General features: G+C 40.8%; 2 protein-coding genes across 4 annotated transcripts; both read right to left on the bottom strand.

Moving 5' to 3' along the window:
* Positions 1-29066: 29066 nt before the first annotated feature.
* nt5dc2.S (5'-nucleotidase domain containing 2) lies at positions 29067-103034 on the bottom strand. 3 transcript variants are annotated; one of them, NM_001093106.1, is given in 14 exon segments: positions 29067-30993; positions 31896-31960; positions 33540-33680; positions 33764-33850; positions 38494-38575; positions 39473-39574; positions 39693-39795; positions 42750-42810; positions 70834-70962; positions 72172-72265; positions 73016-73071; positions 73619-73693; positions 77012-77196; positions 102643-103034. In NM_001093106.1, coding segments are annotated over 14 exon segments (1752 nt in total). In that variant the 5' UTR covers positions 102953-103034; the 3' UTR covers positions 29067-30731.
* LOC121397664 (lamina-associated polypeptide 2-like) lies at positions 91872-93489 on the bottom strand. The gene is made up of 2 exons (XM_041574752.1): positions 93380-93489; positions 91872-93289 (listed from the first exon to the last, which is right to left on the bottom strand). The coding sequence occupies exons 1-2, from the start codon at positions 93412-93414 to the stop codon at positions 91996-91998; spliced, it is 1329 nt and encodes a 442-aa protein (XP_041430686.1). The 5' UTR covers positions 93415-93489; the 3' UTR covers positions 91872-91995.
* Positions 103035-137204: the final 34170 nt, after the last annotated feature.

Genomic DNA, 137204 nt, shown 5'->3' with positions numbered 1-137204 from the left:
GGTTGCTCCCCTTTATAATTTTTATGCTTTAGATTCAGAAAACAGTACCTACCATAACAGATGTCAAGACAGCAAAGAATTGTCTGTACATATTGTTTAGTTAGTGGGAACGTTTCTGCACATGCGGTTTCCCTACTGCACTCTTATATAGAAGGTGCTCTTGAGTTATGGTATCTAATTATTCTGTGCTAATAAATACATTGTTTAAGCATGGTCATTAATTTTGGTACTTTCGTCTTACACATACCACTTCAAAGCAGCTTGAATTAGACATTCAGAGAGAACTTGAACACAAAGCATCAATATAAAAAAAATCATCTGTTGAAGTAGACTAAAAAGTTTTCCTTTAGATTTCATATCACAATATTATATTGTACTTATGTTAAACAGCTAATTAAAAACAACAGGTGGTAACTTTTTTAAATATATGGTGAAAAGGTTTCTTTTAATATGCTTTTGACTGATTATCTTGTTAATTGATGAATTAAGTGGGTTAGAAGACGATGTCAGCAACAGAATGATTCCTGTCTTGGCCATATACTGTAAATTCATAAAGCAATGCCTAGTAAAGCTTTGAGGCACAGATCTCAGGTTTTGTTTTTTGCATCCAGAAGCTGGGAGAATATTTCCCCACACATATAGAGGCACCTTGGAACATGGAAACATTCTGTAAGAAGGAGAATTTGCAATGCACGGTAACTCCAAGCCAAAACAGAAGATTCTATTCAGAGCTATCATTGGGGAGCAAGTGAAAGAAGAAGAACCCCATTTTTGCAGATGTATGTAAAAGGGGGTTAAAACAGACTTCCCTCCAAAGGAGAGGGATGTAACAACAGGATAATGTGTAACGTAGGGCAAAATAGCGGGGCTCATATATGAAACAGGGCAAAGTGTTTCTTGCACTTTAGCCAGTGGGGTTGCACCCTAAGGGGCGGGCAGCTGTTTGTTCTTTTAGAATACAGCTCAAAGAACTGCACCTCGCTCAAAATATTTCAATGGGGCGTTTCATCCAGCACAAAGGCAGAGAGCAGGGAATGGCTCAGATGCAATAACTCTTTCCTCTAGGACAAAAATAAATGAGCCCTGCAGTCTTTACACTTTGCATAAGTTTGCCTGACCGGCAACCCTAAGATGTTGCTGCTGACCTATAACCCCTTAACCTCTATAGCCAAAGGCTTTAAGGGTTCTGGGTGTTGTAGCTCAAATAGGGAGATATAAATGCAGGGTATATTCATGAATAATGGGGCCTCAAACAATCAGCCTATGATCATTGAGTGCTTTTTTGTGAGTGAAGTACTAGCCCCACTGCTAGCAGAATGTTACTGTCCTCAGTGGAAATTTCCACATCAGATAGGACCACACTGTACATTTTACAGAGCTTTTGAATCTGAAGAAATTTTGGTTATCTGGAGTCCCCAAAAATCTATGGACTCCTAATAACTTTAAAGCACTGAAAAGAATCAAATCAGATGTAAGAGCTTTTATGAAGGAGAATATGGCAGAAGTAATTCTGTTTCTAAGAACAATACTTTAGTTATGTTTGGATTGTATTTAGCAGCTATTCTAGGGCTATATGCCAGGTTCTATTAATATACGGGTATAGGATCCGTAATCTGGAAACCTGTTATCCAGAAAGCTCTGAATCACGAAAAGGCCATCTCCCATAGACTTCATTTTATCCAAATAATCCACATTTTTAAAAATGATTTCCTTTTTCTCTGTAATAATGAAACAGTACCTTGTACTTGATCCAAACTAAGGTATAATTACAGTCATAAGAAAAAGTTTGGGAACCCCTCTCAGCCTGCATAACAATTTACTCCACTATCAACAAAAAGAGAACAGTGGTATTATGCATTTTATTTCCCAGGAACATACAAGTACTAGGGTGTTTTCTGAACAAAGATGTTTAGTGAAGCAGTATTCAGTTGTATGAAATTAAATCAAATGTGAAAAAATGGCTGTGCAAACATTTGGGTGCCCTTGTATTTTTGCTAATTTGAATGCATGTAACTGCCCAATACTGATTACTGGCAACACCAAATTGGTTGGATTAGTTTGCAAAGCCTTGAACTTCATAGGCAGGTGTGTCCAATCATGAGAAAAGGTATTTAAGATGGCCAATTTCAAGTTGTGCTTCTGTTTCACTCTCCTCTTAAGAGTGACAGCATGGGATCCTCAAAGCAACGCTCAAAAGATCTGAAAATAAAGATTGTTCAATATCATGGTTTAGGGGAAGGCTACAAAAAGCTATCTCAGAGGTTAAAACTGTCAGTTTCAACTGTAAGGAATGTAATCAGGTAATGGAAGGCCACAGGCACAGTTGCTGTAAAACCCAGGTCTGGCAAGCCAAGAAAAATACAGGACATACTATATGTGGAGGATCGTGAGAAAAGTTACAGACAACCCAAAGATCACCTCCAAAGACCTGCAAGAACATCTTGCTGCATATAGTGTATCTGTACATCGTTCTACAATTCAGCGCAATTTGCACAAAGAACATCTGTATGGCAGGACGATGAGAAAGAAGCCCTTTCTGCACTCACGCCTCAAACAGAGTTGCTTGTTATATGCAAAAGCTCATTTAGACAAGCCACAGTCATTTTGGAACAAAGTGATTTGGATTGATGAGACAAAAATTGAGTTATTCGGTCATAACAAAACGTGCTTTGCATGGCGGAAGAAGAACACCGCATTGCAAGAAAACACCTGCTACCTACTGTCAAATTTGGTGGAGGGACTGGGGCCCTTGTTAAAGTCGAGGGTCGGATAAATTTATCCCAATATAGTGTCGGACTGGGACACCAGGGGCCCACCCAAAAGCTTTAGATTAGGGGCCCACCAAAAAACCTTAGACCAGGGGCCCACTCTCAGTACTATCCTCTCCTCACTCAACCTATATTCTCCTAGTTTGTTTTCTTTACATACTTTATTCTATTATTACATCTATTTAGCCTCTTTGTTCTCTCAGAAATAGGGAATGACCATGAAATAGGCCAAATGTTTAGCAGCATAAGGGCCCACTGACACCTGGGCCCACCAGGAGTTTTCCTGGTATCCCTGTGGGCCAGTCCGAATTAAGGTTGCTTTGCTATCTCTTACCTAATAATATTAGCATAATTTTTGGCAGCCAATAAAATACAGGCCAGGTGGTATCCCTAATGTGCTTTTTCAGGCCAAATATAGCCAGGCCACAAAGTCCCGGGCCTTGGGCGGCAAAATATTAGCCGCTTTATGGGAACCTGCTCATCTCTAGAAAATAAATTCTTAGTTAATACATTCTTAGATCTGCTTTTGGAGAAGATGGGTGTAAAGTGACAAGGCCTGGGCAAATCAGCCCATGGTCAGATGTGGATTATATAGGTGAGAATTTTATTATGGCCCCATTCAAAATAGTTGGTGGGTACCACCAGTTGGGGCCTAAGTGGAAACCAACTGTTATGTGGCCCCAGTATGCCCATATAGAGCTTACCTTTAAAGGGCCAACCTTTGATGGTAATGGCCACATTAGTTTCTCTGTTCAGGTAACCAAACCACTCCCCCTGTTCTGGGTCTGAAAACTGAAAGGAATGATGAGAATAAATGTTTCTAGCTGACAAAGCATTATGTCCAACAAAGATGAAAAAAAATACCAATAATATTCAAAAAATGACTGCCTGTTCATCTGATGTGCGTTTTTGGAGTTGCATTCCTGTAATTTTTTTTCAGGTCATAGGCTGCCAAACCCTCGTCTGGTGTCTAAACGAGGCTTTTATGTTTTATAACATAACACAGCTCATGCATGTGCTTTTTAATGTGGCCGACTTGGCTCATACTAGAAATTAATTCCGATCCAAATCTTGGATTTGTTGTATCCCTGAAAACTAGCTTGTTCTGCACTTTAAATACCTTAAAACCAATTTCTGATATCATTGAATCAAGTTTCTGAAGCAAATACACCAGTTTCACCAGTGCAGCACAACACTACAGTACAGTGAAACACTTAAATTTTTTAGTGTTACTGTTCCTTTAAGCCTTAATTTAGGGTCAGGTTTCATGTCACACTATGCGAGCTGACTGAATCCAGACACTTGGGGGCAAATTTATTAAAGGGCGAAGTGGCTGTCAGTATCGAAAATTTGCCAGAAATCCCATCAGCAGGAACATAGCCAATTTACTAACAGGAGTAGAGGACAATTCACTAGCGTAATAGTACAGAGTTTCCTTTGCCAGGATATAACTGGTGAACTGATAAGATGAAGCTACATCCTCCTCAATCCTATGTCAGTGGCATCATATCCTGTATGCAGAAAAGTCATACATTTTTTTAAAAAACACTGCCATTTCTTCATATTTTAAAGTAGTAACTATTAAAAAAATATATTTTAACTTTTTTTTGTAACATTTGAGGGGCATGCCACATTTGTTTAAGGGTGGGCTCATGTCTAGATGCAAAACCATTAATATCAAAACATATACTGTATGTCCCAAGGCTTTTCAACCAACCAACATCTCATAGTTTTCATGAAAAATGCCCACCAGAGGTCACTGTTTTATAAGTGTATGGATGAGATTATTATTTCATAGCCATAGCATAAAAATAATTGTGCAAATAAGACTGCCTGTGCAGAATGCTTAACTGCCCATGTGTTTTTTAAACAACATTTACTATAAAAAAGTGTAAACCTAGTTCAAAGACAGGGTTTTTCCTTCAATCCCTTCTATATGCATTCCACCAGAAACTTGTCACTAGGGCTTTTTTTTTTATTAAATGTAAAAACTTACAGGTTTTTGCTCAAATAAGCCAGTGAGAATACACTTCTATACAGGAACATTTTTAAATGGAAGGGTTAATGACAAACAGAAAAAAATTGACATGATTAGTCCATGTGTGATAAAGTATGGGCCTAGTTGTATCAGCAAAACGGTTTACAGAATCATATCTAGGTACCTGGGTATCAGGGCTGGAAATAGAGGTAGGCAGAAGAGGCACCTGCCTAGGGCGCAATGATAGGGGGGCCCTGGGCAGGTAACTGTTAAACTGTTTTCTGCTTACCTCTAGTCTGTGTTCGCTGCCCTTCCACAGTCACTCTCCCTGTGTCGCTCTCCCCTGCCTACAAAGCATGCGTGCATGCACTTTGCGGCTGGGGGGCGCACGCAGTCGTGGTAGGGGGCATGCGCACACACAGGTGGGGTGTGCAGTGGCCAGCCGGGTTGCCTAAGGTGCCGGTCAGCTTGGACCGGTGCTGCTGGGTATGTGCTAGGGTTTAAGAGAGACTAGAATCAAGGGGTTAATTCTCATGGACCTAGGTTTTTCCAAGGAAGGAATTAATCAGGGATGGTCTGGCTTAAAGGAAAACTATACCCCCAAAATGAACACAAGCAACAGATAGTTCATATCATATTCATATCATATTAAGTGGCATATTAAATAATCTTACCAAACTGGAATATATACTGTATTTAAGTAAATATTGCCCTTTTACATCTCTTGCCTTGAGCCACCATTTCGTGATGGGGTCTGTGCTGTCTTCAACTCTAACTGTAACAGGAAGAAGTGTGGAAGCAAAAGACACAACTCTGTCTGTTAATTGGCTCATGTGACCTAACATGTATGGTTTGTTGGTATGTTTGTGAGTACAGTGAATCCTACGATCCCAGGGGGCGGCCCTTATTTTTTAAAATGGCAATTTTCTATTTATGATTACCCAATGGCACATACTACTAGAAAAGTATATTATTATGAAAATGGTTTATTTACATGAAGCAGGATTTTACATATGAGCTGTTTTATGCAATATCTTTTTATAGAGACCTACATTGTTTGGGGGGTATAGTTTTCCTTTAAGCAAAACTTCAGAGTTGTTGCAGCAAGGAGGAAGTATGGTTGCCACCTGCCTGGTATTGTAATGGGTTATCAGAAATAGGGATGTTGGGTTGATGGGAAAAAGACAGAAAAATAAAGGAAGGCTTGTATTTTTCTTCCAAAAAAGGTAGCAACCCTAGGATGAAGCACTAACTTAAAAGCCTGGCGTGGGGCCCAGGTGCAGTCCTTGCAGCTGGGTTTCCCCATCCCCCTCCAAAAGCGATGTTGGCAGTGGATTCACACTCGTACAAACCGCCGGCTGGCCCTGGGGCAGTTGCACCCCCCCCCCGGTAGTTCTGCCACTGGGAAGAAGTGATATAAACAAAGTTGATTTGACATATAATGGTACATGTACCACAAATAGGATGAAGAGTTACAGTATTTGTGGACAAAAAAAAAAGGTCAAAAAGAAATAACGTGTACATAATGTTCAGGGAAGTGTCTGCAGGGGCTCCAGTCCCATTTCTCCTCTTTATCACACAGAAGAGCCTGCTCCATATGTCCAAGGAAGGTAAGTTTAGATTACGTGGGAAGGAGTGATTGCATATTCCATGTACTAATTCTGGGGGGCTGTGCCTTGGGGTGGACTTTCGGAGATTGTCCCTCACACGCAGAAACTTGTAAACCTCAGACGGATCATTCTTGACTATTTTCTGCTCTTTCTATAAAAAGACAAACAGATTAAAGATGGAGAAAAGGTCTATGGCAGCATCCACCAAATCAGTCCACAACCCCCCAAAAAAAGAGAGTACATTACGCAGGAATGGATTGATTTGTAGTAATTGTACTCGGGAGTATTACATCTGTGCAGCCAATCAGTAATCCAAAGACAATTGCCTAATGAATGCAAGAATCTTTTGCTATTGATAAGTAATATTTACACATGAGAAGTAGCAGTGAAGATACAGCTAGAATTAAGGTTGCTTTGCTATCTCTAATAATATTAGCATAATTTTTGTCAGACAATAAAATACAGGCCAGGTGGTATCCCTAATGTGCTTTTTAAGGCCAAATATAGCCAGGCCACAAAGTCCTGGGCGGCAAAATATTAGCGGCTTTATGGGGAGCACTGGGGACCCACAGCTGCCCAGCGCATGTGCACAAGCTTGCGCAGGAAGGGGGGTAGTGTGGGCGGATTTCCCGGGCAGATGCCCCTAGGTCATACGGCCCTACCAAACGGCCATGGGGCTCTCATACCAGAAATGCGGCCCTGAATATAGCCTGTACCAGTGGTACCCAGCTGTGGGTAAAGGCACAGAAAAGAAGGATCTGTTTACTTATGGGTTCCCTTGGGGTGAAAAACAGTGGTAGTGCGAGCCCACCCAAAACCCGCGGGTCAGATGGATTTGGGCCGACTTCTACACACTGATTGTGGGTCGCAGGTGGGCGCAGGTAAAATAATGAAAGGGTTTGTACCAATGCCAAAAAAATATAAATAGGTACTACTCCAAAATAATTAATAATTCAAAAACAAATATTAAGTAAGTTTTGGAGGATATACTCACAATTCACTCCAGTCCCAGGGTGTAAGTCCAAGACAACATTTCAAAAGAGAGATGTGAGTACCTCCAACAATAATGAATCAATCAGTTAAAAAATTGAAAAATGTATTAAGACACAAGAACAAGACCTAGTCTTGTTCTTGTGTCACTAAATTTTTTAATTTTTTAACTGATTGATTCATTATTGTTGGAGGTACTCACATTTCTCTTTTGAAACACACTAAAGTTAAGCAAAAAGTCTCTTGCAATGGTAAATGCTTGTGTATAATCGACTGAAGTAATCTGCAAAATCATACTGTCCCTGGTTTGTTTATCCCCAACCAAGCACTTTCACATGGGTTCAATTTCAGAAACTGCATGGGAAACATTTGGTAAAATATCAGATAAATGACTTCACTTGCTGTTAGCAGTCACTGAAAATACTGGATAGCTGTGGGTAAAATCAGACGTGTTCAAACTACAGAATGAATACAGATGCACCTTGGTGGCAAACTGCCCCTCAAATTGTCCTGCCCTGGCCTGGGCTCTTGAGGGTTTCCCATAAGTTATTTGAGTGGAGAGAGAGAGAGGCAAAAGGGATCCTTGGCCTTAGTCATCCATGATCTTTACTGTAATACTTGATTTTGCCTCAAACAGGCCAGACACAGCAATGAACAATCTGGGAAAAGGTGCTTCATAGTAATTGTTCTGAGGGCTGGACCATGGGTGCATATGCCCTAATAACATAAAGGAACAGTAACACAAAAAAATTAAAGTGTTTTAAAGTAGTGCACTGTTGCACTGCACTGTACAACTGGTGTGTTTGCGTTAGAAATACTACTATAGTTTATGTAACAAAGCTGCTGTATAGTCATGGGGGCCCATAATTAAGTGCCCTTAGGGTATGAAACGCGTAGGGCCTTTTTGGCTCTGTGGATTCCTTTGAGTGCCGAATAGCCCTGATTTTATTTGTCTTTATTGGCTTGCCGCTCCCTGAAGCCAAGGGGTTGGTGCACCTGAACCACTGGATATACTTGGTGAGCAATATACTGGATATACTTGGTGAGCAGCTTTTCTTCTTTTGTTTTAGTCATGGGGGCAGCCTATCAAGCCTGAAAAAGAAGAAAAGGCACAGGATGCTCAGCAGATAAAAGATAAACTCTGTACAATACAATGGGATTCTTCCAAACATATCTGTTATCTTTCTGTGCTTGAATGGCTGCTCCATGGCTACACAGCAGCTTCTTTATATAAACTATAGTAGTGTTTCTGAAGCAAACACACCAGGTTTACCAGTGGAGGGCACCACTACATTATATTGCCATTCCTTTAAAACACTTTCATTTTCTGGTGTTACTGTGCCTTAAAAAATTTAATATCCTCATGAGGAGGTGTCACTCAGAATGTAGCAGAATGTTTGCATGTTTAGAAATCTCTATGGGGCGGTACTACTATTGACTGCTGATTGTGTCCTATTATAGAATGACATGTAGCCTATTGTTTATAAGATACAAATGGGGTTATGTAATAAAATACACTAGCAGGCATGTTTACTAACATTGGAGGTAAATATCTCGAGAGATTTCTGGAGATGTTACCCATAGCAACCAATCAGCAATTCGATTTAAACAGCCACATATACGTCAGAAAACAAAAGCAAATATCTGATTTGTTGCTATGGACAACATCAGCAACAGAAATCTCTCCAGATATTTATCTCCAATGTTAGTAAACATGAGTTTGCCCAGGTGCAGTAACCCATAGAAACCAATCCTCTCATATAAGCTCTGTAGACTGGGTCACTGATCTGAGTTCAGATCTGATACATTTCTTGGTAAAGCTCGGGGGGCATGCTCATTAGTTGAACTGCCGCCATGAAAGACATTTAGGAAAGGGGATTGCAATAGGTGGTTCATACTGATGGCAACACAGCATTTGTACAGTTTTGTTCTGCCAATTTATATTGGCATGGCAATTCATTTGTGAATATCATGTTTCCTACAGAATCATGTTTTATTTAAAGGAACAGTAACACCAAAAAATGAAAGTCCATTATAGTAATGCAAATATAATGTGCTGTTGTGTTGCACTGTTAAAACAGGTGTGTTTGCTTCAGAAACTCTACTATAGTTTATATAAACAAGCTGCTGTATAGCCATGGGGACAGCCATTCAAAGCTGAAAAAGGGGAAAAGGCACAGGATACACTGCAGATAACAGATAAGTTCTGTTGTATACAATGTTTTTTTTTAACTTATCTGTTATCCATTGTATATTCTGTGCTTGAATAGCTGCCTCCATTTCTACATAGAAGCTTGTTTATATAAACTATAGTTATGTTTCTGAAGGAAACACAACAATTTTACCTGTGCAGGGCAACATTACATTATACTGTCATTACTTTTAGACACTTTCAGTTTTTGGTGTTATTGTTCCTACTTTGAGTCTTACAGTTCATACCTCCTCCCGCCGCTGCTGCCACTTCTGCAGTTCACGCTCTAGAGGAGTGCAGAGTAATTCAGGGTTCTGCCCATCCTTCCAATGGGTCTTTCTTTTCTCCAGAACCTGAAGCAGTTCAGGCTTAGTATACAGGACAAGGCCTCTATGGGGAAGGGAGACAGAAGATGAACGTGTGTAAATGATGGTCACCTATAGTGCTGCCAAACTTAAAGGGATGTATGCAGTTTTCTATATATTTATATTTTTGGGGGATAAACACTAGTACTAGTTTCGCTGCATTGCCACCCTGGGGGTAGGAGCTTTTGATTGAGGAAAAGGTACTTAAAGGTGTAGAGAGTGATATTCTGAGACAACTTGCAATTGGTTTTCATTTGGTTTCTGAGGTATCTAGCTTTTTATTCAGCTTTCATAGATTGGAATATGAATAGGAGAGGACCTGAATAGAATGATGAGTAAAAAAAGTAGCAATAACAATACATTTGTAGCCTTACAGAGCATTTGTTTTGAGATGGGGGTCAGTGGCCCCCATTTGAAAGCTATAAAGAGTCAGAAGAAGGAGGCAAATAATTAAAAAACAATACAAAAGAAGAAATATAGGCCAAATAAAGGTTGTTTAGAATTAGCATTTCCATAGCATCTTAGAAGTTAACTTAAAGATGAATCACCCCTTTAAAGTTTATCTGTTCCAATTAAAAAAGTATGACTTTATCACTTTAAAGTAGAAGGAAAGGCATATTTAATTGGGGTTGCCAAAAGTTAGGCACTAGTGATGGGCGAATTTGCGCCGTTTCGCTTCGCCGAAAAATTCGCGAATTTCGCGTGAAATTCGCGAAACGGCGAAAAATTCGCGAAACGGCGCCCGTTTTTGACGCCGGCGTCCGTTTTTCGGAAAATTTTTTTTGACGCCGGCGAATTTTTTCCGCGAATTTTCGCAGGAGTTTCGCGAATTTATTCGCTGGCGGCGAATCACGCAAATTCGCCGCGAATTCGCGCCTGGCGAATAAATTCGCCCATCACTATTAGGCACCCCAAGTGATTATATATATTTACCCGACACCCCAGGCAGGTGCTCCTATTAATAGAAAGCTGCACCGGTTTGGGGATTCTTCCAGCCAACACCACAGACCAATTGGCTTCCTTCTTCTTCTTTCTTCAAATCTCCCAGGGCAGACGCATGCGCAGTAGAACAAAATAGTCGACCTCTTCATTAAAGTTCGGCTTTTCTCGCTACTGCGCATGTGCACCTGCGCGAAGAAAGAAGAAGCTGATCGCTCCATAATGCTCGCTGGAAGAACCCTGTGCAGTTTTCTGCTGATAGGAGCACCGGCCCGGGATGTGAGGTAAGTAATTACAATTACTTGGGGATGCCTTACTTTTGGCAACCCAAGTAAAGAGTGCCTTTCCTAGACCACACACTAGAGTCCTGCAGTTGGTCGGGGAGCAACGGTTACCCGCAAAGACCTGCGGTACCCTGCGGGTTGAAGTTCCGGGTGCGGGTACAAACGCAGATCGGTTTTGCGGATTGCGGTTAAGATACTTACAGGTCGTGTAGCGGGTCCAAGTGGGTAAGGATGCAGGTTGCGGATTGCAGGCTGCCGGTACGGGTTCCAAAAAATGGACCCGCACAGGACTCTACCACACACTGTTTTTCTTTAGTAAATCCTACAATTTGAGCATAGGCAATGCAAGCATTTGTGGATAGCTTTATTATACTAATGCACTGGATGCAGGCCAATGAACCATGGTATCTGCTTGTGTTTTGGCTGGTGGCAAGTACTGCAATGGCACCAGAGTTTCATTGGCTAGTAAAGGAGCACCATATGAATAGCCTTATGCGTTTCTTGCCAGTGGGCACTTAATCATAGGCTGTACAAGAACACATATCGGTATACCAGATATATACCCAAACCCACCAATCACCAAAAATACATTAAACTATATGCAAATGAGAGGACAAACATCCAAAGGCATCGAAGGGAACATAGTATATGATTCCCAATTAACAACTTATTGTGAAGAAATAACAAATAATCCTTTATTATTATAAATGGTAGACGAGAAAATATACGTATATATATATATATATACACATTGACTGCTATGGACAACATCTCCAGAAATCTCTCCAGATATTTATCTCCAATGTTATATAAACATGAGTTTGCCCAGGTGCAGTAAACCCATAGAAACCAATCCTGTCATATAAACTCTGTAGACTGGGTCACTGATCATAGTGTCAGTAAATCAATTGAAATGAGAGACCGCTTGCTTTCCAGGCGGTACCCTTTGTTCAATCTAGTTAAGGCTTTTGAGAGAGCCTTGAAAACATCAAGAACAAATTTGTTCTAAAGAAATAAGGTCTATGAGAGGAATCAAGACTAGTTCCTTCTCTGTTATTTCTTTTTATGCCCCTCTTAGGGCCGGATTTCCATAGTGGGCGCCCCTAGGCCCACTACCATTTGTCGTCCCTGTCCCCTACAGGGGGAAAGGAGCAATGGGGAATAGCGCATAGGAAATTTAAAAAATTATTGTATCTCCAGCACATCCCCAGTGTTTTTGAACCAATGTGGGTGTGGTTGGGCAGCATGCCGCCCCCTCAAAATCCTGCCGCCCGGGCCTAGGTGGCCTTTCCACAAATCCGGGCCTGGTTACAAGGACTGGGATAAATCAGATTAATTCCCTTTTGGGTGTTTCCTCTTATGTTCTTTCTATAAAGACTGCAGGGCCAGTGTTTGAATCTAAGGCACCTTTATGTATTTTCACATATTGCCCTTATTTTTCTCATATAATTCAAAACTCAAAAAATATTATTTATCTATTAACCTGTAGTAAATGTGGAAAACAATATGTAGGCCAAACAGCTAGGTCCCTGAAGAAATGAATACAGGAACATGTATCAGACATAAAAGGGAATAGAGGTACAGATGTTTCAGACAAAGGGCGATGTAACTTTTCTTTCTGTGATGGGTATTGAAAAAGTTACGCCAAACTCTACATCATAGAGAAAATACAGACAGACTCTCATGAAGTTAAAATTAACCCTAAAGATATAGCGGACACATTTGCTAAATTCTACACTGGCCCCTATAACCTGAGAGACAATCCGGCTGTACATATCCCTACAGAAGCGGATATCCGCGCATTCCTACAAAATATGCACTTGCCAGTCATCTCGAATACGGCAATGTCATCTCGAATACAGTAAACAGCCGTATAGAGTCCGAAGAAGTTAGGAAGGTGATTAACAACATGCCCAAAACTAAACCCTGACCAGACAGGGTTTGTTAAAGGACGACAGTTACACGACAATACCAGATGGCTTATTACCCGAATTCAACAATTGCATAGAAATAATACGCCATCTCTCATACTAGCCCTAGACGCCAAAAAGGCGTTTGACAGCGTGAATTGTTTGTACCTCAAATTGGTTCTCGAAAAGTTTAATTTTCCTCCACTCCTGATAACAGCTATTATGGCCCTCTACTCCGATCCAACGGCTCAAGTCAATATACATGGGTTCCTGTCAAGTCTCTCTCTCTAATGGTACCAGGCAGGGGTGCCCCCTCTCACCTTTGATATATATCCTGAGCATTGAACCGTTGGCCCAAATTAGAAAAAGCTCACAGAGGATATAAACTTTTATCAGAGGGATAAAACTGGGGCCTCAGGAACACAAAATACTACTGTTCGCAGATGATATAGCTTTAACGATCACTAACCCCGCTATTGCTTTACAGGAATTGTTTGACCTGATAGGACATTTTGGTAATTATCCCACTACAAATTGAACATTGCTAAAACTCAAGCTATGCCGATATGTATGCCCACTACGGATATAGATATGCTGCGATTCAAATATGACCTTGATTGGCAAGACATAGCCATTACTTATCTGGGGACTAAAATCACAGCAGACCCGAACAACCTATATCAGCAGAATTTTGCAGCACTGCTCAAGGACACTCAAAACTCCCTACAAACATGGAAGACCACCTATGTATCATGGCTTGGCAGAATCAATGCAGTGAAAATGCTTATTCTACCACAAATTCTGTATAAATTTAGGGCATTGCCAATCCCGCTATTATTGTGAAGTTTGGGGGGGATCACAGTGGAATTGTTGGCATAAATGCAGGCCACTCCAAGGTGAAAAGAAAAACAGTCCGTTTATTTTGAACACAAAGAGCTTCCAGCAGCAGTTAAAATGTAACAGAAAGAAAAACAGCTTCATTCAGCAACATAAAGTCCAGCAATAAACAAAATAGCTTACTTCAGTGTTTTTAAGTTTTCAGTACCCCAAGGTACTATCCAGGCTTGGTCTGTGGGGAAAACACCAGGAAAATATCCCCCTGGCTATCAGGCCCCCCCAGGTCTCTCAAAGTACAGCCGTTCCAACAAATCCATCCCAACCCTCCTGTGCAGCTCCTTCTCTCACACACCTGCACACCTGCTGCTGACTCCCTTAAAACACCCCTTGGCTGTCCAGCCCACCTTCTGGCTGCTTAACCCTCTGGTGTTTCTTAAAGGGAACATTCTTAAATGGATGGCTCAGAACCTAAAAACCGGGGATACATATCTGCCATCCACTATAAATCCCGTCCGGCATGTACAATATGTATACGTATATTTTCTCCTCTAACATTCTCCTCAAACATTTCTTATTTCTTCAAAATAAGTTGATATTGGGAATCATCTACTATGTTCCCTTGGATGACGTTGGATGTTTGTCCTCTCATTTGCATATTGTTTTTAATGCCTTCCCCTTTTTTACTCTTTTGGTTAATTCATGTATTTTGGTGATTGGTGGATTTAGGGTATATATCTGGTATACCGATATGTGTTCTTGTACAGCCTATGATTATGTGCCCACTGGCACGAAATGTGTAAGGCTATGTATTTATCTATTTTGTGGCCTAAATAAAGTTCTCAGTTCTTTAACAAGCCTGTTTGTGGGATCTGTGAATGCCTGCCGCTTTTCTTCTTTGGTTGGATACTCCACCTCGAGCTGTAGGTCTGGGGCATAGCACCATATGAATACACACAACCAATGACACACCATTGTCATTTAAAAATATGCATATCTATTGCATAGGCACCATAAGCAGCTTTTAGTTGTATCACCATAAATATTAATGGAAATATATTTAATATATTAAATATATTATAGCAAAACACTGATCTGTAAAAATTCAAGGAGATTATACAGAAAAAAAATTGTTAATTAACTGTAGAAGTTCTGTGACTCTTAAGTGAGTCACAGAACTTCCATGAAGGGTTTTTTTTTGCTATAAAATCCAAATTTTTAGTGGGACAAAAAAATTCAAATTTTTCGAGAAAAAGTCAGAATCCGAAAATCCAGCATGTCAGAGCTGGCGAAGTTGTATATAAGTCAATGGGAGAGGTCCCTATCCTATTTGGAATTTTCTGTGGTCTGCGCTGCAATTAGCCTGAAAATCTGACAATTTCTGACTTTTGGGCAAAAACAAAAAAAAATTCTGGATTTTCGCTCGATCTTTTTGGGTTTGTCCCTGATCCGATTAAATTGTGCTTTTTTAATTAATAAATAAGTTCCAATCATGGATTCTAGTTTGGTCAGACTCTTTTTTATTAAAATACTATACCCAAGTGCAATGCTCCTGCACATACATAGGCACATACCTCTTGTAAGTCACTAGCAGTTCTCTGTGCAGTTCCTGGTGAGTACGGGAAGATTTCATTGGGTTGTCAGGTTTGACCTGGGGATTGAGCTTTGGGGCAGAGGAAGTAGGTACAGAGTCTGACAAGCCTTCCTTACTCACTGTTGAAGCTGTATGAGACAATAGACAGTTGTACTTCTTTCACCTTCAGTTAAATTCAGTCCCCAAATGAGAAAAGAAAATTGCTTTCCGCAAACGTATCAGTCATTTTGCATATTTTAGCTTTTTTTTTATTGCTATATGTGAGTTTTAAAATACAATGAAAACTCAATTTTACAAACATGACTTTAAGTTTTCCCTCATTTTACACTGTTTTTATAGTCCCACCAATATAGAATGCACAATGCATTTCTCTGATTTTACATTCCCAAATTATACATTTCTTTCTAGCCCCTTTGAAAACAAAAAATAGGGGTTCTACTGTACTCTTTTGTTAAAGTTTGTATTTTAGCAGTTAGCTTTCATCTATTGGAGAATAACTGAGCAGAACTCTGTGGTGACTTAGGGGGAAATGTAATAAAATTTGCAAAGAGAACAAATTTGCGCATAAATAAGAATAAAAATTTGCATGTCGCAATGTAATATTCTTCATTAGGCTTTTATTCAGCAGTGTTTCAGGGGCGTTGCAAACTATAAAATTTGCAAACACTATCCTATTGTCATATGAGGGGTAAAGGGTTCACAAAGGCAAAAATGTTTTTAATGTGAATATTTATTTGCATTGTGAACACATTGCAAACAGCGTTGGACTGGGGGGCAGACTGGGCCCACCAAGGTTGCCACATCAGGTCCCCCCACCACCCCCAGGGTCCCCCTGGCCCAGCTGCGAAATCCCCCTCTATCCCCCTTTCTCCCCCTCCCATGCCAGTGCACCTTTTTCTTGCGTTTCAAAGGAGCATAAGAGCTGTCGGCTGTGGGGAGCGGGTCTAGGCCCAGTCCAACCCTGATTGTGAAGGATTTTTCCTTTAACGACTAATATTTCATCCCACCATTAATATCCTACTAATATGTGGTAGTGTAACAAAGTCCCTCTATTTCTATGCCCCCTTAAATATATGCAAAGATATTAGTAAAATAGTGAGCATAGTTACTGTATCTGCTTAAGTTGGCTGCCTAAAGCAGAAATCACTGTAACTAACTGCTATTCAGGAGCAAGTATAAATTATGGCAAGTGTATAAAACAAAGGCAGGGGCATGGTAGTCTCACAGGGAATGCCTAGGTGCCACCCCCACCCTAAGCAATGGCAACCAGCACACTTTAGTTGACTTAATTTACCAGGCTGTATACACTTGTCTTATTTTAGGATCTCACCCTCTGGCTTTAGATATCTTTTAAATTCCCTAGTGAGGGGATAAAATACTATAACTACATACCTCCCAACTGTCCAGTTTTCAGCGGGACAGTCCCACTTTTGACAGCTCAACCCGAAGTCCCACATTTGTACTGAAAAGTCCCGGCTTCCTCTGCTCTGAACAGGCAGAAAAAGTTTCTAATTTAATTGGCTTTTTGCAGAGAGCCCAGAGAGCCACCAGGTGCAACTAAGATACTTTTGTAACATTTTTGAGATAAGCAAATAAGTAATTATAACAGTGTAGATAAACAGGTCTCTTGGGAGACGTTAGACTCACAGCTTAAAGGGCAGTTCACCTTTATTAGCAAAACTGTAATAACTGAAAAAAAAACTAGGGATACACCGAAACCAGCATTCGGTTCGGGATTCGGCCTTTTTGCATATGCAAATTAGGGGCGGGGATGGAAATTGTGTACATTTTTGGCACAAAACAAGGAAGTAAAAAATGTTTTCCCCTTCCCGCCCCTAATTTGCATATGCAATTAGGAATTGGGGTTCCGAATCTTTCGCAAGGGATTTGGGGGTTTGCCCAAATCCAAAAAAGTGGATTCAGTGAATCACAAATTTTGTAACATGAACATGGTAATTAGGGGGTGTGGTCACAAAAATGGGCATGGTCAAAAAATTGCCCCGCTACACGCGGAAACCTTTTTGTCCCTCTTTTTATTTCCAAAATGTTGGGAGGTATGTAATTACTTTTATAGGTATGACAGAAAAGGTTACCTTTTTTTAAGGCAGGAACTACAGTTCCTATGCCAAATGGCAGACGCAGAGAGGCGAGTACCTGGCATTTCGCCCACATCCACAGTTTTTGGGACATCCTGCAATGAGAGAAAAGGGAAAGCTGTTTAATATAAAATAAAGAATACTGTTGGCTATTTTCAGTGTCAATATTTTAAACTGCATTTGGCTTTCAATGTAACTAAGTAGAACAGTGTGTTGTGTTTGTTTATTAGTATTGGTGTTAAATTAGTCCCCGAAGGTATAAACACTATTTAATGTTTACATGATATACTAGTAGAAGATCCAAATTACAGAAAGATCCGTTATCTGGAAAACCTCAGGTCCCAAGCATACAGGCAGTCCTTCCAGGTGCACTGGGGACACACAGGTCGCTTGCGGGGTGTGGGGGCGTGCGAGAGAAGGCAGACGGTGGGTGCTACGACTGAGTGGCCACTGTGCCCTGAGGGAAATCTGGCACTGAGTACAGACAATTTAAGTTTAATATATGGTTTAGTATGGGGCTTGGCCACTGGTGGTGTTTGGTTTTGAATGAGGCAAGGCTACTGGACCCAGGTTTAAACCATTTAAAAAGTAGTTCTATGTAATGGTAATAATGCATTCGAAACCCTGAATTGGATTCATGGAGGATCCGTGCCGATTGTTCCCTACCTGAAATCTAACACAGGACCCCAAAACTGTAAGGAAGATATTATCCCCATGCACACAGAAAAAGGAATAAAGCAGGCACTATGTAGTTTTAACTGTATGTTACCTGCACTGAGGTGGAACAGGGGGCTTCATTCTCCAGTACTCTTCTCTGTGTATTGATGGGTTAGTATGTAAACATGGCTATGCAGAAATGTCAATACAAAATACAATTGAACCCCCATTTTACACTTTTTTGGGGGCTCCAGGAAAATGTAAAAACAGGGAAATGCATTATACATTGGAGAGATCACAAAAACAATTCTTCACAAACTGTGTATGAAATACTTTGATGCCTTTAATACAATCTGTGCCTCCATGCTGTGCCACACCTCTCATATTGTGAAATATTTTTTTGTGTAGGTTGAGAACCAATCATGATATAGCATAGGGCTGTACTGCTAAAAAAAAAAAAAAGGCCATGCACATGCAAGGCATTTTTTGCAATTTGAAGAAGAAGAGGACTGTAGAGTGGACACCTCCTGCAGAGATTCTGGGAATTGTTCAATGACAGAAGGAGGACTGTAGATTGGAACCTAATGCAGGGATTCTGGGAGTTTTTTAGCAACAGAAGGAGGACTGTAGAGTGGACACCTCCTGCAGGGATTCTGGGAATTGTTCAATGACAGAAGGAGGACTGTAGATTTGATACATCCTGTAGGGATACTGAGAGTTGTTTAATGACAGAAGAAGGACTGTAGACTTCTCCTGCATGGATTCTGGGAGTTTTTAAGCAAAAAAAGGAGTACTGTAGAGTGGACACCTCATGCAGGGGTTCTGGGAGTGGCTTAATGACAGAAGGAGGACTGTAGAGTGGACACCACCTGCAGCGATTGTGGGAGTTTTTTAGCAAAAGAAGGAGGACTGTAAATTGGACACCTCCTGCCAGGATTCTGGGAGTTTTTCTAACAACAGAAGGAGGATTGTAGATTGGACACCTCCTCCAGAGATTCTGGGAGTTGTTTAGCAACAGAAGGAAGGCTTTAGATTGGAAAACTCTGGCAGAAATATTTCATTTAGAGAATCATGGATCAGGGACAACCAGAAGAAATGTTGTATGTTGTTCATAAACAGCTGACAAGGGACCCTGGTATTCAAAGCTGGGATTTTTAAGGGCCACACATTCAACACCCCCTGCAAGCATTTAGCAACAGCTGGACTGCGACTTGACCATGATTGCATATAAGGAATATGTCCAAATATATTTACATCAAATCATTTTTAGAATTTCTAACCAGAAACACCCCCAGTTTTTAATTATGTTGCAAAAACAATGTAACATTCCATTTATGAATATAGTGCCCACAGCATTGAGATGACTAAGCATTGCTCAGGAAACCTAAACTAGATAGTTAATAATGGATCTAGTAGCTCTGATCTCTGGTTTCACAGACTTTCTGTAACTGCAGATAGAATAGTAGGACATTTATTGCTAACAGAAAAGCCATGCATTTTCTGGGACTCATGATATATGAATGCATTGTAACCAAGGGCAGAGTTTTTCAGACTTCTTTGGTTTAAGCATAGTGTTGGGTTCCAACATTTGACCAGCACCCACATAGATTCAAACTGAGTTTCATTACGTGTGATGTCAGTAGCGCCTAGGGTTGCCACCTGGCCGGTATTTTACCACCCTGGCTGGTAAAAATGATGGTTGATTCCAATGTTATTAATAGGGAAAAAAGATAAATATATAGGAAGGCTGGTATTTTTCTCCAGAAAAGGTGGCAACCCTAGAAGTGCCCTATAACTTGTGCACAGGCTCTCCATTAGGAACAGGCCTGATCACTACTTTGCAGACTATGGTCATATACCCACTATAGTTATCTTGTCACCTCTGCCGCGACATCCCTCCCCACAATACGCCATGTGACTGACTTTATCTTCATTTTTTATTATAAAACCTTATATCCTTATAGACCTTATATCCAAAAAGCTCCACATTATTGAAAGTTTATCTCTCATAGAATCTATTTTTACAAATAATTCAAACAATTTCTTTTGTAAAAAAAAAAAACAGTGGGCCCAAATCTGAATTATCCAAAAAAAACGGAGGTCCTAGGACAATAGATAATAATAGGCATACTAGATTTTGTAATACACATCAGAGCTAGGTAACCATTTCTTTTTTCTCAGTAGCCCATTAAAAGCCAAAGCTGAATGGTCACAGGTTGGACATTCCGGAGCTCCTTTTATCCCCTCTAGAACAGTCCCCTGCAATGTCTGGGCCCCTTGCTCACTAACTCCAGTCCTGCAACTTAGCATGGCATCCATTTGCGTAACTACCATACAACAGACCCCATGCCCACATTGCTATTGTATTACCCCTTATACCACATGAGTTTGTTCAACCTGCATATGACCCCATCACTTTATCATTGCCAGGGCAGAATACTGTATTTCCTTTTTTGGGTGGAAACAACTGTAATTTTTGGGGCATAAGGCATATACTGCTATAAGATAAAAATAATCAGTTAACACTTTGACCCCAAGAGGGAAGAATACCCTTGGAGACATGAGAAACTACATCCTTGTTTGGAAGGGCAAAAATACCTGATGAGAGATGATAAGCACAGTTGCCATACAGTTTGACTTTTAGCAGACAAGGCCCCTTTAGGCAAAGATCGCAAACATGGATGAACTTTCTTTTTGTGTATGATTTAGGCTTGACAGCTGTGAACTAAAGAATAGGCCAGGGAAAAAACTGCCTTTCTACATTTGCAAAGTTCTTCCCTGTTTATAACATTGGGATCAAGCATCATTTATAATGGCCAGTTGGCAACTCTAGGCGAGGGTCACCAAAACCAGCAAATGTATTACGGCTGTAGCAAATCCAGTGGAGCCCCATAACTTGTGAAATATGTTAGCTGAGTCCATATGTTAACCTTAGTGTCAAATATCAAGCCCCAGAATTAATCATTTCACAATGGAACTAGGTGAGGGAGGAGTTGCATGGGAGATGGTTCATATGAGTTTCATAGTTTCCTTTCAATTGGTAGAATCATGTAAAGCTCCCCATAGAAGCGATGATTCTTCTTGCTGAACGACCGATTTTAGGGAAGCCCGACCAATCCTTCGAAATTATCGTGCGGTTAGTGGGATTCGAACGATCGTACATCTAACGATTTTTCGGCCGACATCTGTCAGGAAATTGATTGGCCAGGTCAAAAAATCTTTGTCAGTCCCAGTGCAATCTATCTATGTTTGCAAGGCCAAGCAGGCAGCTCCCCTTTGTTTTCCTGGCAAATTGGTCTTTTTAGTTGATGGTAAATTCGTAATTTGTACGATCATTCTGAGAAGATTGTGGTCTCACGATCAGATCTGATCTTTTAAAAATCTCAACATCTATGACCAGCTTAAGTCTTTGTAAAATTATTATTTTAGATTGTTAATTACTTTAGATAGTGTTCATCCACCCAACTGAATAACTAGGGTCCCTAGGTCATGTAATTTGATCACCCTATTTCTTGGGTATTTAGATGTCGCTGGATTAAAGTTCCCAACGTTGTTGAAAATGTGACCACAGCCTGAAGCATGCAGTAGTTTCAAGTGACTTTATATTGTTATTGTACCTTTAAACGATTCTTGACTGTCCTCCATTTCACTTCCATCACACATAATATTGTATAGCGCTGTTAAATAAATGAAACAATTTATCTAAGCAAAGAACAGTAAATGACTTATGAAATGTTTCAATTTCCTAATCCTCATACTAGTTCTGTGCAGTTTGTAGGCAGTTTTTCTGTCTGGCTGTGACGCCCATGGACGTGCTGCTTTTCCCTGCCTGCATGAGTCACTGGCTAAGGCCCAAAGCCAAACCTCTGATGCTGTATGTGCTGTCTCCCACACCGCCAAGCTGACAGTAAACAGCCTTACTCAAGCTCTGTGCTCTCTATGGCTTTGTGTCTCACTATAATAAAAACAGCTGGGAAACTCAGATATTGTTGATCAAATAATATTTTCCTTAAGAAAATATGGCATTTTGAAAACACATTTTTAAAGAAAACAACACATAACGTGTGTATTCACACAGGCAAGGGAGCAAGAGGGAGCTTGAGCAGCCAGTGGTAGTTAAGAAAAGTTTTGCTGGGCAATGGATGGAACTGCAATTCCCATAATTCACCAAAGAATCACCAAAGGCATAAGAATAAAGCTAGGAGTGGGCACAGTTATGTGCACTTCCATGGCTATTGAGCTTAGGGTTGCCACCTGTCCGGTTTTGACCCGGACAGCACGGTATTTTGAAGGGCTACCCGAGTTAAAACTTCCTGACCGGTTTCCCAAATAAGGAAAACCAGGCAGGATCCCCCATGATTGACACGGCAATAGGCCAAATGACGATCACCGTGTCATATCCCCCCCCCACCTGACACAGCCCCCGACCCTCTACGTAGCGGCCCTGAACCTCTACGTCAAGGCCCTGTCCTCCTACCTGGTCTCCACCGGTTGGAAAGGTGGCAACCCTAATTGAGCTCTCTGCACTTCCCCACCCCCTGCATGGGTCCCAAATGAAGGATAGCAAACTGCAAGGGAGGGTGGCAATGGCAACATAGCTCTGATGTTTAACAGGCCATAAAGGCTAGAGGTGGCTCTGGGTGGGATTGGGCCAATTATCCTGTTTGGCACTGGCTCCAAAATGGATAGCTTAAGAAAAAGGTGAGGTCTTTCCACATATATATGGATTCTCTCAGAATGGTGACCCAGTTTGATGTTAGAGACCTGCCTTTAAAAGAACAGTAACATCAAAAAATGTATGTTTTAAAGTATAGAAAATACAATGTACTGCTGTTTTTGCTTCAGAAACTCTACAATAGTTTATATAAACAAGCTGCTGTGTAGCCATAGGGCAGCCATTCAAAGCTGAAAAAGAAGAAAAGGCACAGGCACAGCAGATAACAGATAAGCTCTGTAGTATATAATTGTATTCTTCAGACCTTGTCTGTTATCTACTGTATATCCTTGAATGGCTGCCCCCATGGCTACACCACAGCTTGTTTATACAAACTATAGTTGTATTTCTGAAGCAAACACACAAGCTTTACCAGTGCAGGGCAACACTACATTATATTGTTGTTCCTTTAAATCATTTTAATTTTTTTGTGTTACTGTTCCTTTAAGCCCTTCAACTAAGAAGCCATTTTTCTGTGTCTTTTGAGGAGGAGATATAGCTAGATGTAAGTATCAGCTAAGTATCAGCACCAGCTAGTTGGCTCTGAGCAGCTGCCCAAAACATAATGTACATGTGTAGGCTACTTCTTTAGTTAAGCTTTAGTTCTCCTTTAACGTATAGTATGAAGAAAATGTAACATTTGCACTAAAGTAGACAATATTATTTGGAAAGAGACAAAAGTACTTTTCTGGTTTAGGACATGCATCGACTATTAGGATTATATTTAAAAGGTAGGGAAGTCTTATGCTAAGCAGTCCTTTTGCTAGAATTACCTGAAAGGCCACAGATCAGGTCCACTGATGGTGCCTAAACCATCAGCTTGGGCTTAAAGAAGGACAGAAAAATCGGTCTTGGTACAAGTACTACTACTAAAAAACATGTTTGAGTAAAGATACCCAAGCTGGCAAAAGAGTAATTTTTGATTTATGTTACATTTTGGAGATTCAGCCTGTACTACAGAAAGTATGTAAGACTGCCAGAGACATTTTCACCCAAGATGTACATTCCTTTTATGCTAGTAAACTGAAAGTTCCACCAACATTCTTTCGTTATTCTTCTAATGAAGCGGAACAGAAATACCATCCACCAGATTGAGTGACATCCATGATTATACGCTAGATGAAAATAAGTGATTGTGACAAAGGTCTGCTAAATTCAAGGTACAACAAGTCTTGGTAATGTGATTTGAAATTTTCCCGGTAGATTAGTCCATGCGATTCCTGCTTCTGGCTGTACTTATGATATAGCAGTGTCATGTCCCAATAAAGGCCATTCTTAGGGGTTTATTTATTAAAGTCTGAATGCAAAAGACTCAAAACATTTTAATTTTTTTATACAATCAGAATTTTTAGTGGGGAAAAAAAAAATTGAATTTTTTCAAGATTTATTATACCCAGAGCATGGAAAAGGTCAGAATCAGAAAAAACTCCATCTCAGAGAGGTCCCTATCCTATTTGGAAGTTTCTGTGGACTGCGCTGGAATTAGCCCAAAAATCGGACTATTTCTGGATTTTTGGGAGAAAGCCTAAAAAATCTTGCAGCTCAGAAAAAAAATCAGATTTTATCGAGTTTTTCCCTGAACAGATTAAATCGTGCTTTTTTAATAATAAATAAGGTCAAATCGTGGATTCTAGTTTGATCTGACTTTTTAAAATAAAATTATTAGAAAAATTCAGGTTTTGATAAAAACTGTATGGCAGGGTAGACGTGACAATTACACGTAGTTGCTACTAGAAGCTCTATGTCACCTTAATATAGCTGTCTGGTTCTCCAATTTGTCAAACTTGATAAAGAGGAAACAGGATTGATTTGGTCAAAAAAATTTTTTCTATTTTGTCTGGTTATCAAATGGCTTGCTTAAGATTGTTATTTGGGGATGTCCTATTTTTGTTTACATAGTGCAGATTTCCCCTGTAGCCACTTTCACTGTTGTGTACAGCAATCAGATTGGAACAGCACTGCTCACTTTCTTTAAGTTAAAAATGCCTTTATTGCATTATTCGCCGGGCATTACAGCTACATTTAGGGCACTCCTTGGCTTGATAAAGGGCCACGGAGTGCCCTGAAACATAGCTGTAATGCCCAGAGAATAATGCAATTTTTAATTTAAAGAAATTGAGTAGTGCTGTTCCAATCTGATTGCTATTTATGTTCACTGCCATAAAAAAAATGGAAAATCCTAACTTAATTTTGGAATTTTGTTCTCCTGGACTGATGCAATGCAGTGAGCACAGCTACACACACATACACACACACACACACACAAAATATCAACTGATAAAATTGTCCCCATCCTCTTCCACACTTATCTGTTTGATGTCTCAAACTACGGCAAATATCACACTAGGGTGGCACATTCATTACAAAATTTAGTTCAGAGATTCATGTATTTTATAGGCAAACAAGAAGTGCTCACCATTCCATTTTAGTTATAACATCTGTACTGATAAATTGGTTATTTTGCTGAAAATTTCAAAATGAATGAGTAACACTCAAGTTTAATCTTGCTTGCACTGGTGTACTGGTGTTTTCTTTTAGGGGTTGCTACTGACATCTAAGGAGCAGCTCTGGTCCAACCCCAACTCACCCATACCTCTTTGCTTCATCGTGAGGGTTTAGAGGAGCCCCATTGCTGGTACAAATAGCCCAGCTGCACTTTCTGCACTAAAAGAGCCAACACAAATCTCCTTTAAAAAATGCACCAGTACAGGGCAGTGGCGTAACTAGAGTGTGCCGGGCCCCCTGCAAAAAAAGCTTAAGAGGGGTCCAGCTCACTCCGTTCCCCATCCTCCCGCCGACTTCCTGCCTCTGCCCACTACCCGTACGGACCCAGCCCATTCAATACCCAGACCCTGCCCACAATCTACCCCATGCCAACGAGCTCCACTTCCCCACCTCAGGTGGGGAAGCAGGAAGGATGGGGCACATGTAGATACAGGATCTTATAGTGTATAGTTAGGAGCTACCCCTATAAGATTGTACCGATGCTTTCCAGTTAGAGGGGCAAAGTAGACTGTTGCTGTAGGTCAGGGGTCCCAAACTTTTTTTTTTACCCGTGAGCCACATTAAAATGTAAAAAAGTTTGTGGAGCAACACAAGCTTGATGAAGTTTCTAGGATGCCAAATAAGGGCTGTGTTTGGCTATTTGGTAGCCCCTATGTGGACTGCCAGCCTACAGGAAGGTCTGTTTGGCAGTACACCTGGTTATTATGCAACCAAAACTTGCCTCCAAGCCTGGGATTCAAAACTATGCACCTTCTTTAAAGCATTTGGGAGCAACAACCGAGGGGTTGGTGAGCAACATGTTGCTCATGAGCCACTGGTTGTGGACCACTGCTGTAGGTCAATTCAGCCCACTTATGAGAACTTTAAACGAATACCCCAAGTAACCCATAAGAAGTTTTAGCAATCATTGTAGGGAAAAAGTGAACAAATCCTGTGATTAGCATTGTCTCCAGTTATTTGAGCTCTGACTGGCACAATATGTCTCTGTACTTGTCTCAGCTTCCACCCTTTCCAATAAAAGCCTAGTGAAAGATGTATGTATAGGTGTTACAGACACTCAGTCTGTAAAAAAAAAAGGTGTGGGCACTGAAGAAATTACAGAGCAAAACTGTTAACTCAGCTCCAGGATCTCAAAGTGCACTTGATGGCAGTTGTAAATTGTGTGAGTCAATGCAAAGGAGTTGCTACTTTGTTAGCCTAGCAGAAGATACAGTATTTGTTCCACTTATAGCTGTAGCAACAATATATTGCATTTATGAAAACTTGCCCATGGGCGGGACAAATGGAGAGCATACGAGGACACACACCTTTCTATTGTCCTGGTTGTTCATACAAAGAGCATAGATGATGTGAACAGCAAGAGGTGAAGAGCAGCTGCACACTGACCAACAACTTGAATTTACAAGTGAAACTTTCAGACCTGCCCAAACCAACTGATGTCCATAGTTGAAATTGGGTTGAAAAAAAAAGACAAAGTCCATCAAGTTCAACCCCTCCAAATGAAAACCCAGCATCCATACACACACCCCTCCCTACTTTTGCATATATTCTATATACCTATACTAACTAAGAGCTTAGTATCACAATAGCCTTTGATGTTATGTCTGTCCAAAAAAATCATCCAAGCCATTCTTAAAGTCATTAACTGAATCAGCCATCACAACATCACCCGGCAGTGCATTCCACAACCTCACTGTCCGGACTGTGAAGAACCACTACATTGCTTCAAATGAAAGTTCTTTTCTTCTAGTCTAAAGGGGTGGCCTTTGGTACGGTGATCCACTTTATGGTTAAAAAGGTCCCCTGCTATTTGTCTATAAAGTCCTCTAATGTACTTTTAAAGTGTAATCATGTCCCCTCGCAAGCGCCTTTTTTCCCAGAGAAAACAACCCCAACCTTGACAGTCTACCCTCATAATTTAAAGGAGAAGGAAAGCTACAGAGGCATTTTATTGCCAATAGATTAGCTGCAATAGTGCAAGTTAGAATGCTATATTTATTCTGTAGAATGTTTTACCATACCTGAGTAAAAAGCTCTAGAAACTCTCTGTTTGTGTAGGATAGGAGCTGCAGTATTAACTTGGTGTGACATCACGTCCTGCCTGAGTCTCTCCCTGCTCTGGGCTCAGATTACAGTAGAGAAGGGAGGGGGGTGGGGAAGAGGAGCAAACTGAGCATGCTTCTGCCCAGGGCAATGAGGTTTAAGCTGAAGGCAGGAAGTATGATACAGAAGCCCATGTGTACACAAAAGAATGAAAGAAATGCAGTGTTTCTTTTGACAGGGGACTCAGAGCAGCATTACTTTGGGGGTTTACTGGTATATTTAGATGGACCTTTCTGATAAGGCTTACTTAGTTTTAACCTTCCTTCTCCTTTAAGTCTTCCATCCCTCTAACCAATTTAGTTGCACGTTTCTGCACTCTCTCCAGCTCATTTATATCCCTCTTAAGGACTGGAGTCCAAAACTGCACTGCATACTCCAGATGAGGCCTCACCAGGGACCTATAAAGAGGCAAAATTATGTTTTCATCCCTTGAGTTGATGCCCTTTTTTATGCAAGACAGAACTTTATTTGCTTTTGTAGCCACAGAATGACACTGCCCAGAATTAGACATATTAATACTTGGTTAGGATCAATGAGTTAAAAGCACACACTTTTGTACAAGATAATCAATGTTATAGTTTGAACACATTTCTGGGAGTTGTAGGGCCAAGTTTTATGTGTTATAACAGTTTTGCTAATAAAGATGAAATTGCCCTTTAATGCCACTAGACTTCTCCCAAGAGACCTTCATATCTTCTGAAATAGTTACAATTGTTCCTTTGCTGAATTAAATTAATACAAATGTATTCAAGTACAGCTGCTCATTGTTCTTGGCTCTCTGCCAAAAAGCCTCTTATTTTAATTAGGTTTCAGAAATGTATCTTTTTCTGGCGTCAGTGCAGGAGATCACAGAAGAACTCTGGACTTTTAAACAAAATCGGGACTGTCCCGCAGAAAACAGATAGTTAGGAGGTTGTGCTAGGCAACAGCTTAAAGCACACAGACACAGGCTCTGTGGCTGCTCCACTAAAGGGAACTGCTGCAAAAGGGTGGTAAGTGCAGGGATTCCGCACTACCTCCCTTCTCACCGGCAATTTACATTATTGCCAGTAGGTGATCAGTTGCCAACACAATAGGATATTTATCACAGGAGAATATTCTCATATGGCATTGCCCTTTATTTCTGGAAGTTCATGTAGTGCTTATGAAGCTTTTCCTATGCAAGCCCAACTGAATAAGCTCCTGGTGTGTCTGATTGTTGCGTACACAAGACCCCAGGGTCGGACTGGGCCAGCGGAACAACTGGAAAAAAAAAAAAACAGATCCGCAGGCTTCTTCCTGCCGTGACCTCCCTTTTTTGGGCGGTTGCAGCAAAACCAGTGCAGACACGCGCGTGGGGGGGGGGTGCTGAGACAGCTGCTCTTGTGGGCCCCGGGCCCCCCAGTCTGACTCTGCAAGTCCCTGCCCTTAAATCATGAGTGGCTATGTAGAGACCAGCATTTGGTATCTGACCATTAAATTGTGCTAGTATATATATTATTTGAGAGTAGTAGCCTAAGTGATGTAACTGAAAATAAAAGTCCAGTCCAAAGATTTTATACATTTATTTCAAGCTTTCTGTTCAACAGTAAAAAAAAAGAATAAAAAAAAAAAGTTTGTGGCAGATGAATAATGGGAATGAGTCTTGCCCATAGCTATACAATGCAAGTATATCAGACGCATACCCATTATCCTGTTTTTAGACATTAAACCTTTCCTAGTAAAACAACTCAAACTTTAGACTTGTTGCAATACACAGTTCACATTACATAAAAAATCAGCATAATATTGCAGGAATATAAGAACAATTCATTAGTACCCCACCCGCTGAAGTTCTCACACCACATGATCTGTTTGCCGATATGTCCATATGAGGACTTGAAACTCTTTACCCTGTTGCTAGTCACAGGGCAAAGTGCTTTCCTTTCCATTCCCTCAAACAAAGAGGCAATTACAGTTCAGGATATCAGAAAGCGTCAATCTCTCTCACAGTGCCCTCATGGAGAAAATAAAACTAACACCAGCCTGCTAACCATGATCACATTCAGTGTCCCTCAATATAGATCTGAAGCTGCAGGTTGCCTTGATTTCACTGCTACAGCCGAGAACAAAACTTCTTTAAAAGCTAAAAAAAATTGTGCGTATATCAGCTTCACCTGAAAATTGCTCATTAGTCTGCTACGTATCCTTTCATCCCTTTAGTAACAATTAAGGTCCATGTGTAGTATCACTCAATCCTGCAATGGTCTCGGTGTGCCCATCCGATGGAATGCAATTACTGGTAAGAAACGTCTAAAAATGAACAAAAGAAAAATCACAAAATCAAAAAAGCTCAGCAGAGAAGCTTGAATGGATCTTCATTCTGAATACAAATGGATTCCAGAACTAAATTCCTTTATTGTTCTTTCTAGTAGAGCCTTCTGAAGCTATGTAAATGCGTCAGTTGCAAGAATGATTTATGGATAGCTATGAAGAAGAAAGCAGGTGTTGGTAGTGAAGGAGGCAGATAGCACATTCTTATATATTTCACATGGCTAAATTGGGATGTTGTCCATCAGCTTACCAAGTACAGAGACTGGAACGCTAGCAGAGATGGTGGAAGTCTAAAGCAAGTGTCCCAAATAGTATGGCCTTTACAACAAGCTGCGTGAACTAGGCAAAGGCAGACAGCAACATATTGTAGGTCACTACAATGTAAGGCAGGACCCTGCGGCTGCAGGGGAGCCCAGGAGGGATAGGGGCTTCATGAGGGAATTCATATAGCCATTTCAATAAAACAAGTCAACCTCTAGACATTTTGGAGGCCTGAAAAATATTTTGCTATGGGGCCCATTAATGTCTAGTTACGCCACTGATGTGTTGGGCAAGCCAATTGAATACTGAAGCGATTACAGCTACACAAGGGCACAATAATCTCTCTCTATACAGAAGAGAACAATAGAATTTTGAATTAGTAAAAATAAGCAAAGAGCTTTCAACCGCAGGGAGACATGGACCTTGAAATAAAATCTGACATTAATACACCCTGTTGTGCAGTTTGTCTTTTCTACACAAGCACAGAGCAAATCCTCACACTTGTGCATTTTTTAGTTCATTGGCAGTTTCATGTCACAGAAGTGGCATTTTCAATGAAATGGCTCCAGGGTGCATTCATACTCTCTTCCATCTTCGCAGAGTCCAGCACCCAAAGTCTCACTGCATTCTCCAGTGCCCATTAACGGATGTGGGCCATCTCTTCCAAGAATGGAGTTTTCATGCAGCCTGTGCAGAGCTGATCCATCCACAGTGGCGCTTCATGCTGCAGAGGGGTGCGGCGGGGGAAGAAAGTGTAGCTTAGGTCATAGTTTAAGAGGCAGCTGATAGAGGCCATGTAAAGATCTGAAAAGCGGCAGAGACGACGGGAGAAGTAGGTGGGGTTATGGCAGGTCCGGAAGATACTACCAAACTGCGGGTTGAAGAGATTCTTGGTTACAGCCCTGAAACAAAAATAATTAAATAAATAATAATGTCAAAAAATAATTATGTCAAAGCAAGAAAGATGTCAACCCATTATGTGCTCTAATGCATTATTGCATATTGCAATATTAGTAATGTGTATTTATTGTATCTCAATAATGCATTAGTGACAGTAATGTGACATTACATTACTACACTGCAAAGTCATAGCAACCAATCAATATCAAGAACAAATTGTTCATTTTTTTTTAATGTTCCAAAGCCTCTTCCCTGTTTAAGTAAAGGGTTAAAGGCTTACATTAAAAACTGTAGAACAGCTCTCTGCACCACAGTTATATTCAAGGGGTGGTTCACATTTTAGCATATTTTTAGAATGTTATAGAATGGCCAATTTGAAGCAACTTCCCAATTGGTCTTCATTATTTATTTTTTATATTTTTTTAATTATTTTCCTTCTTTCTACAATGTATTGTTACTGCTATTTTTTATCACTCATCTTTCTATTCATGCTCTCTCCTATTCATAATCCAGCCTCTTATTCAAATGAATGCATGGTTGCTAGGCAGTTTGGACCATAGCAACCAGACTGCTGGAATTGCAAACTGGAGAGCTGCTGAATAAAAAACAAATTAACAAATCACAAATATCACTCTCTCTACGTCATGCTAAAATTTAATTTAAAGGTGTACAGCCCCTTTATAACAGCTTGAAACATACTGCTTTGAATTTCACAATGCAATGATGCATGAACCTGTTTATAAACAGTATGCTATTCCAGAATAAAAGCTCACTGTGAAGATGATGACATTTTCTCTCCCATGGGAAATCTGCATTCCATCTTGGAAACTAACCTCAGCAAGTCTTGAGTCATAATTACATTACACAAATATGCTTCTTTCTATGGACATGCAAGAAACAATACCTTAGCTCGTGTCTCTCCTTCATCCAATCCTGCTGTACCAGCTGAGACTCTGGGTCCTTGAAATTCTGCAATGTACAGAACAAACCATGAATTAACTTGGATTGAAACCATTTGTAACTACTGGATATGCTTGGTACTTTATAAATGATAATGGTAGATTTAAAGTGCTCTATTTAAAGAAAAAGCATAAAAGGTATGTATTGACCATGATGCTTAAGGGGGTGATTTCTTGTTAAGAAACCCAGCTAGATCTTTGCTGCATGCTGAAACTGAGCTATCTTTGGTAACTGGGAACCTTCCTTGAGAATAGCTCTAGAGCTACTAGTAGCAGCTACTTGTCATGGCTACAAACAGTAACTACATGTGTTTTAGAAGAGGCAATTCTCAGTATTGTCTATGGCAAGGTATTTTTTAGCCACAACGAGTAGCTGCTACTAGTGGTTTTGGCGTAGCTCCAGAGCTACTTAGTAGTAGCTACTTGTGGCTACAGAATGCCAAAAAAATACCCTGCCATAGGCAATACTGAGTATTGCCTCTGCTAAAAAAACATGTAGTGTCTTAGCAAAGCAAATTATCACGATAGCGCAAATTATCACTACATCGCAAAATCGCCTGCGCTAATGCACACGCGGCGATGCGTTTTCAATAGTCGCCGAGGCAACTTTGGGGGACTATTGAAAAAGCATCTCCGCGTGTGCATTAGCGCAGGCGATTTTGCGCTGTAGCCTATGGGGAAAAGACGCTGAGGTCGTTTGGGGAGATAGTCGCGCAAAAGACGTGGCGATAAGTCGCCAGGCGACAAAATCTCCTCGTCTGGCCTTACCCTTAGGCTAGGGCCACACAGGAAGATTCAGGGAGATTGGTCGCCTGGCGATTAGTCGCTGCGTCTTTGAGGCGACTAAACTCCCTGTCTGGCTTGCTGGTATCTTGCACCCGCTAGCGCTAAAGTCGCCTGCGCCTATTCACACGCGGCAATACGTTTTTCAAAGTCGCTCGAAATTGCCTCACGAGGCAATTTCAAGCGACTTTGAAAAACGTGTCGCCGCATGTGAATAGGTGCAGGCGACTTTAGTGCTAGCCGTTGCAAGATACCAGCAAGCCATTCGGGGAGATTAGACGCGGCGATTAGTCGCCAGGCGACTAATCTCCCTGAAATCTTCCCGTGTGGCCCAGCCCTTAGTCAGGCCATGCAGAGTAATTTGTGGAAAGTGTATGCCCCTGAATGTGCAATGTCCCTATTATCAAGTTGCATACATATGACAAATGTAAGTGTTACTCGCCAGGACCTAGGAGTAAGCAGAGTAGGCACGTGCCTAGGGTGCAAAGCTGGGGGGAGCACCAGGCACGTATCTTCTCTGCTGCCTACCCCATGAACGGTCCCTGCTCTTTCCGACTGCTTCTTCTCTCTCCCAGTTATCCTGCACTTCCGCTTGTGTGGCGTGTTGTTTCTCGCATACGCAAGTGCCGTATTTCTTGCACGGGTGAGCTCTGCGTCGATTTTTTCATGTGCACCCAGCCGGCACTGCGACCGGCCAGGTTGCCTAGGGCACCTGGCCGGTCTGGCTCTGTTACTCACAGTACCTAACACCTCACCCATTGCCAGAGAACATTGCCATTGCCAGAGGATCATCGAATGATACAGACCTGCATACGCTCCAAGAGGCCAGTCAGTGCTTGCAGCCAAGTCAGCGACTGGGAATACTGTTCTGTGTTAACTATCTTGGTTTCAGTCTCTAGTTCCGGCACTATAGCCCCTGTCCTCCAACCGTGACGCAGCATAAGGTCCTAAACGTAAGAACATGATTTAATGGGAGTGAGACCACTTTAAATCAAACATACTTTGTGGGCTTGCAGTCTAATGCACTTACCGCAAGGTCACTATACAGATGGTCTCCAAAATAAAGCACCTTAGAACCACGCCAGCCTGTTAAGTGAATGAAGTCAAACAAGTTACCCTAAGAAAATAAATAGAAAATAGATTAATCTATGCTTCTGAACACATATATATTTAAACTATATCATCATCATCGTCACAATGTTATTCTTTATGAGAAGTTGATTTCAAAGTACAGAAATAAATGATTAAAAAGTTGAACTTGATGGACGTGTGTTAACCTAACTTACTATGTTACTATGATTTTATAGAACAGGTTCAAATACTGGCCTTATGGTCTTTGTAACATATAGTTTCTAGCAATTTTGATTTCTATGCAGAGTTTTGTCAACAATTATTTTTTCATCAATCCCTCAGCCCCCTGTCAAAATGGCCCTCTCTGTATTGAAACCTTAAATCTGAGGCCTGGGAGGGTGCTGACATATCAACCGACACAGACAAGCAGACTGACGTTTTAACAAAGCTTTTGTTCAGCCGGCCTACATGGAAATCACGTAGCCCTGGTGTGTAATGGTGGGAATGCTTAGATTGCTGGTCGCTGGGTGGAAAGTCAGTGACAAAGCTTTAAATGGAATGCATGGATGTGCAAAAGCAAAAATATTTAGCATGCCAAACCTGTCTGACAAGTTGTCACTCAAACAGAATGCAAGTCTGGTCTGTCTGACTAGAAGCACCTAAAACAAGTGGAGGGGATATAATCTCTAGAGTAACCTTAGGGAATAGTAATGAACAGTAATAATGGTAAATTAATAACAACCGTGGTTACCAGGGTCGGACTGGGCTGGCGGAACACCGGGAAAAAACCCAGTGCGCCCTGGCCCTAGTGGGCCCAGTCCCAGTCCTTACATGGCATCTGTTTCCGACTACCCTCCCTGGCCCCCAGCGCAATTGAACGAAAAAGAAGGTAGGCGCGGGGGGGGGGGGATGTTGCGGCTCCAGAAGGGGGCCAAAGGACGTTTTCTGTCTGGGGGGTCCGGGGGGGGGGCGATGGAGGGCCCCAAGGCAGCAGCCCCAGTGTGCCCCGGGTCCCCCAGTCCAATGCTGGTGTTCAAATGAACTACAGATCTACAGATATTTGTTAGCTAAAAAATATGTTTTTTTGTATTCACTGGGTTTAAAAGGAGTCTTATCACCAGTAGTTTTTTTCAGGGTGAACCCTGGTGAAAAATTTTGCTCATCATTTCTAAAATTGCCAGGCTTCCTTCCTGGCTTCCTCATTTGTTACATGCTTGATCGTGAACTAGTGGATGGGCCTGAAGGGGGTCTAATTGACCATCTGTGCCCCGGGCCCCATCCAAACAAGATACATATGAGAGTGTGAAAGTGCTCATGGCCCAGTGTGAAAACCTGCAGACTCTCCAACTTGCCTCATTTCTGACTCGAAAAATTCAGCTGCATCAGTGTTATAGTTAGACAATAACTGAAAGGGCTACAGGTTGAAAAAAAATGTGTTCTACTTTACAGCTGTGTTCTATTTTAAGAAGCAATAATGTACACTTCCAGGAACACAGTTACCGTATATACTCGCGTATAAGCCGAGTTTTTCAGCACCCAAAATGTGCTGAAAAACTCTACCTCGGCTTATACGCGGGTCAGCTAAAAAGGTTGACGCTTACTCAGTGTGACTCCTCCGTGCTGCCCGTACTTCTCCCCGCTCGTGGCTTCCTCAGCCCCTCCCCTCTAAGCTCTCGTCACACAGTACTCCTCAGCCCTTCCCCTTTTTGCAATGTGTGCGCATTACCGTATTGCGAGAGGCGTAGGCCGTGTCAGTGAATGTGTGACAGGAGCGGGGGCAGAGAGGAGGGGGAACAAACTGATCGGCACAATGCGGAATTGTTTGTGTTTGTAGTGTGTGTTGCCGTGGGATAGTGTGGTTGTAGGGAAGGTTCTGGTATAGAGGACAAGACGTTTACTAAAGAGCTGGACCAGTGGATCGAGCAGCTGAATGACTGCAAGCAACTCAACGAGAGCCAAGTGCGCACCCTGTGCGAGAAGGTGAGACCGGCCCTGCGTAGCAACGTCTGTAAACACTCCACATACACGCACATAGGTGTATAGCGCTCACAGCATCATAGCGTAACATGCATGATGTCATGAAGGGAACACATCTGTATATAAACGCTTATAAGGACATTTGCTTATGTAGCAAATCTAGTTTATGTCCGTACATGCACGTCCCACACATAAATAATACATCCATACACCCATCAGGGGTTGCTGAGGGTTACCAAAACTGGAGCAAACTTTTCACCTGCAATTGCTACTATTGCTACCCATACAAGGATTTCCTTGTTCATATGGGGGAAAGCACAGCAGTTCATGATCCCTGCAGCTAAATGCCTTTTAAAGGTACAAATATAAAAATTATTTTTGATGAGTGCCTTCCTTAAATCATTTTCGTTTTTTGTAATCTAGCCTGTGGTCAGTAAACACATGGCATAAAGCAAAAATAGTACCAGTTTCTCACCCCTAGGCTTATACACGAGTCAATAAATTTTTCCAGTTTTCTTAGGTAAATTAGGTACCTCGGCTTATACACGGGTCGGCTTATACACGAGTATATACGGTAAATCACATTCATAGTGATACATTTTCATTTGGATCGCAGTGTTCCCAAGTCAGTTATAGATGAATAGCTCTAGGGAACAGAATTTTTCATCCTAGGCCTGCTTGTATTATTCATCTGGCAGACATCCCTTTTGAGAATCCGCGTCACTAATAAAACATTGCCTAAAATAATGTAATTCCTGTATTACAGGGGGTCTGGATGGAATCCAAGGCTCAGCAGTTGTCCAAGCCTAAAGAAAACACATTACATCCTGCAACCTTGCAAAAAAACAGTTCTACAATTATTCAGAAGGCCACAAATATGTAAGCAAAGATGTCTCAGTTGTTTGAAGATGGCGAAAAAAGCAATTATGGCTGAGGCCGGCAATGATCTAAGGAGGGGCGATAGTTCATTCCCCCTCCCTGTCTTAACAAAAAAAGCACACATTCAGACTTGTATTACTGTTCTCTTGTGAATATGCACCACCAAACCTTATGTCTGGTTTTAGACACATAAAATATGGCACAAATAGAACCCCATGAGGCGTACTGAAAACAACGTGATTGAAAAAGTTTGCAGTGGAAAGCAAGGGGTGCCGCAAGTAGAATAAAAAACTCCCAGCATTCCCAACCCTAATAGGCTAAATAGGTGAGGTGGATGATAGGACTTAGAACTAAGAACTATAGCAGATACCGTATAACAGGTTGTCAAAAATGAACAAGATAACTTAAATACTCAATAGTCATGTGCCAGACTGAAACCTAAGACAGAATTTTATACCCATCTTTTTACTCTACAATTAATTGTTAGGCTTATGTAGAAAATGTACATAAACACGATCTGAACTTTCAGAAATATAGTTTTTTTAATTATTTTTTTTTTTTTTTACATACCCGATTCCAGGGTTGGATTGGGCCAGCGGGGCGTCGGGAAAAAACCCGTAAGGTCCATCGGCCCAGACCCGTTCTCTGCCCTGAGCTCTATCTCCAGTTGTGTTAAAAGCAGGTACGTGCATGTGCTCGGGGGGGGGGGGGGGGGGGAGAGGGGGCATGCTGAAGGTGGCCCCCAGTCCTACCCTGCCTGATTCCACAAACTTAAGGAAACCATGATACTGCAACAAGCTACAGGTATAGGATCCCTTATCCGGAAACCCGATATCCAGAAAGCTCCGAATAGACTCCATTTCATCCAAATAATCCAAATTTTTAAAAATGATTTCCTTTTTCTCTGTAATAATAACAGTAGCTTGTACTTGATCCCAACTAAGATATAATTAATTCTTATTGGAAGCAAAACCAGCCTATTGGGTTTATTTAATGTTTAAATGAATTTCTAGTAGACTTAAGGCATGAAGACCCAAATTACGGAAAGATCCGTTATCCGGAAAACCCCAGGTCCCGAGCATTCTGGATAACAGGTCCCATACCTGTGCTTTCTAAGACTCCTTATGTTGACAATGTAATGCAACTCCCTCACCTTGTTCCATTGTGAAGTGATAAATTCTACAACTTCACCTGGGTAGTTCACCCTTAAGTGATATCATTTTTTAAATATTTGTCGCAGCCTTCTTACGCTTTCCAGCTTTCAAATAGGGGTCACCGACCCTGGCAGCTCTGTGACGGTACAATTTTATTGTTACTTTTTTTTTTTAATTAGTTTTCATTCATATGCCAGCCCTTGTGCTAAACTGGAGAAATGCTGCACAAAAAACCTAAATAATTAAAAAAACACAAATAATATAAAATGAAGACTTGCAAATTTCACTCACTACATTTTATTAAAAGTTCATTTAATGGTGAACAACCCTTTAAGACCCTCTACCTTTCATAGTAGGTGGTGCTCTGTTTCTGGAAAGACTTTAAGTGCCAGAATACACCCCTTCACAATGGAATAAGGTAAGGGTAGTGTTGCATTACAGAGAGATCCTAGGGAAGGGGGGAACTGGAAAACACACAGACAAATTATTGTTTATCATGGTTTCCTTTCGATCTGTGAAACGAGTTATGTCTGTGTACATATAAATTAAATTTTTCTTTTTAGATTTCCATACAAGCCCAGCTAAATGAGCAAATGTATGAATGGGGAGTATATTTTCCGTTACATGGCACAGAGCATTGTGAATGGTGTAAGGTTCTTTATACTAAGCATCTTTGTACCTGTTTATACACCTGTCCCTTCTCCAAACTTGTAATCTTATCCCACCTCAAGTCTCCATTCTTATCCAGCCGACGGAAAGGTCTACATAGGAACAAGAACAATGTACTGTTTATCATTACAGGAAAAAATAAATCATTAAAAAAACACCTTGAATTTAAAGGGGTGGTTCACCTTCACATTAGCTTTTAGTATGTTATAGAATGGCCAGTTCTGGGCATTTTTTCAATTGGTTGTCATTATTTATTTTTTATGGTTTTCGAATTATATGCCTTTTTCTTCTGACTCTTTCCAGCTTTCACATGGGGGTCCCTGTCCACATCTAAAAACCAAATGCTATGTAATGCTACAAATGTATTGCTACTTTTTGTTACTCAGCTTTCTAGTCAGGCCCTCTCCTATTCATATTTCAGTCCCTTATTCAAATGAATGCATGGTTGCTAGGGTAATTTGGACCCTAGCAACCAGATTGCTGAAATTGCAAACTGGAGAGCTGCTGAAAAAAAGCTAACTCTAAAAACCACACGTAATAATAATAAATGAAAACCAACTGCAAATTGCATATCACTCTCTACAACATGCTAAAAGTTAGTTTAAAGGTTAACCACCCATTAACAAACAGATTTCTATGTTCTTATGTCATACAAATATATAATATACCCTGTAATTGTATGTAGGCCATACATCGCATGGGAGGGGGGTACATCTCCAAGCCTCCAGTTGGAAAGCCCTAGTCTAAAACAATACTTAATGTGAACTTCCATTTTAACTTTGAGACTCAAATACAGTAAGTTATCCAATGCCGAATAAAATGAAGCTGTTGCAGTTCTGAGAGAAAATGTGCCTTGTCCCAAATTTTGCTGCACAGCAAAAAGTACAGTTTCTTGCAGGCCCCATTCCAAATATACTATACTATGCTTAGGGTTGTGACACTGGATCAGGAAGAATACCATTCTAGCTGAATTAACAAAACAAACTCACTTGATACAATCATTGAAGAAGTGGGGTTTATCTGCCTGGACAATGACAACATCGAAAAAATCCCTCCAGTCCTTGCCGACCATGTATTTCATTCCCTTGTCCCTGTCGGCAGAGCAAAAAGACTTAATCCACACCATGTATGTTACTTTTGAATTGAGGCTGTTTGGAGCGGAATAGTAGGCATCCGGATCCACACTGGATTTCAGACTTATTAACTTACACAAAGCTAAAGGGGCTGTTGGTGATGAGGAAAAGCTTTTTGCCTTGACTGGCCAGGCGGTGCAAGACTGCATATGTCTCGTCTCCCCTTAAGATGTACTTTTCTAAGAGAAAAAGAGAAAGTCATGACAATAACGTGTGCCAAAAAGAAGATCCCTGAGCAGCACCTGCTTAACAATGTCTATTCTAGTTAAGTGAATATGAAGCAGCTACCAGAATGTTTTATGGTTGTCTTGGAGCAAGGTTTTCCAATGTGCATTACCATTATTATCCCTTATTTATATAGCACCAACATTTTCAGTAGCACTTTACAGAGATTATACATAGAAATGAAAAGAAGTAAAACCCCTCTCTATTCAATTGACCACCAATTAAAGAAAATTCAAATATTAGTGCAGCAGTGTCAGAGTTTATTAACAGTTTCGTTAACGGTTACTAACCCAGTGTTGCTTCAATTATTGGGCAGCCATTGCTGGGTTACCCAATAAAGTGCTATGTGCTAGGTGCTAATAATTCATTAGCAATTAAAAATCATGTAACAGGATTAATTAATATTGTGCTATAAAGTGCTAGTGCTTCAAATGAAATTAAGAAGTTAACTTAAATAACCAGGATTAAAATTGACCCAGGTGAGATTAAAGTTAATTCATTATTATATATCACACATTAAAATCCATTCATTATAGAAGATTGTAAATAACTGATTAACTGTTAAAAAGTAAACTTTACTAAATTCATTAAAATTGCTGCAAATCAATTAAGGTAATCTTTGAAGACTGCATAAAAATTGGTGAGTAATAATTAATCCATACACCCCCGTTAAAGTTATAGGGTGTTAAAATACGTTTGCATAAAATTATTCAAAGGAGACCAGCATTGAAAGAGAAAGGAGGAATAGGAAAATTGTTAGAGGTGGAGAAGTCCCAAGTTCTAGCTGCCTGTATTTTTCTAAGTCTGGGACCCCACACGGAGAAGAAAGTAGGTCACTGGGGACTGTAGTCTCAATTTTACCTTGCTATCTTATAATTCGGAGAGCTAATCTTCCCTATAAAACTACAAATCCCACAGTGCCATTGGATAACAGGTAAGATTATAAAAGAAGAATCAATGCGGTCGCAAAGGTTTAAAATCAATAGGAAATTATTTTGCAATAGTAAAAATAAGGAAAGCGCCCAGGAGACTTCACAAAAAGCGCTTCCCAGTGTGCCAACACGTGTTTCGCCTGCTGGCTTTGTCAAGGCAAAATGTAAAAGTGACTCGTTTGGTGTGGTATCTTTATCACTTCCTGAATACAAAATCTCGCGATACTTGAAAATGAGATCTCGCAATGAGGTCTCGCGATACTTGGAAATGGGATCTCACGATGAGATCTTGCGATACTTGGAAATGGGATCTCACGATGAGATCTCGCAATACTTGGAAATGAGATCTCGCGATGAGATCTCGCGAGAGTTACATTGGGGAAGATATGTGTATATCGTTGCAACGATATACACATATCTTCCCCAATGTAACTCTCGCGAGATCTCATCGCGAGATCTCATTTCCAAGTATTGCGAGATCTCATTCAGGCTTCATTCAGTTTAAACCTCCAGCGCACGGGCTTGAGCATGCTTAATTTGCTCCTCTCTCCCCCTCTCTCCTCCCCTTTCTGCTATACGAGCGTCTAGAGTTGTTTACAATTCTACAGAATAAATAGTGTTATAGCTTTCACTATTGTGACTAATCTATTGGCAATAAACTGCCTCTATTGCTTTCCATCTCCTTTAACAGACTCCTCTGCCCCACACCATTCAGCATGGACAAAAGCACCATGTTAGTATTTGAAAAGCATAAATACACCTTTATAAACACAAGTGAACCTATAACTCAGGAAAAAAAAAAAAACATTTCACCCCATACTTTATTTTACACACTGGAAGGGAACTCTCAGTGACTCAGAAGATTTGCAATACAATACACCGCACATGTGAATTGCACAGAAATGGTTACACAACCATTAGAAACCCTATATTTTTGGCAACACATAAATGTTTTCACATATACAGATGTTACTACTACACTATTCTCATTTAAGACTGGCCTATGTTAAAGGATTAGTAAACCTTTAAAATAAATGAATATAAAATTGATGAGAGCGCTATTATAAGTCCTTATGTCATTTACATTCATTATTTGTTTTGCTTTTTATTCCAAACTATTAAGAGATACATGTGCTGTTAATATGAAAATAATTTGTTCCAACAGCAGCCTCTTTCTTTCTCCTGACAAATTCCTTGACTACTTGGTGGTCAGACTGTTCAGAAGCTGACCAGCAGGTGGCGATGTTGTAACAAAATTCATTCATATTAACAGAACATGTATCCCTTAATATCTTTAAATAAAAAGAAAATAAATAATGAATGTAAATTACAAAATAACATAGCAGAATAGATAAGCACTCATCATTTTTACATTCACCTATTTTAAAGGTTTACTTGTCCTTTAAATAAATATGTTTCCATTGTATTGTGAGTTATAGTGTAACTCCATATAAAGCAAAGCAGACACACCGCGCTTACACAAATATCAGTATTATCGTCAGAATGTTTTAGATGGCAGTTTGCCTGAGCTTTTAAGCAACTTGCTCTAGTGTGGACATGCAACAGTGCCAAGTACAGGCTGTGCCAGTCTCCCTCGCTCTAAAAAGAATGCTGAGGAGTCTAACCTTTTGTACAGATGGATTTGAGACCTTCCTTTGTTAATGACGTTCACCCCCAAGGCTAAGGAATGACCCTTATAATAAGGCACAGGCAAAACATTCTTTATGCAAATATGTTCATATGATTCTCAATAGGTGTATTGTTAAAGGGCTTCAGTCCCATCCCCCATAAAAACAGTGTGGCTTTTAAGAAATGCTTTTGCAGCCTGCAGATTACTTGGTAAACAGATTTGGTTCAATGCACAGCTCATACTTGCTTGCCAAAAAAATATATGCCACGTCTCCAGTTCACCAAAATGAACCTTTCTGAAAATAACCAACTAGGGCCTTGGCGTTCTGTATTCCAGGGTCACTCACCGAGATCCTGCATGATCCATTTGTACATGAAGCCTTTTATATGGACATCTCGGATTGCATCCTGCAAAAAAGAAGGGTTAACATTCAGACATTTCATTAAAGGCAACATAGACACCGAATTGTTTTCTTATACTGTAGCCATTATATTTCTTTAACGCTATGGTAACTTTAGGTCAAGAGGAGAACATTTATCCACAAAATAAACATGACCTTTTGTTTAATAAGATGCCACAAGTGGGACGGACACAAGCCAGTTTTGGAATTATTATAACCGCAAAACATCCTGCAAGTCAGGATCAAAAGACAGAACAAATCCAAAACAATTTGTTTTGACAATGTTTGTAAACCAATTAATTTTACCAAGACAGGAAAAAAAAGTAAAACAACCAAAAACATGCCTACAATAAGTACAACACAGTTTACAGCTAGCTTTAAAAGGGAAATCAACCCGAACATTTTTTTTATGAATTTAAAAAAAAAATAAGAATTGAATTGAAATCCTTTCGCATGCTTCAGATTTGATGTGTGCCACATCCCTGCAAGATGCTATTTAGATTACTACACTAACCTATGTTAATAATAATACAGGTATGGGACCTATTATCCAGGATGCTTGGGACCTGGGGTATTCCAGATAACGTATTTATACATAATTTGGATCTTCATACCTTAAAGGAACAGTAACATCAAAAAACAAGTGTTTTAAAGTAATAAAAATATTGTTTACCAATCAACTTGGTAAATATCAAAATTAGCAAGCACAGCGGTACCCTGGCCAGAAAGAGTTGTAAATACAGACTAAACATCTGCAGCATTATCCTTCATAGGCAGATGGCATGGCACAATTACTTCATGCAAATTTAGCACTACTATGTGTAGATATCAGAGTTTTAGATTTAAGCCATAAGTGGTTATTATCAAAGAACAAATATTATAGAACATGACACTAGTACAGAATTGCTGTGTTTTAGAAGACGCTCAAGGTTAAAGGCTATTCTGTTATTAGAATGTTTGCACAGAACAAGGAATACATCTGTTGTCTCATGTCACAAGTATAGTGCAAGGCCAAGAAAGACACACATAGTTTCAGAAACTACAGCATAGATACCATTCAGGACACTGTGCTGACACAGTAGTTTTACCTTATTTGGCTATTGTACTGAGACTGTGAGTCTGTCCCTAAGATGGAAATAGTGACACAATGCCACTGGATCAGCCCTATTGAAGAAGAAATGGTTAAAATGATCATCTGTTATATTGCTAATTGTTCCTTCAACGTCCTCACGAGCTTTCAGGACATATGAGCTATTATTTAATACTCTGTATTATATTATTCTGTATTAATGTATACCTCAAATAAAGCTGTCTGGTTAATATCCTGAGTGAATCTGAATGGTTCAAGTCAGGCCCAGGGGAAACTTCGGGCCAGGCTCAATTTGAGTAAGTATTTATTTAAATCTAAGAGAGACTTACTCATTGTGGGTGAGAATCATATATCCCTAGTGGAGAATCATATCGATAGACGAGCGACAATATATACAAGAATATATTCTATATATATTATATTATCCGTAAATTTGAAGACGACATCTATCCGACACTATGCCAATAAGAGAGTGTGATGCACAGGAATAGCACTAAATCAAATTAGAAGTGAGATATTCATACTTTATAATAGGATTTGGGGGCTAAATAGATATTTTAAAGGAGAACTAACCCCTAAAATTGAATAGGGCTAAAATGCAATATTATTTTATTTACTGAACTTATTGCACCAGCCTAAAATTTCCACTTCTCAATATCAGCAATGGTCCAGGACTTCAAACTTGTCCCAGGGGGTCACCATCTTAAAAAGTATCTGTAACACTTACATGTTCAGTGGGCTAGGAGCAGCTGTTGAGAAGCTAAGCTTAGGGGTTGTAGCAAATTATCAAGCAAAATGAGGTTGGTCTGTAATATAAGATGATGCTACAAGGCTAACTATTAAATGCTGATACTAACTGCACTGGTTTCTATGCTGCCATGTAAGTAATCTGTTACTAATCAGCCGTATATTGTGACATTTATATTATATGTGTACTGTATATTGTGAGCGGGTCCCTAAGCTCAGTCAGTGACAGTAGTACAGAGCTTGTGTAGTGAATCAGCAGAAAAGAAGATGGGGAGCTACTGGGGCATCTTTGGAGACACACATCTTTACTGCTAAAGGGCTGTGGTTCCCTCGGGCTGGTATAGAAGCCCAAAACATAATGTACAACATTTCTTAGCTTACTTCTTTAGTTAAACTTTAGTTCTCCTATAAAAATGTTTTAAATAATTTTAAATTTTAAATAATCTTAACACAAGCTGGCAAGGTAGGAAGCAAAGGTGAGTATCCATCTGCACACATGACATGATTACTTACACTGTATTCTTGTCATTGCAGTGTTTTGTTCCTTATTATTAATATTTTTATTATCTGCTATATAGCTCTGATACATTTACATATCATTCACCTCAATCCCTGCCCCAATGGATGTTCCAACACATTCACATTCACACACAGTAGGGTCAATTTGATCAGGATTTTTGGGGTGTGGGAGAAACCAGAGGACCTGGAAGGAAACTGAAGCAGGCACAGGGAAGCCATAAATACTCCTTTCAGATTGTGCCCAACCTGTAACTGAACACAGAACTGCAACCCTTGCCCTTTTCCCCAACATATAGCTCTAAACAAAGTTCTTTCATGTCGAAGATGTTTCCTGTTTGCATAATACTTGCATTTCTCTAAACAGTTTGTTTAATCCCTGCCCAGGCCCTGACATCCTCAATATGAGAATCTACTCGTGCAGAGGAAGACCAGAAAAAAAAAAATCGACAGAGAAGTAAAGGCCAAAGTGTCAGCAAAGGGGGAGCTGCCTATATTCAAAGCTTTACTTATTTATCTGCCTGATGCCAGGGGGTTTTAGAGTTTGGAAGGTGCAAGCAATAGTGTACTGGAATGCTATGTATAACAACATATGAAGTCCTGTAGTCTCACATGTACTCGCCTGGTTTGGGAGTAACCTGCAAACACACTGCTCCTTTGGCAAATGCACAGCAATAAAAGCACAATTAGCCCCTGACCCAAGAAAAGTACAGCACTGTTATTCCTCTCCACCTTTCTCCCCACTCTGTTTTCTGACTGCTTTAGAGTCAGGGCACACAGGCAGATTCAGGGGAATAACAGTGCTGTACCTTTCTGGGGTCAGGGGCCTGAATCGCCGGTGTGCCCTGAGCCTTACATACCTCCCAACATTTTGGAAGTAAAAAGAGGGACAAAAAAAATGTTTCCGCACGTAGCGCAGCAAATTTTTTTGGCCACACCCCTTTGTGTGGCCACACCCCCTAATTACCATGTTTGTTTGTTTTACATAATTTGGCAGGTTATGAAAGTTTGAAAATATTTCTCCTTATCTAAACTGTGTTTTTGTGTTTCAAAATTGTTACAAAGTATCTTATTTGCACCTGTTACCTGTTCTGGGCTCTCTGCTAAAAGCCAATTAAGTGAGAAACTTTGTTTCTTTTTCTGGCTGTTCAGTGCAGAGAAAAGAGGGACTTTCCAGTACAAATGAGGGACTGCGGGTTGAGCTGTCAAAAGAGGGACTGTCCCTCCGAAAAAGGGACAGTTGGGAGGTATGCTTACTGCTGCTGGAAGAATTCAGGGCAGATTAATGAAATGTCCACAACAGGTGTACTGACAGTGTAACGGAATTAGGTCAGAGGTCTTAAGAGTAAATGTTTCTGCTAATGCCTTTAAGGGCAACCCCCCCCCCAAAAAACAAACAAAAAGAAAGCAAACAAAAGTCAAGGAAATGCCAGAATGGGCACTCTCACTCTAGGAAGGCATTTAACCCTTTCCTTTAAGCATTATACAATGGAATGCAATGGTTTAAAATCCAAACTTGTAGGCAGTGGATAGGACTTGTGGAAGTCGGTATGGGTACAGACCTTAATGGAAAAGTAACAACAAAGAATGAAAAAAAGTGTTCTAAAGTCAGAGGCGGGGCGCCCTAGGCAGCCCAGCCGGCAACCTCCCCCCCCTCCCTTCCCCCGCCGCATGCGCGTTTACACTGCTCACGCATGCATGGTGCAAGCCGAGTTACAGGTCAAGTGGTAGGCATAAAAGGTAGCTGCCCCAATAGCTGCACCCTAGGCAGCTACCTCTTTTGCCCTCGCCTAGTTCCGGCCCTGCTTAAAGTAATGAAAATATAATGTACTGTTGTGCTGCACTGATAAAACTGGTGTTTTTGCTTGAGAAAGACTACTATAGTTTATATGAACAAGCCTCTATGTAACTATGGGGCTGCCATTCAAAGCTGAAAAAGGAGAAAAGGCACAGGATACACAGCATATAACAGATAAACTCTGTATACATTCAGGCCCAGATTTTTGGCGAGGCCACATAGCCTAGGGCAGCAAAAAATTAGGGGTGGCATGCCGCCCAGCCACAATATGGGGACCTGTACATCCCCATTCCACTGTGTCGTTTGCCGGCGCTTACACTTATGCACGCGTGGCAGAAGGGAGTAGTGCAGGCGCTAGGACCGCGCGCCTGCCCAGGTGCATACCCCATTCAATGCCGCCATTCGTCTGCACTTTCGTGCATGTGCTCGCGGCGGTGGGGGTTGCAGGCGGCGATCAGGCCGCATGGCCTAGGGGCGCCCAAGGAATTCGGCCCTGTATACATTGTAGTATACAATGGGATTCTTCAGAACGGTAATCCATTGTGTATTCTGTGCTTGAATGGCTGCCCCCATGGCTACATAGAAGCTTGTTTTTTGCCAGTGCACGGCAACACTACATTATATGGTCTTTCCTTTAAAACACTTTCTTTTTTTGGTGTTACTGTTCCTTTAATACAAGAAAGTTTTCCTGCTTTTTGCACCATGCACACTGACCATGTCACTTCCAGTTTGCAGCAGCAGCACTTCCAGTTTAACAATGGGCTGAGGGAAGGGTTGCAGGCATTTGCAGGATGGGTTAGGTAGTGTGTAAAGATGAGGGTTTTGGGTCCGGGTGTGGGTCAGGATTTCAAGTGCTGGACCTGCACAAGATTCTACTTTAAGGGCTATGCCGAATACGGAATATTCTTCTATGGCACTGAATAGAGAGTTAGGATTCCCAACTAGTGGATCGTAAGCAATATGTTGCTCTGGGCCTCGCCAGGCTGGCTGGGCACCCAAGGCAACCTGGCCAGGCTCCCTGCCCCCCACCCATTTGAGCATGTCCACACAATTGATCGTTGCTCACAGCTGCGCACAATTGAGCGAGCATATGCAAATAACCAAAGATAGGCTTGCCAGACTAGGGGTAGGCACATGCCTGGCGCCCACCGAGCTTTGCGTCCAAAGCATGTGCATCTTCTGCCTACCCCTAGTTCCGGCCCTGATATTGCTCAGCAACCAATTGGATGTTGCTCTCAGTAGCATTAAAGCAGGTGCTTATTTTTGAATTCCTGACTTGGAGGCAAGTTTTGGTTACATAAAAACCAGGTGAACTGCCAAATAGAGCCTCCTGAAGGCTGCCAGTCCACATAGGTGCTACCAAATAGCCAATCACAGCACATATTTGGCATCTCCACTGACTTTTTTCATTCTTGCATTGCTCCCCAACTCTTTTTAAATATAAATGTGGCTCATGGGTTAGAAAAAGTTGGGGACCCCTGAGACAGAGCATTTTCAGTCTGGCAGTGTTTTTGCCAAAGGCAAGACCTACCTCTCTGCTTGCACAATGTCTGAATTTTTTACATAAAGCACCTTGTGTAGCCATCCTGCTAACATGGCTATTATTTAAATTGTGCAAAGTATATTCTGTGTAAAATAATATTTCTGGACTTGTAGTTCTATTAATCTTCAGCACTGAAACAGTTAATTGCTGAAGACCTTGCTGGGCTTGCAGTTTCCCTCCCACAGGAAGAAGAAAGATTCCTGCCACCAATAGGAGAGCAGCTTTCAGACTGAGGAGTTGCAGCCAATGAGAGAAAGACTGACTTCTGAAAGAAGGAAAAGGAAGAGGGAGAACTTCCAGGAAGGCAGAGGAGATCTGGGGAAGATAGAGATATACCCAGAGCTGTGCTGCATGTGAGAAGGAATCCTCTCTTCACAGGGACCAGTGACTGTCTGCTATCTGAAGAGGAGTGTTACAGATCACATCACATGGTGACTGCTTAGTCTGCTCAATATCTGGAGAAACTGTAAGCAGTTTTTCAGTGAGTGCTACCTGTTGATTTTGACTCTCACTTAATCAGGCATTGCAGGGCTTTATACAAGCCAGTAACAATTAGGACTAGAGACAGGACTTTTATATCTGCCTGCCTGCAATCCATTCTGAAGGGTAAAGGCCTATTTGGAGAGGATTATTCATATATCACCAATATTCATATATCGCCAATAATTCAGCTTGTGTCATTTTCTGCGTGTGCTCTCCTGAGTGAAGCCTCCCACTACAGCCTGGTGGATCACAACTACTGTTTATTTGCCTTGTGGATTACAAATACTGGTTTATATATGAGCTCCAACTGCCGGCCTTACTGCTATTATTAACACTGGCCAGTGTTCAGGGAATTTGACTTAAACATTATCTGAGTTGACTAGATCAGTCTGTTTATTATTCATTGTCATTTTCTAACATTTGATATTACATTAGTGGTATAACTGTGTGTTCAGATGCTTTGACTTATTTGTTGAAACATATTGCTAAAAGAGAGATTGTTCAATTTATCCTTATTACTGGGTCTTCGGATCTGATAAAAGTGCTTGCATTTACACTGCTGGTTTATGTGTATCACTGGGGGTTGTGGGTGTCACCAGAGGTGGACGAGAGCAGGACCCATCTAACACAGCTACACCTACGGGTGCGCTACATTTGGGGGCTCGTCCGGGATCCTTGCTCCGCCCAGAACTCCGCCCCTATTTCCCTAGACCAAGTGTTAAAGTGATATGGAAGGCAAAATGAACCCAGAAACCGCTGCAAAGTGGTGTAAACAGCACAATGCTCAGCCAGAACACTGCTTAGTTTTCATGTTGCCAGACACTGAATGGACTGAAATACAAATACGTCAAGTAGCTGAGTCCTTACCAGTGGTTGGCCGTGGATTCATATTAAAAGGGGCACTACTTCACTAGTAGAAGGAATACCTGTGGAAACAGTACCGCCTTCTACAACAGAGGTTGAATTTTCACTACCCAGTAATGCCATAGGACCAGAAGTTCTGAATGCTTTGGGGAGTCTTGTAGAAAAATGGCTGAAGCCTACACAGCCATTTACTGGATTTGGGTACCGCAAGTTACGTTTCTTTTCCGGCAAGCAACCCACCCCTCAGGGAGAGGAAGACTTTGAATCCTGGATGGATCAGGCTTCACAGGCCATAGAAGAATGGGACATTCCGGAACCCCAAAAAAAACAAAGAATTGCTGAAAGTTTAAAAGGATTAGCTGCTGACACCATACGCAACTTAAAGATGAGCAAGTATGATTGTACATCTAAAGACTATTTAGAAGTGCTGCATGATGTGTTCGGGAGAACAGAGAAGGCTTCTGACATTCTGTACCAGTTTGAGCATACATACCAAGAGGTTGGTGAAAAGCTATCTGATTATATTAATCGCTTAGACAAAATACTCCACCAGATCATCCTAAAGAAGGGAGTGGACCCAAAAGTAGCAGATCAGGTGAGGATTGGTCAGATTTTGCAAGGAGCTCAAGCTCTGGATCCCATTATGTGGAAACTGAGGATGAGAGGCAGAAGAGAAACTCTCACCTATTCACAGTTGGTCAAAGAAGTGAGGGAAGAGGAAGCACTGCTGGAAGCCAAATCTCAGACTTCAACTCAAGTTGCAAGCAGAAGTAAGCCGGAGCTTGCTACAGTACATACCACCCAAACAGGAGGCATGGTCCCAAATGTTGTGAGTACTGAGGTGTCACAGCTACAAGCACAAGTGTCTACACTAACAGAAGCAATAACCCAAGTTACCAGATCCGTTGCAGAGTTGCAGAAGATTGTGGTAGTTTTAGCGGAAGGGAAGGATACCCCTGCAAAAGCACCTACAATGAGACCTAAGGGAGAATCTGCAAAGCCCAGATCCATAGCTATTTCTGGATTTTGTTTCCGCTGTGGAGAAACAGGGCATATAAAGCGACAATGTCCTAATGCTGAAAACTTGCGAAAAGTAAATGAACTGCTATTGGCAAGTGCGATGCAGGAAAACTTCAGAGGGCCTCAGTGAAGGAGTCAGCTGAGCGCCCAGTTAAAAAGAACTCCATGAAGTCTAACAGAAACAGAAGTCTTAAAGGACCTAATCTTCTAAATGTTTCTAGCAGGGAAAAGGAGAAAATATCCACTGTGGCCCCTTCCAGTTCATCTAAGTCAGTTGGCAAATGTGGAAAACCAGCGCGGCAAGAGTCTCTGCATCAAAACTCACCAAGAATTACTACAAAAAAAACCTATCCCCAAATAGAAGCTTTAAAAGGCGGGAAGCGACCAACTGTTCCTCAAAACCATGCTGACTGTCGCACTGCTGAGCAGCACAGAAAAGAGAAACTACCTGAAGGCTTAGTGGGACTTTCTCCTATAGTAACAGTAAAGATAGAAGACGTGTACAGTAAGGCACTACTGGATACTGGTGCACAAATCACTATCCTGTTTAGAGACTTCTACCAGAAACATTTAAAGCATTTGCCTCTTTTGAAGCTAGAAGACTTGCAGATCTGGGGACTAAGTGATACTAAGTTTCCCTATGATGGCTATGTCTCACTGAAGCTAGAATTTCCCAGCTCAGTGGTGGGGTCAACAGAAGTTTTTGAAACTCTCGCTGTTGTGTGTCCAAGACCAAAAGAAAAAGGTATAGCTTCTATTTTAGTGGGGACCAACACTGACCTTGTCAGGAGAATGCTGAAGCCTCAGCTAACTCAAGAACATCCAACACTACATCCACTTCTGAGACCAGCATTTTGTGCCCTTCAGGAGGAAAAGGACAACAAGATAGAGGAAATAGGACATGTATGGACACTATCTGGGAAAGAGTATGAAATACTCCCTGGTCATGTCAAGTGTTTCAAAGCCAAATTAAGGATGTGTGGGCAAGCAGCCACATCTCATCTTATGATGGAAATGGATCCACAATTACAACTGCCACCTGGACTTGAGTTAGTACCAGAAATCTGGCCTGTTGACAAGCTGAAACATCCTTGTGATACTGTGTCTGTGGGACTGACAAATAAAGGAAGTAACCCTATTGTTCTTGGCTCACAAGTGCATTTGGGTAATGTATACGCTGCCACTCCCTTACCTGCTTCTGTTTTGACAAGTGATAAAGGTAACGCAAAACAGTTGAAGCTGGAAGATGTTGATATAGGAGGTGGTCTGATGACACCTGAATGGGTAGCCAGAGTAAAAAAGATGTTGATAAAGAGGAGGAATTGTTTCTCCACCAGTGAGCTTGATGTGGGGTGTGCAAGAAGTGCACAACACCGTATAAGATTAAAAGAAGACCGACCATTCAGAGAACGTTCCAGAAGGGTTGCTCCAGGTGATTTGGAGGACTTGAGAAAACATCTGGAAGATCTCAAAGCGGCCGGAATAATTAAAGAGTCAAGAAGCCCATACGCTTCTCCCATTGTTGTTGTCAGAAAGAAGAATGGATCAATTCGCATGTGTGTGGATTATCGCACTCTGAATCAGCGAACCATTCCTGACCAGTACACCACACCTAGAATCGAAGATGCTCTTAATTGCCTGGTGGGCAGCAAATGGTTCAGTGTGTTAGACTTGAGGAGTGGATACTACCAAATTCCTATGCACCCTGAAGATAAGGAAAAAACTGCATTCATTACTCCTTTGGGATTTTTCGAATTTGATCGCTTGCCTCAAGGTCTCTCAGGTGCTCCTGCAACTTTCCAGAGGATCATGGAAAAAACTGTTGGGGATATGCACCTCCTGGAAGTCCTAGTCTACCTCGATGACCTTATTGTCTTTGGGAAGACACTAGAGGAGCATGAACAGAGGCTGATGAAAGTACTAGACAGACTTGAGAAGGAAGGGCTGAAGTTGTCCCTGGATAAATGTAAGTTTTTCCAATCTTCAGTGACCTATGTGGGACATGTGGTATCTGCAGAGGGAATATCAACTGATCCCAGCAAAATTGAAGCTGTGACATCTTGGCCCAGACCCAGAACCATCACAGAACTGCGGTCTTTTCTTGGGTTTTGTGGTTATTATAGGAGGTTTGTGGAAGGGTTCTCAAAAGCAGCTAGACCACTCAACCAACTGCTGCAAAATGATATAGTTGATGAAACTGATGAAGACTTTCTGTTGAAGAAGCCAAAGGGACCAAGGAATTCTAAAGAGTTCATTGAGAACCGTTGGACTCCTGAGTGTGAAGAGGCATTTGAACAGCTTAAGTATTGTCTCACACATGCCCCAGTACTGGCTTATGCTGATTCAAGAAAGCCATATACTTTACATGTTTATGCTAGCAGAGAAGGTTTGGGAGGAGTCCTTTACCAGGAGCATGACAAGAAACTGAGACCTGTAGCCTTTATCAGCCGAAGTTTATCTCCAACAGAGAGAAACTACCCTGCACACAAATTGGAATTCCTAGCTCTGAAGTGGGCTGTGGTTGACAAGCTACATGACTACCTTTATGGAGCTGATTTCGAAGTTCAGACTGATAACAACCCTTTAACATATATCCAGACCACTGCAAAGTTAGATGCTACTGGACATAGATGGATGGCTGCTTTATCCAACTACAACTTCAGTTTAAAATATCGTCCAGGACATCAGAATGGGGATGCTGATGGTTTGTCAAGAAGGCCACATGCAGACTCACACCCTGAGGATGAGTGGGTGGAAATTCCAGCACCAGGAGTGAGAGCTATGTGCCAGATGGTAGCTTACTGTCAGCAAACTGAATGTTGGGCCCAGAAGCTGGGTTTGCCAGGTCCAAGCATACCCCAAGCCTACTGTAATCTTGTAACATTGCAATGTTACTCTTTACCAGCTTTGAGCAACAGTAATCTCAGGAGAGACCAGAGAGAAGACCCCCTCGGACAGTTAGTTGTTGCTGCTTTGGAGAATAAAAGGGTTGAGATACTTCATACAGATTCTCATCCACTAGCAAGACTCCTAGCAAAAGAATGGCACAGACTACAGATACGAAATGGACTAGTGTATAGAAGGTCCCCTAGTGTTCTTGACAATGAAAAGTGGCAATTGCTGCTTCCCCGAAAGTATCAAGAAGTGGTACTTCAGTCATTACATGATGAACATGGCCATCTTGGCTATGACAAAACTCTGGGACTTGTAAGAGACAGATTCTACTGGCCATGTATGAAACAGGATGTTGAGGATTATTGTCGTTCATGTCTTCGCTGCATCCAGAGAAAGACTCTGCCCACTAGAGCTGCCCCATTAGGTAAAATGGAGAGTAGTGGACCTATGGAACTTGTCTGTATAGACTTTCTGTGCATTGAACCCGATGAAGGTGGAATCAGCAATGTGCTGGTAGTGACGGATCACTATACCAGATATGCTCAGGCATTCCCAGCTCGTGACCAAAAAGCTGTTACAGTGGCCAAGCTACTGGTTGAAAAGTTCTTTATGGCCTGTACATTATGTACATTAAGTACATTATGGCCTGCCAAAAAGAATACACTCTGATCAAGGGCGTGACTTTGAAAGCAAACTCATTTACGAACTACTTACGCTTCTGGGAGTTCAAAAGAGTCGTACATCTCCTTATCACCCTCAAGGTGATCCTCAGCCAGAGCGTTTCAATAGAACTTTGCTAGATATGTTAGGAACATTGTCTGCTGAGAAGAAGAGCCAATGGAGTAGACATGTGGCTACAGTAGTGCATGCTTATAATAGCACTAAGAATGACGCTACGGGATTTTCACCCTACTTCCTAATGTTTGGAAGGGAAGCTCGTCTTCCTGTTGATTTGACTTTTGGAGTTACAGCTGATGATACTCCTTTACGATCTCATGCCAGTTATGTAGAAAGGCTCAAGAAGAACCTCAAAGAAGCTTATGATCTAGCTGAACATGCAAGTGGACAGAGACATCAGCGGAACAAAGCTCACTATGACAAGAAGGTGAAATGTCATGATTTGCAGCCTGGTGATAGAGTTCTGTTGAGAAATTTGGGCTTGCCTGGTAAGCACAAACTAGCTAATCGATGGGGCTCTGAGATCTACATTATTTGCTCTCAGCTACCTAACATTCCAGTCTATCAAGTCCGCCCTGAAGGTAAAGAAGGTCCTATAAAAACCTGGCACCGCAATAATTTAATGCCTTTGGCAGAGTCAGTGAGATTTATAAATTCTGAACCTACAATGCCTCAGCGCAAACCTAACTTGAGACGATCTAGAGGATTAAGACGGAGACAAGATACTCTTCCTGCTATTCAACACTCAGGTACTTCCCCAGAAGAGGAAGAAGACAGTGAGGATTAATGGGGATTGGATGGACATTTTTATGACAACATTCAAGATTCCATTAACAGTAATCTCAATGCAGATGCATCAGAATTCATCCCATGTCACACTGAACAACCAGTTTCTAGCAATAGACTGACAAATGTTTCCATGCCTCAGGCAGGACTCAATGTCACTGGAAGTCTTGACAGTAATCCTGATGGCAACTGTACAGTGTTGGAGAAACAGAGTGAGGATGTTCAAGACGAAATTTTAGAAGAAGACAACATAACAGCTGAAAGCTTAGACATTGATCAACCCCCAGAACTAAGTTCTCCTGTCAATATCTTTGAACCAAGGCCTCAGAGATTGGTGAAACCCCCACAGAGACTCACATATGATACTTTGGGGAATAATACTCAAGAGCCTGTGGTCACTGCTCATCGTAGAATCTACGCCCATGTTCCCTCCACTTTCTACTCAGTTGGTGACACTACACCTCAGCTGATTTCTACAGTTGTGATACCATATTATAAAACAGCGGTTGAGTTAATGGTACATTAATGTTATAATTGTATTTGATGTTAAATTACTTTTTGACTTGGGAGGACCCAAGTATTTTCAGTGGGGGGAGAGTGTAGCCATCCTGCTAACATGGCTATTATTTAAATTGTGCAAAGTATATTCTGTGTAAAATAATATTTCTGGACTTGTAGTTCTATTAATCTTCAGCACTGAAACAGTTAATTGCTGAAGACCTTGCTGGGCTTGCAGTTTCCCTCCCACAGGAAGAAGAAAGATTCCTGCCACCAATAGGAGAGCAGCTTTCAGACTGAGGAGTTGCAGCCAATGAGAGAAAGACTGACTTCTGAAAGAAGGAAAAGGAAGAGGGAGAACTTCCAGGAAGGCAGAGGAGATCTGGGGAAGATAGAGATATACCCAGAGCTGTGCTGCATGTGAGAAGGAATCCTCTCTTCACAGGGACCAGTGACTGTCTGCTATCTGAAGAGGAGTGTTACAGATCACATCACATGGTGACTGCTTAGTCTGCTCAATATCTGGAGAAACTGTAAGCAGTTTTCAGTGAGTGCTACCTGTTGATTTTGACTCTCACTTAATCAGGCATTGCAGGGCTTTATACAAGCCAGTAACAATTAGGACTAGAGACAGGACTTTTATATCTGCCTGCCTGCAATCCATTCTGAAGGGTAAAGGCCTATTTGGAGAGGATTATTCATATATCACCAATATTCATATATCGCCAATAATTCAGCTTGTGTCATTTTCTGCGTGTGCTCTCCTGAGTGAAGCCTCCCACTACAGCCTGGTGGATCACAACTACTGTTTATTTGCCTTGTGGATTACAAATACTGGTTTATATATGAGCTCCAACTGCCGGCCTTACTGCTATTATTAACACTGGCCAGTGTTCAGGGAATTTGACTTAAACATTATCTGAGTTGACTAGATCAGTCTGTTTATTATTCATTGTCATTTTCTAACATTTGATATTACATTAGTGGTATAACTGTGTGTTCAGATGCATTTGTTGAAACATATTGCTAAAAGAGAGATTGTTCAATTTATCCTTATTACTGGGTCTTCGGATCTGATAAAAGTGCTTGCATTTACACTGCTGGTTTATGTGTATCACTGGGGGTTGTGGGTGTCACCAGAGGTGGACGAGAGCAGGACCCATCTAACACAGCTACACCTACGGGTGCGCTACACTTGTATTAGGCGCATAACCAGATTTTGTTATTTTACAATTGGCATGGACTCCTTGGCTCATATGATTATGAAATGGATTAGCCTAATGCAGCTATTACATCTTCACTCCACTAATCTTAAGTCTTTTGTGCTTCTGCCTGATCAATATAGTAATGCCCTTTGATGCATAAATTGTTTTCCTCTACAAAGGTTTACAAAAACCAATTTTAAATCATAGTAATAGTAATAGTAATCTGTGTTAATCATGCCTTTGAAGAAAGATAATGAGGATATTTTGTTTAAAACATCCGACATGACATGGGACACCGAACAAGTAAAAAAAAAAAAAAAGTGACACGTGGCATTCTTAAGCACCCTTAATCACCTATCCCTGCTTTCCACAGGAAACAATGCCTACAGCACACAACGGTGGCGACAGGCAGGCACCACACTAGGGTCCTAAAATGCACCCACCTGCAGAGGGTTGAAAAAAAGTTCAACCACTACAAATAAATAATCCAAACCAATAACAATCTGCCACCACAGCGTCACCCAGCAGGTCATGCCCCAACCTCACTGCCCTCACTGTGAAGAACAATCTACACTGCTTCAAATGAAAGTTTAGTTCCAACAATGCCTACCTCAGTGTAAGTAATTAACAAGTTAAATTGCAAAGGACCAAGGACAGAACCCTGCGGTACTCCGCTAACAACACTGGTCCAATTAGAAAATGTTACATTTATCACCACTTTTTGTAAACTATCGCTCAGCAGGTTTTCTATACAAGTACAACTACTACAGTATGTTACAAATCAGTTAATAGTGCTGCTCCAGCATAATTCTGCACTGAATTCATTTCTCAAAAGAGCAAACAGATTTTTTTACATTCAATTTTGAAATCTGACATTGGGCTAGACATATTGTCAATTTCCCAGCTGCCCCAAGTCATGTGACTTGTGCTCTGATAAACTTCAATCAATCTTTACTGCTGTACTGCAAGTTGGAGTGATATCTCCCCCTCCCTTCCCCCCCCCCAGCAGCCAAACAAAAGAACAATGGGAAGGTAACCAGATAGCAGCTTCCTAACACAAGATAACAGCTGCCTGGTAGATCTCAGAACAACACTCAATAGTAAAAATCCATGTCCCACTGAGACTCCTTCAGTTACATTGAGAAGGAAACACAGCAGCCTGCCAGAAAGTATTTCTCTCCTAAAGTGCAGGCACAAGTCACATGACCAGGGACAGCTGGGAAATTGACAAAATGTCTAGCTCCATGTCAGATTTCAAAATTGAATATAAAAAAATCTGTTTGCTCTTTTGAGAAATGGATTTCAGTGCAGAATTCTGCTGAAATAGCACTATATTAACTGGTGCGGTTTGAAAAAAAGTTTTCCAATGACAGGATCCCTTTAACTTTCAGTGTGTTACTGTATCAAATGTTTCAGGAAAGCGTAAGACACAAACTCACAGTATTGTGATTTGCAGTGTATTCAAGAAACACATTCTTTTTTACCCCTTACAAAAGCTTTCCTACCACTGATGTCAAACTAACAGCCCAATAGTTTTCACTCTTTTTATGCTCTTGTCCCAATATGATAGTTATTCAGGCTTGAAGGTAAACCCACATAAATCAGAAATAATGGGGATAAACATGTCTGACTCTATGCTTAAGCTAATACGTTTAAATTTTCATTTGATTTTGAGCTCTAACAGTATTAAATATCTGGGGATACAGATTGCACCAAGGTATTCACAATTCTATAAAGTCAATCATCAGCCTTTAATCAGGCATTTGCAGAAACTATTGGAATGCTGGAAATGTTACTCAATTTCTCAAAATTGCTCTATTATTTTCGAGTATTACCATTGCTGTTCCTTTAAAAGAAGAAGATGTTGGCATACTTTTGGCACTATAAGAAAACCAATATTTAATGCTATACTACAAAGCTGCACAGATTGGACAGTTGGTTAAATGGCAGCTTTCGCCAGCTGCTACGGTGTGGGTAGAGATGGAAGCAAGGGATTATCCGTTTACAACTAGCAATTTATTGTGAGCAGATCAAAAGAAAGAAACAAATTTAAGATTCATAATTTAGTAATACAACACTTCTTACAGATGTGGGATTCATGTAAATACCGCCATTCACTATGTAAACCTAAATCCTTAATGCAATCTATTGTTTATACCTTCATTTATACCAGGTTTGCAAGCACAACTTTTTGAAAAATGGACACAAAATGGTCTGAATACCATACAATCTCTTTTGGGTCCTTACCATATGAAGTCCTTTCAACTTTTGCAATTTGCATTTGACTTTGCCGATTCTGAAATATATGCCTATGCTCAAGTGCGACATTTTGTACAGGGTCTAATTTAAAATATGACATCTAAGGAGTACACAATGTTTGAGACAATATGCAAAAACTTCCCACTTATTAAAGGCATGATATCAACACTTGCTTTCCAATACTTTTCAAACCACTCCTGCGCACTGTACAGCATGGGAGCAAGATTTACCAACAGTGCTTCCTGGAGATGGATGGAATAAAATCTGGATGTCTACTAAGAAAGTATATGAGAACATAGCAACAAAAGAGCTCTTGTATAAACTTTTGACTAGGTGGTATATGACACCCCAAAGAAAACTGGATTTCGCAACTGAATTCACCATTGTGTTTTCTTGGTTGTGATAATATAGAAACTCTAGTCCACATATGGTGGGATTGTCCTACAACGCAGCATCATTGGCATAAAGGGCATGACTTGATACAAGAAATCTGTTCTGTAACATTTCCACTAAATCCTTGGGAACTACTTGTTATGTTTTGGGTTGCCGAGGATGAGTAGAGTATAACAGTGCTTTATTAGCAGGCACTCATGCAGCCATTACACAACAGTAACTTCACTTTCTTCAGGCCAATTGCAGTTGACATCAGGAGTAGGAAAATGTCCTTCATCAAATGGAGCTTCTCCATAGTCATATCTACCAATGCAAGAAGACTTGCATTCCATATGCGTCCATCAGACAGTTCATATATGTATGGTCCTCGCTGGCGTCTCACTTCAAGTGGTGTACTAAATTTAGATTGTCCTTGTTTCAGTATTCCTGGTTTCTTAATTCTGACTAAAGATCCAGGCTGAACGTGTACTTCTTTTGCATCACGTTTTCTGTCAGTATAAGCCTTGCATTTGGCTTGTTGACGTTTCACAATGTCAGCAGTAGATGATTTTGTAGGCACAGTATTTTGTGGAAGTTTGATGTCTGCAACATGTAACTTAGTGCGCATCTGTCTGCCATGTAATAATTCAGCTGGAGATGATTGAGTTGTTGCATGGCACGTTGCTCTGTAGTTATGTCGGAACTCTGTTGTAAATACTTTTCAAGATTTCCCAGTAAGAATTGCTGTCTGTAGTGCTTCTTTCAGACTTCTGTTGAATCGCTCGATTTCTTCATTTGCTTGTGGGTAATAAACTGAAGATTTTCTATGCACCATATTTCTCTCTCAGAAAGAATTCAAATTCAGATGAGACAAACTGTGGTCCATTGTCTGATATTAACTCCTTTGGATTACCTTCTCTGCTGAAGACTGTAGACAGAAATTTTATTAATGTAGCTGATGTTGTATGAGAAACAAATGATATTTCAGCCAATTACTGTAATAGTCTATCAAAGTTATAGCAAATCTACAGTCTATAGGAGCATCTGTAAAAGGACCGACAATATCAATAGCAAGTTTTTCCCATGCTGAATCAGGAAATGGTACTGGTTTTACATCTGGTCTCAACTTAACTTTGTGTACAAAGTTCTTTGCACAGCCCAATGAAGTGTTGCTTTGTGGTGACATTTTAGACACTGGCTGTGTGGCAGGCACTGGTGCTGTAGTAATGAGACCATCAACTAATTGTAGGTTAATGCAGCAAAGAGATCCCTTCCAAGTATAGCAGTACCCTTATTCACAATGTAAAAGTCAGATTTTTGCAGTATTTGATTCAAATTATAGTCACTGGCAAGCAACCAAACACAGGGATTGGATCCTTTAAGTAACTGACCAGTTTCAGGGCAGGTGCAACAAGCAGATCTTTTGCAAAGTATTTCAAGAAAATATCCATTGGTAGTATAGAAGCAGCTGAACCTGTATCAAGCATCAGGTTAATGGAGTGTCCCTTGTCAGCAGAAGCAGTACTGACACGGACAGTGCATATAAACTTGTCTGGAATAAATGTACCAGCTTTATCCACACTTAATACTGTAACATTTGTAGTAGTGACTTCATGAACATCTTTCGCAGAACTACGGCAGATCTTAGCAACATGTCCTACTTTTGTGCATTTGCGGCACCGTTTAGCTTTTGCAGGACATGTAACATGATTTGCAGTGTGTTGTGTTGAACCACAGCGAAAGCAGTATTTTCTATTTGTATTTGCTGCATGGTTTTGCAGTGTAGGTGAATCCCTTTCCTTAGCACTGTATTTTGCCTGTGACTGTGCATTATTAGGCCACAATGTTGAATTCACAATCTGTACATTCCCAGCAATTCCCTGACTGAGAGTTTTAGCCTCTGCCACTGCTGTTTTAATTTGGCTAGCAACTATAATAGCCTTTGCAAGGGTTAAATCCTGCTCTAGGAGCAGTCTCTCTTTAATGCGAGGTGAGTTTGTTTTTTCCACTATTTGGTCTCTTAGCATTTCATCTGTTAGATGAACAACCAGCTCTCTCAAAGTTGCTACAAATTGTTCTGTGGATTGGCCATTACGCTGTCCACGTTGGCGGAATTGATATATTTCAGCAACCGCATTTACTCTTGGCACAAAAAAGTTCTTAATAGCAGTATAAGCAGTTTCATAAGTATCATCAGGTAATGGTAATATATAGAATATACGCTGTCCCTCTGCTCCCAGGCAGTGAAAGTAAAGCAGAAATCTCTCCTTGGTCAGCAGCAATAATGTAATTTTGAAACATACGGATCCATGCAGTAAAAGGTATGGTAGGCTCACCAGGGTTTGGAAGAAAAGGTGCAGACTGCTGCAGAGGTACAAGATCCATCTTGTCGTCAATCTGTTATGTTTTGGGTAGCCGAGGATGCGGAGAGTATAACAGTGCTTTAGTAGCAGGCTCTCATGCAGCCATTACACAACAGTACAGCCAGCACAGCTCAATAAACAAGCTAGAGATCTTGCTGACATAGAACATATTCTTCCAGCAGCTAAGTGGAGCCTAGCTATCAATTGGCTGTCCCCAGATATACCTTGGCAGCATATGTAATGGAAGAGCTTTCAGCTAGAGTATAAGATAACATGGACAAATTTGTTGAAATTTGGACACCATGGAAGAATTATGTGGTTGAGAGACGGTTGAATTTACAGTAATATTGAAGATAAATGTGGGTTCAAACTAAAGATGCATCTCAACCATATACTATGTAGAGCGGGGGTTCCATCCTTTTCTTCTTTACTTATATATATATTAAGTTAATATTGCCCTTTTACATCTCTTGCCTTGAACCACCATTTCATGATGGTCTGTGTGCTGCCTCAGAGATCTCCTGACCAGAAATACTCCAGCTTTAACTGTAACAGGAAGGAGTGTGGAAGCAAAGACAGAACTGTCTTCTAATTGACTCATGTGACCTAACATGTATGGTTTGTTTGTGTGCACCGTGAATCCTATGATCCCAGGGAGTGGCCCTCATTTTCTTTTTTTTTTAATATGGCAATTTTCTATTTAGGATTACCCAATGGCACATACTACTAAAACAAGTATATTATTATGAAAATGCCATTGTGATTGGATTAGTGGAAGAGTTTATATGCCGAGAACTTCCCACACCAGTCAGTTGAACTGAAGAATCTGCTTGGATGAGCAAGTCCAGTTGTTTTTAGATTTACCTATACTAGATATTATAAAAATGGTTTATTTACATGAAGCAGGGTTTTACACATGAGCTGTTTTATGCAATATCTTTTTATAGAGACCTGCATTGTTTGGGGTATAGTTTTCCTTTAATAATTAGGCCCCCAAATTAGCAATTCCTCAGTCTCTCAGCACATTGCCAGACCTCAAAGAATCCTGATTAAGAGGTTTGGCAATCACAGAGCCAAGCTCATTTACTACCATGGGATGAATCCACTCCAGGACCCTTGTTTACAATTACATGTTCTAGTCTCTTTAATTTTAAATTTCCAGAGTCACCAATCCATCCATAATTATATTATTAAAAGTGAGTCAATTTTTTTGTAGACACTTTGCACATTTCAATGTCCATTTTGCCAGATTGCAGCAGGCAGAAAGGAGTTTTTCCCCAAATCACTCAATTGTTTCTACCTTTTTCCAGCAAGCCCTGCATTTTTTGGATTTTTGTCCGAAAAGTCGGAAATAGTCAGATTTTCAGGCTAATAGGATAGGGACCTCTAACATTGCCTTATATACAATCTCGGTAGGTCTGAGCTGCAGGATATTCTGATTTTTTCCATCCTCAAGGTATAAAAAACCTTGAAAGTTTTTATTCAACTAAAAATTTGGATTTTATAGTATAAAACAAAAACAAAAAAAATCCTCAAATTTTCTCGAGTTTTTGGCATTCGGACTTTAATACATAACCCCCAAATGTCTCAATTTAAAACAGTTAAAGACCCCCCTCCCAGTGCTGCTTTAGAAGGTAAAAAATTAAACTTTACACAATATTAGAAAAACAATCCAAATATTAGAAAAACAATCACAAATTTAAGATAGAAACTAATTGCAGAAAGTCTTTATTTCTGGTGAACCATCTGAAAACACTTAAACTGAAAAAAAGTGTTTGAAGGTGAACAACCCCTTTAAGGCACAGGTTTTGTATTTTGGCGAGAGGTCTAGAAGTAATCATTCAATTTTTAAAATTTAGTTGAGTTCAATAAACTGCATACCTTCTTCTTTAAAGTCTTAAAATAAATTAACGAAAGTTTATTTTTTAAAAAAATAAACTTTACCCTGTAAAAAATGTTCAATAAATCTGTAAATGTTTAATTGTTTTTCTTTCTTCCACATGTTTATATATTTAACAATTTATGAATCCCTCAGCTTAATATATTTAAATATATTATTTGGCAGCAAACTACATTCTTGCACTGTGAGTGACTGAAAGATTTCACCTTCTCTGTATGGCTGCTGTGCACAGCTGCATCAACAGCATAGTTCAGTTTTTTGCATTACTGCAATAAGGAAAAACATTAGGTAGAGAAATTGAAGTAATTATTCTAAGAAAATATTTGTTTTTTATTATTTCTCATACAAGTAAAGAACAGTGAAGACTGAACTTACTTTCCATTTCAAACCTCCTTGCTACTTCAGAGAATTTGTGAGGGGCAGGAGAAGGAAGTTAATCAAATAACCATTAGAAGCAGACAGTAGAAAACATAATCAGCAAAGAAACGGGATACTTTGCCTTCTGCACCAAAATCCACAGAGTGTGTCTGAGCAGGAGCTGACACAAGGGTCCGGACGCGAATGAAGAAGGAGGATACTGCTTGCTGCAGGAGCTGAAATTGGCCTGTGAATTTCAGCAGGTTTATTTCACCCTGTCTGGTCCAAACGTGTTTCGGCTTCGACGCAGATTTTGGTTCAAAATGCATGTCATTGCCTAAATCTGGCGAGTGTGTTGGCAACAGAGCAGACACGCGGTTTACAAACGTGAAAGAAGGAGGATACTGCTTGGGGTAGGGGCTGAAATTAGCCTGCGGATTTCAGCCCTGTTTGGCCCTAGTAAAAACAAAGGGAACCGGAAAGAGCATATAAAACTGTACTACTTCATCCACAATATTCAAGGTACAGACCAACAGAGCCCAGATCAGGCTGCAACTCTCTGGGCAACTTCCTGAGCAACTCTCTGGGCAACTTCCTGAGCAACTCTCTGGGCAACTCTCTGATAAGAACTGAGAGGTATTTATTGAAAGACAAAAAGCAGTATTTCCGGTTTAACCTGATGCGACAGGGCTGATTATTAAATTCTGATGCTAGTTGCACTGGTTTCTTTGCTGCCATTTAGTAATTACCTGTATTAACTACTAATCAGCCTTATATTGTGACATTTATATTCTATGTGTACTGTATATTGTGAGTAGGTCCATAAGCTCAGTGACAGCAGCACAGCACAGCACAGAAGATGTAAAGCTACTGGGGCATCTTTGTAGACACAGATCTTCACTGCTAAAGTGTTGTAATTGCCTTGGGCTGGTACAGAAGCCCAAAACATAATGTATAAAATGTCTAGCCTACTTCTTTAGTTAGGCTTTAGTTCTTCTTTAAGGGCAGAGACACACAGGCAGATTTGGGGAGATTAGTCGCCCTGAAGAAGAGGATATTTGTCACCGGGTGACTAATCTGCCTGTGTGCCCTGACCCTAAGAAAGTGCATAGATAATGCCTGGAATGTTCCCTTTTCATATGTATACAAGCTAATTAACACCATTCTCTCCTTATCTACATTATATTTAATTCACATGTACATGTAACATAAACACCATTTGGTTTAGTTTGTAGATTGCTTGTTTTGTATAACTAGCCCTAAATAACAAATCTGTGTTTAGAATAAACTGCAAATATATTAATTGAAGGCCAAAGGCACACAGGGTATTTTGGTAATACAGGGGAGAGCAGCATTTCATACGGAAACAAAATACCCTGTGTCAAAAAAATATATATTTTTATGCATGATTGGGCTGGCTTGAAGCAAGCAAAGGAAATTGCATCAATGATTGTCATGCCAAGTAAAGGGAAATTATACTGATCAGATTTTTTTAAAAATAAAAATAGTACATGCATGTGATTTTCTTCCAGACCAAAAATAATGGCTCTCCCAAGTCTTAGACATCATTCATTCAAATGTTGTTGCTTGGAAAAAACCATCTGTAGTGGCCACTATTTCACAAGTAGGCTACTGAAATTACCAAGTGATATGAGGAAAACACAAATATAAAGACGCTGTCTTATATATAATATACTGGAACCTTGTAAATATTGTAATGAAATGGAGTGGTTTTAATTTCGGAGTGCTAATGAGACCTTCATCTTGCTTTGACCTTATAAACGGCTTTCAATAACAGTAACTTAGTGGAAATGTTCAGCTATGCCCTGGGTGATGGCTTAAACAGACATGCTGTCAGACTGAAATGCTGACCCCCAGCAGCTGCACTGAAAGGTCAACAGGAGCCAGTGTAATGGCAATGAAAGAGACGTGTTAACACAAGCATACGCGTGCATCTGGGAGACAAGCAGGGCCAACAATTTAACAGACTTGCACTTATGCTGCAACCACTGCGGTAGCATCTTAATCGCTAAAACATCTGTTGTAAGAATTCCATGGGAAACCAAGATCTGGCACCAAGTAACATTACTTTAGATATGCAAGGCAGTTTTATGTTAATGTGTGCGTTTGTGCTTTCCTAACATCCCAACTATACCCAACACATACATCTGCCATAAAATCCCTTCATTATCAACCTGATCTTATTGGCAAAACTGTATAATAAAACTTCCGGTTCAGGTGGGGAAGTGGGCATTACAAAGCACATGTCAATGTACATGCAATAACAATCACCACTAACTGACAAATACGTTTTTGGGAAAACAGAAGAGAATTTGCTGTTTTTGATTTAGTTGTTTTTATTAGCCAATCATATTATCTGTGCATAAAATATCGATTGTGTTGACTGATGGGACTAATGCCACACCTACCTTGTAATGAATGTAGCACACCAAGGCAATTAACAGCCACTTGTGTCACTAAGAGTGGTGGCAGACGGCAAGAATACGAATCACCAGTTGGATGGCATACGAATTGCTTCGGATTTCCGAAATCCCCCGAAGTTGCCGGAAACTTCGGACGACTTCAGAAATCTGAAGCAATTTGTATGCCATTTGACAGGCGATTCGTATTCTTGCTGGTGGGAAGGGGAGATTAGTCACCTGCAGTGGAGAAGATTTGTTGCTGGGCAACTAATCTCCCCGTCTGCCACCACCCTAAAGGTGGTCACTTGCTTAATATACCGTAGATAATCCAATAACAAAGTACTCCAGCAGCTATAGGCATTCAAGTCAAACCATACTTATCTGAACAGAAGTTAAAGGGGTGGTTCACCTTTAACTGAACAACTTAACTTTTAGTATGCTATAGAATGGCCAAGTAACTTTTCAATTGTCCTTGATTTTTCCCATTTTAAATTTTGTTTAATTATTTGCCTTCTGACTCTTTCCAGCTTCAAAATGGGGTCAATGATCCCATCTAAACACAAATGCTCTGAAAGGCTACACATTTATCGTTATTGCTGCTTTTTATTACTCCTCTTTCTATTCAGGCTCTCTCCTATTTATATTCCAGTCTCTTATTCAAATCAATGCATGGTTGCTAGGGTAATGTGCAACTTTATTGCTAACTAACTAAAAAAAAACATAACTAAAACATGAAAACCAACTGCGAATTGTCTCAGAATATCACTCTATATTATACTGAAAGTTTTTAAGCTGTAGATTTCTGCTTACATGAGAATGATGGAAGCAATTTAAAAGGGATATACAATTCTAAACAAATTTGAAATATATGAAACAGCAATTAGGCCTGTCACTTTCTATGTCAATTGTTCTGTGTTTTACAACTATGTAGCAAAAGTCAGCTGGCAAGATGGTCTGTTAATTAGCTAGCTTCGGTTACATTGTTTCAAAAGTAACCAGGACAGACAGGGGGTTGCACCTGAGTCCGCAACTCCCCGGGGGCCTGCCGAAGCCATGATGCATTTTATTGCGGGAATCAAGGCAGGAGTAGAATTTTGCAGTTCATTTGATGGGGGGGGGGGGCTGGCGTGGGGCCCAGGTGCACAACCTGCATACGGGCCTGATCTGCTTCTCTCAAAAAGGCAGATTGAGAGCAACAAAACATATGCTCCGTTCACCTCTGCCCTTATAAATTTGAAAATTCCGCAAAGGGGCATTAACAGACTACTACTGCAACTCAAACTTCAAGTAATAATGTTTTCTTCCTCCCCCGTTCGCTCCTATCCCTGCCTTATTAAAATCAGAGAGAGCGAGTAAGAGAGAGAAAATGTTGTGGCTTGTGAGATAAAGACCATCTGTGGAGTCTGTTCCAGCACACAGTTCAGCTCGAGTGTTTTTGGCACAACATGTTCTAGGCGAGAGAGGTACAGCTACCCATACAAGTGAAAGGATAGAGGGTGGGGGATTTTGCAAACACAAAATACTCTCAGCTTCCTGAAAAACATGGTGCGGTCATGAATCTACTGCGCTGATCTACTTATTAAAAAAAAAAAAGCAGAATCCCCAAACACTTTATTTCACCTCCTGCCAGGCATGTGTGGCTTTTGGATTGCTGACACTCAGAAAGTCAATTGTATTGAAGTGGTTACACCGCACTCCTGGAACTTTACTCACTTCTTCTGCTTTAGTGGTGCTGGTTATCCTCCGGCCTGACGAGGCCCTCCAATAGTAGCAATTTCAATTATGGATCCGCACACACCAATTTTCTGCAGTTTTCTTTAATTTTTATTCACCACCAATATCAACGTTTCGGGGGGTACAACCTCCCTTCGTCAGGACATATATCCTGACGAAGGGAGGTTGTACTCCCCGAAACGTTGATATTGGTGGTGAATAAAAATTAAAGAAAACTGCAGAAAATTGGTGTGTGCGGATCCATAATTGAAATTGCTGACACTCAGAACAGACTAGAGATGGTTTCCGAGCGTCACCTGCCAGCATGAAAACACTTGAGTGACAAAGTTTCAGGGATCAGAAGAAATTCACTGGCACACAGGTACTGCTAGCAGGGTAAACCCTTGATGATTTATTAAATGATTTGCAGCATGCATGTTGTAGCTCCCACCCTTCCCAGCTATAGTCAGGTGATCCCACTGGGGTCTAATAAAAGGGCAGCCAAGTTTGGGAGTTTTACTTTGAAAGCAGCTAGTAAGTTGCAGGTAAAACGTAGTCCCTTTGTAAAATGTATAATGAAGCAATAGAATTCTTAATGAATCTGATGAAAATTGAGCATAGGACTGGCCAGATATGGGATGACTTTGACATAGTTGGCCAGCTTAAATATATTGCAATATGGACAAACAATCCCTGTTTTGTTTAAAGGGTAAGGCATTTTTCAGTAGCAGTATGCACAAAATGTCTCTGTCTTAAATATATTGATAATGGGTTGAGTGCAGAGGACTCTTGTATTTGTCTATATTTGTTTAAATGATTTGCATGCTGCAAATCATTTAATAAATCAGCAAGGGTTTACCCTGCTAGCAGTACATGTGTGCCAGTGAATTTCTTCCGTTGCTACAAGGTGGGACGCCAATTCCTCCATTGCTGTGCACCAGGGATTATCCTAATTGAAGGCCAGGATGTGCGAGTGCAACTCGATTACTTTCCAAAAGTTTCATGGATCACCTTGTGTACCATGGCCTTATGGAGTCCAGAACAGATAGTGCTGGTTCACCCTTAGGGTATATTAGATGCGGGTGCAAGTCTGAAGTGGCCACTTCCACCCATTCTGTAAACAAATTCGATGAACAGACAGCACCACACGTGAGGTATATTATTAAAAGGCCTTTATTCCAAAAGGGCTTATTTCAGGACAGAAAAACAGCAGCGAAGTTTCAGGCTCACAATCTCCTTTTTTCAAGCTTGAAAAAAGGCGATTGTGAGCCTGAAACATCGCTGCTGAATTGGTTCACAGTTCCTTACAGGGAAAACCCCTTTTTTATTTGAGCTTATTCAGCTGGTTTTATGTAGAAAATGTGCATAAAACACTTTCTGAACTTCTACAAGTAAACGTGCATATTTTCAGCCAGATATCAGTCAGGGAAGCCTGTTGGAGAGTTCAATACATGAGCCAATAAGCTTCTGATTCAACAGCTTTTATCAGCCCCTGTATGGCCACCTTTAAGTTGTGTGGCACTAGCCTTATCCTGTCATTGGAAAACATGTTTTTTTCAAAACGCATCAGTTAATAGTGCTACTCCAGCAGAATTCTGCACTGAAATCCATTTTTCAAAAGAGCAAACTGATTTTTTTCATATTCAATTTTGAAATCTGACATGGGGCTAGACATTTTGTCAATACTAATACAACACTGGTCCATAAGGAACCACATACTGACTGCCCCTCAAGATATCCAACCATTATACCCAGAAGTCAATTGAACTGATATTTACAATGCAGCAATACACATCAATGTCCTAAAGCTACTGTTGCATTTAGTCTGACAAGGTGCCTATGCAGCATCTGCTGACTAGATGGTTCTGCAGTTGCAAAATTGTAGTTTAGACAGAATAACTTCAACCATCTGTCAAACCACCATCTCTCACTGATGTGACACATGCCTGCACACTCTTCAATATGACAAATCAGTTACCCGCACAGTGTAGCTAACTCAGACAAGGCAAGTTATAGACAAATAAGGATACCTGTTAGGCAACACGCACGCCAGGCTCATGTTTATCATGCACTAATCAACATAACAGCAGAGTGCAAGAGGACACCCTCAAAGATTTAAGGAACATACAAACCATTGAACTCAAAAATAAGAAACATTTAAAAAAAAAAAAAATTTAAATTGAGTTTTGAAATGTCTCATTCACATATCCTACTAGATATAAACTGAATCACATCTGGCAGCCCAGCTGTAGTGATTGTTTCTGAATGCATATACTGTATATTCAGGAATGTGATCCTTTTAGTAAATAAAATTTGCCAGGCCAGAAAATCAGTTAGATTTGCTCCTTATTATTTCACTTACTATATACAAACCCAATTTTTTACAAAAAATGATTACCGAGACCATTGTAGAATCTTTATGCGTACAGCTAACTTCAGTAGCAAAGAGCAGACAATAAAATGTGACAGGGAACAGACAGAAAATACCACCGAGCACAGGATCAGAGACAAGGGACTTACTGTGACATCCTTGTACAGATGGATGGGATCATAATCAATATCATTTGTGAGAAAAAAATCATTGGCAACAGCCAGCAGTGTAATTTCAGGCAACGAGAAGATGTCCATGAACTGTTTGACTGCAGGACCCTGCCAGAAAAGATCAGAGTTTAGTAGGGTAGATGACTAAAGGTTACAGAAACAAGAAATCTGATTAAACCTTGGGCATGCTTGCTCTGTGGTGATCTAGAAACAGGTTTCAAAATGACATAAGAGATAAATATGAAATGCTGATGCATTCAAAAAGGTACTAAGCCTTATTGCAAAAAAGAAAAATAATAAATATATATAAGTATAACTTTGTCCAGTTAAAGGGATAGACATTACCAGGAAGTGTCACTATACCCATATAAACTTGCCCATTGCTAATCACCCCTTGCAAAGGTGACTCTCTGCCTTCTTCTTGCCTGCAAACCTACGTCAGTCACTGACACAGCTTCCAGCAGAGAGGCTTTGTGGTAAAGTTGGCCATGAGAAGACACCATTTACATTTTGTGCCCCAGCCCATTGGGACCCCCAAAGCCAAATTTCACTTGTAAGCCCATTCTGCTTAAACTGCTTTGGTGACTGACACAGGTTAGTAACCATGGGCTAAGGGGAGGTTATAAATGAATATTGAGATATTCAAATTAAAATCAGGAAAGTATTGCAATCCCTTTAGATGAAACAAAGTGCTAAACTGGAGGTGGTATAAGGCAGAGGCTTAATTTATTACATAGGAAAAGCATGCTAGGCTGGCTGCAGCATGTCATCATTGTATGTATCTTTACAGTATACATATACTGATAACTTATATGTATACCAGAGGATAGAAACAGCAAGCATGCATGGCAACATGCCCATTATGCTTGGTAATATCAGACACCATGTGCCAGGAGCAAACAGAGATCTATCCATTAATAAGCCTCAGGACATTTTATGTGTAATTAACATCACAGTAAGCCAGTTAGTTCAGAGATGTTAAAGCAATCATCCTCCATCTGTTCAACTAAAACGTTCAACCCCCCAGCAGTTGCTAGTTTAAAAGCAGTTAGATTGTTGTAGTTTGGCCATGAGCATGCGTGGTCAAACTTTGTCAACAGTGCGTGACCAACTATAGGATTATTTTCTAATTTGGGATGCCCCTTGATGCGGTAACCATGGTTTTTCTGAAGCACGTAGAAAACACTCCATAAAGTCATAGAGGCACACGTGTAAAATGGCTTGGATTTAAGAGATCGGTTACTGGACCACCGCCACCATTGGCCCTCAAATCAAACCAAAAGGCATGCCTCAGAAAAGCGCAGAGTGGAGCCTTACCTTGCCGTAGAACCCACTGACTTGATGAAGCGGTACGTGGTTTGTTCCCTGGTAGAGCTTCATTACCTCCTCATCTGGGACCGGCTTCAGGCCCCTAGCAGTTGGGGAGGCAGGAAGATCAGATAATGGTTATTATTTAGATGAACAGTTAGGCGAACACACCACTCAAAATACCTTGCAGAGGATTCATCCTTTGCGCAATAGTGTTTCTGAAGCATTGTGTTGCAACCTGTTACTGTATTTTTGTAAATGGTCAGACAATGAGAGAGAAATGTATGGGGGTATCAATTAACATTTACATTCTCTTTTTGCAGTAACTGCTTGAGGGGCAGCCTCTTGGGGGGTGGGGGGAATATACCCCTTATGGGTTAAAGCCCAAGGTATTAAGAATGGATTCACTTATTTACCTTTTACATGTGTCTACAACGTCACAACTCACTTAGAATATAAGCCCTATGAAGCAAGGACACCCTCTATCATGCCTTTAGGGATGTGGCAGTTAATCTACATTGTATTAATGTACATTGTATTTTAATAACTGATTGCACAGATATCTGTATTATGATACAAAGGATCAAATCCAGAAAGCAAATAATACAGCAGTGTAAGGATCTCTATACATTTGGCATGAGGCATGAACTTGTGGGTCTACAGTTGTTACATATCCAATTCTCAACATCCCTTTAAGCCAAAAGGCTATGGTGGGAGTTGTTTTTCAGATGACCAGCTGTGGAGTCATATCTAGCTGCAGCCAACACTTAGCCCCTACATCACTAAATTCCCTATAGCTTAGTATTACCAGTAAACAAGACATAGGGAAGAGATGTTTTACCGGCAAACTTACCTGTACGCTGTGCCTAGCTCTATGTAGTGATAAGCATCAATCTTCATTAGCACACCCTAAATGAAACAAAGTAACATAATTAAGAAAGATTGGGATGCTGCAACTTAATGAAAATTCCTAGCATGGTAAAAAAATACATGCAATTGTGCCAAGGGTCTGCTAATTCACAAGCAGGGAAATATGTAGTCGGAGTCAGGCACAGTTTGTGCAAAGTGATCTTTTAAATCGATACCTACACTAACATAGTAATATGCACAAGGTAATAGTTTCACCAACACCATGCAGGCAAACAAAAGTTCTTTTGTCTAAAGAAACCTTCAAAACTTGAGTCAAAAATCAGTGGTGTAAGTAGATGTTACTGGACTCCACAACAAATTCAAGTGGCCCTAAAACATAGTTCTACCCAAATATATTGAAGATGACAATTAATTAGATCATTACTGGGCCCCCTACACTCCTGGACAGGGCCTGCTTCCTCTATAGTTACGCCTCTGTCAAAAATGTTAGGAGTGTTCAGACTTTTTGTACTCCTTGGCTCAAAACAAGGTTAAAGATATATGAACATGCCACATCAATATTCACTATGAAATTTGTATTGGTTACCTTGTTAATATCGTAATGCAGGCCTCTCACTGCAAAGTTAGGCAGGTATTCATACTTGCGGATTGCATCTGGATACTAAGAACAAAATAAAACAAGAGATCTTTATGTAACAACAGAGTGCTGAAGTCAGGTCTAAAGACAACCATACACATTAAGATAATGTTGCCTTATGATTCAGTCTTTATGCAACTAAATTGGTTTAAATAATTTCACTCCAAGCCCTTTGTTTGAATGACAAGACCTGTACGTGCACAGCCAATCCAGAGATAACAAAAATACAATCTTTACAGAACATGACATGCTTAAAGAAAATACATTTATCATAAACCTGAACTCATGCAAGCTTAGCATCAATTAGAAGGTACAGTCAAATTATTGCAGAGAAAAGGCATATATGTAAGAAGTTAAGAACTCTTTCAGTAGGACACTATGTTTAAAATGGTGTTGCTGTATTTCAAACCTGTTTTATTATACTCTATCTATGTCACTTCAGGACAAGACTTTTAGCTGGGTTTTTAGTGGTGACCAACTGCTTAACATCACCATGTCCACTGCCAAGTGTCAGCTGGAGTGGTGTAAAGGTTGGCACTATTGGTTTATGGAGCAGTGGAAACTTCCTCCGGAGTGCTGAATGGCACCTGTAATATCCTGCCTGGAGTTGAAACAGGGACCTGGTGTTTCTAGGCTGTCTGACTTACCACTGCTCTATGTGATCAGCCAGCTCTGGCCCTGGTTCACTCCCATTGCTATACGTGGAACTGCAAGTAGGGCAGGGCTTTGTTCAGCTGTTATCTATCTGGCCCCTTGTGATCAGTATAAGCCATTAGGCTGCCTATAAACACCCCTGCCCTACACTGAATCATTGCCCAATACAGGTTCTGTGTACTGGTTCCTGGGTGTGATTACTATTATTGATATCTGTGTTTCACCCTCTGCCTGATTGACTATGATATTTCACTGCCTGTCCTGACCCTGGCCTGTGACCTCAAATACGTTTCTGTTCCTGATTTGGTACCGTATTGTCTGATCCCTGTTATTGACCCAGCCCGTCCCTTGACTACACTTCTTGTCCTCCATTCCTACCACATGCAGTTCCCTTGCTTGCCCAGAACTCTCCCCCTGGTCCTCTCACACTAAGACTTGGCGGCAGCATAGGGCTCCTCCCGAGGCCAAAGGCAGCTGCTACAGACAGAAGACCGAGCCGTGACTTTGGGGTTTGTTCTGGGTTTGGGACACCAATCGTTACAGCACCTCTCCATCTGGCAGTTGTTTGCTGGTGATGAAATAATTGTCTGAGGCTGTTTTTTTACCTCAACCTTACAGAATACATTCTTGACAGTTTTGTGCTTCCTTTTTTGTGGCAGTGAAAAGGGGGAAAGCTTTTTGCTGTTTTGGCCTCCATGCATAATATAAGGTCCATAAAGAATGGGATTGCTGAGGTGGGAGTAAAAACCTCAAGATCCTGCACAGAGCCCTGCCCCTCAACCCAGATTATAACACCCACTGTGAGCCAGGCCTGACAACTGAACCAACATCAGTGTCCATCCTCACTAATGCTAAATAGAAGCAAATCCTAGCAACAATAACTAGTGGAAAGCATTTCCAAGAATATATAGATGCTGTTATAACACTCAAGAGACAAACTTCATATTGGCCATATAACGTATATACATTCATACATGTGCCCAACACACGTATTTCTGGATGATTAAACAGTGCTAATGGAGGAAGGTTTAACTTCCTTCCATAAAGAACTTCTCCACTCTCCTCCCTCTAGGCTTAGTAAATTCATGCCCTCCCCCAGAAGGGGTTAAGAGTAAACACGAGAATTTGTCATAACAGTAAGGGGCAGATTTATCAAGGTTAGAAGTGAATTCGAGGGAACTTTCGAAGTAAAAAAAATTTGAAATTCTAAGTAATTTTTTTGGATACTTCGACCATCGAATAGGATACTACGACTTCAATTCTAAGTAAAATGCTTCGAATATTCGAAGTACTGTCTCTTTAAAAAAATGTCAATACTTCGCCAAATTAAACCTGCCGAAGTGCTATGTTGGCCTATGGGGGACCTTGTAGAGCATTTTTCTAAGTTTTTTGAATTCGAAGTAAATCGTTCGATTGATCGCTGAAATCCTTTGTACCGTTCGATCGAACGATTTTAGTTCGACCGCAGGATACCCAAAGTCAAATAAAAACTTCGACTTCGATATTTAAAGTCAAAGTATTTCAATTCGATTTGATAAATCTGTGCTTTTTTTTTTTTTTTAACATTCAAATATATAGAACAAGATCGTTGAACAAAGGTGTATGATTTGTTTCAGTGATCAGAGTGATAGACTAATATAAATTGTATAGTTCCATGAATACATTAACACATATCTTCATGTAGGATGAAGAAGATAGCCTTTGGCACTCTAGAGATCTAGAATGAAGGACATACCCAAATCTAGTATTTCCTATAGACTTAATTTTATACAAAAGAAGATAGCCTTTGGCACTCTAGAGATCTAGAATGAAGGACATACCCAAATCTAGTATTTCCTATAGACTTAATTTTATACAAATAATCGACATTTTTAAAAAGAATTTCCTTTTTCTCTGTAGTAATAAAAAAGTACCTTGGAATTGATCCAAACTAAAATATAATGAATCCTTATTGGAAGCAAAACCAACCTATCGGGTTTATTTAATGTTTACAAGATTTTCTAGTAGAAGGTATGAAGATTCAAATTACAGAAAGATCCATTATCTGGAAAGCCCCAGGTCCCGAGCATTATGGATAATAGGCGCCATGCCTGTATTTATTTTGACGCAAAGCCCTTGTTTTTACTGTGAAAATCCTGGAGATATTCCATTCTTGGGCTTGCAGTGGGCATGTTACTTCTGGCTTAGGGACTCATACAGCCAATGTATGCACTTAAATAAAATCTAACCCCGGGAGAGCTAGCAATAGGCAAATGTGACAAACAAACAAGCAAGATAAATGTCCAATTGTTGCAGTGCTACTAAGAGAATGCTAGTGTATTTTCTTGAATGAAAGATTTTTTTCCCAGAAAAAAAAAAAAAAAAAACTAGTAACAGTGGGAAAGTAGACCCTTTCCTCTCTTTCACAACACACTCACCCTCCCAGTTATTTGTTTTAATCCCACTCTACTCCAAACCCCTGCAGGCAATCTGAAACCTCTTGTTGTTGATAGAAAGAACAAAAGGTTGCACATTCTGCCCTTAGGACTGGAGTCATCCTACATTGAGTTTAAAGTGAAACTTACTGTATGTAAATAGCTGGTCTATACTGTTGCAACCCCCAGAAAAAACCCCTACAGGCTTATTCCCACCCCCACAAATGCTTGGAATGTGTTTGTCCCCGACAGACCTTTTCAGTTATTAATTTACCTTGTACTGTTCAACCAAAATGTCTCTGGCAGTGTTAAATATCATGGAATGTAGAGTGCTGGAATACAGTGCCAGGGTGTAGTCATAGTCAAACCCATAGACTTCTATGTCTCCTAGGCAGACTTCATTGTTGGCGTAGATAGTGGATGAGTTTAGGAGGTTACACACCCCAGGAGGCAAGAGGTCTGAAACAGGACAGCAAAAAAATGCATTAAAAATATGTTTTTCCTGCTAAATCTCTCAGTGTATCATCACAATAATTTCCCAAATGCAATTTGACATTATGTTTCAACATTGTTGACAGAACAAAAACGGGCACACAGGACATATTTTTACATAGCCTTTCTGAAGGCATCAGAAACATTACCATAATACTTAAACAATAAAAATGGTTTATTTTAATGTTATTAAGTAATCAATTTGAAAAATGAATGGAGCTAAACAAAGAGAAATTTTAATTCCATAGACAAATAGAAAATATCATATTATACAGAAAAAACCCAGCATGCAAAAAATTAACTCCCCCCCCCCCGCCCCATAATTATTATTTTGGTAATCCTTTTATTTTGACCTGGAATTTCCTTTCAACTACCCAGGGACACAGCACTGCTCCTCCTCCAGATCAAAAACTTTCCAACCAGTGACTGGGGGAAGGGATGCAAGTAAGTAGGGCTAATCAGTACCACATGCTAATAGAGAAAGTCAGTAGGTGGCCTTGGAAAGATCTAGCAGCTCCACTCTATCGCAGTTCACTGCAAAATTCCTAGTCATGAGTTTGTAAGGCAACTTGTCAGCCTCAAATAACACGTATGACTGACATAAAGAGGGATGAAAATAGGCATAGCCATATAATATACAGGTATAACATCTGTTATCCGGACACCCATTATCAAGAAAGCTCCGAATCATGGCAAGGCCTCGTACTTGTTCCAAACTAAGATATTTTTAATCCCTATTGGAAGCAAAACCAGCCTATTTAGGTTTAAGGTTTAATTAATTTTATTTATTAGGGAAAGGCAATACAACTAAAAAGAAATGTAAAAGAATCTTTACTATACTCAATATATTTTATTTTTTCCCCCAATTCTTTATTTTTAACCTTTTTAATAATAAGGGGGGGGGGGAAGGGTACAGAAAGAAAGAGGGAAGGTAGAGGAGGGGGAGTTATCCACAATCCACATTTTATACACATATATTTATAAATTAATGCGATTATGGCAGTAAGCAGCATGTTGATACATATGAGTAGTATTGACATTCTCTACGTTATATAGGTTGGAAAAAAGGAGAAAAATAGAAGAAAAAAAAGAAAAGGCTGACAAGTGTCAAGGTTTGTATTCTTTGAGTAATATGGCAACTTAAGTCTAGACTTTTATACTTTCGTCTTCATAAATTCTACCCAAGGACCATATGCCCTAGGCATATGGTCCAATATTTTTTGCTTAGATTGTGGATGAGGCAGGTGATTTCCTCCATTTGTCTCACTTCTTCTACTTTTGATAACCATTCTCTACACGTGGGGGCCTCTATTGACTTCCATTTTTTGGGAATTAGGGCTTTTGCAGATTGGCAGATTGTAATAGATGAAGAGTGAGTGGGTCTCTTATTATTGTCTTCATGTCCTGTTTCATATTCAGCAATATTGTCTGAGGTTTGTCTATACATATATCCTGTAAGGTTACCGCATTTATAATCCGAAGAACCTCCTTCCAATATAGCTGAATGGCTGGACAGGTTATCCACACATGGGTATGGTTTCCATTTTACATCTCCAGCATATCTCCCTACTATTAGGGTACATTCTTTCCAACTTCATCGGCGTATAATGCCATCGTGTAAGCAGTTTATGTACTGCTTCCCTGGTTTTAGCATCTTTAGATGTCAGAAATGTGGATTTAAGGATGTCTCTTCACATATTATCAGTTATATCTATATTCAGTTCATTTGCCCATTCTTGGCATTGGAAAGCAGGGCCTACTGCCAAGGTTTTTACTAAAATTTTGTATAATTTAGATAGAGGTTTTATAATGACTCTTGGGGAGGATAATAAAGTTTCCTAGCTTGTTTCGGGTCTATGCCAGTCAGAGGATTTTTTCGATTGGAGGTACGTATAGGTTGTATCCCCATGCGTTTCTAGGATGTTGACCCCATCTGCCAAAGATATCATCTTTCCATATTTGAGAAGGTCTTTTAATGTAGTTTCAATAAATGTTTTTTTATGCAGAAGAGTGAAAACTATAAATTTAAAACTTTTTTTAAAAAAACCTGTCTCACAAAACCAAAAAGTTACGGTACTTCTGATTTTTTATTGTTTCAATTAGAAACAGTAGAAGCAAGGCCGGGCCAGGCCAGCAGGGCGCCCTAGGCAACCCAGCCAGCCACAACCCCCGCGCCAGGCGTGCGACAGAGAGCAACGGAGGGGAGGATGACAGGAGGGAGGGGTCGAGCAGGGTGCAAACCCGGCTAGGGATAGGCAGAAGGCAATTTAAGAGGAAGCTGCCCAGCGCCCCCTATTATTACGTCTTAGGTATCTGCCTCTTCTACCTACTCCTAGTTCTGGCCCTGAGCAGAAATAAAGAGCAGCTACAGCAACTCTTTACTTCCTTATCTGCTGATGCACATGTAGTATCGACTTTGTTTCCGGTAATATTATTGGTATGTGCATGAACATCTTAAGTCCATATTTTTGGAAGAATGTAGAAATTGTAAATCCTGAAATACATTTAATTCAAATCAACTTTCCAATGTAAATCCTTACAAGGTTTCAATGATTTAAATGTTATTTGTAAATGTAATTGCTATTAAAAGCAGTATTTTGCTCCTCTGTAGACTGTTGCTTGATACTATTGAAACCATGTACAGGTATGGTATCCATTATCCGGAAACCCATCATCCAGAAAGCTCCGAATTACAGAATGGCTGTCTACCATCGACAAAATCTTATCCAAATAATCAACATATTAAAACATGATTTCCCTTTTCTCTATAATAATTAAACAGTACTTTGTACTTTATTCAAACTAAGATGTAAAACCATTCTATTGGGTTTATTTAATGTTTACATGATTTTCTAGTACATTTAAAGTACATTTGAAGTATTACAAATACCACTGAAACCAAAACATGGACACCAACACCTGTCATATTTTTACAGTTCTTTCATACATTAGATGGCAGAACATTGCTCTTCCAAATATTCCTCTCTTAGAACATGGATTCGGAAGAAGTGAAAGCAGTTTGCTGGGTGACGAATGTTAGCTTTTACAGTGTCACTGCAACTGGTGGCAGAGCATATATATGACAAATGGGGTCACCAAATTGTCACACGTTTCCAATTTAAGGGCTTGTCACCAGCATTGGGGGGGGATGTAGAAAGGTATTCACATTCGCACTACCTTCATATTGTAAGGCCTAGCAAACAGGGCCCTCATTACATACCATCTTTCATATACGGTATATAATAAATAATGGGTTGGTTTTTTTTTTTAATTCAAATTTTGAAAAATTCCTTTTTCTCTGTAATAACTAAACAGTACCTTGTACTTGATCCAAACAAATATATAATTAATCCTTATTGGAAGCAGAACCAGCCTATTGGATTTATTTAAAGGAATTGTTCAGCATAAAAATAAAAACTGGATAAATAGGCTGTGCAAAATAAAAAATGTTTCTAATATAGTTAGTTAGGCAAAAATGTAATGTATAAAGGCTGAAGTGACTGGATGAGCGCCTCCGACCCGCTGAACAATGGAAATCCTGGGAGCTGCACTCTTACCTGCCCTTCGGCCCAATAGCAGGCCCAGGGGAGGAAGGCGGTTGCAGCTGGGGTGTTGTGTTCGGGCCCCCGAGGCATCAGCCCCAAACCCTCAGTCCGCCTCTGAAAGCAGGTTAAACGGTTCTTGATAAAATTCAAGTGTTGAAGGAAACAGGAGTATTCAGAGAAAACATACATAACACAGATAATGTCCAAGAATCAAAGCCAGGACCCAAGTGGTGTATGGCAGCCACATTTCTGCTTTTTAGAGTCAGTCCAAGTAAAGAGAAGCTTTGTAGCTTTGAGGTCGTAAACAGAGGTTCTGACATGACATCAGAGAAAGGGGGCGTGATGCATAGACATCTTTCACCAAAACCTTTCCTCAGAAACAAGAGCACAGTACTGGTTTGGGGACAGTAAGTAAAACTTCAGATAGTTTACAGCAGATATAAGTCCATCTACATAACTAAACAACCCAGTGTGGTACTGTCTGATAACTGCTACAACCCCTTACAGCTAAATAGGACATCCAGCTGTATATCTGCTGCCACTTTTCAGCAGTTGTTGTCCATGTGAAGCCTACATTATTTAAAGGGAAACTAACCTGGCAGTAACTTTTACTTAGACAAACAATAGCAATAATAACCTGATACATTACTTTTTAAAAGGATGCAGAGCATCAGTTAAGTAGCTTTGTAATTTTTTCAATTGAATGTGCTAACACAATAAAACATGTTACAAAAAAATGTGCCAACTAGTTTCTAGGCTCAATAAACCTAGCAAGAGAGCAGTAGTCTCAATAACAGACTTAAAAAGAAGAGGATAATGTCTGAAAAGATAACAATGAAAAATATTACAAAACAGTACTCAGTCAATCAATTGCTCGGAACAACTCCCTAAACAATCATATTTAAAGTTTTACTTTGGAGAGAGTAGACAAAAAGGCAAAGGACAAAAATGAAACTAAAAAAAGTTACATTGTTATATGTTATGCAAACTACTTTCATTAGAAAAACTCTGCAATGTTTATTCAAAGGTGAAGGTCCCTTTAGATTCAAGCACAAAAAGTTCACTGTTCTTCTCCAACCTGCCAGCAGGAACAAATATTTGACATGGCTCCTGTCTACAGCATCGGGAGGAAAATAGTTATCAATGTAGCTATGCAGGCAGCAGATTAGAAGGTGTAGTTATTATGCTTCAAACCTAACCCTAACAGGCCTATATTCCCCATTGTGTAATAATAAAATAAATGCTTGATGCAAGAAACGAGATATTATTACAATAAGACGATCTCGGCATTTCAGGATGAAAACAGTTTAAAAAAGTAAAAACGGACTTTTTGGCTCATGTATTTACCTGCTAAATACCCGCATGAATTTGGAAGCCAGCATTGCCTCTTGTGATTTTTCTTCAGTTCTTTGTCCCTGCACCTCTACGTGCTGCCTAAAGCATGGCTGGAGCATCTCTGCCAGGCCATGTTAGAGCATGTCAATGTAGAGGATTAAATGGCTTCTCTGGCAAGCAGACTCAAAAAGAAAGATTCAAGTGCCTCTTTAAATTTCATACAGGGGAAGGGGGGAAGTCAGTCAAACCATTTTAGGAGCTTGAAAAACAAATATTAACAGCCAAAACACATTTATGTCTATATTTTCCACCTAAAAGTGAATTTCAGGGTTTCTCTTTAAATGGGCAAAATTGTCTTCCACTTGTTTTAAATTATTTTTACTGTTACGCTAATTTACTAAGCACTTTGCACTTATTCTGACATACAGTATAAATAAGCATAAATTAATGTATCGGTTTCCCACCCACTATAAAAAACAGAGGAACTTCATGGCATCCTCTCAATCTGTAGAATTTATGAGAGTTCAGATACTGTTTTTCTGCACATCTGCACATGCCCAACTAAATAAGCCTGTGCCAAAAAGGGGGTATTCTATTTCCTAGTAAAGGAGAAGTAAAGTAAACTCACAGAAGGGGGAGATATTAAGTTGTAATTATAGCTGCTTACATGCTCCTCTTATCCAGGGTACGGTTTAGGGCAGGGGTCCCCAACCTTTTTTTACCCGTGAGCCACATTCAAATGTAAAAAGAGTTGGGGAGCAACACAAGCATAAAATAGTCCCTTGGGGTGCCAAATAAGGGCGGTGATTGGCTCTTTGGTTGCCCCTATGTGGACTGGCAGCCTACAAGAGGCTCTACTTGGTACTATACTTAGTAATTATGCAATTAAAACTTGCTTCCAAGCCTGGAATTCAAAAATAAGCTTCTGCTTTGAGGACACTGAGAGCAACATCCAAGGGGTTGGAGAGCAACATGTTGCTCGCGAGCTACTGGTTGGGGATCACTGGTTTAGGGCTAGGGCCACACGGGGGGCTGAAATCAGATCAATGAAATAAGCTGACTGATTTCAGTTCTACAGCTGCCAGTAACCACCTCTCTTCCACATTCTGAAGTGTTAAACTGGAAGCAGCACATCTCTGCACCAACAACCTTTGACTTTTCTCCATTCAAAGGAGAAAAGTCAAAGGCTGTTGGTGTTACTTTTCCTTTAATTGTATATTACAACAATGAGCAAACTGTATCTTTAGCAAAAGCCCTATTAACTAAGCACATGTTGAATAAAGAGGGCATACTGTCCGTTTAAATATAAATAAATACTCCAGATACAAAGTCTGTGACCTGTGTGCCAAGTGACAAATATGTAAAACTCTTAAAGGAACAGTTCAGTGTACAAATAAAAACTGAGTAAATAGATTGTATCTGCAAAATAAAAAATGTTTCTAATATAGCCAAAAATGTAATGTATTAATGCTGGAGTGACTGAATGTCTAACATACTAGCCAGAACACTACTTCCTGCTTTTCAGCTCTATAACTGGGAGTCAGTTAGTGATTTGAAGGGGGGCCACATGGGACACAACTGTTCAGTGAGTTTGCAATTGATCCTTAGAATGCAGCTCAGATTCAAAAGCAACAGTGACCCATGTGCCTCCCCTCTAGTCACTAATTGGTTATTGCCTGGTAACCAATTAGTGGTAAGCAAGGGAGCTGCAAAATAGGAAGTGTTCTGTTCTTTTTTGTTAGACGTCCAGTCACTCCAGCCTTTATAATTTACTTTTTGGCCAATTAACTATATTAGAAACATTTTTTATTTTGTACATACTATCTATTTACCCAGTTTTTATTTTTACCCTGAACAATCGCTTTAATAACTTACAGTGGCGAACCTGTATCTGTAACCTGTCAGTTAAACAAATATACTATGCTTCTGTACATCTGAAAATGGTCAAATTATTCTAAATGTCATATGCTGTTTCTTAGTACCAGCTCCCAAAAAACTTTACAGCTTATCATGGAATGGGTTGAGACAGCCAGTTACAGTGTTGCACAAGTTGCAGACTACAAGGATTTACATGTTTACATACAGCCCTGACTGCAACCAAATGTACTAAAATATTCCACGTCACCCATATAGTGTCACTATCAAGATAGCTAGTGTACTTTCCACAGAAACACTAAGTTCTTAATGTGCAGGATTGCTAAAATTCTGGGAAGACCTGGTAGCAGCAGGAACGTGCAGGTTAGTCAGAAAGGTGTGACAAACTTCATACATTACAGATCATAGGATGTGAGAAATTAGGCAACAGTATACATATTTGCACTGACACACATTCTGTCTAAACCTGGCATATGTGCAAAAGAGTCAGCTACATGATAAATGAAGGCTAGTATGTACAAATATTAATACATTCTCCTTACTCTGTATTAAGGGGTTGTTCACCTTCCAACACTTTTTTAGTTCAGTTGTTTTCAGATCGTACACCAGAAATAAAGGTATATTTTCCATTACTGTCCATGTTCTATTTGTGCCCATTTTTCTCATACTGAAGTTTAAAGTTTCATTTTTTACCTTCTAAAGCAGCTCTGGGATGGGGTCACTGACTCTGTAACTGTTCTACATTGATACATTAGTTAATACATTTGTTATCTTTGTCCCTGCTGAGCAGCATCCCTGAGTTTCATTAAAGGCGGCTATTAGAATTGATACAATAGTTGCTGATATTTCACAGATGCTAGTAACGAATGTAGCAAATTGTAACAGTTCAGAATCTGCACCTAGATCACTGAGCTAGTGAATTTACTTTTGGTGAATCTGAAAACTACTGAACTGAAAGAAATGTTTGGAAGGCAAACAACCTATTTAACTGTTGAGGAAATGTTGCCATGTACAGACAGTATTAAGGTGGCCACTGATGCACTGATAATGTCGTACAAAACAAATTTTCATACGAAAAAAAATTTTTTTTGATCGGGTGCGTTTGAAGGCACCCAAACATCAGCCACTGTTCACGCTGAATCATCAGATACAGGTAGAATTCTATTGTTTTTACCAGTATATCTGACAACAGTGTCGGACTGGCCCACCGGGAGACCGGGAGAAATCCCGGTGGGCCCCAGTCCTTGTGGGCCCCTGCGGGCACTTGCTACTTCATTTCTTTGCAGGTGGTTAGATCGTGCGCCCCAGTTTCGCGCAAGTATATAGTAGCTATGTGGGCCCCAAACTTAATGGGCCCGCCCCACTCCCTACTTCACCAGGCACATAGTGCTTTAATTGGAAATGCTGCCCCGCTGTTCCTGCTACTGTCTGGTTGTGCACGTTATCTGCTGTGCGACGTGATGTCAGACTCTGCACGTGGAGGGAATCTGAGAGAGGCGAGTTGAGAAGGGAGCGTCTGCGGATTATAGCGAGGGGCTGCCTGTGCTGATTTATCTTCTGGGCCGGTTGGGGCTGCATGCTCGCACTCACTGTGTTCCTTCTAAGCTGGCTCCTCTGCTACATTACCGGTGAGCAAATTATCCTGGTGGGGGGAGGAATGGGGGATGTGCTGTCTGTGCAAAAGCTCTGGAGGGGTGCTGCTGTCAGAGCAAGTGATCCTGGGGGAGGGCAAACAATCCAGCACCAAAATGTAATTTTACATTTAACCCCTGAGGACTCTTAGATTCTTTGCCCCTTTAAGTTTGCTGCTCTACTTTTACTGCCTGTTTCCATGCTCCTTTGTAGTTGCTGCATCTCTCCATCTCTCTGCCCCAGTTGAGTTATAAGTTATTTTACTGTGACTGGTGTGCTTACAATGAATTAAAAATTGATTAAATAAATTAAGTGTTCACTGAATTTTTACTTGATTAATTGTTAGTGTAACATGAATTTTTAGTTGATTAATAAATAACAAGTTGATTAAATGGAATGGAGTACTGTTTTTTTTAAACTGTGTGTAATTGTGTATATATCTATATATAATACACAAAAGCCATGAATATCTTGTAAATTATATCCTTATAAACGGTGAGTTCTGATGTCATCAGTTATAAACGGTGAGTTCTGATGTCATTTCTGTCACATGACTTACTGAAACTTGTGTATTATAATAAATAAAGTACCCCCAGTTGCAAAATATGAGGATATTAGAAGTTACCTCGGAGTTCCATGACCTGTATAAAAACACTCGGCCTTCGGCCTCGTGTTTTTATATGGTCATGAAACTCCTCGGTAACTTATAATATCCTTATATTTTACAAGAGGGGGTACTTTATTCACTATATATTTAGACATATAGCTATGATAATGTTTACCTACTGTGGACTGCTTTTATTGCCCCTTCACATTCCCATCAGTCCCTGCCCAAGTGATCTTACAAATTTTCTACAGTAAGTACATACATGCAAAATATTAACAACATTGAAAGGAACATTGCAAATAATTTAATTTATTTTGTGTTTTTTTTTATAGATGATTAAAAGTTAAGTGATTAACAATTATACTGTATGTGCTGTGATTTAACATCTTTCTTTAATATTGTTGCTTTTTTGGTATTTAATAGTTATTGCAACTTAATGTTATTTAAATGTATACAAATGAGAATGTTTACTTTAGTATGCATTGCCTTTATTTTCCCTTGTGGGCTTTTGTGTGTAAATTGGGGGGCCCTTCAGATCAGGTTCTCTGGTGGGCCCCAGGTGCCCCAGTCCGACACTGTCTGACAATTCAGCTCTACATGTGTGTATTGAAATAAACGATCTTTCCTGAAAAGATCATAATTATAGCATCTATAGCCACCTTTAGACATTCAAGCACAGCTAGAAGGTGGGAAAGATATGTTCAGTTTGGTCAGTGATTTGCATCAGTAAATGATAAAGAAAAAAAAGACCAACACAGTGCTTAGTGAGTCAGCACATGTGAACAAACCCAGTCGATACCTTTCACACTACCAAACTTGTAATATCAATGGACACATCAACCCAGTCAAACGGCCCTCTTTGCACAGAGGGCAGAAAGTGCCTAGTCATGTACATTACACATGGGGTAGTAGGTGCTCAGCCATAACCACAAATTGTGCCCTTGTATGCATAGCAGTTATACGGTCACTACACATGTAAAATATGGAGAGCATAGTTTATTATTTTGTCTGTGGACAGGAAAATGTGGACAGAAAGAGGTTTCTGGCCTTTATATGATACATACAGGAAGACAAAATAAATCACTGTGCATATCATAAACATGACCAGTGGTGCCTTTGTATGCAGGTTGGTGCACATTCACTACACATGTACACAAATATATAAAATGCCCATGTAGTGCAGGTAACGGTTATGAATAATAAGTACCTTTCACAAGTTTCTTCATCTCCCCATACCGGGACCATAGGAAGCTCTTGTTATCAATCTTTGGGACAGTCGAAGAAGATGAAAATCGGCGGCCAGGAGCCAGGGCACCAGAAGAATGCAGATGGGGGGATGTGGGGTTCCCGGGGGAAGTGGAAGAGGGTGTGACAGGGGGTAGCTGAGAGGTGGCTGATCCCGCGGAGGGAACAGGCGCAGGACAAGGGGAGCCATCTCTCCCTGTACTATAGGCGGCGGCAGCAGCCCCCCTCCTCAAAGAGCCACGCAGTAAGTTACACACTGCCAAAGACGCTGCCATGTCTCTGCAGCTCTGAGCACACTGACAAAAGCGGGTGTTGAGCATCAACAACAAGCACTGGGAGACCCTCCCCTAGATGCAATCCTATTGGCTGAGTGCCAGAGAGGGCAGGTTGTAGAAGGACCCAGTGTACAATTGAGAGAAAGGCAAATAAGCAGACGGGGCCTGTTGTGCTTTTTTCCTGGACACTCCATGTCATACTTACCGGGATAGCCCCGCCCCAGTGCTCCCATCAGAAGGACCCTCCCCAAAGCTTTAAAAGCCCAACCCCACCCCCCAGTCCGGTGTCTTTTTTTCCTTCTGCTTCAGTTTTTTTTTTTTTGCTCCTGTTAGAAGCAAGTTTTCTTTTTAACCTTGGGGAAGCAGTAGGGCTGCTGTTAGTGTCCTAGGGACTCGGGTTGGTCCTGGTGATCTTTTACCCCTAAGCACATTACCTCAGGTGGAATCTTCAGTGTTTAAACATCTGGATCAGGTAGGCACAGTTTTTACTGTGGCTAATATCATTGCTTTCCTTGATCCATGTGCCCTCCAGCCTGATTACATCCAGGTCTGTGGCAAGTGCTATGTCCCCCCATCCGTATGCCTACCTGGGCATGTCTAAAAAGCGTCCAGCGGCATTGGGTTATATGGCTCATACACCCTTTATGATTTTTACGGATGGGAGAGGGAGGTGGCAGTTAGGTACGTTATTCTGATAACAAATATTTAGTTAGCGGCCTGAACCTTATGGCCTCCTTCTCTTTTTTCCCCCACATGGGGGTATTATTTTTTTCTTCTGGAGGAATTTAGGTGTCAGAGCCAGCTGCCTCCCTCAAAAGACTTTCCCAAGGTTGAGGTAATTGGCAGCTTCCAGGGTTAAATAAAAGAAAACCCTGAGGTCTTAAATCTACTGGCAGTTAAAGCTAAATTTAAGCTGAGAATGCCACCTTGTTCCAGAGTCTCCTAACTCTTAAAGTATGAGCCATGTTGGCCATTGGAAGAACTGTGCAGCTGCAAGGCTGATAAAGGAAAATCAATTCATACTCACCGAGATTTTCTTTTCCTGGACTGAAGCATGGCAGTGGACACTAATGGGTTAATCCCTCTCGACACCTGAAGGACAGGAAATGAGCTAATAAATTCCATGCCTCCCCCCCTCACCTCCATTCTCCACACTGTACGAGACGAAGTTCCCCAAAATTTTAGGGAGGGAAACATGTGCCCACTGCCATGCTTCAGTCCAGGAAAAGAAAATCTCGGTGAGTATGAATTGATTTTCCTTTTTCCTGTACTTCACATGGCAGTGGACACTAATGGGAAATACCCAAGCAATGACAAAAAAGGGTGGGTAATATAAGTTTATTTAATCAGCAAAGCAGCCTGAAGGACCGAATTTCCAAAGGAATCTCGATCAGCAGCATGAAGATCAAGCTGATAATTTTTTACAAAGGTATTGGCAGAAGACCAAACCGCTGCTCTGCAAACTTCATCGGTTGATGTCTGGGCCCGGCATGCCCAAGACGCAGCAATAGCCCTGGTAGAGTGAGCCTTCATAGATTGAGGACAAGGAACTGCACTGACCCTGTAGGCTTCTGAAATACATGATTTGATCCAGGATGAAACTGTTGATTTAGCCACCTGAGAGCCTAATCTTGGACCTGAAGATAGAATCAGTAGATTATCTGATTTTCTTATTGATTCAGTCCTTTCAAGGTAGGTTTTAACACCGCGAACAACATCCAGAGTATGCCATGATCTTTCTTCCTCTGAATTAGGATTCGGATAAAAGGCAGGTAAGGCTATTTCTTGATTGATATGGAATTCAGATATCACTTTTGGGCGAAAGTCTTGAGGTAAACGAAAAATCAATTTATTCTGACAGAAAAACATGCAGTTATGATTAATCTTCAGAGCTTGGATCTCTCCTACTCTGCGGGCTGTTGTGATAGCTAACAAAAGGCAATCTTCCAAGAAAGGAATTTGAACGAAATTGATTCCAGAGGTTCAAAGGGAGGCTTGGTAAGGGCAAGCAATACCAAATTAAGATCCCATGGAGGAGCTTTAGATATGATCCTAGGTTTTAATTTCTTTAACGCCAAGAAGAATCTTGCCACTAATGGAGAGGATGCCCAAGCAACTCCCGAAATGGCAGAAAGAGCAGAGACTTGGTTCTTCAAAGTTGCTGGACTGAGCTCCTTCTCAAATCCGGACTGCAAAAATTCCACAATATGTTCTTCTGTAATTTCAACAGATGATCTGTTAGATAAAGAACACCATTCCAAAAATTTGTTCCAATATTTGGAGTATTTCAAAGAAGTGGCAGGCTTCCTAGAGGCCAAGAGTGTTTGAACAGTGTTAGAAGATAGACCTCTTCCCATCATCCTCTGCCTTTCAACTTCCAAACAGTCAATTTGAAGTGGCCTGGATCCGGATGAAATAGACAATCCTGCCTTAGAAGTTGAGGCTGGATTGGGAGTCTGAACGGTCTCCTCACTGCCATCTGGAATAATTGAGGAAACCAAAACCTCCTGAGCCACCAAGGTAGAATTATCAGAACAGATGACTTCTCTTCTCTGATTTTCCTCAGACACCTGGCAATTAAAGGAAAAGGTGGAAACAGGTAAGCCAATTTGAAATTCCATTGGATACTGAAGGCATCCACCTGGTCTGCTAGGGGATCCTGATTCTTGGAACAAAATCTCGGTAACTTCCGATTGTGCCTCATAGCCATGAGATCTATCTGTGGAATCCCGAATTTCTTCACAATTAATCTGTATATTTCTGGATTCAATTCCCATTCCCCTGGATGAGGCTGGAACCTGCTCAAACGATCGGCTAGAACATTCATCACTCCTGGCACATGGACTGCAGTCAGATCCTGCAGATGAAATTCTGCCCATACAAGAATCTCCTCCGTCAACTTCATGAGTTTTATACTCCTTGTTCCTCCTTGCTTCTTTATATATTTGACAGTTGTGGAATTGTCTGATTGAATCATCACCGACTTGGACCTGATCACTTCCAGAAAGTGAATTAGTGCGAGGTGAACAGCCTTCAATTCCTTCCAATTGGAGGACTGACTTGTCTCCCATATATTCCATTTGCCCCATACTGACAGATGAAGTAGATGGGCTCCCCAACCTGAGCCACTTGCATCGGTGGTCAACCTGATCCACTGGGGGGAGAAAAGAAAAATACCTTTCTGAAGATACTGTGTCTGAAGCCACCATCTCAACCTCTCGAGAACCGGAGGACTCACCAGAATGTACTGATCGGGTGAACGTTCTTTGCGCCATTGGGTCAGAAATGACAACTGGAGAGGCCTGATGTGAGCCATGGCCCATGGAACAGCGTCTATCGTGGCTGTTAGTTTGCCCAGGACTATTTGACAGAATAGAGCTGTAGTTATCGGAAAACTGAGAAGTTTCTGTACATGGTTTTGAACATCTAAGATTCTTTCTCGAGGGAGAAATATTCGAAAAAGAGTTGAATCGAAAGTGACTCCTAGAAAGTTGATAACTTGAGTCGGAGACAGACAAGATTTTGTTATGTTTACGAGCCAACCGTGATCCTGCAAGGACCTCAACACTAACTTGACGTCGTGTTGAATCTTTTCCAAGGAATTCGCCTTTACTAGAATGTCGTCCAGATATGAAAAGATTTCCACTTCCTGTAATCTTAGAGAAGCAATAAGGGGAGCTAGAACTTTCGTAAAAGCTCTTGGAGCAGACGCGAGACCGAATGGCAGGGCTCTGTACTGGTATCGAATCCCCATCCAATAAAACCGAAGATATTTCTGGTGACTTGCTGCGATGGGAATATGTAAATAGGCGTCTTGCAAGTCGATCTTGACCATCCAATCGCCGGGCCTTAATACTTGTGCGATTGATCTTACTGACTCCATACGAAAGGTCTTTTTTATTATGAATTGATTTAGGAACCTTAGATTTAGAATAGCTCTGAAATCTCCCGATTTTTTTCTTACAAGAAATAAAGGAGAAAAAATTCCTTTCCTTCTTTGGGTGGAAGGAACACGGATAATCACTCTCTTCACCAGAAGTTGATTCAGAATACCCTTGAGGGCAAGCAGAGCCTCCTTTGTTTTTGGAACTGCTGACTTTTGGAAGCGAGAAAAAGGAGGAATTTTATGAATTCTATTTGGTATCCTCTTGAAATTACCTCTGATACCCAGAGGTCTGTCGTAGTTTGAGCCCAAACAGTTTTGAATTGTGAAAGCCTGGCCCCCACAGGAAACTGAAGGGCTCGCAAACCTTCAGAAGGATTTATTTCTATCAGGTTTGGAATCCTTCTTAACCTGAAAGGGCTGAGGCTTAGTCTTCCAGGATTGCCTCTGAAAATTTCTGCCTGGGCGGTAAGCTTTGACATCTTTAAATGAAGGTCTGTTACCCCTGAAAGTTGTTCTTCTCTCTTTCTTATCTTGGGGTAGAAAGGCTGATTTGCCAGCCGACGCCTTAGAGATAATATTCTCCAATTTTGGACCAAAAAGAAGATCTCCTTCAAAGGGGAGGGAGCAAAGGTTATGCTTAGATGGTGTATCAGCAAACCAATGTCTGAGCCATAGAGATCTACGAGCTGCCACCACCAGACTCATATCCTTAGCCGCCAACTTGAGGATATCCATAGAAGCTTCAGCACAAAAATCATTTACTAATTGAATCTCATGAAGGGAATTTAGAATTTCCTCTCTGCTGACCTTTTGCTGTAAGGCTTCAACAACGTTATTTAACCAGATCTTATTAGCTCTAGCTAAGGAGGTAATAGCCACACACGGTTTACAAATAGATCCTGAAACACTATAGGCTTTTTTAAGGATGGAGTCCTGCCGTCTTTCCATAGGATCCTTTAGGGAGACCCCTTCATCTACAGGCAAGGTTGTTCTTCTTGCCACCCTGGTGATCGAAGCGTCAACCTTAGGGGGTAATACCCATTGTTTAACTTGATCCTCAGGAAAAGGATACATCTTTTTCATCCTTTTAGACAGAAAAAATCTTTTATCAGGAACATCCCATTCAGATTTAATTGTGGCTTTGACAACATCATGAATATGAAAGACACTGCTTTTTTTGGAAGATTTGAACATCAGGTCTGGTTGGGAAGAAGGTTCACAAGGAACATCCAAATTAAGGGTTTTCCTCATGGCCAGAATTAAAGGCTCTATGAAAGATGTATTAAACAACTCATCATCTGAATCCACTTCCCCTTCCTCTTGTGAATCAGAGGAGACACTATCGTCAGGAATGTGAACAGCTAAATCTGCTGTAGCATATGAAGTGGATGGTTGATTGGCAGAAACTTTAGCAAGTACATTATCTGTAACTTTTTCAACCATGTCAGACATAGATTTATTAAAGGAATCCTTCATCCATGACATGAAATTATTGAATTGCTCAGAAGACTGGGAGGTATTATTTTGATCAAAACAGCTCTGACAAACTTTTTTATCCTGAAGTGCAGGCAAAGAGCAGAAAATACATTCCTTTCTACAAGACTTCTCCCTCCCACGATCATCATCTCTTCTTCTATCAGAATGCCTATGATGTGGACTCCTTAAAATAAACAAAAATATTCATAATGAATACCAAACATATGAAAAGTGCAACAGCACTCAGATAGGGGGAGACCCCTTTGCAACTCACCCACTGGCAGCGGATCTAGATCGTCTAGAACTCATGGGTCAGCTAAAACATAAGCAGAATACACCCATAAGTAAAGGTAATACATACCAAACATCCCCAGTAGGCAGATTACTTACTGCAGTTGTGGAGGCAAATAGTAGCAGGCTCAGGGCATAAACAGCCAAAACAGCGTCTGGATAACAGGCAGCAAGATGGGGAACACAGACACTGATTTAAAAACGCTGGCGCCAAAACACAGCGTGATGACGTCACCGGCGCGTATCCAAGCAACGCGTCCAGGAAGAGCTCTGCAACCGTCTTACTGCGCATGCGCCTAACGGCTTCGCGTCTTACTGCAGCTATGGGCAACGAAAGGCCATTATCTCCTAATGGAGATCTCTCCTAAAGACAAGGCTCCGGAGACTTTGAGGCAAACCCCCTCTGGTGCCAGTAAAAGGTGATAAAACACTTCCTTCACTTCCTTCGTCGAGGACAGGAAAGAGAATGGAGGTGAGGGGGGGAGGCATGGAATTTATTAGCTCATTTCCTGTCCTTCAGGTGTCGAGAGGGATTAACCCATTAGTGTCCACTGCCATGTGAAGTACAGGAAATATACGTTCTATGAGCAATGATAATGCAATGCAGTGATAATGCAATACTGTTTCTACGTGCTGAGAGCAGTTCTATGCAATGATGATCTGCAGGGTCTGAAAGCAGCATTAAGGCAAGACTTGTCTATATGTTATGTGAATGTTGCAAATACAATGTTAGCCTTCTTATTTCAGCACTGAGAATACTATGTTGATCTGCAGGTTCGGTTTACAGCAGCTGCAGGTAATTGGGTAATTAGTCTGGAGGTCAGTATTCAGGTTCAGTTAATGAACAGGTAGATCCCCTCCCACCCCCTCCCTTAGCAGCTCAGATTGATTATCTGAAACATCAGGTAAGGTTCTGTGTTACAACTCTTCCTTTATAGTATAGGTTTGTGAACTAAATTAACATGTACTTCTTCTACTCTGCTTCTGATTTAGCTAGCTTAGAAGCTTAGACATTGCTGTATGGAAGGAAGTAAACTGTTTAGCCAGTATATATATATGTATGTATATGCGTGTGTATATGTGTGAGCATGTGGATACTGGCTAGCTGGGATGGGCAGCCAGAGAAAGGGGCCTCTTTACTCTTGGGCAGAGTGCTCTGTCTGCATGATGTAGGAATTCCTAGTCCTGGCACTACTGAATATTGCAACCAAACTGTATATGTGGAAACATTTCAGTGATTCTAGAGCTGGCTTTAATAACCAAATACAAATGCATATGTTATACATTTATGGGCCTGTCGCTGCATAAGGCAGTAACCAAACTGTCTGTATATGTGGAAACAAAATGTGTATGTTATACATTTATGGGCCTATCACTGCATAAGGCAGTAACCAAACTGACTGTATACGTGGAAACATTTCAGTGATTCTAGAGCTGGCTTGAATAATCAAATACAAAGGCATATGTTCTACATTTATGGGTCTATCACTGCATTTTCTAGTAATCAAACTGACTGTATATGTGGAAACATTTCAGTGATTTTAGAACTGACTTTAATAACCAAATACAAATGCATATGTTATACATTTATGGGCCGGTCACTGCATAAGGCAGTAACCAAACTGACTGTATATGTGGAAACATTTCAGTGATTCTAGAGCTGGCTTGAATAACCAAATATAAATGCATATATTATACATTTCTGTGTCTGTCACTGCATAAGGCAGTAACCAATCTGACTGTATATGTGAAACATTTCAGTGATTCTAGAGCTAGCTTGAATAACCAAATACAAATGCATATGTTATACATTTCTGGGCCTGTTGCTGCATTATGTGGTAACCAAACTGACTGTATATGTGGAAACTTTTTAGTGGTTCCAGAGCTGGTTTTAATAACCAAATATGAATGTACATGTTAGACATTTTTGGTATAGGCACTTTTTAATATTACACCAAACTGAATGTAGATGGGGTAACATCAGTGGTTCGGAGCTGGCTATAATAACCACATACTAATGCACATGTCATACATTAATTGGGCCAGCCACTAGTCACTACTATAACCTTACTGTATGTATATGCTTAAACATTTCAGTGGCTTTGGTGCTTACTAAGGTTATAACTAAAGTAAATGAACATGCTATACATCTCTCTGGTTTGGACACCAATCAATAGAACAACCAAACTGAAGGTAAATGTTAAACTGATGAGTAATGGGTGTGGTAAGGTTCTAGGCATTTCCGGAGGGTGCCTATATAACCTTCAGGTTTGTATGTAAGCATGGTAACACAAGTTAAGGCTCCAGTATCCCTGGGTCATGTCTGTTTCAAGTAACTTTGATTTAGGTTATAAGCATGGATTACTCTTGCAAATAAGCCAATAGGGTAACGTATGCTTGCTGATAACAGCAGCCAAGACTGACTTAAAGGCACTAGCCAAGTCAGATATAGGTATTATGAACTTAATTAAGTACGTCAGATGTGTTGCAGATAAGTATTATACCCTTATTTACAGCAGTCCATAATGGCTTAGGGGACTGTGTCCCGGTAAGTATGCCACAATCGGTATATGGGTTACAGATACAGTAAAGGTGGTAACTGATGTAGACATGTATCTTGTCTAAATGGATTGGCTAAGGCCAATTCTGATTCATATAAATGCTATGTTATATATAGGATTATGCACCGTTACAAAGATGGTGTGAGAGTAGTGGCCAATTCTGGTTTAAAGGTATACGACTATATTGCATATGGGTGTTATGCAATAGTCAAACAGCAGGTAGGTATTATACAATGGCTGTATTATAACATGAACTTGTAGACCACAACTTTTGAAGTCGACGTGGTCCATATATTTGCTTACATTCAACTATAGGCTGTTGGAATAGTTATCAGTCTTAAGGATCTCACTAATTAGAATCTAGGTTCTACGACTGGACTTATTCCTGCTGATTAAGAAAATAAGATAAATACGTATCCTGCTTCTGCGATAGGATTGGCCTGGGGCTAAATGGACGTAGACATGTATACAGTCATATATACATTTAACAAGGATTCTAATATCGCCACAGCTGGATATCAGGCAAGATAAGTGTTCTGTATATTCCAATGATAAATCAAGGTCTATTTATAAAACTGGTATGATATTCATCAGGATCTCTTTCTTGGTTACAGGGGTGCAACTTATCTGGTCTCAGTCTGGAAGACAGTGGGTGCATCAGTCAGTGCAAATGTTTGGTTAAATCACATACTGTATACTGTATTCACTACTGCCACAGGGTTTTAGAGCTTTGCAATGAGGTATTTTATAGTACAGACCTATTTAGTTTGTCTCCAATACAATAGGGGTCAGCTCTCGGACTATATATTCATGGGACATATTATATTAATGGGTACCATATAAAGCTGGCTGTAAAATTAGGTATTCTCCATCAATTCAGTTATAGCTAAAAGTTTTGATCCACAGGTTCGTTATAACAGGCTATTCTGTAATGTTAATCCATATGGTGGACAGGAAGCATGCAATCTTGGCATGCTGGGTTTTCTAAAGGTCTATGTTACTCTGGGTTTAGCCTTTTACACCACCATAGACTGGCCTGGCTAGTTGAGGTAAGTATCATAGGGCTTAACATCAAGCTATAAAAAGGGTCTTATACACTTTATCCTTTTAGACCAAGGCTGCAGTATCAGCCTTAGGCAAGGTCCTGGTTATTGCATCTCTTGCCAACAGGCTTGCACATGCTAGTATGGTTAGTAGGGGAGTTCCATTGCAGAATAATAGGTAAATAATTATATCTCCATACCTAGATTAATTTTAATCTTGAACACTTAAGGATGGTACTGTCCATGTCCAGGGATTTGAGAATAACCAATCTCTAGCAGTATTGTTGGTTGTAATACTTCCTTGAGTCATTCAAATTTCTTCCTACATGGTAAACTCATGGGAGCAGGCCATACAGATTGTTTATAGGCCTAATCTATGGGGTACAATAACTCCAGCTATGTACAGGTCACATCTGTGAAGGCTCGAGGACTGTATCATAGCAAGGTTATGCATATCTGCAGGCATTTCTTTTACCTGGTCTACTCCAGGGCACGCTGATCTTTAATACTATCCAGTCTTGTTTGGTGTTGGATCTTGAGCTAAAGATAAAAAACAATTTCAATCTGAACAGACTGCAGAATGCTTCTAGATACCTCACAGGGCAGGTAAGGTATTCCCACATGGGCAGCACTCCTTCTCCATAAGTCATTCTACGGACCTCTCATTGAGAGGTGTATTGGTTATGGTCTAGAATAAATACAGGTTCCTTAGTATTAAAGAGACGGGGAACTACACTAGGTGATTCCATGTACCGGTAGTGTCATACAGAGTGGGGTCATGTAGAATACTAGTGATGGTATTTTTCCTTCCCCCTACTAAATCCTCTTTTGCAGGTACCATGCTTTTGAGCCATTTCCAAGAGTCCTCTTGTGGATGTTATGCGGTTGGAATAAACGTGCTGGTATGTAGTAGGAGTAAGACTATGTAGAAGTGTTACTCTGGGTTCCTATCCGCTTCTATTTAATTAAGAGATAGTTCTCTCTTTTTAAATGTAATTGTCATGCTGGTTTCACACTCGGTATCATTACTTTGGTGTGGGTTCCTTTAAGGAGTACTATTTCCTTTATTCTCTTCCAGTCCATTTCCTCTGAAAATAGAGTTCACAGATTTCCACAAGGTGATTTTGGTCCACCTTTGGGGGTTTCATTCTTCTGAGTTTTATCTGGTATAGATTATACTCGGCCACTTCCTTATGTGTAATAAATTCCCTCCCATTGGGATATTAGCTTGCTAAGTCCCGGTAAGTATGACATGGAGTGTCCAGGAAAAGGGAAGATTGTATCATACTTACCGTGATCTTCCTTTCCTGGACACTCCATGTCAGGTTTCCCATCCCTTTTTCGGTAGTTTCTAGAAGCTTATTACGAGACACCGGACTGGGGGGTGGGGTTGGGCTTTTAAAGCTTTGGGGAGGGTCCTTCTGATGGGAGCACTGGGGCGGGGCTATCCCGGTAAGTATGACATGGAGTGTCCAGGAAAGGAAGATCACGGTAAGTGTGATACAATCTTCCCTTATTGTGAGAGTCTGGCACGCCGTGCTGCTGGATACATGTTGCTGCAGCTGGACAAGGAATACGTTACATCTTTAGCTACTGATGTAGTTTCTTCTGAATAGCTCAGACACAACAGTCCAAGCTGCCTGCCTGCCTTGTGTCTCTCACTGCTGGTTCTGCTCAGATTACAGCTAGCAGGGGAGGGAAACGAGTGAGAGGTGGGAGGGGAAGGTGAGAGGAGGCAGCTCCGCAGGCTTGTACCCATGGCCTTCAGGTTTGAGACAAGAGAAAAAATCTCATACAGAAGCCCATGTGTAAAAAATAGTAGGGATGCACCGAATCCACTATTTTGGATTCGGGCAAACCCCCAAATCCTTTGCTAAAGATTCAGCCGAACCGAATCCGAGTTTGCATATTAGGGGTGGGAAGGGGAAAACATTTTTTATTTCCTTGATTTGTGACAAAAAGTCACACTATTTCCCTTCCCATCCCTAATTTGCATATGCAAATTAGGATTCGGTTCGGCCAGACAGAAGGATTTACCCAAATCCGAATCCTGCTGAAAATGGCCGAATCCTGAACCGAATCCTGGATTCGGTGCATCCCTAAAAAAATAGGAGAGAAATGTTGTGGTTCTGTTCACAGAGGACTCAGAACAGCAGCTTTCTGATAAGGTTTACTTAAAGGAGAACTAAAGCTTAACTAAACAAGAAGTAGCCTAGAAATGTTGTACATTATGTTTTAAGCTTCTGTACCAGCACAAGGCAACCACAGCCCATTCACAGTGAAGATCTGTGCTTTCAAGATGCCCAGTAGCCCCCCTTCTTCTTTTCTGCTGATTCACTGCACAAGCTCTGTGCTGCTTAGGGGCCGACTTACAATATACAGTACACATAGAATATAAATGTCACAATATAAGGTTGATTAGCTCATATTTTCAATCATTGGTAGATGGCAGCTCAAAATCCAACAAAAATAGCACCAGAATTTTAAAATAAGCCCCATAGCATCAGCTTATATTACAATTTTTTTTTATTTTTTACTTATTTGCCATTTGTTTCCGACTTTTTCCAGCTAGGGTACACATGTATTGTTATTGCTATTATTGTTATATCTATTTAGACCCTCTTCTATTCATAATCTAGTCTCTTATTCAAACCAATGCATGGTTGCTAGGGTAATTTGGACCCTAGAAACCAAACTGCTGACACTGCAAATGGGGGAGCTGCTTAACAAAAATCTAAATAACCACAAATAATAAAAAAATAAAACCAATTGCAAATTGTCTCAATATCACTTTCTACATCATATTAAAAGTGAACTCTAAGGCGAACAACCCCTATAAGTTTTAACCTTTCCCTGTTCTTTAATACAATACTGTACTTTCTATATAGAAAATCCTATCTAGACAATAAAGTATGCCATGTATGAGTATAGTGTCATTTTTCAGTGTAAGGGCCAGCACAAGTGCATGAGCTCACATAAGAAAAAGAAAGCCAAGCACAAAGCCAAATAATGTGCAGTTCCCCGATAGAGGATCTGTGCCAGTACTTGTAAGGAAAATGGCAGTCCTCCGTACTAATATGGTCTGGCGGCCCCTTAAATTTGGAGGGCCATGGAAAGTTGGTCAGCCCTCCACCCTAGGCACCCGCAGTCCAGTACCACTTTTTTTAGTGTCCTAAAACTGTAATGGACCTCGCAGTTTCTTGGTCCCCAAAAATGTCAATAGAATAAGTCTATATTTGTTATTTTTCTTCCCTATAAATAACACGAGCATCAAGCATCAGTTTTATTGTCTGGGCCAGAAAAATAGTGGCCAGGTAGCAAGCCTAATAACTTCAGAGTATGCATGTCTATATAGTGAGAAATACAAACAGATCTAGAGAAGAAAACTCACTCACGTCCTTACACAGGACCCCCAATCAACAAGTCCGGACAAAACACACAGGGTCAAGTAGCCACAGATCCTAAAAAATCCCTCCTGCCGCTTACCTAGCTAAAAAATATGGCTGATCTCAAAACACTGCTTTTTGCCATACCTGGCTACAGCATGTTTCAGAAGTAGTCCCAGCATATATATATGAACAGTTATATACGCAAGAAAATTACAGAGGAGCAGTGCCCATTGCACATATATGGTACGGCGGGCAGCAAGTGCCCAGCCAGTTTAAAAGGAGGGCAATTATGCATACTGGTCAATTAGATGTATGAACGACAGCAGGCAGGCAGTTCCCCTGCATGTGCATTAACACAGGGTGATAAATTTAAGTTCATTACACAGAGGGCAGGAAAGTACCCTGGCAAGTGCAATACAAGATGATGTGCCCAGGCAAATTCATTACACAGGGGGCAGTAAGTGCCTAGGCATATATATTACACGGGGGGACAGTAAGTGCCCAGGTTCATACATTACACAGGGGCAGTAGGTGCTCAGACACATACATTACATGGGGGGGACAGTAAGTGTCCGGGCACATACATTACACAGGGGGCAGTAGGTGCTCAGACACATTCACTACAAAGAAGGGGCGTATGACTCATACATTACACAGGGGGTGCAGTAGGTCCTCAGACACATACATTAAACAGGAGGGCAATAAATGCTCAGTCACATACATTATACAGGGGGCAGTAAGTGCTCAATTATATATGCAATTTAAGGGGCAGTACCTGCCCAGTGTTGGGATGTGAGTTCTTCCTACATTAATCAAATATCGGGAACTGCCAGTTGTTTGAACATACATTTATTTCAAAAGCAAAAATTTGAATAAAGACAAAAGAAACATATTGTTGTCCCAACTCCAAATCACAAAACAGATAATATTCTACCTCTTTTCATAAACCTACACTAAGATTGCTTGTGTTGAGATCAGGACTTCTAATGAACAACATTTAGAAAGTTACTTAAATATGTAAAACTATCTTTCCCATCAGCACATGCTCTTAGTGGCATGTTTAACTACAAAAAAATTGAAGAACAGTTATGGCACCTATTATCCAGAATGCCTGGGACCTGGGGTTTTCTGGATAGCAGATCTTAAATCTTCTAGATAATCTGAGTTGGGATCAAGTACAAGCTATTGAGAAAAAGGAAATCATTTTTAAACATTTGGATTATTTGTATAAAATGGAGTCTATGGGAGACAGTCTTTCCGTAAATCAGAGCTTTCTGGATAAAGGGTTTCCGGGTAACGGATCCCATACCTGTATTAAAAACACCAAAAATTAACAATTGTATAAATATACATTTTGGTTTCTATCTCCCCAGAAATTAAGCTTACAATCGTATTAATCACAATAAATAAACAGGTAAAACAACATCATCAGCATATAAGAAAAAAAACATCTTGTTTAAATGTGATCTGCTGCAGGCTTTACCAATTGCTAATTAAGCTCAGGCTATGTCTCCTGCACACCAAGTGCTAAGGTTTTGTTCACATTATACCAGATGGGAATAGATACACTTGATAAGTAATATCTCTGGTGACATTTGTAATGCTTTGTAAAATATGAAGAGCATAGTTTATTATTTTGTCCACAGAAGGAAAAAGTAGACAGAAAGCGAGGTTTTCTAGGGGGGAAAGCATTTATAGTATACATACAGGCAGACAAAATAAATTACTGTGCATATCATAAACATGACCGGTGGTGCCCTTGTATGCACAATTGTTGGTGCACAGTCACTACACATGTACACAAATATATAAAATGCCATACCTCCCAACATTTTGGAAGTAAAAAGAGGGACAAAATTTTTTTTTCCTGCACGTAGCGCAGCAATTTTTTGGACCACACCCCCTTCTGTGGCCACACCCCCTAATTACCATGTTTGTTTTACAAAATTTGGCAGGTTTTGAAAGTTTGAAAATATTTCTCCTTATCTAAACTGTGTTTTTGTGTCTCAAAATCGTTACAAAGTATCTTATTTGCACCTGTTAGCTGTTCTGGGCTCTCTGCTAAAAGCCAATTAAGTGAGAAACTTTGTTTCTTTTTCTGGCTGTTCAGTGCATAGAAAAGAAGGACTTTCCAGTACAAATGAGGGACTGCGGGTTGAGCTGTCAAAAGAGGGACTGTCCCTCCGAAAAAGGTACAGTTGGGAGGTATGAAATGCCCATGTAGGGTAGGTAACGGTTATCAATAATAAGTACCTTGCACAAGTTTCTTCATCTCCCCATACCGGGACCATAGGAAGCTCTTGTTATCAATCTTTGGGACAGTCGAAGAAGATGAAAAACGGCGGCCAGGAGCCTGGGCACCAGTAGAATGCAGATGGGGGGATGTGGGGTTCCCGGTAGAAGTGGAAGAGGGTGTGACAGGGGGTAGCTGAGAGGTGGCTGATCCCGCTGAGGGAACAGGCGCAGGACAAGGGGAGCCATCTCTCCCTGTACTATAGGCGGCAGCAGCCCCCCTCCTCAGAGAGCCATGCAGTAAGCTAGACACTGCCATAGACACTGCCATAGACACTGCCATGTCTCTGCAGCTCTGAGCACACTAACACACGTGGGGCTGAGCACCAACAACAAGCATTGGGAAACCCTCCCCTAGATGCAATCCTATTGGCTGAGCACCAGAGAGGGCAGGTTGTAAAAGGATCCAGTGTACAATAGAGAGTGAAAACCAAATAAGCAGACGGGGCTTGTTGTGCTCTGTTTGTGAGAGTCTGGCACGTCCTGCTGATATATAAGTGGTGCTGCAGCTAGACAATGAATGCGTTACATCCTTTCAGTTAATTTTTAGTATGATATAGAATGGCCATTTCTAAGCAACTTTTCAATTGGCCTTCATTATTTTTTTTATAGGTTTTTAATTATTTGCCTTTTTCTTCTGACACTCTTCAGCTTTCACATGGGGGTCACTGACCCCATCTAAAAACAAATGCTTTACAAATGTTTTGTTATTGCTACTTTTTATTAGTCATCATTCTGTTCAAGTCCACTCCTATTTATATCCCAGTCTCTTATTCAAATAAATGCATGGTTGCTAGGGTAATTTGGACCCTAGCAATCAGATTGCTGAAACTGCAAACTAGAGAGCTGCTGAATAAAAAGCTAAATAACTCAAAATAACACAAATAATAAAAAATGAAATCCAATACAAATTGTCTCAGAATATCACTCTTTACATCATACTAAAAGTTAACTTAAAGGTGAGCAACCCCTTTAATACAAAATCATATTATCTATATAGTTTAAAACAAATTCCTGTATACAGTATGTCATGTAGAAGTTATGGGGACTGAAAGTGCATTCTATTTGCGACCCACCCCCTATCCCCTCCCCTTCATTCGTGCTCATGCACAAATTTTCCTCATCAGGAGCACTGGGGATTGACTCATGGGAAATTAAAATAATTAAAGTATCTCTGGAGCAGCCGCAGAACTTCCAAACCAAACTGGATTTGGTTGGGTGGCATGCCACTCCCTAAAATCCTGCTGCCCCTAAAATCCTGCAGCCCTAGGCCCAGTCCTTGGTGGCCTTTCCACAAATTCGGGCCAATTCGGGAAACAAGGTTCCGGCTAAATATTCGGAAGGGGGTTTTTAAATTTAGAGCTGTGAAGATGTGTAATTCTCTCCCTGAATCAGTTGTACAGGCTGATACATTAGATAGCTTTAAGAATGGGTTGGATGGCTCTTTAGCAAGGAAGGCTTCAAATGGGGTTTTTTGCCCCAGTTAGGCAGGTTATATATAGACTTAAAAGGTTGAACTTGATGGACATGGGTCTTTTTTTAACCTAACTTAGTATGTAACTATGTATATGTAGAAATACATTAGCACTATTATACTAGATATGGCATAGTATTCCACGATTGCTCCTTTGTGTTTGCCCCAGCTTGTCCTGCTTTCACATGCTAATCATCATCATCATCATCATCATTTATTTATATAGCGCTGTCAAGATACGCAGTGCTTTACTGCAGTTATAGCAAACAGGGAATAAATGGTGAATAACAAACAAGGATTACAGAATACAATAGGGTTAGACGGACCTAGAGATTAGAGTTTACAAACTAAAAGGTTAGGGTACAATTGAGACATTAGGATTATATAAACATTTTGTCATTTTTGATACAGCAATAATTAATGCTAATAAATGGTAACCTATTACCTATTACTATGACAATATGTTATAGTACTACTATCTAACAAGGAACTTCAGTGTGGATTCAGTAAACTCAGAATGTTGTTTTTCCCAATTAAGAATTAAATTCATTAAACTTTATTGTGACTATAGCAATCAATTATTTACCTTGATGGGATCTAGTGTGGTTTGTGGGTATATGAGGACAGCAATCAGAAATATTTCGGTCTCATTTATGTTTTTAGTCCTCCCTTCAAAAGGATTCCACATTTCTTCTGCCTTCTGCACTTAAAAGAGAACTAACCCTCCCTTGTAATTAACTTCCTGCCATCACCACCTCCCCTCTCCACACTGTGCCGCTCCAGGAAAAAACAAGACCTTAAACTGCAGAGCAGTGCAGTGGAGTTACAGGGCGCCATCTTCTGGCCATTTGCATTTTTGAACGGTGATGGGAGCATGCGCAGCTGGAGCTTATTCCTGTCTAAGCCCAACTGCGCATGCTCCCGCAGGCTTTGTGGAGGTGAAGAGACCCGAAAGAATGCGAATGGCCACGGTCTGGTTTTTTACAGGGGCTTTAATTCTATTTTCATACCACATTACCTTCTACCCCCTTATTCACCCTTCTCCCATTATGTCTATTCATTACCAATGTTCTCTTATTTTCCTGCCCCCTTTATTATTATCAATCTACCATAACAATACTCTTTTGCCATTCACATTTTTTCTTTTAAAATTTACAAGTTTATCTATTGCTGTAACATTAATAGGAGGCGGGTTGAAAATCAATCCAGCAGGTACTGGATATAAAGTCTTTCAGATAGAAAATCCCATCTCCCAATCACTTTGAACAGTACCCTTTGATTTCATCAAAGCTCAAAACACATTTATTGATAATACTTTGTCACAGACCATGAACTGCAATGTTTCAGGCCTACTTCATTCTCATAGTAAGCTAATAACAGAGATCTGTAGATAACCTGATTAATGTTGCCCTCTTGTGGTCAAATTAATTAACACAATAAGGGAGAATTGTTTCATACTTACCGTAATTCTCCTTTTCTGGTTCCTCCATCTCTAGACTTTAAAAGGTACTCCAAGACTCACCTCCTTGTCTAGTACCAAGTTTCCACTTCTAGGGTGGGAAATGATGAAATGAAGAGTGACCAGGAAAGGAGAATTACAGTAAGTATGAAACCATTCTCCCTTTTCCTGGTCACTCTATATCAGCATTACACCTGGATTTACCAAGCCATAACTATAAGAGAAGGGTGGGAAGAACAAGTCTCCAATGCCACAATACTGCAAAAAAAATATTTTATTTTAAGAGACAAACGCAAGCTGAGATCCGGCTGCAAAGGCATGATTGCTGGAGTCCAGTGAATAATGTCTAATGAAAGTCTTTGTTGAAGAACAAGAAGCCACCTCGCAAATCCGTGAAGTTCGAACCTCCGCTAATGCTGCCCAGGATGCAGCAATCGCCCTAGATGAATAAGCCTTCAGACCTTCTGGAGCTAGCTTGCCTTGAGACTCATAAGCTTTAGAGATACAAAGACATATCCATCTGCTGATCGTTGAAGTTGATGCTGCTTGTCCCTTACGACAACCTGCAGGAACTATGTACAGCCTGTCGGAAATCCTAAAGGGTCTCATTATTTCCAAATAACGTACCAGACATCGAACTGGATCAATCTTATGCATCTCTTCCAACTCCGCATCATCTGATCTGAATTTGGGGAGAATGACTTCCTTCTTCAAATGAAAAGATAACACCACCTTTGGTAGAAAAGCTTTATCCGGTTTTAGAATGACTGTCATGTAAGAATAGGATATGACCTGGACTACAGGAAAGCGCCTGTAACTCCCCCACTCTAGAAGCGGAAGCTATAGCCACCAGAAAAAGAGTCTTGAGTGTCAGACACCATAGTGAGATCGCTTCTAACGGCTCAAAAGATTCAAAGGCTAAGGCCTTAAGGACTAATGGAAGACTCCATACTACCGAAGCAGACTTCCCTGGTGGTCGTAGTTTGAGGGCAGTTGTAAAAAATCTCTTAACCATAGGATCTTCTGCCCATGCTCTATTTGATAAGGCCGAAATGGCCTTTCATGTTCTATATTGCAGACCCTTATCTAAGCCTTCTTGTAAAAACCCTAGAATCTGAGATAACGAAATCTCTGCTGACTCATCTCGTAACTGCCTTGAGGTTGGGTTAAGGGAAGGCATGTGCACAGATTCTCTATTGACAGCCGCCATCTGAGAGATTGTTTGAATGCTAGAGACAATTGAATCGGCTGACTCCAATCTCCCCTTACTTTGTCCCAATAGTCCAGAAAGAATGTGCCACCTGGCCCATTTCGTGACAGGGATGGTCGTTGCCATGGAGCCTATCAAAGACATTAATTCCTTGGCTGAGGCATGTGTCCTCTCTATTATGCCTGCTGTTTGACAAGTCAAGGCTTGTGCTCTCTGAAGCAGAAGCATCACTCTTCCCCCTATGGTGTCGAACATTGTTCCTAGATACTGCAATAGCTGAGAGGGAACAAGCTGGCTCTTCTCCCAGTTTATTAACCAGCCATGGGCTTGTAGACACTGCAAGACTCGCTCCCGATGTAAAATGAGAATATCCTTGCTTCTTGCTGACATCAGAATATCGTCTAAATAATGCCATATGGAAATCCCTTCCAGTCTTAAGGCCGCTAAAAACCTTGGAAAAGACCCTTGGAGCAGTTGAAGGGCCGAAACGTAGGCACCGGAGCTTGAAGTGCCTTCCTGCCAGTGCAAAGCGCAGAAATCGCTGATGAGCCTGAATGACTGGAATATGAAGATAGGCATCTTTAAGATCTATAGACAGAAGCCAATCCCCTGGTAAAACTGCCTGAATGATGGAGAAAATGGACTCCATTTTTAACTTTTGATACTTTAGATCTTTGTTGACTTCCTGAAGTTTCAGAATCGGTCGTCAACCACCTGAACTCTTTTTCGCCAAAAACAGGATTGAGTAAATGCCACTGAACGTGCTGATCCAAGGCCTCTCTTTTGTCTTTTGAGGCCGGGTAAGGCAATACTACAAATCTGTCTTTCCATGGTACTGAAGCAAATTCCAGATGATAACCTCTTCTCAGGATGTCTAGGACCCACTGGTCTGAGATGGTATCTTTCCAGACATGATCGAACTCCCCCAGCCTCACTCCCACCTTCCTTCCTCCAACGGATAGTCAGGAAGGTTTCTTAGGCTGTTGAGTCGGCCTGGACTTATAGCCCCTAGGAAAGGCATAATGACCCCTCTTCCACACAAAGGGATCGCATGTCTCCCTATTCCCTCTAAAGGAATGGTGGGAGGAACCTGACACAGCCGCCCCTAGAGAGCCACCAAATCTGAAAGGTTGAAAACTAGATTTCTTTTTCTCCTGTGGCAAAAACTGGCTCTTTCCTCCTGAAGACTTTGTTATGACCTCATCCAGTTTAACTCCAAAAAGTTGAGAACCCTCAAAAGGAAGAGTACAGAAACTCATCTTGGATGAGATATCCGCAGACCATGACCTGAGCCATAGTGATCATCTAGCTGCTACCGAAATAGCCATAGAGCGGGCAGACAGTCTTGTCAAATCTACTGCCCCTTCTGAAATGAAACCTGACGCTATTTTCAGCTCTGCTAGACTTGCTGAAATGTCTTTAACGTCTGCACTCTCATTAACCGCTTTGTCGATGGATTCAATCCAACAAGACATGGCTTTGGCTACAGACACTAAGGCAACTGCTTACACGCTGCTCCCGCCACCACAAAGGCCTTTCTGAGATCCGATTCCACTCTTCTGTCCATAGGATCTTATAAGTCGGAACAAACATCAATTGGCAAGGTTGTCTTTTTGGCCAAGTGAATGACTGCAGGGTCTACTGAAGGATCCTTCACATCTGTCTCCTTGAACGGATACAGTTTAGCAAATCTGGTACCTGGCGAAACAAAAGAGACCTTTTTCGCTGCCTTCTGCCATTCTGCCTTAATTAAATCTGCCTCTTTCCCAAACAAAAGAAAAGTCTGACGATTTTTGGACGGAGTAGGCAACACCTTGGGGGTCCTGGCTGATTCAGCTTCTTCTTCTACTCCTAAAGTAAGCTTCAAGGCCTTGATAAGGGGAGAGACTAATGCGAAATCAAAAGAATCATGAGCAACCTCGGATTCTTCCTCTGAGTCTGTAAAGGTAACTGCATTAACAGGCTCCAAACCCCTCTTCCTCAGAGGAATAATCATTATCTCGCCAAGCCTCCTGACTGGACCCCTGAACTTCCTCAAAAATCTCTCTGTCCCCTCCTGTTGGGTTCAGAGGCTGACTTGCAAAGATCCTTCCAGCAGGTATCACAAAACTTTTTTCCCACTAGAGGTGGCTTGAAACTCTTTTGGACATAGGAGTCCCCTTGGTCTTGCGCTTTCTATGACGAGAATCTTCAGGCAAGCTAAGACCAAAAAAAATAAAAAGAGAGAGAGAGAGAAAAAAGATAAGACAAAAGCCTACCAACCTAAACCACTTCACAAATTAAGCACCTGAGGCTGAATGATCCATCACACCAGTTCCAACAAAACACAGCTAAAAACAACACCCACAAGGTTAACTTCACCAGAAAAGCCCTATAGATTATCACACGAATATACACTCACCACAACAGGAAGAGACCTACCTGAAAACAAGCCGGCAAGAAGATCCCTGCAACCCAACTGAGAAGAGTTCGCCGGAATAGAAGGAACCAACCCCCCAGAGCCTTATGAGAACTCGGAGAATCAAAGCCCCTCCCCCAAGATGGTCGACACTACTGCCACAGCCCTGAACGCCCCGCCATCTTAGAGGAGGCAGCCCCTAAGCAATAATCCTAGGACGCCCCTTCGTCACAGCTGAAGGATAGGTACCGAGGAAGGAGGCCTACACTTCCCCTTAGCCTAGAGACCAGCCTATACCTCCCTCCGCCTCCTTCTTCAGCTTCGCCACCGCATGTATCAGCTGACTCCAGCGCTGTGCTCAACCTGTGACGTCACTCCTGTACACGCCAGTGTTGGGAGCCGCGCTACCATGGGAGACTGAGGGGAAAAAAGCTGGGGGGGAGACTCAGTAAGAGGCTTCCCTGGAGATCGAGCCCCCCTAAAAAAACAGGCTCTGTATGTAGCCTCCGAAGAAGGAAGGGTGAAACCAGTGCACCAACAATAATCCAATGAGAGACATATCAACACTCAACGAAACAAGGAACTCAAGCCAGCCCTCCTGCTACAGACAGAAGCAGAAAAGAAAAAGACAAGGAGGTGAGTCTTGGGGTACTATCTGTCTAGAGAGGGGTCATATGACTTGGGGCAGCTGGGAAATTGACAATATGTCTAGCCCCATGTCAGATTTCAAAATTGTATATAAAAAAAATCTGTTTGCTCTTTTGAGAAACAGATTTCAGTGCAGAATTCTGCTGGAGCAGCACTATTCACTAATTCATTTTGAAAAAAAAATTTTTTCCCATGACAGTATCCCTTTAAGGTATTAAGATCCAGGTTTTTATTGGTTTTCTTCAGGTTACATAAGAAATAGAATTAAAAGAAAGATAAAAAAAAGATAAGAAAAAAAAAGAAAAAAGACAGAAAAAGATTTATAGTCAGAGTGGGGGGATTTAGAGGGGAAAGGTTTTTTTGTTTCATATTCATATTGCAAGGTTTTCTCTCTCTAGTACTTCCTGTCTTCTTATTCTTCGAATATATTTTCTTGCTTTATACTTAAATTCCTAATTGTTGAAATGTTTGTTTTTCCATTCTTGCCATTTTTTATAAGTGATCATTTCCCTGTTTTTGTTTCAAAGTTTTTATTGCATATCATTCGTAAGTGAGGTTGAAGTCTGTGAGATAAATTAAGTTTTCCCTATTTGGTATTTCATTTGATTTCCACATCCTTGCTATAAGTATTCTTGCTGCAGTGAGAATATGGAAAGTTAATTTTCTTAATTCTGGGGTTATTTCTTGTAGTCCATGGTTAAGAAAACCAATAAAAACCTAAAATACAAAAAAAAAAGGTATGAAGATCCAAATAATGTAAAGATCCATCATCTGGAAAGCCCCAGGTCGCAAGCATTCTGGATAACAGGTCTCATATGTGTTTAAGGTATTGTTTTATTATTATTATTATTATAGAGAAAATAAATAATTTCTAACAATTTGGATTATAAAATGGAGTTTATGGGAGACAACTTTTCCTTAATTTGGAGCTTTCTGGATAACTGGTTTCCATATAATGGATCCCATACCTGTACTGCCAACTATGCTGAACGCACAACAATGGGACCCATAGGGTTAATACTTAGGGTTTCCACCTGTCTGGATTTCCAAATAAGGAAATCTGGACAGGACATTGAAAATAATGACATGGTGATCAACTATCTGACCGATTCAGAAAATAAATTACCAAATTGTAAACGTAGATTTCATATCTCTGGCTTGAATAAAGGTAAATAAAAATGGAAAATATTGCACTGCAATATTATTTGTGTTATAATCGGGTTCGTGATGTACAGGTGGACCCGAAACTCATGTTGACCCATGGGTTTACTGCCAGATGGTGGGGGGTCCGGGATGAAATTTGGCCAACCATTGTGGGTTAGGATTGGGTGTGGGTTAGATTGGGGAAGTACACTCCTCCACTGCTCCCAAAGATTCCCTGTCTTGGAATCAGAGGCTTGTACATAGCAAGAAGAGACAAGTACAGGTTGCATGAAGGTCCTACAATGGCAACTTTTGTGGGTTAAGGTCGGTGCGGGTTGAGTTCTTCCTGACCTTCACATCACTAATACAAGTATTGGTGGTGTAACTACCAGGGTGTGGGGGGGTGCAATCTCACTAGGGCCTGTTGAAGCTGGGGAAATATTTTATGTAGAGTGGCTGGAAGTTTAAGTTAAGGGGGGGGGGGTGGCTGGGCAGCAGTATGTGCACCCAGGCCCCACCGCAGCTAGTTACGCCATTGATGGGTATCTACCCCGTATTTATATTGGTGAATGTGCAGTACCCTGATCAGCCTTTACTAATTTATTACTAAAGGGTTTATTTATCAAAGGTCGAATTTCAGAGTAATGTGAATTTTTTTAAACATAAACAAAATTTGATTTTATTTACAATTCGAATGTTACATTATTTATAAAATAATTTGAATGAAAAAAAAACCTAGACTTTTGTCAAATTTTTCCTCTGCCATTGGAGTCATTTGGGGAGTAATTTTTAAAGCGAAACTTGGCAACGATTTGGCTTATCACAACTATTAACATCTTAAAATAGTTCAATGGACCTCTGCCATTGACTTCTTCATGAGCTTGGCAGGTGCAGAATATTCAAATCAGAACTGTTTCCAGGGTCAAAGTGTGATAAATCTCACATTCAAATACAAATTCGAGTTGGTGGTTTTAAATTCTACTTTGTGAGTTTTGACCAAAAAACATGTGAAAATTCGAATTTGAATCTGAATTTACCATTCGAATCTTAGTCTGCCCTAAGTTTTTCAGTATAAAAATGATGGTAAATACATTCAGGAATGATTGGCAGACATCTAAGATACTGTATATGGCACAACTGTGCTTGATTTGCTGCCTTGTGCATGTGTAGTTACGGAAATTTGGAAAATCGGATGGAATTGAGGTAGGCACAGCAAGAGTCAAAAGCATAGTCCCTTTGTGACCACCGTGGTTCTGGAATTCTGCACGGAAATTGTGCTTAAAATTATACTTTGCTTTCTGTACTCGTGGACAAACCCCATCCTCCCCAGCTGCACGCTTACCTGCGGCAAGGAAGGGGGACACAAGTAGGGCAGGAGTGTGCGGGGTGGAGGCGGGGAGGGGATCGGACAGATTGCGCCGGGCACCTCTGAAGATTATTTTGCAGGGGGCCTGGTGCACTCTAGTTATGCCACTGGCAGGTGTAGAAGCTATTTACAGTCAATGTAGCTAAATCTGTGTGTTCCAAATAAATTGCACTCTCCCCAATAATGTATATACAAAATTAAACAATACACATTTACAAGGTAAGAGCTTCTTTATATCAGAACACTTGTAATTAATAAAAATACATTCCCAGGTTTCTTTAAATATTCACAAGATATTTTCTGGGTGATCAGTTAAAACTACTAATCAGACATTACTATGAAATCCATCATACATACCGATTATGTGATAGCATTTCTCTTCAAATTATCAGGAAAGAATAAAAACAGCTGCCCAGTCACAGCTTTTACAATGTGCCCACAGCAGTGAACAGAGAATCAGAGTTTCCTTGTTTTACATTTTAAAGGGATACTGTCATGGGGAAACATGTTTTTTTCAAAATGCATCATTTAATAGTGCTGAGCAGCAGACTACTGCACTGAAATCTGTTTCTCAAAAGGGCAAACAGATTCTTTTATATTTAATTTTGAAATCTGACATGGGGCTAGACATATTGTCAGTTTCCCAGCTGCCCCCAGTCATGTGACTTGTACTCTGATAAACTCTAGTCACTCTTTACTGCAAGTTACATCACCCCCCCCAGCAGCCTAACAACAGAACAATTGTAAGGTAACCAGATAACAGCTCCCTAACACAAGATAACTGCTCCCTGGTCATGGGCATCTGCAGATAGGGGCAGGGGGGCAGGGGGGGATATATATTTATATTGTTTTTTTTCTCTTTTATATGAATACATTTCTTACAATTACCATTAAGAACCTGCTTCCCAATGCCTATTCTACTCTACAGTCTGGATTTAGCTCCGCCCTTTCCCACTGAGAGATGCTTCCTGCTCCTCACCTGTGTGAGGAACGAGATGAACTCCATCTGCTGAAGAAGCTTCTTCCCCATGGGACATAACAGTTCATTGAGTTTGCAATTGATCCTTAGCATGCAGCTCAGATTCAAAGCATGCAAAAGGATAAGATACTGGACTTCATAGCAAATCATAATACTATGAGTTTGTGCCAGCATGGTTTTATGCGTAATAGATCTTGCCAGACTAACTTAATTTCTTTTTATGAGAATGTAAGTAGAGACCTCGATTCTGGGATGGCAGTGGATGTGATTTACTTAGACTTTGCTAAAGCATTTGATACAGTGCCACACAAAAGGTTACTGGTTAAATTAAGGAATGTTGGCGTGGAACTTAGTATTTGTACCTGGATAGAGAACTGGCTAAAAGATAGACTACAAAGAGTGGTGGTAAATGGAACATTTTCTAATTGGACCAGTGTTGTTAGTGGAGTACCGCAGGGCTCTGTACTAGGTCCCTTGCTTTTCAACTTGTTTATTAATGACCTGGAGGTGGGCATTGAAAGTACTGTTTCTATGTTTGCAGATGATACTAAATTGTGCAGAACTATAGGTTCCGTGCAGGATGCTGCCACTTTGCAGAGTGATTTGTCTAAACTGGAAAACTGGGCAGCAAACTGGAAAATGAGGTTCAATGTTGATAAATGCAAGGTTATGCACTTTGGCAAAAATAATATAAATGCAAGTTATACACTAAATGGCAGGGTGTTGGGAGTTTCCTTAAATGAGAAGGATCTAGGGGTCTTTGTAGATAAGTTGTCTAATTCTGGGCAGTGTCATTCTGTGGCTACTAAAGCAAATAAAGTTCTGTCTTGCATAAAAAAGGGCATTAATTCAAGGGATGAAAACATAATTATGCCTCTTTATAGGTCCCTGGTAAGGCCTCATCTGGAGTATGCAGTGCAGTTTTGGACTCCAGTCCTTAAGAGGGATATAAATGAGCTGGAGAGAGTGCAGAGACGTGCAACTAAATTGGTTAGAGGGACGGAAGACTTAAATTATGAGGGTAGACTGTCAAGGTTGGGGTTGTTTTCTCTGGAAAAAAGGCGCTTGCGAGGGGACATGATTACACTTTACAAGTACATTAGAGGACATTATAGACAAATGGCAGGGGACCTTTTTACCCATAAAATGGATCACCGTACCAGAGGCCACCCCTTTAGACTAGAAGAAAAGAACTTTAATTTGAAGCAACGTAGGGGGTTCTTCACAGTCAGGACAGTGAGGTTGTGGAATGCACTGCCGGGGGATGTTGTGATGGCTGATTCAGTTAATACCTTTAAGAATGGCTTGGATGATTTTTTGGACAGACATAATATCAAAGGCTATTGTGATACTAAGCTCTATAGTTAGTATAGGTATGGGTATATAGAATTTAATTAAAAGTAGGGAGGGGTGTGTGTATGGATGCTGGGTTTTTATTTGGAGGGGTTGAACTTGATGGACTTTGTCTTTTTTCAACCCAATTTAACTATGTAACGATGTAACTATGTAACTTATGGCCTATATTAGAAACATTTTTTTATTTTTTTATTTTTCAGCCTATCTATTTACCCGGTTTTTATTTTTACACTGAACACTGATTCCTTTTACAGGGCACCCCCCAAGAGTTTGAGACAAAAATACTTTGCAAACATCAGTTGTCATTTAAATACATACACATTCAATCTAAAGTGGAATGCTAAGACCTATAAGCAATAGCCTGATCTAAAAAAAAAAAAAAAACCCAACTCTTGTCTCGTGACCTTTTATTTTATTTTATTTAACAAATAAGTTACAAATATATATATAAACATATATATATTGCAATATATGGACAAACAATCCCTGTTTTGTTTAAAGGGTAAGGCATTTTTTAGTAGCAGTATACACAAAATGTCGCTGTCTTAAATAAGGGAGAATTGTTTCATACTTACCGTAATTCTCCTTTCCTGGTCACTCTCCATATCAGCAATACACCCGGGAGGCCCCTCCCATTCCTGCCCCTAGCTCAGATAGTCCCTCCCTCTCTAGACTTATAAAGGTACCCCTGTGACTCACCTCCTTGTCTAGTACCAAGTTACCACTACTAGGGTGGGAAATGCTGATATGGAGAGTGACCAGGAAAGGAGAATTACGGTAAGTATGAAACAATTCTCCCTTTTCCTGGTCACTCCATATCAGCAATACACCTGGATTTACCAAGCCATAATAAGAAGGGTGGGAAGAACAAGACTCCAGACTACCATACTGCAAAAAAGTCTTTAATATCTTAAGAGACATAAGCGAGCTGAGATCCTGCTGCAAAAGCATGATTGCTGGAGACCGAAACGTCCAGTGAAGCCACCTCGCAAATTTGTGAATTGGAACCTCCGCTAATGCTGCCCAGGATGCAGCAATCGCCCTCGATGAATGAGCCTTCAAGCCCTCCGGAGCTAGCTTGCCTTGAGATTCATATGCTTTAGATATGCAAAGGCATATCCATCTGCTGATCGTTGTAGTTGAAGCTGTCTGTCCCTTGTGACAACCTGCTGGGATAATGAACAGTCTGTCGGAAATCATAAAAGTTTTCGTTATCTCCAAATACCGAACCAGACATCGGACTGGATCAATCTTATGCATCCCTTCCAACTCTGCCTCTTCCGATCTGAATTTGGGGAGAATGACTTCTTTCTTTAAATGAAAGGATGAAACCACCTTTGGTAGAAATGCTTTATCCGGTTTAAGGATAACTCTGTCATGTAAGAAAAGGACATGATCTGGACTACAGGAAAGCGCCTGTAATTCCCCCACTCTGGAAGCAGAAGCTATAGCTACCAGAAAAAGGGTCTTGAGAGTCAGACTCCATAGAGAGATCGTCTCTAAAGGCTCAAAAGTTTCCGAGGCCAAGGCCTTAAGGACTAACAGAAGACTCCAAACTACCGATGCAGGCTTCCCTGGTGGTCGAAGTTTGAGGGCAGCCGTAAAAAATCTTTTCACCAAAGGATCTTCTGCCCATGATCTGTTAGATAAGGCCGAAATAGCTGAAACATGAACCTTTAATGTTCTATATTGCAAACCTTTATCCAGGCCTTCTTGCAAGAATTCCAGAATCTGAGTGATATCTCTCCTGACTCTTCCCGAGACATCCTCCATTCCATGAATCTCTCCCAAATTCTATAATAAGTCGCAGAAGTTGAGGGTTTTCTAGATCTTAACTGCGTAGCAATAACACTTTCTGAAAACCCTAAGGACTCCAATCTCTTGCGCTCAGTCTCCAGGCCTGAAGAGCTAAGGCTCCTGGATTTGGATGTAAGATGGGTCCCTGACTTAACAAATCCTTCCTCCAGGGAAGGGGCCATGGAGAAGCCATTGCCAGCTTTAACAAGAGCGGGTACCATGGCCTGCGTGGCCATCTTGGAGCTATCAAGATTACCTCTGCTCTCTCCTGAATAACCTTTTGGAGAGTCTGAAGAATGAGTGGGAACGGAGGAAAGACATACATTAGCTGAAAGTTCCACCTCTGAAGAAGAGCATCCGTTGCCTTCGCCTTGGGACAAAATCTCCTGGAAAAGAAAATCGGACACTGAGTGTTGCTGTTTGTTGCCATCAAATCCACTTCTGGGAGACCCCATCTCTCCGCCAGCATCTGAAATACATCCCGATGTAACGCCCACTACTGGACCGACAGTATATTCCGACTCAGAAAATCCGCTTTTTGATTCTCCACTCCTGGGAGATAAGCCGCTGTCAAAAGGGTTAGATTCTTCTCTGCCCATGTCACAATTGGTTCCACCTCCCATAGCAGAGATCGGCTCTTTGTTCCCCCCTGCCTTTTCACATAGGATACTGCTGAGGTGTTGTCTATCAGCATCTTGACAGCTGAACCCTTTAGCTCCTGAGCAAAGGAAAACAGGGCATTCCTTGCAGCTCTGATCTCTAGTATATTCGAAGGAACTCCTTTCTGCTGTGAAGACCACAGACCCTGGTTCCCTCCCTCTTCCAGATGTGCTCCCCAACCCAATGTGGATGCATCTGAGACTAGAATTTTCCATTGGGGTTGGGTTAAGGGGAGGCCTGTACAAAGATTCTCTATTGACAGCCACCATCTGAGAGATTGTTTGAATGCCGGAGACAACCGAATCTGTTGACTCAAATCTCCCCTTGTCTTGTCCCAATGATCCAGAAAGAACCACTGTGCTGGTCTCATGTGCCACCTGGCCCACTTCGTGACAGGAATAGTCGCTGCCATGGAGCCTATTAAGGACATTAACTCCTTGGCAGAGGCCTGATTCCTCTCCATAATGCCTGCTGTTAGACAAGTTAAGGCTCTGGCTCTCTGAAGCGGAAGTGACACTTTTCCCCCTCTTGTGTCGAACATAGCTCCTAGATACTGTAGGTTCTGCGAGGGGACAAGCTGGCTCTTTTCCCAGTTTATTAACCAGCCATGGACTTGTAGATACTGTAATACTCTTTCCAGACGAAGAATGAGAGTTTCCTTGCTTCTTGCTGATAACAGAATATCGTCTAAATAGAGCCAATCCCCCGGTAAAACAGCCTGAATGATGGAGAAGATGGACTCCATTTTGAATTTCTGTTACTTTAAATGCTTGTTGACTTCCTGAAGGTTCAGAATCAGTGGCCAGCCTCCCGAACTCTTTTTCGCCAGAAACAGGGTAGAATAAATGCCTCTCCTGAGTTCCCCTTGTGGAACTGGAATTACCGCTCTGACAACTAGCAACCATTGTACGTATTGGTCCAAGGCCTCTCTTTTGCCCTTTAAGGCCGGGTAAGGTGACACTACAAATCTCTCTTCCCATGGAACAGAAGCAAATTCCAGATGATATCCTCTTCTCAGGATGTCTAGGACCCACTGGTCTGAGATAGTTTCTTGCCAGACATGATCGAACTCCCCCAGCCTTGCCCCCACCCTTCCTTCCACCAACGGATAGTCAGGAAGATTTCTTCGGCTGATGAGTCTGCCTTGACTTATAGCCCCTAGGAAAGGCATACTGACCTCTTTTCCAAGCAAAGGGCTTGAATGTTTCCCTATTCCCTTTAAAGGAATGGTGGGAGGAACCTGCTGCGGCCGCCCCTCGAGAGCCACCAAATCTGAAAGGTTGAAAACTTGACTTCTTTTTCTCCTGTGGTAAAAACTGTCTCTTTCCCCCTGAAGCCTTAGTTATGACCTCATCAAGTTTAACTCCAAAAAGACGAGCACCCTCAAACGGAAGTGTACACAAACTCATCTTGGATGAGGTGTCCGCAGACCATGACCTGAGCCATAATGCCCGTCTCGATGCCACAGAAATAGCCATAGAGCGGGCAGACAAATCTACGGCACCTTCTGAAATGAAACCCGCAGCTATTTTCAACTCTGCTAGACTAGCTGAAATGTCCTTCACGTCTGCCCCCTCAAACACAGCTTTGTCGATGGATTCAATCCAACAAGACATGGCCTTGGCCACTGATACTAGGGCAACTGATGGCTTGCATGCTGCTCCCGCCACTATAAAGGCCTTTCGAAGATCCGATTCCACTCTTCTGTCCATCGGATCCTTTAAAGCTGAACAATCATCAATTGGCAAGGTTGTCTTCTTTGCCACCTCCCCAAACAAAGGAAAGGTCTGACGATTTTTTGATGGTGTAGGCAGAACCTTAGGAGTCTTAGCTGATTCAGCTTCTTCTGCTACTCCTAAAGTCAGCTTCAAGGCTTTGATAAGGGGAGAGACTAAAGCGAAATCAAAAGATTCATGGGCCACTTCGGATTCATCCTCTGAATCTGTAAAGGTAACTGCACTGGTAGGTGCCAATCCCTCTTCCTCTGAGGAATCTTCATTATCTCTCCAAGTCTTCTGAATGGACCTCTGACCTTCCTCTAAGGTTTCTCGTTTCCCTCCAGTGGGATCAGAGGCTGACCTGCAAAAATCCTTCCAGCAGGTATCACAAAACTTTTTGCCCACTAGGGGTGGCTTGAAGCATCCCAAACATTCAGACATGGGTATCCCCCGGGTCTTGCGTTTTCTATGGGAGTCTTCAGGCAAGCTAAGACCAAGAAGAAGAGAGAGAGAGAGAGAGAGAATAAGACAAGCCTAAGAACCTATTACAACACCACTTAAGGAGGGACTTACCTAGCTTGAAAGGCAGAGGCACTAGAGGCTGAATGATCCACAAGTTCCAACTAACACAGCTAAAAACAACACACACAAGGTTAAATCGCTAGAAACAACCACAATACTGAAGTAAAAAAGTCTCACCCCCACGTGAGGAGGCTTACCTGATGACCAGCAGCGAAAGCACTCAGCAGCAGGTCTGAGAGAGGGAGAGAGAAGGAACCCGTCTCCAGCGCCAGCCCCCAGCTCTATAAGGAGCTCAGGGATCTGACTCCTCCCCCCAAGATGGCTGAAGCTCTCCCAGGAGTCCTAACCGCACCGCCATATTGGAAGAGGCACGCTATTGACAGCCACCAATTCGGGTGAGGACCCTGAGCCCGGATCCCCCTGCTCACCCTCTAACAGGGAAGGAGCCGAGGAACCCTGGAAGGAAGCAGCCGTCTATACCGGCCCCCGCTCCTCCGCATCTGCAACTCATCTGACGATCCCGGACTGCGCAGAGTCACGAGGCGCACTATCGCTGACATCATCTACAGCGCGCCTCCTCTCCATGCGGCCGCTCCAGCACCGTTCTGCCGAAGCTGCACAGGAGATGCGGCTGGGGAAGAACTGAAAAGTAAGCGTTCCCCTCCAGTGTGAAAGGCGAAGAAGAAGGGAGGGGAAGCTTAGACTCCCTGAAACGCCATCCTCTGTTGCACCCTAGCCATAGCTAAACCTCTGGGAATAGTCTCCTGCCACCACGCCAAGAAAGAGAGCAGTCACAGGAACAACCCGACTAAGGCAAGACCCCTAAGTCAGCAGAAAACTAGCACACTAAGACGCTACCCTGGGATCATTAGTGACAGGGGCTACTTTACCAGCCACCCACCTGGCATGCCACTGGGGTTATTAGAAGGTGACTTTACAGTAACCCTATTTGTCAACCCTTCTTCCACTTTCCCTCTCCAGGCCTTCACTAGGAATGGAGGAAGGGACCCTTTCCTCTAGCCTTTCGTTCCCCTGTAAAGGTTTACCACCAGAGAAGGAACTCAAACCAGCCCTCCTGCTAAAGACAGAAACAGAAAAAGACAAGGAGGTGAGTCACAGGGGTACCTTTATAAGTCTAGAGAGGGAGGGACTATCTGAGCTAGGGGCAGGAATGGGAGGGGCCTCCCGGGTGTATTGCTGATATGGAGTGACCAGGAAATATTGATAATGGGTTGAGTGCAGAGGACTCTTGTATTTGGCTATATGTATTTTGTGGTCACAGCCTCATTGCACCCCCGCCTAATGGTTTTAAAAAATAGTGGTGAGCACAACTTTCCCTTGTTTGTTATAGTTTATACAGGAGCAGTGACCAGCTCCATGTTGTAGCTCCCACCCTTCCCAGCTATAGTCAGGTGATCCCACTGGTGTCTAATAAAAGGGCAGCCAAGTATGGGAGTTTTACTTTGAAAGCAGCAAGTAAGTTGCAGGTAAAATGTAGTCCCTTTGTAAAATGTATAATGAAGCAATAGAATTCTTAATGAATCAGATAAAACTGAGCATAGGACTGGCCAGAGATGGGATAACTTTGACGTAGTTGGCCAGCTTAAATATATTGCAATATATGGACAAACAATCCCGGTTTTGTTTAAAGGGTAAGGCATTTTTTAGTAGCAGTATGCACAAAATGTTGCTGTCTTAAATATATTGATAATGGGTTGAGTGCAGAGGACTCTTGTATTTGACTATATGTATTTTGTGGTCACAGCCTCATTGCACCCCCGCCTAATGGTTTTAAAAAATATTGGTGAGCACAACTTTCCCTTGTTTGTTATAGTCTATACAGGAGCAGTGACCAGCTCCATGTTGTAGCTCCCACCCTTCCCAGCTATAGTCAGGTGATCCCACTGGTGTCTAATAAAAGGGCAGCCAAGTTTGGGAGTTTTACTTTGAAAGCAGCAAGTAAGTTGCAGGTAAAACCTAGTCCCTTTGTAAAATGTATAATGAAGCAATAGAATTCTTAATGAATCAGATAAAATTGAGCATAGGACTGGCCAGATATGGGATGACTTTGACGTAGTTGGCCAGCTTAAATATATTGCAATATATGGACAAACAATCCCTGTGTTGTTTAAAGGGTAAGGCATTTTTTAGTAGCAGTATGCACAAAATGTCGCTGTCTTAAATATATTGATAATGAGTTGAGTGCAGAGGACTCTTGTATTTGACTATATATATAAACAAATATATCATAGTAAATGGACCCGCACTCCTTGTTTGTAGTGAAAAAATCAATGTGCTTTATTCACAAATTCATTTCCAATGTTTCGGTCCTCTCTGGGACCTTTTTCAAGGATAAATGACATGTGTGCAAGTGAGTGCTTAAATCCCTTTCAAAATTAAATTAAATCCCTTTCAAAATATATATATATATATATATATATATATATATATATATATATATATATATATATATATATATATATATATATATAGTATCAAAAACAGACCGCACTCCAAGGACTTTTCAAGTGTGAAGAAACTTGTATTTAATTTCCGACGTTTCGCCGCCATAACTCGGGCCGTCCCCAGGAAGGTGAACTCTACACATCTATACACACAATTTAAAGGTGTGAAAATGGCGCCAAAACAGACTTGTATGATGTCATTGGTGGGTGTGGCTAATTCTGTGCAATCCCACATATATCATAAAGCATCATTAAATTATCAAAAATAGACATTTGTGGTATATAACTTCAAGTAAGTGTGTTTTTGTGTGACATAGTTATTATTCCGTGCAATGCCATAATAGTGAACATCAAGTGGCCAAGTGTAATGATAAACACACATTGTGAAATTCCCCCAGACATATTCAGCGGGAAATGTGGTTAAAAACACTTAAAAACACCTGCCCCAGGAGTAATAAGGATCCGGTTCAGAATGCCCTTATATCCCTTGGTGCATATATATATATATATATATATATATATATATATATATATAATATATATATATATATATATATATATATATATATATATATATATATATATATATATATATATATATATATATATATATATTTGCAGAAGAAAGCGACACTCACAGGAAGTTTTTGATGCAAGATATTCGTGTATTTATTCCACTCAACGTTTCGATCCCTCACTGGGATCTTCGTCAGGAGATTACAAACAAACAGCCAGACCATGCCCCAACCCAGAATTTAAACCCCCTGGCCGTTTATTGGCGCCAAAATTGTTGCTAAGCAACCACCAAACAATGTGGGGAAGTGTGGGGATCTGTATAGAGCAGTGTGGGACTTGGGAACATCATATAAAAATCAATAGTGTTGGCAAGTGTAGCCAAGTGAGACAAAGTGAAAGATAAGAAGCAAAAGCTAGAAAGTAACGAGTGGGGAGAAGTGCCACTGTGTCAGTTTTAGGCTAAACATCACAATATAGCCGCCAGCCAATCGCAACAGGTTTCTCTATGAATTGTCCAATCATTACGCAGTGTAGAGGTGGGCGTGCGTGTAGACGCACCAGGACTGCTATACTCCGATCCGCTCACTAGCTGGCGTTACCGGGGCAACGGGATAACGCTGTTACGTGCAGCACTGACAGGGGGAGCCGTGCGGGTTTCCCTATACGCGGCCAGCAGACCTTCTTTCAAAGTGGCGATTAGAGCAGCCAACTACAGGTTACTCTGTCCTCATATTGCAATGGCCAAGGGACCGCTAAGGAGGCGATTCCACGGTACTCCGCTCCTGGCAAAAAACATTATTCAACCGTCATGGCTGACACAATTAAAATTGACACGGGTATTTTCGTCCTTGCCCACATAGCGCTGCTTCATGGCACTGTCACTTTACATGTAGGCTGCGGTCTAAGGGCTGCTGGCACATTTGAGGCACATACTCCGATCCGCTCAGGGGGGGAGGAAAGAAAAGGCGGGTAAGAAAAGTGGGTTAAAAACAAGATTTTGGGGAGGAGGAAGGAAGCACAGATCTGAAATAGAAATAACATATCAAGCAATGAGGGGCCTTAGTCAAAGTCTAAGGGGCCTATCATTCGGCTATATTTGGGTAACGGGGCAGATCACAGCAATAAGGGTAAAATAACCAAGCTCACTGATCATACATGTTAATGTAAGGACAGAATATATCAGTATATAGTCCTGTGGAGTGAGAGGCAATACTCAACCCAGAATACAATTAGTCAGGAGAAATGGACAAAGTCCTTGGATCTTCACAGGAAACAGCCCAAAGGTAATGTTTCGTTTAGTCCACGGGGAGTGACTGTGTCCAGTCGTTGGATCCATCTCGCTTCTCTTCTGAGGAGGGCCAGGTCCCTGTTCCCACCACGGGTCAGAGGTGGTTGGTGGTCTATCGCCATACATCGGAAAGTGGGTAGGCTATGTCCCAACTGTAGGAAATGTCTGGCTACCGGTTGTTTGGCTGAATGTTCTTTCAATGCCTTGCTGATCGCTGACCTATGGTTAGCAATCCTTTCGCGAAGGGGGGTGGTGGTCTTCCCTACATAATAAAGGCCACAAGGGCAAGTCACAATGTAAACCACAAAGGACGTTGTGCATGAAAGTCTATGTTGGATCTTAAAGCGCTTACCCGTATGAGGGTGAGGGAAATCCTTCCCTATAAGTAAGGACCTGCAGGTTGTGCAATCTGGACACCGGTAGCAGCCCAATTTCTGTTGCCCACTCAGCCAATTGCAGGTAGCCCCGGATTTGCCAATGAAATCCGTTTTCACCAGAATATCCTTTAAGTTGTGGTTTTTGCCATGACCAAAGGTGGGTGGAGGGGCTTCAAACAAGGATAGACCATCGTCCATAGCGATGATAGGCCAGTTCTTTTGTATGCTGTTCCTTAGATGTTTGGTGACATGTGAATATTTGGATGTAAAGATCATTCGTGATGTCTGAGGCGTGTCTTTGCTCCTCCTGGTTAACAGGTCAGTCTGTTTAAATTGTCGGGCTCTCTGTAGTTGTTGTGTCAGGACTTCCTTATTGTAGCCTCTGTCCAGGAATCTTGAAAAGGTTTCCAGTAACTGCTGCTGCGAATTCTCGGGGTCACTGTTGTTACGAATTGTGCGTAGAAACTGCGAGTATGGAATCGCCCGAATAGTAGAGGGAGGGTGGTCACTAGCTGCGTGTAAGATGGTATTTCGATCAGTCGGTTTCCTGTAGAGACTTGTTCCCAAGCCGTCTTCTGTTCTGTAGATCAACAAATCAAGAAACTCTATCTTCTTTGTGTCATACTTCATGGTGAATCTGATTGGGGTATCCATGGAGTTGAGTGTGTTGACAAATTCAGTCAAAGAAGCAGCGTCCCCATCCCAAACCAGTAACAGGTCATCGATATATCTAAGATAGGCTACCAGCCTTTCTGCGGCTCCCTTTATGATGTAGTTTTGTTCATATTGTAGCATGTAAAGATTTGCATAAGAAGGTGCCAGGGCACTGCCCATCGCTGTGCCAGATATCTGTAAGTAAAAGGAGTTCTCAAATCGGAAATAATTCTTGGTTAGGACCAACTCCAGAAGGTCAATGAGAAATTCAGTGGGGACAGTCTTATCTAATCTTGTTTCCAATGCTTTCCTGCAAGCCACTATCCCTTGGTCATGGGGTATCACAGTATATAGGCTGCTGACATCCATGGTTGCTAGAAGGAAATGTTCTGGTAGTCCCTCCAGTCTGTTCAGAATCTGTATGACATGGGTAGCATCACGTGTGTAGGAGGGCATTTTAGTAACAAGTGGTTGTAGAAAGGAGTCCACAAAAGTAGCTATCGGTTGGAATAAGGAACCCACCGCTGATATGATCGGTCTCCCTGGCGGTGCAGACTGGGACTTGTGGATCTTTGGGAGCGTGTAAATGATGGGCACTCTAGGAAACTCAGACGTCAAAAATTGAAAAGTCCCTTGGTCCACCCAGCCAGCCAGGAGGGCATTTTGGAGTTTCAAGTCCAACTCCCTTTTAAATATCCTTGTTGGATCCCCTGGGAGCGCACGATAAGTTGATGTTGCTGAAAGTTGGTCAAGAAGTTCTTGTTTATAATATTCATAGCTAAGGAGAACTATGCCCCCACCCTTATCAGCTGGACGTATCACCAAGTCTTTGTCTTGTTTCAAGGTTGTAATAGCTTGTCTCTCCTCTGCCGAGAGGTTCCGGTGGGGTTTAATGTTGTGTATGGTGGACAGTGCCTCTTTGGACAGTATGTTGCTAAAGGTTCGGATTGATGCCGGGGTATTGGGTGGATCGAATGTGCTGGTCGGTCTGAATAGGGGAATGGCTTCCCTGGGTTTGTGTTTAAAGTGCTCGCGTAGTTTCAGTTTACGTTGAAATTTGTGTATATCGCTTAGTATTTCAATAGGTTCAGGGGTCCTGCTGGGGATGAAGGATAGGCCTTTATTCAGAAGGGATAGTTCTCCAGGGGACAGTATGTGTTTACTTAGATTAAAGATCACATTCGTCTCCCCCTCGGTGGCTTGTTTCTTACCCTTGTATCTCCCTCGTCTAGTGTGTTTCCTTCTCCTTTTGTTCTGTCCTGTCGGGACCTTGTGCTGACCCCTAAAAAAGGAATCTGTGTGGCCTGGGTGGGAGGACCAGATTCTGAATCTGTGGACTGGTCCGAGCTGTCCACGGTTTGTAGTGTTCTAGGCTTATGTCTTCTGCGGATGTTGGGGAATCGATCTGTGTTGATCCCCATCAGCCAACCATATACTCTTTTTTGTTTGTAGTCCTCGGCTACTTTGTGTATTTTTGTTTGTTTAAAGTTAATGAGTTCTTGTCTATGTCGTTCGATGATTTCTGAAAGTTTTTTCAACCAATCACAGCTTTTATCCGCTTTAAGTGTCTCAAGGTGTGTTGATTCAATTTTTTCAATGTCATCACGAACAGTGATTAAATCTTTGCCCACCTGTTCCACCACAAGAAGCATGAGGTCGAGGGAACAGCGATTTAGGATGCCACACCACTTGCTACAAAAGGTCGGATTATTGCGGCCAATGGTAGGTATATTATGGATCCTGAAGCCCCTTGGAATCAATTTTTGTCTATGGTAGTTCGAAAGGAATACTCCATGTAGGTTTAAGTCAATTTCTTTTCTTTTTAAGTCCAAAATTTCATGATAAATATTGATAGGAGACTTACTCACAATTGTGTTCAATGTGGACTCAGGGAACAGGATACGATCTGCATCCAATGCTGTGAAGCCAAATTCCCCTGTAGCGTCAATGTTTAATGCTTGTTGTGTGTAAAGGTCCTCCATCTTCCCCTCATGAAAAGAAAAACGATGTCCTGATGGTCTAGAGGTTGTGTAATAGACCAAACGATAAAGCTGTCTTTGGATTAATGCTGCCAATGCTGTCGGGTGCTACCATAGAGGCATATATATATATATATATATATATATATACAGTAGTTAGAGCAAAATAAGAAACTTTAGAAATGCATCCAAACAATATATTACAAAATGAATACTGTTATTACAATATTGTACAGATAGCCCAGCATTTTCTAAAAAGCAACCAATAGGCTGCAGACTTGTAATAAAATTTATTAAAATATATTAATTCATTTTTTTTGTTTGCTGTGTGCATATTTTAGGAATAGGATGGTAAAACTGAGTGAGGCCAATATGCGAATAAACATTGCAGGCTGTTTTTGAGGAAAACTCAATGCACCGGAAAGCTCTAACTGGCTGCAGTTCTCTCTATTTTTTTGTTAAAGGGAAGCAGTCACCTATATAAACCTTTTAACTGACAAGAGCAAAACAAATAGAACTTATGCTAAAATGACACTGTCTATTCTTTTAATTAAAAATTAAGTCTGTACTTTTTTCTTTTATAGTAACAGAACACTGCTTATATACATACTAAATACATACTAACTTCCCTTAAAGGGTTGGTTCTCCCATAAATTAACTTTGTATGTTATAGAATGGTCAAATCTAAGCAACTTTTCAATTTTATAGTTTTTGTACTATTTGCCTTCATCTTCTGACTCTTTTCAGCTTTCAAATGCTGACCCCAGCTAAAAAAACAAGTGCAATGCTACAAATGTATTGTTATTGGTACTTTTTATTAATCATTTTTTAATCCAGGCATCTCCTATTGATATCGCAGTCTTTTATTCAAATCAATGCATGGTTGCTAGGGTAGTTTGGACCCTAGCAACCATACTCCCACATAATTTAGGCTTAATAGCAATTGAATATCATCTGAAACAATATAGCACATATGACACTAATCTTATCTCTTTCCTACTACAAGCAATTCACTTTTTACTCACACACAATTTTTTTCTTTTCAATGACGAATATTATTTACAATGTTGCGGAACGGCCAGGGGTGCAAAATTTGCACCATCCTATGCAAATTTATTTCTAGGATGGTGGGAAGAACTGCACATTTTTCAAGATAATAACCAATATTCTCAATACATATAATACTATGGCCGTTTTATCGATGACATTCTAATAATAGAAACCTTACACTTGTGAAGGCAAAGCGAGTGTGGGAGCTGCTTAGCGAGTGTTGCATGTGATCGAAGTGTTGCATGTGAATTAAGTGTTAAGCAGCGTTAAAAACCTTAAGGCATTGGTGTTTGCTGTGCATGCTGGGAGTGCTGGGTGCAAGGAGGGAGTAAGTGCAAATAACTGACTGCTGTGTGTTCTGTGAGTTATCTGACTGAGACAAACAGCTTTTTCTTTTCTCTCTTTGGGGTAAACTAGTTGATTCATTAAGTGCATTTACTTTCTTTTTGTGTTTTAGCTTTAGAGGTCTAAGGGGAACATAAAAAAAAAAAGTTAATAAGGGTTTTTATTTACTGCTGGTAGCAAATAGCATTTTTTTTTCTCCTTTCCCTCTTTCTTCTAATTAAGGGGGAGGGGTTAATCAGGTAAATTCTGAACAGGCTTTGTGTGCTCTGGTTGAAACCTTAAATTTGTGAAGGCAAAGCAAGTGTGGGAGCTGCTTAGCGAGTGTTGCATGTGATCGAAGTGTTGCATGTGAATTAAGTGTTAAGCAGCGTTAAAAACCTTAAGGTGTTTAAAACTGAAAAGGTGTTGGTGAGGAATTACATTTGGGAGACTGTAAGTACCCAGTGTAAATATGAGTGGGTTTGCTGGTATTACTCAGTGTGTGTCTTGTCACATGTAGGTGGTGTTGGAGCAGCAGTTCCATGCAGTATTTACATGTGAGAGATGTTGGTGGGTTTTCATCTTGGAATCTGAGCTGCAGACTCTAAGTGGTGAACTTGCAGCACTGAGAGCATCGGCAAACGAGGGGAAAGACAGGAGGCTCGCAGAGCAACCACTGGCAGGGGCTAGTGGAGTGGGGGGAGGAGAAGGGGCAGTGAAGGCTAATGAGGGAGGAAGGTTTGTGACAGTCAAGAGGGGAAGTAGGGGACAGAAGAGTAGGGGGGCTGGTCCACAGTTTGTCCAAAACAGCGAATTCGCCGTTTTGGCTGAAGATGCTGGGGAGGAAAACTCAGAACTGGCGTGTATGGAGCAGGCTGACTCTCGGAGCACCCCGGGAGGCAGTGGCTCTAATACGGGTGGTGGGGGGAGTGCAAGGAAGGAAAGGCAGGTTCTAGTTATAGGGGATTCAATTATTAGAAAGGTGGATAGGGTAATCTGTCGCAAGGCCCCTACATGCCGAACAGTCTGCTGCTTGCCTGGTGCTAGGGTTCGGCATGTGGTGGAACGAGTGGACAGATTATTGGAGGGGCTGGGGAAGACCCAGCGGTCTTGGTACACATAGGTACCAATGACAAAGTTAGAGGAGGTGGTGAAGTCCTCAAAAATGATTTTAAAAAACTAGGTTCAAAGCTGAGGGCGAGGACTTCCAAGGTAATTTTCTCAGAGTTATTACCTGAGCCACGAGCAATGCTAAGGAGACAGCGGGAGCGTAGGGAGATTAATGCGTGGCTGAAAGATTGGTGTAGGGAGGAGGGTTTTGGGTTTTTGGAGAAATGGGCTGATTTTTCAGTCGGCTACAGGCTCTTTGCTAGGGATGGGCTGCACCTCAATGATGATGGGGCAGCTGTTTTGGGAGAGAAGATGGCTAGAGGGTTGGAGGAGATTTTAAACTAGGTGTGGGGGGGGAGGGTTCAGTAAAAGATTCAGTGGTAGACAGGTTAGATGAGATAGTGGGCAAAGAAAGGGAAAATGGGGGAGGAGATTTGGCTGGGGATACTGTTAAGGATAGGGAGGACCACATGTCATATGTTCAATATGGTGCCAGTATTAAATGTATGTTTACAAATGCAAGAAGTCTGACTGGTAAAATGGGAGAGCTGGAGCTGCTGGTGATGGAAGGAAAATATGATGTGATTGGTGTGGCCGAAACATGGCTGAATGAGTCGCATGACTGGGCAGTAAATATCAGTGGCTATACTTTGTTTCGGAGGGACAGAGGCAATAAAAAAGGAGGAGGGGTATGTCTGTATGTTAGGCAGGATTTAAAAGCTCATATAAAGGAGGAGGTTATGTTAGAAAATGAGGGGGCAGAAGTCATATGGGTGGAGTTCTTCACCAGGGATGTAGCGAACCGCCGAGTATGTGTTCGCGAACGCCGTTCGCGAACACCGGCAAAAAATGCGAACAGTTCGCGAACTGTTCGCGAACTTCGAACATCCGAAAATCGTTCGATTCGAACTATCGAAGGATTTTAATCGTTCGATCGAACGATTTTCGTTCGAATCGAACGAAAATCGTTCGATTTTAGCGTCCGAATGGTCGAATGGTCGAACGATTTTGACGCGAACGCCTATTGGCGAACGTCGCGCGACGTTCGCGAACTTGCGGCGGACGCGAACAGTCGAAGTTCGCGCGAACTAGTTCGCCGGCGAACAGTTCGCTACATCCCTATTCTTCACCAATTGTAAAGAATCCAGCAAATTAATTGTAGGCGTATGCTATAGACCCCCTAATGTAAGTGAGGAGGAAGAGACAAAGCTCCTAATGCAAATAGAAAAGGCTGCTAGTTTAGGTAAAGTAATGATAATGGGGGATTTTAATTACCCAGATATTGACTGGAGCAACGGTACTGCTAGATCAGTTAATGGGAACAAGTTTATAAACTTATTGCACGACAGTTTTTTAGCACAGGTTGTTGAGGAGCCTACCAGAAAAAATGCTATTCTTGATTTAGTGATCTCAAATTACCCAGAACTTATAGCAAATGTGCAAGTCATTGAACCCCTGGGTAATAGTGACCATAATGTTATATCATTTAATGTCTGGTGCAAAAAACAAAAATATACTGGGGCAACAAAAACCATGAATTTTGCAAAAGCTAATTTTAGTGCCTTGAGGGCTGCCCTACAGAGCATTGATTGGGGCATTAGGTTTTCAGCTAAAAACACAGAACAGAAATGGTTGTCCTTTAAAATGATATTAAATCATTACTGTTCTCAATTTATTCCCTTAAGGACTAAACGTAGAAGCTCTAAGAATCATCCTGTGTGGCTTAATACAGAAGTAAAGAAGTTAATGGGAAAGAAGAGAAAGGCATTTAAAAACTACAAATCTGTAGGGACAGAAGCTGCATTTAATGAATATAAACACTGTAATAAATGTTGTAAATCAGCAATCCGGAAGGCTAAGAAAATAAATGAAGAGTTAATTGCGGTGGAGGTGAAAACTAACCCTAAAAAGTTTTTTAAATATATTAATAGTAAAAAGATGCAGGTTGAGAGTGTTGCTCCATTAAATAATGGTAACAGTATGGTTGTAACAGATACAGATAAGGCAAATGTGTTAAATCAGTTCTTTTCTTCAGTGTATACAATAGAGGAGTCTGGGTTCACAGGCTCACTTAATAACTGCACGAATGGTTCAGCTCAATCTAGTCTGTGGCCGACTCAGGATATGATTCAAAAAGCTTTAATACAAAGTAATGTAAACAAGGCTCCAGGGCCTGATGGCATACACCCCCGGGTTCTAAGAGAGCTTAGTTCAGTTTTAGACCAGCCCTTATTTCTAATTTTCTCAGATTCACTGTCATCTGGTATGGTGCCTATGGATTGGAGAAAAGCTGATGTTATTCCAGTATTTAAAAAGGGATTACGATCTCAGCCTGGCAATTATAGGCCAGTAAGCTTGACATCTGTGGTGGGCAAATTATTTGAAGGCTTGTTAAGGGATCACATTCAAAATTTTGTCCTAATGAATGGCATTATGAGCAACAATCAGCATGGCTTTATGAAGGATAGGTCATGTCAGACGAATTTGATTGCATTTTATGATGTGGTAAGTAAGATTCTGGATAGTGGGGGGCAGTAGATGTGATCTATTTGGATTTTGCCAAAGCGTTTGATACTGTGCCCCACAAACGACTGCTTTCTAAACTAAGGTCTGTTGGGCTTAATGAAGTCGTTTGCACGTGGATAGGAAACTGGCTACAGGATCGGGTACAGAGGGTGGTTGTTAATGGGACATTCTCTACTTGGAGTAAGGTTCTTAGTGGGGTCCCCCAGGGCTCAGTATTGGGTCCACTTTTATTTAACTTGTTCATTAATGACTTAGGGGAGGGTGTTGTAAGTAATGTATCAGTGTTTTCAGATGACACAAAATTATCCAGCCCAATTAATTCCATCCAGGATGTGGCATCCTTGCAACATGATCTTGACAAACTGGCAATCTGGGCAGCTAAGTGTCAAATGAGATTCAATGTTGATAAATGTAAAGTCATGCACCTGGGATGTAAAAATATCCAAGCCACTTATACCCTTAATGGAACTGCACTAGGCAAATCCATTATGGAAAAGGACCTTGGAGTCCTTGTAGATGATAAACTTGGCTGTAGCAAGCAATGCCAGTCAGCAGCATCAAGGGCAAATAAGGTCTTGAGCTGTATTAAAAGGGGCATAGAGTCAAGGGAGGAGGGGGTCATTCTTCCACTGTATAGAGCACTTGTAAGGCCCCATCTAGAATATGCCGTACAGTTTTGGTCTCCATCACTCAAACAGGACATTATTGTATTAGAGAGGGTACAGAGAAGGGCAACTAAGCTGGTAAAAGGTATTGAAAATCTTAGCTATGAGGAAAGACTGGCCAAATTGGAGATGTTCACGCTGGAGAAGAGGCGCTTAAGGGGTGATATGATGACTATGTATAAATATATAAGGGGATCATATAATAATCTCTCTAATGCTTTATTTACCAGTAGGTCCTTCCAGCTGACACGAGGTCACCCATTCCGATTAGAAGAAAAGAGGTTCCGCCTAAATATTCGGAAGGGGTTTTTTACAGTGAGAGCTGTGAAGATGTGGAATTCTCTCCCTGAATCAGTTGTACAGGCTGATACATTAGATAGCTTTAAGAAGGGGTTGGATGGCTTTTTAGCAAGTAAGGGAATACAGGGTTATGGGAAATAGCTCATAGTCCAAGTTGATCCAGGGACTAGTCCGATTGCCATTTTGGAGTCAGGAAGGAATTTTTCCCCCTCTAAGGCAAATTGGAGAGGCTTCAGATGGGTTTTTTGCCTTCCTCTGGATCAACTGGCAGATAGGTAGTTAATAAAAAAAAAAAAAAAAAAAAAAAAAGGTTGAACTCGATGGACATGTGTCTTTTTTCAACCTTACTTACTATGTTACTTACTATGTTACTATGGTCAGGAACACAACTATTTGATGAATTTCTTTTTGAACTAAACCACAATGATTATAATCTTAGATTTACCAATGAATTAAAAACACTTCTTCGATACATTTTTTAGATATTACTCTTTACATTGAAAACAACTGTTGTCACAACAATATATAGAAAACCATTTTCAGTTAACACAATTCTAAATGCCCATTCATGTCACCCGAAACATATAACTGATAATATATCATATAGTCAATTTTTGCGTGTATGTCGCATCTGTAAAAAAGATGATGACTTCCTTGTTAAATCAAATTATCTTCATAACAAATTATTACAATGGGGCTATAAAAAAAGTTTCTTAGACAGAGCCCTTGAAAGAGCAGCTAGAGTAAATAGAAAAGATTTGTTTAAGAGATATAATACTAATACTGACAATGCTGAAATTAATCCAAAATGAACAATAAAAAAAGATCATTCTGAAGCTTTATCATGTATATTAACATATAGTCCACAATTTAATCAAATAAAGAACATCATTAAAAAGAATCAAGTTATTCTAGAAACTGACCCTATATTGAAGCAAATCCTTAAAAAAAGGACATAAATACATCCCTAGGAGAAATGAAACAATAGATAATAAACTAACACCTAGCCTTATTAGATTCAAAGAACATCATAATACGTGGCTACAAACTAAAGGCTGTTTCAAATGTGGGGCAAATAGATGCATTACCTGCAAATATCTAAAGAAAACATCAGACTTTATCTCTTCCACTACAAATAAGACATATAAAATACATTACATCAACTGTAACACGAGAAATGTCATATATTTACTAACATATAAAAAATGTCAGAAACAATATGTAGGTCAGACTGGTCGAAAACTGAAAGATAGAATCAGGGAACATGTATTAAACATTACTAAATAAAATTGCATAACCCCTGTAGCAAAACATTTTGCCGAGTGTTATAACAGAAACGTGTCATATTTAAGTGTAACCGGCATTGACAAAATAATACCCAATATTCGTGTAGGGAATGTAACCAGACCTTTTAAGAAAGGAAGCAGAATGGATTTTTCACCTAGGAACTAGACAACCATTAGGTTTAAATTATGATTTTGATATCTCTTGCTATATCTAACACAAAAAACCCGATGTATATTTATATTTATATTCATATTTGTATTTTCTATTTCTATTTGTTATATTTATATGTATATTTTTATATTATATATAATCTGTATAAAAAAATATGTATATCTATGCTGAAATAGCTATTTGTACTTGAGCCACTAGGGGCAATGACATATAGCTAGTTGAGGACTAATTATCACTCAGCCCATGAAACTAATTATTGGCTCTTTTTCCTTTAAATACTGTGTATGTACTAGAAACAAGTTAGCCTATGATTAAGTGTCTTGTGGGGACACGAAACGCGTCAGGCTTTTATTATTTATACATGATGTAAATAAAGATTTTTGTATTACTTCACAACATTTTTGGACTTACTTCTCTGCATAATAGCATTACCTATGTTCAGTGTGTGTTGAACATTGGTTTTTTGTATATTGTATTATCCGGAAGCTGTGGCTTAGCTTCTTGTGTTTTTTTGTAGTAGTACCCCATACCCACCCCTTTAAACTAATTGTGGTCCTATGCTTTTAAATATGGGCGTTGGTTTGGGCAATCTCTCTCTCTTAAAAGCCGCTTACTGGCGGGGGAGGATTCAGCCTTCAGACTGAAACCAATGTTCAGCACACACTGAATACAGGTAATGCTATTATGCAGAGAAGTAAGTCTTTTTATACTATGACCAGAGGTAAAGTTAGGGATCATCGTATGGGGTTTACCTTGACTTGGTATGGTGGCTTATCAACTTTATGATCATAACTTTGTAACTAAAAACCCCTGTTTTGTAAACGCATGCACTTGCATTTATATTGAATCACTTATGAGACAGCAAACCAGGGAAGTGCACTGTAAGTAACACTTCCATTATACTTAAATATATTTTAATTTAGCCTTTAGAGTGCTTCCACAATCCCCCGAATTTTGTATGCTGAATAAAAAGCCAAATTACTCAAAAACCACAAATAAACAATTGCAAATTGTCTCAGAATATCACTGTCTACATGATACTGAAAGTAAATTTAAAGATGAACAACCCCTTTAAGATCAGTGTCATGTGCTGCAATGTAAATACATTTCTGCCCTAAAATCAACTGCATTTTTTTGAGTTAAAAATAAAAGACCGCAAAGCTGCATTGAACAGTTAAAGGTGGTATCAGACTCCATTTCTGTGCTTAATCTGAGACGGGGCTATGGTATTAGCTACCTGAATGTTACAGAATATGCTGCCCCTTTAATAGGAATCATTGTGATACTGATGCCTAAACCACATTGGTTGTACCTTTCAACAAGTATACTGCAGCTGTTAATGCAGAGACTGTGCTATTTTTGTGGTATTCAGCATTAAAGTGTTAGAGAGAGTGGAAGGAAAGGTCAGTACAATACCTCACACACTTTACATCAATGCGGCTATAGATTATTAAAAACAAAATAGTTTAATGCACTTTTTAACAAGTAACTCCTGCACTTTTCCAGTGTTTGTACAGGAAGGGGATCCAGGATCTGGAAACCAGTTATCCAGAAAGTTCCAAATTATAGAATGATCATGTCCCATAGCCTCCATTTTCATCAAATAACTCACATTTTTAAAATGATCTCATTGCTCTTTATAATAAATAAAACAGTATGTTGTACTTGATCCCTAAATATAAATATTTGGTGGGAAAAACAATCCTTTTGGGTTTTACTGATTTTTTTTTAAAGGGGCAGATTCACTAACGGTCGAATTTCGAAGTTAAAAATACTTCGAAATTCGACCCTCGAATTGAAATCCTTCGACTTCGAATATCGAAGTCGAAGGATTTAGCGCTAAACGTTCGGTCGAACGATCGAAGGATTTTTCGTTCGATCGAACGATTAAATCCTTCGAATCGAACGATTCGAAGGATTTTAATCAAACGATCGAATGAATATCCTTCGATCAAAAGAAGTTTAGCAAGCCTATGGGGACCTTCCCCATAGGCTAACATTGACTTCGGTAGGTTTTATCTGCCGAAGTAGGGGATCGAAGTTTTTTTTTAAAGGGAAAGTACTTCGACTATCGAATGGTCGAATAGTCGAACGATTTTTACTTCGAATCGTTCGATTTCGTTCGAATTCGAACGAATTTAACCAATTCGATGGTCGAAGTACCCAAAAAATACTTCGAAATTCGAATTTTTTTTATTCGAATCCTTCACTCGAAGTTAGTGAATCTGCCCCTAAGTGTATGGAAATCCAAAGTACAAAAGGATCCCTTATCTGAAAAACCCCAGGCCCCTAACCATTCTGGATAACAGGTCCCATACAGTGATATGAAAAAGTTTGGGAACCTCAGCCTGCATAATAACTTACTCCACTATCAACAACAAAAAAGAGAACAGTGGTATGTCTTTAATGTCCCAGGAACATCCGAGTACTGGGGTGTTTTTAGTGAAGCAGTATTCAGTGGTATGAAATTAAATCAAATGTGAAAAACTGGCTGTGCAAAAATTTGGGTACCCTTGTAATTTTGCTAATTTGAATGCATGTAACTGCTCAATACTGATTACTGGCAACACCAAATTGGTTGTATTAGCTTGTTCAGCCTTGAACTTCATAGGCAGGTGTGTCCAATCATGAGAAAAAGTATTTAAGGTGGCCAAATGCAAGTTGTGCTTCTGTTTGACTCTCCTCTAAAGAGTGACAGCATGGGATTCTCAAAGCAAAGCGAATTTGCGCTGTTTCGCTTCGCCGAAAAATTTGCGAAATTTGCGAAACGGCGAAAAATTCGCGAAACGGCGCCGGCGTCTCGTTTTTGACGCCGACGCCCGTTTTTGACCCCGTTTTTTAGAATAAAATTTTTTGACGCCGGCGAATTTTTGCCGCGAATTTTCACGGGCGTTTCGCGAATTTATTCGCTGGCGGCGAAACGCACAAATTCGCCGCGAATTCGCGCCTGCCGAATAAATTCGCCCATCACTACTTAAAAGATATGAAAACCAAGATTGTATCGTGGTTTAGGGGAAGGATACAAAAAGCTATCTCAGAGGTTTAAACTGTCAGTTTTAACTGTAAAGAATGTAATCAGGA

This window comes from Xenopus laevis, chromosome 8S, assembly GCF_017654675.1.
Source record: "Xenopus laevis strain J_2021 chromosome 8S, Xenopus_laevis_v10.1, whole genome shotgun sequence".
Taxonomy (NCBI): Eukaryota; Metazoa; Chordata; class Amphibia; order Anura; family Pipidae; genus Xenopus; species Xenopus laevis.
Note: the sequence above shows the minus strand (reverse complement) of the source record. Positions and strands in the feature narration are given on the sequence as shown.

Coding starts and splice junctions, on each gene's coding strand:
- nt5dc2.S (XM_018232018.2), bottom strand. CDS start 87,788: ATGCTCAACACCCGCTTTTGTCAGTGTGCTCAGAGCTGCAGAGACATG. Junction 38,576..39,472: donor TTCTTCAATGATTGTATCAA/GTGAGTTTGTTT, acceptor GTTCCTATGTAG/ACCTTTCCGTCGGCTGGATA. Junction 33,851..38,493: donor AGGGACAGGTGTATAAACAG/GTACAAAGATGC, acceptor TTATTTTCTTAG/GGTAACTTGTTTGACTTCAT.
- LOC121397664 (XM_041574752.1), bottom strand. CDS start 93,414: ATGAGTTCTAGACGATCTAGATCCGCTGCCAGTGG. Junction 93,290..93,379: donor TCTAGATCCGCTGCCAGTGG/GTGAGTTGCAAA, acceptor GTTTATTTTAAG/GAGTCCACATCATAGGCATT.